This window comes from Numenius arquata, chromosome 2, assembly GCF_964106895.1.
Source record: "Numenius arquata chromosome 2, bNumArq3.hap1.1, whole genome shotgun sequence".
NCBI lineage: Eukaryota > Metazoa > Chordata > Aves > Charadriiformes > Scolopacidae > Numenius > Numenius arquata.
In genome coordinates, this window is record NC_133577.1 from 62,797,759 (window position 1) to 62,941,937 (window position 144,179).

Below are 144,179 nucleotides of genomic sequence, written 5' to 3' on the forward strand. Positions count from 1 at the left end.
CTTTGTGACAATATCATTTACAAATAATTTTGGAGTCTGGTATTAGCTGATTGATACTTGCAAAGGTGGGAGACTTGTGTGCTGTTCTTGGCTCTGCTACTTACCTGCTACCCAGCCTTCAGCAAGTTGCTTCTTTACCTTATTTTTCACGTCAGTAAAATGGACGCAGCTGTACTAGCCTTCTGTCGTGGTTTTGGCTGGGATGGAGTTGACTTTCTTGCTGGCAGCTGGTATAGTGCTATGTTTTGGATTTGAGATGGGAATACTGTTGATAGCGCATTAATGTTTTTGGTTGTGCCTAAGTAGTCAAGGCCTTTTCTGTTCCTCACACCGCCCCGCCAGTGAGCAGGCTGGGAGTGCACAAAAAGTTGGGAGGAGATACAGCTGGGACAGCTGACATCAACTGACCAAAGGGATGTTCCATGCCATATGATGTCATGCTCAGTATATAAAGCTGGGGAAAGAAGGAAGGGATGTTCAGAGTTAGAGCGTGTGTCTTCCCAAGTAACCATTGTACATGATGGAGCCCTGCTTTCCTGGAGATGGCTGAGCACCTGCCTGCCTATGGGAAGCAGTGAATGAATTCCTTGTTTTGCCTTGCTTACATGTGTGGCTTTTGCTTTACCTCTTAAACTGTCTTTATCTCAACCCACGAGTGTTCTAGCTTTTACTCTTCTGATTCTTTCCCCCATCCCAACTGGGGGGAGTGAGTGAGTGGCTGCATGGTGCTTAGTTGCTGGCTGGGGTTAAACCATGACACCTTCTTTGCAAATTGCTTTGAGATCTACCAAAAATATACTAGAACCTATGTATTGGTAATAAGTCCACAAAGTATGTCATGAAACATTGATGCTGAGGCATCAAGTCTTTTATTTGGCAGAAGCACTGTGACATTTGTCATTCCTAAAGGATGATAGACAGAAAATTACTAGTAGGAGAACTGCAGACTAGAATTTATTTACATTGAAATTATTATTTGTAGCCCAGTTGAAGGGGGTAAAGGGAATAAGGAAAAGAAGATTGGGAAAGAGTAGATGCAGTTGGAAATGGGGAAAAAAATTATTAGTAAAATGTATTCCACTTTAATGATCTAATTAGTGTTAAACACTCCCCAAATCGGCTGACACTAGATTATGTAAGGTGTATGTAGATTATTGCAAATGATGCTAATCTAGCACTTAAAAAAATTTTTTTTAAAGTCTTATTACTAAAAAGAATGGGGATAGAAGTGGGGTGTTTATGTGATAAAGAAATATATTGAACCCAAAACCTAAAGGAGCACTTTGATATCAGGGTGTTTGTACTGGAAGTGGTAGTCAAGCCAGAACGCTTGCTAGATAAGAAGAGTGCCCTACCACAGAAGAAGCTACATTAAGGAATATAATGTACTGAAGTGACACAGAGGGTAGTTTTTGAGCTGCAACTATGACAGAGCTAGTAAAGGAAATAATCTCTCTACTGTTAACCATATTTAGTGCTGTAACTTTGGATTCAGCATTGTAAAAGGGAGAGCAAAATGTAGTAAAAATCTAAGTAGGAAGGCAGGCAGGAGCTGTTAGTTTGATCTCACTAGTATTTAAGGTTGGTTGTTTTGTTTTTTTTAAATTAAAAGAGAATATTTAAAGTCATGAGATAAAAGGAAAATTGAATAAAATGCAACACAGATGTATCAAAGGCAGATTTGCCAGATTACCTTAATGTTGGTGTGTAATGAGAATTCATTTTCTAAACAAAAACATAGTAGAGATGATCTGCCTTGATTTCAGCAAAGGACTTGATATGTCTCATGGGAAATAACTTTTGAAGATGGAGATCAGGGTCAGCAGAGGAGCTACGAGGTGGCTGAGGGACCTGTTAAAGCCCAGATAGCAACAGATGTTGTAGAAAAGGGAGGTAATCATCTGGAAGCAAGTTTTTTGTGGAATTTGTTTAATATCTTATTTCATGGTGAAAGAGAATGTGATCCTATGATGCACTGGTGAAGATGGAAGAAGTAAGTATGTCTTCATACAAGTTCATCTGAAATGATCATCCATGTCAAAGGAGTGCTTTCTTACTGGTGTGGGACATCATGCCTTAATGGCGGAGCTGGGTGCACAACTCCCTGTTTGCACAGGTGGTGTGGCAGGCTGCCTGCTTGCCTTGCCCTGGCTCTTGACCTGCCAGCAAAAGACAGCCCCTTTCTCCAAAAGTGAATATGTAAACTGGGCTGGTGCTGGGGCTGTGAGAGGGAAAAGCAGAAAAAGGCTGAAGGACCAAGTCTCCAAGGCCACCAGAGAATGGGAGGCAAACTAATTTCTGCATATGAGTAAATCTGTCCATCCCACCTGACAGTTATTTGCTTGTAGGGTATTATTTTCTAAACGGTATTTGTATTGCAATAAACCCATGGAAACTCCTAGTTTCTTTCCATAAAGAAAAAGTGAGAAATTGCTGAATACTTGACCTTTGTCTTGGCACAGAAAAGCTGCAAAGATGTTGTCTGGAGTCTGTTCATAAGAGGTACGTGGTCACTGTCAATGCGTTTGAGAGTTATACACAAAAGAAGAACTACTTCATAAAAGGGTAACATCTAAGATTTGAGGCAGTGGGTACAATTGGGCCAGATGCCTAATGATAATTATTATACTTTTTTTTTTAAACTGCAAAAATAACAGCAGTTTAGAACAATTTACATCAAGAACAGGAGAACAAGAAACCTAACTTTCTTCTAAGATAAAGTATTTCCTCTGGTGCGTGCTCAGACCTCAAACTTCCTGAGACTATTTTTTTTTTTTCCCCTCAGAAATCAAGCTGTGAGAATAGATGACAGCAGAGAATGGAATGCAGCTATTGCAGTTTAATTGTCTGATGAAGATTATTCTGCAAGAAAAAGAGGATTAGTGAACTCCCTGGACAGGACCCCTCTATCATGCAATCATGCAAGAAAGGCTTTCAGCAATGGAGAAGGAAGCAGTTGGGCAGCCTTCATAAAGAGGTACTCTGGAATATATAGGTTAGAATGGGCTTTGGGTTGAGTAGTTGACTACTGAAAACTCTCTGCCTTATTCATATGGACTAGAGGGAGCCTTTTTCTATCAGATTTAGTTAAGAACTTGGCCTTTTGGGTGGATGGCAAAAGAAAAGGGGTACTGATTGCTGGATTTGAGTTATTTCAGCTGGTGGTGCAGAGGAAGCTATATGCAAAAGTCTATCAATCATGCTCACTGTTATGACAGAGCAATTTAGCAGTTATACCTAACAGACTGGGATGCTTCTTGAACTGCAGCATCTGGGACTGCATACAAAGCTGATGGAATCCTTTGTGCTTTCAGAGCAGTGCCTAAACTTTATAAATCTTGTCCCAGCACACAGTGAAATTAGTATAAAGGACTCTATAGGTTTGGTCTTGACTTTGAAGGAAGCTACTTCTCACATCTGGTTTAATACATTAGAAAAAATAAGGATGCGTGTGTATGAAATGCTGCAATAAGGAGCTGGAAAATGTTAGAATAGCCTTCTTTTGTTCAGCATTTAGTTGATCTATGGCAGTTTTTATGGGAGAAATCAAAACATTCAGATTTGCTTCCTTGTGCTTGAGGTCACTTGTTGATGTTGCTTTGCACAAAGTAAATCTAAGATATTCATGTTTTAATCCTTGCCATAAAGGATTACAGTTTTGAAATATATTGTGGAAAAAGTTGCCTCTTAAGAGAGGTTAGGAGTGACCAGAAACACCCCAGTTCAGTTTTGTAGTTTGAGTACTGCCCGAATTCTCTAAATGTTGTTCTAGCATACAGTGAAATTAGTATAGAGGACTCTGTAGGTTCAGGCTTGACTTTGAAAGAAGCTGGTTTAGTGCTGTCTGCCAGCTCTGGTTATAACTAATTGAGTAGGTGCTGTGCTTAATGGAGGTTATTACTGACCTTAAATAGCCATATATATTGCTGGGTACTGCTGGTACAGTTTGGGAGGTTTTTTAAGGGTTAAATGTGTGTTTATACTGTATTCGTGCATGCACGGACAAAAAATACAAATTCTGTCCCAAACAGTTCATTGAGCACCTCAGTTATGTCTAAATGCACGGGACACCATTTTGAGTGAGGGAGGGTGAAGAAAGCTCACTGGAGAGGATTAAGATCTCCATCTGTTAAGTTTGCACTGATGATAAAACACATGCTCCCAGTTGGAACAAGATGCATTAAAAGAGCAATTTCACTTCTACTGCCTAGCAACAATGTCATTGAGCACCTGCAATAGTTTAAACATTAAGCATAATTGGCTTTGCTTGACATAAATCTGTAGTTTTGTAAATAAGAGCAGTTGAGTTTCCATGTAATACCAATTAGCTATAAGGAATGCTTTGTTTGCTGAAGCCTGCAGCTTTGCAGAGGAAAGAGGGAGCTGTTAAGACTCAGCAGTAGTAGTCAGAAGGTAGAACCCAGATCAGACATTACATAGGCTTTGAGTGGCCTCGTGCACGTTATTTAATCTGTTTCAGTCAGGTTCCCTAGGTATGAAAGGAAGAATAACGTTCAGAAGTCTTCTTTGGTAAAAAAACTCTAATGCTGTAAAATTACCTCCAAGGTATTTTAATCAGACACGCTCAAACTGAGCTCTCTGGGTCTGTGCTGGATTTCTTCTCCCTTCTTTTAGCTGGAGGTACTATTGCATCTTGAAAGTTCTTGTAAATTTTCTAGAATCACTTGCTTTCTGCCAATGATAGACAAAAGAGTTGTGTGACCCACTTGATATGAAAATCAGTCTTGTTCAGCTTCTGTGGGAATGAGGAGGGAGGAGAATGCCTTTCCCTGTGGCCCTCGGGCAGAGCTGCAGAGCAGAACTAAAGCTTTTAGCCTTCAGCTTGGTGTCTGTTTGCTATAACATGTACTAGATTTGCCTTGGCAAGGGCAAATACAGCTACCTTCCAGGGGATGTTTTGAAAGTTTGTTTTTATTTAATCTAAAAAAAAATAAAAAATAAAAAAATTTCACAAGTGTCCTCCTTGTGTCTCTGTTCTGAATAGAATAAAAATGACCTTTTCTTTTCTATCTACCTGGTCTTTAGAAAATCTCACCACAGAAGTATTATTCTGCTGGTATAGTGCTTTAAATTATTCTAGTTTCAGTCTCTGTCTGTAACTGTAAATATAGATTTGCTCGATTCAGAGACGGTTGACATCTGAACCTTTTGCAGGCTACTAGTACTGGTGCTGACTCTTTAAACTCAATCAGTTCTAATGCTCAGTGGTAGTAGGACTGAAAGAAACTGCTCTGACAATGATTTCTCAGTGTTTTGAAGATACTTCATTTCTGCGGAGTACTCAATAATGCACCCTAAGACTACCAAATTGCAGATACAGCCTACACATTTGTTTAGGGGATACATACTCCCCAAAGGAAAATTAACAGACACTTTTTAAAAAATATTGGATGACCAGCATCTTTCCCTACTCAGGGTAGGCGGGGGGTGGGGGGAGGTGGTTGTTTTTGTTTGTTTGGGCTTTGGGTTTTTTTTGGGAAGTGTTTTGTTTGTTTTTTTTTTTTTTTTATTTTAGGGTTAGTTTTTTATTGCTTTGAGGTTGTGTTTTTTTTCCAGATTAAATAAAAAATGTGGAATAGGTATACCTACAGTTTGGCTGGGGGGTAGTCCACCACCTCTCCAAACACCAGGATTTTGTGTAGAGCCTATGTATGCTCATTCCAATTATCTAATTCGCTTCTGTGAAAAAGCACACGCCTAGAAAATATTGCAGATATGAACCTTACATTTTGAGGATTGGGCTTTGTGCCTGTTAATATGGGAAACTCCTGTTCAAGTGCTTGCTCTATCACATGTGGAACAGCTTAGAGCTTTTGAAACTGAAACTTGTATGTGTGCTGACTGGATGGAGACTGAATGTAGGTGTGCCTATTTTCTGGACACTTATTTAATATTTAAATACATATATTTATATTCTTTTTCCTTTCAGATCAGAAGGAATGTTTTGAAATCTGAAACACTTAACAAATGAACCAAAAAACTCAACCACTCAGGATGGGAAGTGGGGGCAAGGACCAACAAAAAAAAAAACCCCAACCTTAAAGCAGTCACTGTTTGTCCTACCTGCTTTGTAGCCTGGTGAAAAGCATCTTTTGAAAACAGATCTTGAATGCTTTCATTATCATCTCATGTGAACTTCAGAAGTAAGATCTCTGATGAGGTTGGGGATAGTAGTTATAGTGTCACTTAGTAAAAAGGCACAGCAAGTTATCTCAGCTTTGTTTTGGATGGTCAATGAATATGATATGAAGGTGCTGTCTATTTAGCTGGCAGAAAGAGGCAATCTTTGATAACAAGCAAAAGAATAAATTCAAGACAAATGTTGAATAGTAAAACAAAGGTTGTAAGAGGATGCTGCTTGAAAGCAAATCCAGCATTACATGCAATTCTGAATTTCTTTACCTTGGCTCATAGAGTTTTCCTATTCTCTTGAAATTGTTCCTTTTAAAAATTTCAGGTGAAAAATATGAGAGATTTTAATATAATGTTGACAAATGATAACCCCCTCAACAAGCTTTGTCACTGTTTGCAAAGAGCTGTCATTTAGTGGAAACGCTCTTTGGGCTTAAGCTGTTTGTAAACTAAACTTTAATCATGAGAATATCGTGTAAAACCTTAAGCAACAAAAAGTTCTGCCTTATGTATTCTGTGGAAAAATAGCTAGGAAATGTCTGTGACTTTAAGGGAGAAAACTTCATTGTGGAGATCCAAGTACAAAAATTATGCAGGTCTTGCAAACGTAAATAGTTTCAACAACAGAGAGCAGCAAATTGTACCAAAAGGGGGAGGATTTTTGTTTAGGAGATTATTATCTATTTGAAAATGGTATTGCTTCATTATGGAAGAGCTTTGGATTGCTGCTTCTTGCTTGAGGTAGGATATTCATGTTTATGAGAATACATGAGAGTGGATGAGGATCTTGTCTGTTAGCTTGTGTAAATGTTTAAAAGACTAAATATAGTGGTAGTGAGGGCACACTTGAAGTACATATTACTTGTATTTTTAAATAATTGACCGGGAAGAGGCTATTCTTGTAGCTCTGGCTGAAATAGTTGAAGGGCATAACTTAGTAAATCCAGTGCTTCACTTCTTTTCAGTTCTGGAGTGAATTACCAGTCAACTGATTCTTGGCTTTACAAAGTTTGTTCATCTGATTAATGACTAAAGTGGACTATTCTCTGCTCAGTTATTTAAAATAACAGCCCCTGTTGCAGCAGGGATTAACTAAATCATGGTGAATTTGTTTTCGTTCTTTCCCCAAATTAGCATTTTCAAGCTATCTTCCTATGCACTCAGTGATTGTTACACCTACCTTTTGACATTCTTTAGAAGACAACATTTTCACTTTCTTTGGGTCTTCTTAAGATGCAGTGAGTTCCAAATAATCACTTGTGCAGATGCTCATAAATGTTTGTTGTTTTTTTTTTTAGATACTCGTGCAGTTCCAACACAGGCTCAGGCATGTAGATCCTTCAGAAATGCTCAGAGAGAGTGGCCCAATTTAAATTATCTATTGAATGCTGAAACACAAATTGCATATGAAATCCCCAAGCTTCAAGGGTCTCTGGCAGGTCACATCCTACCAGTCACTCAAACATTTAGTCAGTGCTACCCCCATGCACCTATGAAACTGAGGCTGTTTGACACCTCTGAGAATATTTCTCATGTTAGATCTGTTGTAAATGAGCACATGGTCCAGAATAATTAATGGTAACACTTCAGTCCTTTTTTGACAGAGTTGTGTTTCTTATGCAGTTTGTGCTGGTCTGTCTATTTAACTGCAATCAGCCATGCCTGAAAGACAGGAAAGAACAAGACGGACAAGTGTGTCAGTGAGCGAACCTCTTTTCTGTAATTAGAAATGCACAGGGAATAAATTATTCTCTAATTCAAGCTGTCCAGCTCACACTAATAATAACAACCCAAGAAGCAATCTGTTTATAAAAAATTAAAACTGATTTTGTGAGACTCCTTAGTGCAAGACGGGATTTACTGTGTAGTCTTGTTCTAGTTTATCGTACTTAAAGGGCTCTACAAGGCATTATGAGTGTTTCAGGCCGGACTACACAGCTACTTCACGCATGCATTTTCTATCACACAAGATTAGCTAAAACTTAATCAGAGATAACTGTAGCAACTCTGGGTCAAATTATTCTTTGCTAAATTAACGGTTGGTAAGGTAAAAATGCCATAGAATAAAGGTACGAGCGAACTTGGCCCTTTTTTTTTTATTTTTTTCTTCCTTCTGGGGACACCTTTTAATACTTGTCCATTCAGTTGTCTTCCAGCTTGTGTGGGCAAAGCCTTTTCTGTGGAGGACCCAAGCAATGGCTCAGTATTTTTTGTTTTGTTTACCTAAGCTATAATGCCAATGAGTCTGGTAATTCTTTGTAAACACTAATGGAGTTTAGTTGTGTCTCTAATGGCTAAAAATTTAAATTATTCCTTTTTTTTTTTGAATTTGGATTTTCAGAACCAGAATAATATTAAAATTGGAGGAATCGGACTGATTCTGAAGGGTTTCTCTTACTACCACAGCCATAAGACTATAGGCTAAACTCTTCTTCTCTGGCCTCTCGGGCAAAGAGAGTGGATGGGATCTTGAATTTTTGGGCCTCAAAACGTTTGGCTCAATGGATTTTAACTGTTCCTGGATATTTTTTTCCTATTATCTTTTCCTAAACTTGCATAGGCCTTACTTATGGCTAATCTCTAATTGTAGTACCTGTAGTTATGATGCAGAAAGCTGAGAGCTGGAGAGTGCAGAGCAGTCTTACTTGACTTCAGCCTGGAGTCAAGAGGAGATGTAACATCTTGAGAGTGGAGGAGGTGCCGGAGAACTAGCTTTCCAACAAGAGGTCTGAAAATGAAAGTGCACAGTCTCCATTTTTAAACCTGGGAAAGTAATCAGGTCTTGGGATTAGATATGTTACTTATCCTCCTTTGGAGCCAAAAGCTATAAAGAAACTGCTCAGAATTTGAACAGCTGTCATAAAGCATCCCTGACATTTTTAAGCAATCTCAGATCTTTGGATGAAGAGTCATGATAGTAACTCTTATTTTTGTAAGGCTGAAACGTACACAATGAATTCTCTCTGTCAGACAACATGCTGCAAAAGAGTGTTGACTACGAAAAGTCAGCCTAACAAGTAACAATTATTTATTATTATTGTGAAATCTCAGCAAATCACTTTATCCATTTTATTTTCCATACAAAGCATATGTATTACGGTCAGTTGCTGATCTGAAAGTATAGATGAGATCCACAGGAGGGAACAAAAGCTATCTAGGTTTTCTGGCATATTTGTGTGTATACATCGCTTCAAACCAAGTAGAATAAGCCTGAAGAGTCACTGGCCAGTAGTAATTCAGAGTACCTAATTAATTTAATTGCAAACCATGAAATTCTCAAATTAATTTATTATTCAAATATATTCATGCACTTCCCTCCCCCAGGACTCTCCCCCTAAAAAAAAAAAAAAAAAAAAAAAAAAAAAAAAAAAAACCGACACAAAAAACAACCTGCCTTTTCAGTGGCGCTCTGTTTTTGTGAACATCTGAATTCCAAACAAAAGAACATCCACCGTGTGTCAGACCAGTCATCTTTCTAATGGTGCGGAAGGGGAAAAAATACAGAACAAAACACAAAACCCTTCTGGTAAGCACTTCCAGGCATCCAGGCTGAAGGAGTTATCCTTAGTTCTGTTTCTGTTCATCCCAGTAGCTTATGTAACTAAACAGAATACTAACTAAATGTAATACTAATTGCCCGTTTAGCATGTTCTAGTGAAATGTGTGATTTAGGTACATGTTTTCAGTTATATTTGTTTTTAGTATCTCTCTGCTAGTGCTTGTGCTCTTGCAGGTTTTTCTATGCCTTGCTTTTTGAAGTTCAAGGTGAAGTCAGCCATGACCCAGACCCTCCACGGATCAGGCTTCTACAAGTGGTAGAAAGGGGAAAAATGAGGGAGGAGAGAGGAAAAAAAAAAAACACCTCACGTTTCACATTCACAGAGTGCAAACCCTTCAAATATTATTTTGTATGAGCAACTGCTGCCCTTCCTATAGCTTTGTAGTTCAAGATCTAACATCAGTGAGATCCGCTTATAAAAGGAGGTAGGGATAGAGGAGGGATCTGGTGCTTTTTGTGGTGTAACCTCTCATTACAAGCAAGAAGTCAGTCATACGCTATCAGGGCTTGAGCTTTCTAAGTCTGCAAAATAGACACATGGTGGATTTGAAATTTGCCTTTGAATCTATTAGTAGGAAACTCCTTCCATTAAAAACTAGGACAATATCTTTCCTTTTTCTTTTTATCATAGTAAGCAAGGCACTTGGTCCTTTCTTGATGGCAGAATTGTCTGGCTTTTTGTCACGTGACAAAATAAATAAAAATGAGCTGATGCTAACAGCTTAGCTTCCTAGACCTTCATGTGAACTTAAACCTCTCATGTGACCTGACCTCAAAAGAAGGATGTGTAGAAGTAGTCTTCCTTGTGTATTTTAGGGTTTGTTTTTATTTCCCTTTGCCTTCTCCAGCTTTCATTCCACCAGTGCCCTCAAAGCTTTGATATGAAGAGCGCCCCATGGAGTTACAGAGGTTCTCTTGTTATTTTGACTCTTTTGGATGCTTTTGACTGGCAGCTGCTCGGTGGTCTTATGCTGGCATCCCTTCTGCTCACCTCTCCTCTCACCTGTTACGGCACGAGGGTCTCTTCCATTTGCCCCATTGCACGCCATGGTCTCATCCAGGCTTCCTGCACATCTCCTCAGAAATAATTCTGCTCTCCCGGCGCCCTCTGAGGATCTGTCACCCAGCCTCACTCGGTGTTGCATTATTAAGCATCGTGTAGACACCAAGCAAACTTGGTGAAAACTGTATTCCAAGAGTGTTTCCTTCTCAGGGTGTGTGATCTGCTGCTCCCCTGCTCTTCGTTTTGCTCCCACACACACTGGGGGGTGTGCGTCTGCGTGTGTCGGGGATTTGATTAGTGTGGGAGTCATCCCTACCTGTGTCCTTACTCATGCCCCTCTCTTTGTCAGATCTTCTGGCTTTGTAACTTCCAGGTAGATGGTGTCTATGCTGCATTTGAGGAACAGTGGGGACATCCAGTGGTCACATGGGTTATGATTAATTACTCCTGATCCCGTCAGTAAGATAAATTTCCAGGCTTTCTTGTTTTCTCAGCATTTGACTTGTTTTTCATCGTAGCTCATTATGCTGCAAAGTGCCTGACAGAAGGTTGGGATGACTTCTTTCTCTTGTCTCTTTCTTTTTCTTCCCGCCTATGTGATGTTGTTTCATATCTATCAACAACTGAAATCAGGAAATTGGGTCTCTTCTAGAAGAAACTGGGGATATCTTTTAATTGCTTTTCAAATGGAGAATTTGGAAGAAACAGTAGGGAAAATATTAGCTATTATTTTGAATGCATAACACCAGAATAACTGGTAAAAATATGTTATTGCTAGAAGTGACAGGGATTTTAAAAAAAAAAAAAAAAATTGATGGAAAATAATCACAACAAACTTTTTATACAACTTTTTCAAATTACCTCATGCATAATTCATGTGTACCTTGGTTCTTCTGGAGTCTGTAATGAGACTGAGAGGAGCTGTCTCCTTCCCTTTCCTGAATCTGGTGATGTTTAGTTTCAGGCACTGCTCAGCAGGGGAGCAGAGTCTCCCATTTTTCTGACCAAGTGGGCTTTTCTGGAGTAATTCTGAAGGGGACAGATTTTAAAATAAATTAGTTAAAAAAAAAAAACACAAACAAAACAAACAAAAAAACAAAACCAAAACAAACAAAAAAAAACCAAACCAAAACAAAAAAAACCCCAAAACCAAAAAACTTGTTCTGTGGTTGACATCCCATAGGATCAGTGAATTCCAGATCTTTATGTCAGAGAATGGAGAATGTTTCCCGCCCCGCCCTGCCCTTTCTAAAGCCTGCTTGTTGCATGATCGTGCAGAGGAGTCAACTGTCCTTTGCCCACCGGGTAGCTCCAGAAATGGCACTAGCTGATCTTCTACTTAGTAGCATCAGAACAGCAAAATGTCTGTCTGTTGTGCATCAGTATAGCCAACTTTCATGCTCCTTAGTTTTGTTCAGGAATATGAAAAAAGGATGTAGACCCTCCAGGAATTAAGAGCATGCATAAAAATCTATCTTAATTTTCTTTTTTCCTTTACAAAAAAAAAAAAAGATCTTTTTATGCAATACTACTATTACTCCTTTTAGTCCATCTGATACTGGAAACAGTGCCTTTTTTGTTGTGAAACTACAAATTAATTTAAACAATCTGATTGTTCCTCTGTTGGTTTTTTGTTTCCACATTGAGATAAAATTTGTGGAAGCCATGGGAGAAATTCTAGTAAAGGTCACTGGCCTAATCATAAAATGTCTTTAAAATTTTTATGATCCTTTAATGGAGTGCTATTGGATAATTCCTCCTGGAAAGGACCTAGCGCTGTAATAGTCCCTTTTGAAGGAACTTTGCAACTTTGGTACAGCTCTCAGCAGCAATTTTCCCCGAGTTCGCATGTGGTGCCTTGGTGGCAGTGACCAGTAGAAATGCCTTAAACATTTGGAGAAATATATGATGCACAAATTAAGAAAGAATTAATGAATTTTAAATGTTACCTTGATGAAAGAGTATGACAATTTCAACAAGGAAAATTCTTATAAAGGAAAAACACTTATATAAAATGCATGTGTTGTCTGAGTAAGTTACATCATAATTAGCTCCACTTTGCTTGTGAAATGATAACTGGCTTGTTCCAGTATATCATGATGGTTAAATTTCAACAAAACCCTAATTTTGCCTGGGTGATGGAGATGGTGGGAATGCCAGACTGAAAAAGCTGTAGTGTTCTCCCATTTTCTGTTCTTCTTTACTGGTATTTTCCCATGCAAATTCATCTTCAATCCCTGTTTCAAAAATTTGGATAAACACCGTAAGGCAAATAACGAACATGACTGAATTTGTCAGAAATGAGCACTTATATACCCTAATTTCTAAAAATAAGTTTCTCCTTAGGCCAGCCCAATGCCTTTTACTGTCTAATGGAAATCTTCCAAACATTGAATTGTTCTTACTGATACCGAGCTTTGAAATAAACTACCTTCGGAGGGTTTGAATAAATGTTAAGTACATGGTTTTTACATGTTGCTGACAATGCAGTATTGAGCATTCTTGTTACTTCCTTAAAATAAAACGGAATCCTAGGACATTTGAAGGGGTGCTCAGGAAAACTCAGGGCTGTACATCCTGCGTAGCAGGTCATTAATCAGCTCAGTAGCAGAGCGGAGACTACAAGGCAGCTCACCTGTATCCTCCTCCACTTCTTTCTGGAGGGAGCTGCTGCTTTTACTTAATGTCTCCAAACAACCTACAGTAATATGCATTTGAAGTTCTGCCAAAGGAAAGTGTAACCATGTTTGACGGTAGCGGATATTGTGAAGATAGGGGTTGGTTTTTTTTTTGTTTGTTTTTTCATTTCTTGAGATGAGCCTTTCCGTTTTTGCTTGAAGTTTTGCTTGATTAATGCATTCATTAAAGAGGAGTGACGGTAATGATTAAACAAAAACATCTTTAAAATGCAGAGTTCATTTCAACCCATTTGGTTTTGTTGCGCACAAATTGGATTGGCATTGCATCCTGCACAGCAGGTACTCCACTTGAAATCAAAGACAGATGCTTTTATAGGATTAGAAAGGATATCTTGAGGGGTGGAGGAAGAGATTGAGGTTGGGGGCTTTTGTTGCTTTTTCTTGTACTTTTTAGTAATAATGGTAAATGAATAATGATAATGCTTCTGTTTTGTTTGCCTTGAGTACTAATAATATTGTTTGCTTACAATTAAAAGGAAATAAAAGCTCCATTGTAACTTGAATTGTTAACAAATGAGGAATACTTAATTGAGAATCTTTCCTTCATAAATAGCTAATGACACCTGAGCCTGTTTGCATTTTAATGCTAAATATCTCTGAATGAAAATATTTGACTGCTGAGTCATCCCAGGCAGCCACATTATGCTTTTTCTTTTTTCTTTTTTTTTTTTTTTAATTATCCGGCACTCTACCTGTCCTTTAAGAGCTTCCCAAATTGCTTAAGCTAGTCTCTGCTCAAACGGTAACCTGGTGGGGGGAGCTGCAGCTTGCAGGGGATTGTGGTTGGTTATAATAAATACAATTTAAGCATGTCTCTTGGATGGGAGCTCTTGAAGACTGAATTGTGTGAAGAACTGCTGAAGGTGCTGATCTTCCTCGAGACGCATTGCAGCCAGTTGACTAAGGAAGTGAAGAGGGGGACAGGTCTAGGGTCACTTCTATAACCTGGCAGTACCTCCCAGCTAAAATGCCCGTTTTGTCTGCCCTTTAACAGGTATGACCTACAAGAGTCATGCACGCCCTTGTGAAAACTGAGTTTGGGTGAAATATCATCTTGAGCACCCAGATGCCATTTGTCAGGAAACTACAAGGTAGAATTTCCCGCAAAACATTTTGAGATTGTTTGGCATGAAAAATGATCATATCATCATGGTAGCTTTGGGGCTCCTGCATTGGAATACCTTCCTAGTAATCTGCTGTACCTAATCATCCAGTATTTCTGCACGTTATAGCCTTTCTGAGGGTGGCTACTGTAGCTTGCACTGCTCACTGCTTTCCACATAACCATTCCATTCCACATTTATGGCTTTACAAAATATTTCCTAATGTCTTTTTAAAGATATAATTTAAAGACCTTCTGCCTCTTGACACTATAAAGCATCAAAAACATTGAATTTTTCCTCTGAAAATATAAAATCCTCTTTTTTTTGTTTTTTTTTTTTTTTTTTATACTGTATTATCTTTAGTCAAATCTTAGCCTGACCTGTACAGAAGAGAGTTGAAGGGAGGAGCAGCTTGCTGACAATATTCACTTTTTTTAGTGTCGCTGTTGATTTCTGTAATGTGTCCAAAGATTCAGATTATGTTCGGGGTTCAATGCTCCCTGTATTGTTCAAATACAGCAGATGGAATGTCTCTAACCCCAGGAACTTGTTGGTGCCTTTTGAAACAATGAAGAAAAGAATACTGAGAAACTCGAGAGAAACATCACATATTCCAAGCAATTAAATTTTTTCTGCAGCTAATGTCTCTTGTTAACATCATGTTGTGTGGTTTGAGTTTCATCTCAGCTGTTAGTGAATAATATCATTTCAGGATCATGAGAATCATTACTGCAGTGGACTTTTGTTCAGGGTCTAATACTTGGTTTCATTTTGCTGCCTGACTTAAAGTCTTTTAGGAGGCTCTGAGTGTGCCCACTATGGTTCACATGAATGTGTGGCGTGACCTATGGGATTTTTCAACTGTAGTGTCCTAAAATTACCGTAAGCATTTTGTTTATTGTTGTTGGGGTTTTTTACAGTTCCTACGTTTAATTTGTAGTGTATATTTTTACAGAAGCTAAGAATTACATTTAGATTTTAATGATCATACCATAGTAAGGTGTGGCACTTTGTCATTCATTACTGCTGCAGAAAAATGCTGAAGTCCAGGAATCTGCGGATTATAATTATTGCCCCAGACTCTTACCTGACTTTACTTTCAAAACTGATCTCTACTGCAGATTTCACCATGTATTTTTCTCCTACTTAAAGCTTTTTCAAGGTTTGCCTCGCCTTGCCTAGAAATTCAAACATTTCTTTATCTGTGTTCAATGTGAATTCCTAGACTGATACAGTCAATTCTTGATGGGGTTGGGTTGGTCTGGTTTTTCAGAATAAAGGATCTTAACCTATATAGCTCACATAGCCTCGACGAAGGGAATAAATGAATAAGCTTCTGTTGCACGTTTTTTCTTGTCCTACTTAAGAAGTAAACTTTGCCGTTTAACTACATGCAGAGCAATAAATGTCTCTTTCGTAGTGACTCTCTCATTCCAGTCTTAAATCAACCTACAGATTCCAGAGGAAGACATTCGTTCCTGAAAATGAATAGACATCTGGAAAGCAAAAATATAGGTCAGGATTTGCAGAGGTATTTTTTCTAACCCTAATACTTTTGCTTAAGAGTCAGTTTGCTTTTTTTCTGCCCTTATTGTTAGTATATAAGCTCTTGAAATGGCTGAGACTTTCAAGCACTCGGTAATGAATGTTTGCTTTCCATTGAACTTTTGAGAGAGAGATTTATGATGCATTCTTTTGAATTTATGAACAGAAAAACAGTTTGCTTACTCAAGAACAGTATCCTCATTGAAGAAAGATGTGGTGTTTATCATTCAGCAATCAACTTAATTGCCTTCCATTATGAAATTGGCTTGGATTTTTGGGTTTCCGCCACAACAGTTTTTAATAGTACAAATGAATTTTTCATAGAATGAGAATGAAAATAAGTTCAAAAATTATGAATTCAAATATACATTTTTCCACTGTGCATTCTTCTGTACTCCTACTGGAAATCATCGAGTCATATGTTGTTATTGCTTGTCAGAAGACCCATCCAGATGGGAAGTCCTTCTATTTTATATTAGCAGAGGCTTAGGAAGCCAGAAACAGGGAAGTGGAGACAACAGTGCAATCTTCCAGAACTGAATACACCACTTCAGATCCACAACTGAGAAATGACACACTGTTCGTATGTGTGGTTGTAGGAATGCAGATAGACAGATAGATTTGGGGGAGTTTCTTTCTCAAAACTGCTTTCCTCCTCTCCCCTCCTTCTTTCTGCTTCCTTCTGCTTGAGAACCATGTATTCCTCTTAGGTTGGTCTGAGCACTTAATAACTGCACAAATTAAATCTGAGAGGGCAGCAGAAGCAACAGAAGCAGTATGGAGGCTTTTCTAAAGGCACTTCTTAGCAAGGTGATGTCACTAGGTGTCTGAAAAAAAGCTTTTATGAAGTTGGAGGGTTTTTTGAACACAAAATGTGTAGCTCTTTCAACATCTCTGATATTAAAGCAGTAGGATCCCTTTCCTCCTAGGTATAAAGACATTGGAAGAAAATCTATGTTAGTTTATGCCAATTTAACCATGCCCAATTGATGTTTGCCTGTATCACAGCTATTGCATTTTAAAAAATAATTGGAAAGTACCCTGTATTGGAAAGTTCTGTATCAGAAAACAAGTTTGGTTAACTGCTGTATTTTGCTATAGGATCTGGTATTCTGATAAACAGCATTCTGCTACGTATTATTTTTTCAGTCTTTCTCTGCTCCGGCAGTCTGAATACTGACATATCACTAAAGTTAATTTTTAGAGAGGTTCAGGAGACTTTCTAAAAAGAAAAATTTTGAGGATGATGTAGGGTTAAACAAAAACAACACAGCTTTGTTGTGCTGCTTCTGCTTTGTGAGCACTGATTTCCTGGTTGGATTTGTTGATTTGATATTTTTTATTAATTTTATTTTTAAACTAGTTAATTTTTCATGCAATTTTTTAGTACCACTGGTTTTCGTGGCTATGTTATTGTAAGACTATTGTGGAGGATGTATTTCTCCAGGCATTTAAAAGCTTATTACTTCATTCTAAGTAAAATTTTAAATTCCTCGTATCTCCCATGTAAAATGCAGTGATGAGATCAAATGTTTTTATTGAATTTTATGTTCTCTATTCCAGAAAAAGAGTAAAAATTGAAAGCTTTACTGAGATAAAGTTTTAAGGGTTTTTGCTGGATATTCTATTTTGGGAGGGGGAAGTTGTCATGATAAAGATGATAGATGCAAATATAATTGTATAGTATTTTTTCAAAATGTTAAAATAGAACTTTGTAGGTTACACTGAAAATTATCAGAATCTGTGTTTGTCTACATTTCTCTAAAAATTAGTTTGGAAGCCTTTACTTTAGGAAAAACAGACCAGTATCTGACACACATTAGTAAATTCTGACTTCTTCTAGTGGTAACTGCTATGCATGCTTGTAGCTGTCAGGAGATCACGGGGATGCGTGGTCTGGTAATAGTTATATTTTCTACTTACCTGTCAAATTTGAAAGGATGCAATGATGCTGTGCGTGGTTTAAAAGGGATGGATGGATGTATATAGTGTATATCTGACAAGGAAAGTTGGAAATGTATGAGTTAATTGTATATTGTTTTGTAGTAGGGTAAATTTTTAATCACGTTGCATATGTACTTTTTCGGTGAAGGAAGTAATTGATATTTGGGACACAGAGGGATATAAATATTTTATTCAATCTCCTAAAAATAAAAGGAGTCATGTGGGTTCTTTCATGAACTTATATGTTTATAAGGTTTAAGATGAAGGAATTTATTCATGAATGTCGAGAAGCAAAGATATCATCAGCAACAACAGCTGCCTAAATCAGTTGAGACAGTAGTGACTTACATAGTTTTGTTTCAGATCTACTTTTACTTTTGAGGGAAGAGAGCTTGTAAACACTCACATTTTTGAAAATAAGTGAAAAATCTCTGTAGGTGGTGGCACACCTCTTTTCCCTTCATTTACTAAATCCCATTGCCAATTCCTCCATTCCCATCCCTCTTTGGCACTGATAGCGTGGTACAGAGTTACCAATATGAGCTGTAAGAAAAGTCTGGATTGTTTGGAAGGAATTTATTTTCTGCGACACTAATGGGAAGGAAAGACCTTGACAGAGCAAAAGTGGCTGAAACCAACTACTTTTTTTCCTTAAAACAACACCCACCGAGGCTTTTCATAGACCAAAAAACCTTGTTATGCTGAAACCATGAGTGGAGTTTCAGGACACTAATGTGACAGTAGTGTTATGTAATTAATGTGGCTGGTGGCCGTACTCAGGTATTCAAAAACAAGAAAACATCAAAATGACACAGTAGTATTTTATTTAGTCATGCAGCTGGGAGGTGTGCCAGGTTAGATGCAAGTGGTGAGTGTTAGTGGAATTGCTGAACATCTTAGGTTCCAAGTCGCCCTCCTTGGTATCTTGAATTTTCCTATGAAGCTTCCTGTGGCATTTCCTAAGGTCCCCCTCTTTTTTTTTTTTTTTTTATGAAAACAGAAATATGAAGTGAGTATGGGAAATACAGGTTTTGCATGTGTTCATACTGACTGTCCAAACCACACAGTGAAGCAGTGTTGTCCCTAGCCCTGCTGTAATGTAGTAGATTACCTGCGCAGAGAGCTTTGTACCCACTACCAGGGATTTGGGACAAATATGATTACAGCAAGAAGCTGAAATAGCGTAGCAAAAGAAATATTTACTGCATTTCCTCCTTTCTTTAAAAATTAACTATTAATTATCCCCATCTGTGCACGTGCAGAGTCAGGCACAGTCCCAGCCTGACCCGGGAGCAGGGGCGAGGGCAGGAAAGGAAAGGTAGGGTAGGTGCTGATGTGTTGGGAGGTGTGAGCATCCTATTGAATGTTGTTAGCGGGGGATCATCAGCCCTGTCAGAGCCCATCCTCTGCCCTTAAATCCTGCCTAGTTAAACAGTTGTTAAGCCAAAAGCAAGTCTAAATAGGTTCACTAAATCTAATCAACACATTTCATTGTCCCCTCCCTGTTTATCCAACTTTATCCAGCTATCATCAGTCCCTCATGAAAATATTTGGCTTAAAATCTATGGTGTAGCATCAGTTGTTTGATTTTGTCGTTGTCTGGGTTTTCTCCCCTCCCACCCTCTTTACTGCTTGCTGCCATTTGAGCACAGCACATTGTTTAAAAAGCCAGTGGAAATATAAATTGGGTGATCTGTCTCTTTTAGACCATTCAGTGATGAAATTTCTACTGTACTACTTTATTGTGACATTACCTGACTAGATAAAGCCATTTTCTGTCTGAGAAGGGAAAGAAGCTGGCAGTGTCTACATAAATCGTGTTACTCATTTCATGCCGAGACAGGGGTTCCCAAAGGGAAATCCTCTGGGACACGTCCCTCCTCAACAGAAAAACAAACAGAGGCACAGCCTGTTTCTGAAGGATGGAGCTGATCAGTTTTATAATGTTGCTGCTATTACAATAAACATTTGTGCTCCAACTATTGCGGTTTATTTTAACAGATATCCCAGTAGCTATTAAAAAGTAAAGCGTATATGAAAGAAATACACCCTCCTCCTGCTCCCTCCATTCCCCAAAGCACCTGGCATCACTCGTGGACTCCAATTCCAGGGGAATGACTGGATATCTTAAAATAATATAATGCAGGATCATTCATGCCAAAATTACTATTCTGTCTGGTCCATTTGAATACTAGTGTCCGGTATAAGCGTGGCAGCTGTCAGATCCGTTTGTGAAAGCACCAGTTTTTAATAGCTCGGTGTTTTTTGAGCCTGCTCACCCATAGATCCTAATGTGTTTCATAAAAAGAAGGTAAAATTCTTATCCTTGCTTTGCAGATGGAGGACTGCGGTCTTTAGAGATAGATAACTGAATAGGGGAGCTGGACAGGATTCCTGGCAAAACCTACTTTTTGTCAGGAAACACTGATTCATTAAAGCTCTTTTGCAGAAGCATATGCTTTGATGAAACTCCTGGCATGAAGTTTTCCTGAAACCTGGAAGAGAATTTAAAGGCCAGAATTTCTGCACTGGTAGAAAAATGAACACGGACCGTCCTCCACCACCGTGGAGGGAACCCGGGTCACCCAGCTGGGTCTTCTTCGTCTCCTGTTATAGCTGCTGTGCCCTCCACAGCAGTGCTGGACAAGGCTGGCTCCTCGCTGCAGAACACCTATAAGACACCAGAGATGCAAAAGCCACTCTTGTAAGTGTCTGCTGCTCACTCCAGCAGGGAAACCAGCCACTGAGCCCCAGCACAGTCCTGCAGAGCAGAGCTGTGGGGCCAGCCTAGACAAGGCTGCCGTGTTGCCACCCAGTTGAAGATGTGGTGTTATCTGGGGTTGCCTTTTGCTGTCCTCTCCAGGTGCTGCAGTCTGAGACCTCTCTACGTGGCAGGGAGTAGGGAAGGGGCCAGTTTCCCAGACTCTGCTCTGTAAGACCTGCCGTCTGTTCCTCACCTGCAGGTTGTTCAGGGCTTGATTTGTGCCCCACACTGGGCAAATCCCTAGAATAACTTTGGGGACAAAGGCAGAGCAGTGTAAAATGGTGTAAAGCTGTATAGGCTGAAGAGAAGAATTATTTTGTACTTGACGGAGAAAACACTTTGTTCTGTCCTACTGGTAGTTACTGGGAAGCAAGTACTGACAGCTAGAAATCAATAACTGTGTGCAGACAGTATTTCTGGTGAGGCTGTATGGACACCCTTACTGCTGTTCTGAGCCTCTAGAAAGAGGCTATTACTCTTCTGGTGGAGTCCTTGATCTGCAACGAACAGCCACAACTCTAACAATAATATTCTGCTCTTTTTTAGTATCTGCTACACGACTCAAAACTCCTTTACAGAGCCTGCATGGAAGAGCCTGATGTGCCTCCTGAGCAGTGGGTAGGATAGTCTTTTTTACAAGTGGGGGAACTGGAGATCTGAAAGACTAGGTGATGTGCCCATGGTCACACAGGAGGTCTGTTGCGCACCGGAGACTGAGAACACACGTGTCTGCTCCTTCAGCATGCAGAGCGCGCTCGCCTGGGCTTAGCATTGCACTTCAGGTCTCTTGATGCTCCTCTCCCTGCCTTGCCCACATTACCACATCCCCACCTAGAGGTTCGGTACTCTAGGAAGAAATTAAAATGTAAAAAAAATGCTACTTCTTATATTATTGCTGGTTTGGGTTTTTTTAAACACAGGCTTTTTTTTTTTTTTTCTTGCGTGCATGCCCACTTTGTTTTCCTGCTCTATCCAAAATACCCAGGACTATGTAGTCAGTTGATTAGTGTCTTTTGGGGTCTTTTCTCCTTTGATAAAATGCTGCTGGCTGTTCTGTACTTGCTACTTTATATCCTTCCCCCCTCTCACATATAGCTACCTATATCATATGGAAAGGATCAAACAGGTTTGATTTTTTTTTCCCAATGATACTGAGAAATGCAATATTTATCACAGGTTACTTGCAGAGAAGAAGAAAGGAGAATCTAAGAGTGTTCCCTTCAGCTGTGTTTCTGTCAAGGCACGGTGTATGTCCCAGTCCACCTCTGTTTTGCTCAGTGTGTTAGTTCTGCTCAGTATAAGGTGTAATGCAGCAAGACTGGTAAAGTTGGTTGCCCACTGGCCATCCAAAGGAGGAAAAACAACCAAAGCTGGTTGTTAGTTATCCCCGCTAAAATGCTAAACAAATCTCCCAGCAGCTAAACTCCCTTCCCTTTTTATTACTTACTGTACCTTGTAAATCAAATATTTATTAACTGAAAACAGCTTTGCTCACCGACTGATCTTGCAAACATGGGACAAGTTCACCGCAGCTGGCTAGTAGCCAATTGCTTATTCAGGCTGGTAAAGGAAATCAGCCTGGTGGAAAGACAAACCGTGTGATGATTTTTCTTCCCCCCCCCCGGCCCCGTTACTTCCCAGGAACAAACTGCTAACATCACTACTTTGTCTGCCGTATTTACCTTTCATGAAACCGAACGCGTCTGGATGAGGTCACTACTACTCTTTTGAAGAGGGCTTTATTTTTATCGTGCCTGTGTCAAAAACAGAGTTTTAGTGGTTTGAAATAGCATGAGCAGACACAGATATTGTTTCAATTAGCATATCGGGTCTGTCACCTGGTGAAACGAAAAGAGCCTGTAAGCGTCTGCTCCTGTGATTGCCGTCTGATCATCTCTTACCGTCTTCTGGCTTCGTGTTAATCCGTGGGGGTCCTCAACAGTCCGGCTGCAGCGGCAAGCTGAAGCCCTTGGATGTTGAGGGATGACAGGATGCAAAGAACAAAACTAAATTCAGGCTCGCTTTCTCTTTCTCGGGAAGCGCTGCCGGTAAACTTGAAAGATCTTTGCATCATTCGAGGCTTTGCATTTGGTTGCTGTAATGAAGGTGATTTGCTGGCCCTTGTCTAATAAATATCCCTGGGGAGCACGGAGTGACAGCGCAGTTGCGCTCGTTCACTGGAAGGGAAGCGATAGAACAAGCAGGGATGGCGGGCATTTAAGAGCGACTCTACAAGGAGCTGTTTGTGGGTACTATTTCTACACTCTCTCTGTTAACGCCGGCGCAACCTGCCGCAGGAAACGCATGCCGCAGGCTGGGTAGGGTCAGCGGGTCAGTTTTTGGTGACTCACTCACTTTGTGTCCAAGCGTCCACACCTGGTGCCCTGAAGTTTTGCCCGGCAGCTCAGCGCTGATGCTCGCGTCAGCCATGGTCGCGTTGATGTTGCTGGTTGTTACCAAAAGGACTTCAGATCTTATTAACGCCTTGTGGAATTATATTTCTTCTCTTTCCAGCACAAATTTAAGGGGTTATGCAGTGGTACACACCGGGTACCTCACCCCCCCGGCCTGAAGCAGCAGCTGACTCCTGGGTGTGCGGTTTGCTTTCCCCCAGCGTGCGTGGGTTGCTCGCTCTCCTCCATCAGGCACCGGTGGCTTGGTAAGTCCTGCAGCATGACATCCTGGTGGGTGCTCTGGAGCCATCTCGGGCCCCAATGCTTCTGCAGCACTTTGGGCTTTTCACTGACTCTCCGAATCTGTTTATCTACTCAGTAAGTAAGGGTCTCAAGAGTACTGGTTTGCTGGACATCAATATATGGAGCTCCTCGGTTGGTGGGACCAGGCTGTGCAGGGGGGGCAGCAGCAGCTTGCCCCACAGGTCGTGGCCATCTTTGGGTCCTTCAGCTGCCAGTGCACTTAGAGCAGGGGGATTCACTGCCAGAAGAGGACAGGGTCCTTAATGCTGGTTACTGAAATCACAGGTGAGCGGTTCTTGTCAGGCTAGCCACTTTTTTTTTTCAAAGGCTAAAAACCTTAATCGCATCTGGGTCTTCTGACCCATCCCCTTGTGAATTATGGCTAATATTTTCCCTTTTTCATTTTTATACCTTTGGATAGTTGAAGATGGGTATACTCTGTCTTTAATCACTTTGCCAAGCTGGAAATATTTATATATTTTAAAAAATCTACATTTTATATTTGTGACAAGATGCACGAGCATTACTGAGCAAGCAGCAACTGCCAGAACCCACAAATCTCTGTGTTTGTTTTACATCCACCGAGCAGCAACAATATATTTTGTAGCATGCATTGACAAGACGGTCAACTGGGATTACTCATTTAGATAACAAAATAGCGCCAAGTTACTGTTGAGCTTTTTTTTTCTTTAATTCTTTTTTAATGTGCATGAACTATTGTCCTAAAAGATCCCTGAATACATAGCAAGAGTGGAATAGGGAAAGGCAAGAAATCCATAGAAAGCTGCTCATAGTCTGACTGTAATAAGCAAAATAAGAGGGTATTCCATTAAAAGACACTGTAAGATTTATGTAATATTGCTCTGACCTTTAGTAATTAATGGGTTTGTAAAACTATTTGATGTGATACTATCCCTGGCTTCCTCACAGGCTTGTCTATCCATGAAAGCTAGTTTGAGTGATGAAGACACAGATATAAATCACGGCAGCTAGTCTGAATTTTCCCACGTGCAAATGGTATTCTTCGCTATTAAGAATACTTTCCTACTTAGTTTAATCTAGAAAATGAGGAAATGGAAGAATCTCTTTTGAGCCACAAGCATCCATGCAGAGGACACTGTGAGTTGGCAAGGGGAGTGGACCTTTTTTTGCTAACCAAGTCGTCTGCATGTTCCTCACAACTTCCCAGGCTTTTCTTCCAGGTGATCAAGGTCTTTCTGCGTACAGGGTGCTGGCTGGGGCTCAGCACGCCTGGATCTCAATCGTTTATTCATCTGAGGGAGCCATTGCAAATACCCACCGTTTACTCAGTTACTGGTTAACTGGGTGAGGAAGGATGCAGCCTGCATCTACGTCCCAGTTCCTGCCCTGTTGGCTGAGGGATGTTTGTCTTGCTGCAGGTGACTGATGAACGAGGATGTGATGGGTGTCGTGTTGTGCATAACACAAGCACCCGAAGGTCAAAACGCTAAATTTATTGTATGCCTTTCCCGGGTGAGAGCATGTTTACTCTTCCCTGCAATTCTGAGGTTTCGGATCTCTTTCCACTTTCTGTGCCAAGACATCTGCCAGCAACTGAGAAAATGTTTTGAGGAAAAACTTGGACTCAAAAGTGTGTCCAGAGCAGTCTTGTGTTTACACCCCTTGGATACTTACCTAGAAGTAAGTTTGCCCATTCCAGACTAAGCAATCCTGCTTCAGCAGGGGAGTTGGACTAGATGATCTATATGGTCCCTTCCAACTCTAAAAAAAAAAATTCAGTGAAATTCAGTGAAATTCAGACTAGATATTTCATTCCAGATAAGTATTGAAATTGGAGCACTGGAATCTTCTACGCAAACTTTTCTGGTTGCCACGAAGCGGTGCTTGGTCATTTAAAAACCAAAACAAACAAACAAAAAACCCCCAAACCACCTACACCCCTATTCTTTGTACCATCTATTGTAACAAATTTCTTGTGTCTTGGAACAGACCTTGTATACGATTAAGCGAGGTATCATCTCTAAGTTCAATGCACCGCGCACAGGAATGCTTATTTACTTGTCGTATGCTGTTAATTATTCTGAAATTACATTCTCTTCTTTAAGTTTTTAGTTTGGTTTGGTTTTTAATTTGCCTTAAACTGGTCCTGGTTTTCCAGATAGTGCTCTCTGACAATAGAAAGCACCAGGTACAGGATCTCTGAGGCCCCTTTACTTCGTTATTCCTAATGTTTGGGATAGAAGGATTTAGGCTGAAGCAGAGAACCAAATTGTTGTAGTTAGGAAATAACTGTATGCATGAAAAATTAATTGGCCCTTGAGTTTTTTTAGTTTCAGCCAATCCTTAGGTATACCACGTCATAAGACTACAGGATTTATTCTTTCAAACTCTTCTTTTTCTCTGAATATATTTATTAAAAGGCCAAGCTATGTCCAATTTGCACCTGACCGACCCCAGGGAATTAACCTCCTTTGCTGTCTGTAAACAAGGGGGTGCAGTTTGCCTGGAAGCGGGCGGAGGGGGGCGGGCGCAGTGTGTGATGAGAGGGCTCTCACTCATGTCGCACCCCGTAAGTGAGGAGAAACGCTTCAGTTGGGTGTCAAAACCAGATCAGAGAAAGCAAGCCTTTCCCCACTAATTGGTGTCTTAAGCGTTACTCGTTCCTCTTGTCACCAGATTCACTCACGCCTCTGGGAGCACGGAGCGCTGCAGTGCTCCTGAGTATGGCTTCATCGTGTTTCTTCACACGCTGTCACCATCTGTGGTGTGTGGTAGCTGCCGTAACCTTCGTCCCACTGCACACCCTCAATGGTGTGCCATCGGGGGAGCGGGTGGCTCGGGGGGACGCTGAGCCTTGCACCCCTGCAGCAGGGTGTTGCTCAGGAGAGTGGGAAGCCATGCTGGGTCCTCCTGTCTGCTCCCAGCAGACAGCTCTCTATCAAAGCTTGCCATTTCTGGTACCCTCATTACTAGGAGAGCTGGCCACGGCCGCGGTCGCAATGAGCAGGGCTGACCCTGCACCCTGTGCTGGCACGCTGTGTCTCATGGCAGGTGATGCAGTGGGTGATGGACCCAATCCGGCTGAAAAACAGCCTTGGGACATGGTGGGAAATGCTTGTTTTAAAACCAAACTCAGCTCCCCAACCTGGTCAGGTGCACAGCCACGCAAGAAGCTATTATGGGCACAGCACGAGATGCAGAGTGACCACGTAGCAGCCCCACTCACTTGCCTCCCTACCGCCCGAGCAGCAGGGCGAGCTCAGGAAAACTCCTCAAGCATCTTTCTCTCTGCATTCAGGAGGCAGCCAGGCAGATGTCCTCCTGGGAGGGGATGGGAGAGGGAGGGGAAGAGTGACAGATTGGCAAAAGGAGCATTATACCTCTGACAGCTCATGGATGTATGGAAAACAAGGTTGGCAAAAGGCAGCATTAGATGTTCCTGCTGCCAGTTAATGGTGTCCAGTCATGTGGGTTAGTCTAACAAAGACAGGTAGTAATGGATTAGTTGTACCAGAGCAAATGTTTTATTGGCAAGTAACCGTTTACAACCTACTGTGCTCTTCCACCCAGAATTTCCCACTAAATTTCCTGACAAACCACTGTCCTAGCACCACCTAGTGTCCAGCCCGGCAATTCAGATGTTGTTAACATGGGAACACAGCCAGTTGAGGGGGGAAAAGGAAAATAAGACATCTTTTTTAAGCTGTCATAGGCTCCTACAGCAGCTTCAGAAAAATTTAAAGTTGCAACAGCTCAACTACTACTTTTATTTCCAAATCCTGCTGTCTTCTTAGGAAGATCATCTTCTCTCAGCTGTCTGAAATCTCTCGGTGCAGAAAAGGGTAGCAAGCGGGGACCACGCTTTCTTGATAGGGATGTTGAAATCCTCACTTTCTGTAGGAGTATCTTGGCTGAATGAATGAGGAGCACAGAGGTGTCAAGAAGAGACTTCATGAAAAATGCAGGTTCTTAAGTGTCGACGGCGAGGCAAGACAGCAGTTAAAATTCTGCCGCTTAACAGTGCGGGATTATTTCCAAGAGGATGGAGCAATGGAGAGCAGAGTGTGCTGCAAAGAATGGCAAAACGAGACCGTGGTGTGCCTGGCAGTATGAGCTGGCACATAAAGCTACAGAAATTATCGCAAAGTGTCCTATTGCTCATGAAGTCAGACACACCGCAGGAATGTTGGCACTCCCAGTTCCAGTCTCCGAGCAGCATGTATCGTCATAGCTTATTGCCAGACACCGAGTTTATTAGCGTTATAGAGCCAGGAGCATGCATTTGTATCCCTTCTGTCATATTGCTTCTATGGGGTTAAGTCTTGCCATTTGCCAAGTGGAGCTGGCTAATTATCATACATAAGAAATGACTAAAATCTGACAGTCCTGTGTCTCCTGGGAAGGAGAGCCCATGAGATAACAATGAGGGGAAAAAAACTGCTTTGGGGAAAACTTTACTAAATTTTCAGTAGTTGTCTATGGTGTGCTTCCCCCTCACGTCTCACACTAGGCCCCGACAGCAGATATACTTCTGATGAACGCATCTCAAGATCCAGTGTGTGTGTGGCTGTTAACGCCGAAGCTGTCTGCTTATGCTCTCAGCTGTGGACAGACCTAGCTTCTCATACAGCTCATGTTCATCAAAGCCACCAAGGCCCTCGGTACATCCTCGGTCAGTGCTCTGAGGATCTCTCTGTCTTCGCTAGAGAACTCTTTGGCAACGTCCACCTTCACTTCTAAAGGGAAGCCCTGCTGGTTTCCAAAATCTATTAATTCACACCAGTTTTCCCAGAGCTCACTGTTCCCCAGCCGCTGTCCTGCAGTGAGAGGGGGACGTACCGCCAGGAGACACCTCCGTGATTTACCAAATGCTTGGAGGCTGTGTGTTAAACAATCACTGCTTTTAAAATGGAGGAGCAGAATAAATCATTAGAAGAAGCAGAATGGACTTCTGAAAGGACCCATCTTTGATAATGATAGACTTCGGAGAGGAAGAGAGAGAGTCACGTCCATAATGTGTCTGTGCGCCTTAGGAAGAGACGGGCTTTCTGGCATGGGGTTGCCCAAGCCCCTGGCAGCTGCTGAGCACCCCTGGACTAGCTGACACGAAGACACTCCATCTGAAATTTGTCACTTCACAAGTGAGATGATTGTTAAGATTCCGGGTGGAGATTTTTCCTAGCAGATGTTTTTCTTCATTTACCGTTTGTTTTAATTATTCCTGATGTTTTTGCCTATCAAATTGCAGACTTCTTCAAAGGAAAAGGAATAAGCAGTTGTCATAACAACAAAGCTCTTCATTACCACAGGAACCTTTGACAGCTTTATTTAAAACATTAAAAAAGAATTAAAAGAAAAATCCAACCAATTATTTTTATCAGTCTGATTCATGTTCTTCTTAAACAGATTACAATGTGTTCTCTAGCAGTCGCACTGTGAAGGGAGTATGGCATGAATATTTATTATAATGTAAACTTTGGGAAAAAAATTCAAAAGGGAGTTTGTTGTCTTTATGAGCTTCCTGTGGCAATAGCTCGCCTTGACGTTTAGCTACGGGTGGAATTTAAAGGTGGAATTTTTTCTTCTTTTCTCACACGTGTGGAGCAAAATGACCATTGTATGAAATAAAAATGCCGAGATAGTCATTCATATGTTCTAGACGTCATGTCTTCCATTTTTGAAGCCAAAGAAAGGTTATTAGCATCCTAGAGATAGAGGAGGAGTGATTTGTTTGCTAAGAGGTCGAGACGCTTTTTTAGAACTGACTCCTGGTTCTATTTTTCAGTTCTCTGAAGCGGAAGGAGATGGGGAGGAAGGATGGTCAACTGTTGCTGTGCCACATTAGAGAAGAAAAAGCCAGAAGGACGTGTTGCTTACTGCTTCCCCACTTCCAAAAAGAAACCAGTTAATGGGAGGTGAGACCTGCTGGGGCAGGTGGAGGAGGAGGAGGCTGATCCATGGGCAGAGCACTGCCTGGCCAAAGGAGAGCTGGAGCCAAAGCTTCCTTGTATTTTTTCACACAAAAGAGGTAAATAGCTCCCACTACCTCCTGTTTAACTTGCGCACTCAAATTTGAAAGATGCTTTTCTTGATTTCACATTCTAATTTTTAGTATGAGATAAAGGCTAAATGCCTTTCATCTGTTCCAGGCATTTATAGTATCCTTAGCAAAAGGATTTTTTTATAGCAAAGTGAAGGATAATACTGGAATTGTTAAACTCGTATCCCTTAAAATAAGTTACATTTGTCCTCAGTTTGAACAGAGATGTTTCTTGCTGGGCGTAATCAACAACTTAATTCTCTCCCTAAGCCAAGGAAAGAATGAATATCTGCAGAGACCTATCATTCTGTCTTCCATCCATAAAGGAATATAAAAAGCAGCTGTTGCATTTATCTTAAGAAGATGATAGCTGTAAATTGCCTTGTCTCACAGGCACTTCTCCTGCAGATGTCCATAATTCCTCTGTCACGACGATGACCATGAAAAAACAGGGAAAATCCCAAATATGTTAGGCCATACTCCTTTCCCACGAGACTAGATTACTTAACCTTAGGGATGAGAATAGATTGCTTAACTGCAGAGACGTGTTGGGACCCCAGGAACTGACAGGTTTGGGGCAGAGATGCTTTTATTTACTTTTTTAAAAGGACTAGCCACATAGAGAAGAACTTGTTTTATTCCGGAGAGAAGGGGATGGGGGTGCTTTGTATATTAGTTTCCTTATAGCCTACTTCATCTACCCACAAGCTGGGTTTGACGGCTTCACTCTGATGGGAAATATGGCTGTGGCTCTCCTGTTACATGAGATGGTGTAGGGAGTTATTATTTAATTATGACAACTACACACATACAAGACATTGCATTAGGAAACACACATACACCATCTGCTAGATACCATGATTTAGCTGTAGGCGTACAAGAGCAGAGTCTTATGAGCATTAACTTTATTCTAGGAGACTATAAATGCGGGTCTCCTTGCACAGCACTGCCGAGGGAGGCATTCAGGGGAAGAACATTCCTCGATGATATAGCCATTACTGTTTCAGCAAGACGTTAATTTTTACAATAAATAAGCTTAATCTTTTTATGCAGATCGTTTTAGAAAATAAACAGGCCATTTTTATGAGCTACTTAGAACTGGGGCTGGGATGGGATTTGCGGTAAGATCCTGCATACACTACAAATTGTAAGCAATTTTTAATTCCTGGGGAACTACTGCAGATCATTATTTGTTGTTGTTTTTTAAATAACTTATAAATGCAACATTTTTGTGTATTTCAAAGCATTTAGAAAGCAGAAACATTGCCTGGTGGAACTAAATTGCTGATTACTAAAGAAAGAAGACGACTATAACCCACGCGCTGAGCTTGTAGTTTTAACACACCGCTGTTCTTTGGTTGCTTCTGGAGAACTTGTGTGGAAAACAGGGCATGTGGGAGCTGGCAGGGGAAAGCCTGACCACTGGCCTTGGAAGCATGAACTGAACCCCCCTTGGGCTTCAGTCTGGTCTCCTTTGCTAGCCACCTTTGTGACCTCAGCAGAGGTTAGCAAACAGCAGGCGATTCAATTCTGGTACCTTTAACCACTGACCTCACTTGTAGGAGGAAAGTAATAATGCAATTTTGGACTCCTGAGAATATGACTATCCTGCCTTACATGGGCTGTGATAAGTAATGTGTAATAAACATAGGATTCTGATGTGAACTCTTGATTAATGTTTGCTGGAGAAATAACGTGGCTATTATCTTGACGATAACAGAGTTGTCTTTTTGGTGAAATGCTAAAGACAGACAATATTACTAGCCATAGTTAGTCATTTAATGTCTTACGAGCAAATCTTGAGAGGGTACTGGTTTTGCTTTCTGGCCAGCCCCAAGATGAATGCGTTTACACGACAGCCTCTATTTTGACACTGGGTCTCATATATCATGTCCTGGCCAGGACGTTTCACAGGTTTGGTGAGAGTCTGTGAAGGAGCTGAACCATTACAGCCCCAAACAGCTTGGCTTTCAAAAGAGAAATGTGGCCTGTGGTTTGGGCTGATGACCTTGTGCGACGTTCACCGACCTGCCATGTGTTTGCCTGGAAGCCTGGACAAAGCTGTGTAGCCTGAGCCTTTGTCCCTCTCCTTTAAACAAGCGGATCTGTTATTCTTAAGCAATCTCATTTCCTATTTAACTGTGAGAATGATGCTTGGACAATGTGGAAAAGGGGATCACTTAACTAGGTTAGTTTGGCTGCATGCAGCCACGTGATTGTGTCGCTCCATGGCAGAAGCATCCTTATTTCAACAGCTACAAGTTCATGTTAAATACCTCCATGCCCCGTGGCACAAAAGTTTCAGTAGGATTGTATCTCTCTTTCCGCTATCCACTGAGCCAAGCACTTGTGTCTCACAACCACAGAAAGAAAAATACAATATTGAGTCTGGCTTAATTAACGGAACCTACGGGAATTGCTGTGGCTTCTGACCCCCCGCTTCTTCCCTCCAACCTAATACTCCTTCTGCAGCAGCCCTGTTTTGCCTCTCTAGCTCTAGATACATCAACACCTAACACAAACATCATCTAAGGAGCCACGTTAACAACCCAAGCCATGAAACCAGGGCTTGAATAAACTGGCAGCAAACTGAAGCTGACCCTAGGGACGTACCTGGTACATGCTGAATGAACAACACTCCCTCCGCAGGTCTGGGCAGAGTCACCCTGGGCTCTTCAAACTGTGCAATTGTCAAAAAGACTAATTTATTTTAAAACATTGGTTTTTAAATAAATCAAATTCTAGGCAAAAGAACAAGCACGTGAAAACATGTTTTGTTTGGTAAGGTAGGTAGAGGGGTTTTGTGTTGTGTTTTGTTTTTTTTTTAAAGCTTGTTTTATGATGTAAATATAACCTGGATGAGAAAGAGAGAAAATGTTTTCATCATGAAAGCGACTGTAATTCCCAATTAAACAATGCCTAATAAATGTTGGTATTGTTCAGTCGTGGTGGAGGCCACAACTAACATCACACCGTGTGTAGGCCCCCAAAGCTCTTGTTTGTTTCTAAAGTGATTGGGTCACACCACTCAGTTCTCCCCAATTTATTTAAATCTGTTACTTTATTTCAAGTGCTAATTATCTCTCACAACAAACAGAGCCTTGTCAGCTGCAATTACTGGCATTACAATAGATTATCAACAGAAAAGTGTGTCTTGAAGCAAGAAGTGTTGCCTTGGTTACCAACCCAAAATGCTCCTGGATTGCATCTGTAACCACAATTTCCTGATTATACCTGAAATATTTCATGAGCAAGGCCCCTCTTTTTCTCCTAAATTAGTACAGGGCATCATGAGCCAAATTTTACCCTAAAGAGTTGTGATTTAAATCAACGGATGGTGCAAATTTGGAGCCGGTGGTAGAGGAGCCTAAAGGCGAAAGAAAGGGTTTGCATTTTGCATGAATAGAGGGGAAACGTGTTTTGCTCTTGGAGTTAGCATGCACGGGAATCGTTCCTCTGTCTTCACCAAAATTATATCAGACTCATAAAGGAGAGTAGGCTCTTGTCCAGTAAGCTGAAGCAGGTGTGTTTCATGAGGCTGTTCTCCTTCCCACCAAGCACTCTGAGGTGTGCGAAGAGCTGGCACAGACTAGGGAGCCTTGGGCTGGTTGTAAATACATTTTTTCAGGATAGTTGTGAGAGAGGGTTTTGATTTGACTTGGCAGAAGGAGAAATGTCAGCCGTGAAGGAAGCGTGAGTTCAGGCGAGAAGTTGGGAGGTTGGGTACGTCTCTCATCCTGTGTCACACAGCCAAAAGTTAAATGCCTCTGATTGCTTAAGAAATGTGTGCTTGTCTTTCATTCCACATACAGTTTCTTAAAATAGGAGGGATTCAAAGCCAGTAGAGATATGGTGCCGAAACTTTGGGACCTTGTCAGTTGAACAAGGTTTCAGGACTGCTCAGGGAGGTGTATCAGCCTCTAAAAAGGAAGATAGAAAAAGAACTGGGATGCCTAAATGGTACTTCCATTAAATGTAGTCAAGTATATCCTAAACTGCAGTCTTACAAAGCATCATTTATTTGGACCCCCAGCTTGTGACTCATAATCTTTTATGGGCAGTTTTCTCCTTATAGGTTTTCCAAAAACCTCACAGTCGACTTCAATGCACAAAGAGCAGCTTCCTAGTCTTGAAATAGCTGAACAGCTGGTTGCCTGTCTTTATGCCTAAGCCTGATCAAGATCTTCAAACAATATATTTGTACCTTTGCTTCTCCCAGAAGAGTCTGAAAATTTTGGGAATGCCCACCAGATTGGGTGAAGTGTGGTAGAAGCCTCTGCTTCCACTTAAGTTCTGCCTTAAACCGGAGCTTTTCTGATCCTGTGCCGTGGCTCGGTGGTAGGAAGTTTGGCCAGAAAGGAGGAGTCCTGAGTTGGTTACCTCCCCTTTCTCATCTCCATACATGTGCCCGTGTTGCCAGGATGGGGGCTGCATCTTCCAGCCTCTCTGTGGGAGCCGTGCTGCAGTGATTTGGACCAGCGGGAGGGAGGGAGACCATAACCAGCTGTGTGGTTATAGCGTTTAGTTTAAAAGAGGGAGTCCCAAGTTCCAGTCACAGCTCTTTCTGTATTTTATCCATGTAAAATCCACGTAATGTAAAATAGATCACTTTCTAGGAGCGTGCACTGGGACCAAAGACTCTTGCTCTCAGGAGAAAAGTCACAATAATTTGACGAGTCGTGGTCCCACTTGCTCAGGCACACTCTTTCTCCTCTCTCTCCGGCCCAATTAGTACTGAAGCTCTTTGGCTTTTCAGAAGAGGTCCCGAGTGTAGGCTCCCAGCTTCACTCACTGCTGTGTCGTGGGACACAGGCATGCACCTGTACATCTGTACACATGCACAGTGTCACTACTAGGCTGTCGCCTGGTGGTTGGGGTAGGACGTGTGGATCTGAGTCCCCTTAGCGTGCGAAAAGACTCACACCTGGACGTGCTGGATCTTAGTTAAGTGCTACAGCGCTGCAAAACCCTACAGGCGGTGGTGGCAAGCGAGGATGAGCCCCGCTTGCCTCTTTGAGGAGTTAGCAGAGTTAGAAGAGCTCAGCTGTGCGCTGCATGGAGGGCAGAGCGCGCCCGTATTGCTGGCCCTCTGACACCTCACTCTCGCTTAGCTGCTCCCCTAGGGCACCGCTGGGCTTTCTTTTGTGGATGGTACCTCGGTACCTGTCACTCTTCTGGTCATCTCACAGGAAGGAAAGGCATGTAAGTGTCAGGCAGTCGGGGATCTGTTAGGCAGCCTGTGAGATGCTGCGTGCAGCTTCTTGCTCCCACAGCAGCCACACAAGCCAGAGAAATTAGTTATGTTTTGCTTAAATACATTTTTTCATATGAACCTTAAATTCTTAACACAGGGCTGGCACTGCCTTACGTACCTGATTTATTTTGTGTTTATAAGTAAGGTCTCACCTGCTGAAATGAGTGTTGAAATATAACCCTTGGTGTTCGTACTCCACTTAGTACTGCCGTGCCAACACAATTCAAAGAGAATGAAAGTTGTTCAGTTCCCCCTTGTGTGCCATCCGCAGAAGCCATTTGGGATGCTCTGAGCGTGTTGTGCTCGGATTGATGGGATTGCGCAGCCCTTGCCGGGAGCTGGGATGGCTGGCAGGGCTACGGTGGCCACACAAATGCCCGGAACTGGGGCTGGGAAGGCAAAGCTCAGCTGCTGGTCCACGCCAGGTGAGGAGCTGTTGTCATCAAGGGACTGTTCCTTGGCTCTGGCTGACGTTACAGACGTTACCCATGCTATCCGGTACTTCCATCGGTAATGTCAGCAGAAATCAGAGGCTACATGGAGGGCAAGGCTACGCAGTTTCACAAGGCCATCTGGGTCTCTTTTCTCCAACTCTACAGGTCGGGGGGGCTCAGGAGGGCTGGACCAGTGGGACTGCTGAGAATAGTAAATCATCACCGACGGAAATATCAGCTTTGAACCAGTCAAAACTTATTTTGAGGAACATGTTTTTATTTCAGCTTTGGAATCGCTAGCTAGGAATCCATAACAGGGCTTGGGAGGGATGCTGCAGATCATCGGGGAGCGTACTCCAGAGTACCCTCTTCATTCATGGTTTTCATCCCCTCGATTTTTACAGCATGGGCACTTGCCGTGTGAGTAACTGGTTTCTGTTTATCCAAAACCAAATGTACGTATTTCCATAAAGATAAAATTTTAATGTAGGGCTTTATGACAAAGGCTGTTATTTCCAGGCTGCCATTAACAAACCCATGCTGCTGTGGTTTAAATGGAAAATTTTAGAGCTGATTATAAAATGTTGAAATCAGACACAGCTATGAAGACTTGATAATACCTGAACTGGAGAGAGAAGGTCCTGCCGGGGATAAAAAAGCGGAGTGAAGGACTGGAAACTAACTATAAAAGTGTCCAGCATGGCAGCACCGTCAGAAGAACATCATTATTGGTAGTGTAATAAGGCTCTACCCCAGTACACATTTCTTGGGGTTAGCCCAGGAAATTAACAGTACTGTAAGACAGCTCCTTCACAGATACACCTGGGCTGCTTCAAAAACGAGTTCATTAATTCTAACTAAACAGGAGTTTATATAGAAACAGGCTGTTTTAAGATGAAGTAACTAGGATAGAAGGGGAGTGCTGGGGAGGAACAGTAGCACAGAGAGAAGTTCAGGCATCCAGAGAGGGACAGGTTTAAGGTTAGTCCGTTATTTTTGTGCTAAAATTAGATTCTTCTTTTTTTTTTTCCCTAACTTGGGTTGTTACATGCTTGGGAAGTAATATAGATTAATTTCTACCAGCCCTTGATATTTTCTGTGCCTGGAAGTGCTCCACACCGCAGAGGAGCTGACCTCTGCATGTGGTTTTACAGGACTGCTCGCAGATGAAGTGGGCATAAGCAGGTTTGTGTGATTGTTTAGATGCGGTATTTGAGTGGCCTCTAATGCATTTTGTCTGCATGGAGCCAGCCCTGGAATATGTCTAAAAGGCTCCCCTACTAGAGGGCAACAGGTTTCGACAACCACAGGTGCTTGAAGGAAGAGCAAATGTGTGATTTAGACCATTGTTAGGGACTTTTTTTTTCGCAAAGAGAGTTGTCACATTGCAAAATTGTGAAGCTGCACATAATCAGATGCTGACTGCAAAACATGTTACAGTCACGCTCTCCTATTATTTAACAACGTAACTATGGCTATTTACCAATCTTAGATTGCCAAACCACAGAGGAGCAAAACTACATGAAAAACTTAGCACGTCTAAAACAAAAATTTGTTCTATCTGAGGCTATGCTATTATATTTTAAAATTTTATTAAGAAATAAATTTAATGTGCATTGTTTGCCTTAGAGGTGAGTGGTTCTGAAACTCTATTTCTTGTTTCCGTGTAACCATGCTTCAGTGAATTTTGAAGTTTTAACAAGAGTTAGGGGTCAGCTTCCTTAGGCAAGCTGAAGAAATTATTTCTGATGATTTAGTTAGTAGCAGCGGCGTGGTCTTCTTGTAATCACACACCCGGCACCTAGACTGAGGTTGGGAAATTAATCTGTGGTGCACCTTTAAAATGCATGGATAAATAAAGCCCAAAGAAATGGAAAGAAAACTACAACTTTAGACTGATTTTCTTCTGTTTTCTGCCAACAATGGAAGTTTAAATGAAGAAGAGAGAGAGCGAGAGACAACAGAAAAGTCAGAACTACCCTATTCCGTTGGATAATCTTCCCATCATAGACTGTAGTTAACAACATGGCACTGTGCAAGCACAGAACGAAGGGAGCTACTCTGCCCCATAGCCTTTGCGATAAGAAAAATGCAATTAAAAAAATGCAGCCAGGTCCTTTGATTTTCCTGGTTTACTACCCTTCTCTGAATGGCCTTTATTTGTCATGCGTGCTTCTGCGTTCCTTACAACCCCCAAATTCCTCAGCTCCAGGATTTGGGGGCACATGAGAGCTGTCAGATCAGGCCTTCACTCTACTTCCTATGGAATATGTTCCCTTCTCAGATGGGGAGCTCCTCCAGAATAGAATTAACTAATGATAGTGTGACTACTTGAAAGCCACATAGAGGGAGGGAGGAAAGAGATGCTATTCACTTCGGCAGTACAAATAAAGCCAGAGCTTTCTTTCTACAGGCATGTGTGGGAAGGGCAACAACAGAGCAATTACATGGTGGGTGGGAAAGGGGATTTTGTCACTTTGGCAGCGCTGACAGACAGAAATAAACTGCTTCTAGGGGGATAGCAGGGTAAGAACTTGCACATCAAGAGCATAAGCAGAATTAAAATGGGCCCTTAAGGGGATTTATTGAGAGCTGTTTCTTTTTTTTTAAAAAGTGCCTAAGGCCCCTACTATTTCATTGTGTGCAAGCCAAGAATCAGGAGCGGGGAGAGAGAGTGAGCAAGTTGCATCCAAAGTAGTAAGAAACAGTTCTGACTGCGAGGATAAGATTGCAACCCTTATGCAGCTGTTACACACGTGGGGGAACGGCACGTTCAGCGCCTAGGGCCGGTGAGGGAAGGAGCTGTGGTCAAGAAGGCAGCATGGAAGAAAGCCTCTCCCCTTTTCAAACCAATAATGGAGGCCCTTCCCTCTTTTTTTTTGTGCGCAAAACTATGCCATGCATTGGCCGTGGTGTCCGGAGAGGTATAATACTGCCTTAGGGCACACGACACATCGCCAGGATGAGGCAGCTAATGATTTGAACTCGTGCGAATTTAGATGCACGGGCACCTGAATTCCCTCTGCCCGTGACAGACTTTTCCAGTGGGTGTGATTGTGGTACTCTTACCTTCTCCTGGTTTACCCAGAATTCCACACTACTCATAAGAAGGCAGAAGGCAAAGTCTGCTCCGGTTCGACTGGAAGAGGGGAATGAAGGATAGCTGTTCTGTTCCCACAACTGCAGGGTGCTGTTGGCCTTCTGCAGGAAATAAATAATATTCCTGGCATGGGTTACAGTAACGATGGATTGTTGATATACACGTTCTGGTCACGGAGATGGTTTTGCTTCTTTTTCATGTTTTTTCTCTCAAAAAGGTAACAGCTAGTGATGTCCACCAATAGAGATTGACACAGACAGTTGCAATGCAATCAGTCTGAATTGGCATAGCAAAAGAAGTGTAAGAAATATGGAATACATAGGGATATGTTCATGCACCACAGGTTCATTCCGCTCGTCCCTAGCCCAGATGCCCATCTCAGGGGGAGCCCTCTGATATAGCGACTCCAGCAACTTCTCTCTCCCTTTCCTTTCCACAAGAAGAAGTGGTGGAGGGGATGTCAACCTTCTCCTCCGTTGCCGAGTGCTGCGAAGGGCTGGGTAGTGGAGTTTCCCTTCACATGTACGGCTGTTTCATGGACCCCAGGTTTCACCCAAGATGCCAACAACCAAATTGGAGTGGCTCATCGTTTAGCAGTGCCGAGACTGGGCAACTCATGACACTCATTTGGTGCAAGGTTGCTTGTAACAGCAGGCTGTGCTGCCATGCAGTTCGCTACAGCTACAAGAGAATAAGCCTGCCTTCAGCAAGACAGCCTCGAGATTTTTTAGATGGCAGATGATTGGTGATGTCACATAAAATTGACAGCTCTTCAGACAAAAGGAGGAAGCTTGACTTAATGAGTGCTATGGGTGGGTGTATAAGCAAAGACTCTTCTAAGAATTATCATTACCTGGGAAAGGCAATTTTCAGCTGAATTGACATTCCAGTAATTAAGGGCCAACGTAGAGAATCTTGGTCATTATAACTATTTAAATTTTCAAATTGCTTAGTTTAGAATTGCTTATGGTTGAACTGCTACTGACAGCTCCATCACTTTCTATTCTCAGCCAGCTCGATTGGCAAATTGATGAGGTCTGTGCTGCGCATCCATGGCTCCACCTTGGTGCCAAAAATCACTACCTGGAGCAGAATAACGAGCATCAACCCTGGTCAGATCAAATCACAATGAATTCAAGTTTTCTGTTCACTTCTTAATAGTGTATGTGCATGTTAAAGGGGTCATTGGGCGGCACATTCTTGAAAACCATGGTGTAGGGTGTTGTAGTATTTCATTTACTTAAATTTACCTTTTCAGCGTATGTTTTCTATCAGATTAATTGGAATTGACATGGCTGGAGTAATACAAAACTTAATTCTTTTCTGGCTTTTTTCCTCTGCGCTGGCAGCCTTGGTGGACAATGCTTTTCAAATGGTGAATGCCGTTTTGTGGTCATAGGAAATTTTTTCAGAAAGACAGGTAAAAGAAACATCTGGACCTTCTGAAGAGATTGCATTATGTCTTGAAGCAACTTTCCTAATTTTGAAAGTAAACTATTATATGTTCTGGCTGCCAGTTGTTTTAATTCTCTTGTCATACCAAAGTCAAAGAGACTGGGAGAGAGAAACCATATTTTTATTTTAACAATTTAGAAGACTTTGTGCATTATCCTGAAAGAATGGAGGCACTAGATCTCTTAGCTTTAGCCTGTTGGCCTCCTTTTCCCCCCCCGTAAAAATGTATTAACTTATCGTATACTTTGTTCTACTGACTTAGAGAGAAAAAAAATTTTTTTTTTTTAGTCCCTCTTCCTCTGTACTGTCACTTTTGATTCACAGTTGCTAAGCGTTGCAAAAGCTCACCAGAGGGACACTCTCATAGTGTGATTTGCAAACTTTGAAATAACACCCACCAGCAGAAGCACCATATGCTACGAAGTTGCACAGTAAACTGACAGCAGTATTTCATTTGTAATTTGAATTTCCAAAAATGTCAGCATTTTTCATATCAACAAATGCCTCTCAGCTTGCAGTGCATGACTCCCTCCTCTGCGTGGACATTAAATTATGCTAATTCTGCTTAAGTTTCCACAGACTTTTATTAATGACGGCCACGTTAAAATCAATTCATTTTATTACGCTAACTTGTGGAATTGAGACAAAATAAATCTGTGAATTTTCTGAATGTGTAGTTAAGTCACTGAGCTTATACGCTACACAAATATGTGTGTAGTTTATGGCGTGTGGACTTTGTGTCTCTCTGTAACATTGATAATCCAGTGCACCCTTTTTGATAATAAAATAAAGTACCAAGGAATATTTTTTTAATCAATCAAAGGCAAACTTCACATAAAACACAAGCTGTTCCCTTTGTGGTTAATTTTCATCCAGCTGCACTTAAGTACAACAGAGCCAGCAGAGAAAACTACTTGGCAACACTTCCTAATTAGGGGACGTTAATTACAGCTAAATACTATACAATTTCTATGTTATAAGAGTTCATCTAAATCAATGTTATTATGGTACTAAAGGAATTAATAATGATTTCATACTTAGAAGCTGTTGCCAAACTACCCATTAGTTCAGAGTTTAAAATGACTTTACAATGAAATCTCTAAATCTGCATTACATAAAACACTGGAGCGTTCACAGACAATCACACATGGCACTTCTATTGTGTATTAATAACTGCGCCTGATGGCATCCCGTTCTCATGCTGGAGTGTTGATGGGGTGGGTGAGAGAGAGAGAGGGAGGAAAAGGCCCCCGGAGACAAGGCATACATCCTTACAAACTGCCAAAGCGAGATCTCTCTCCGGGAATGGAGATCGGTCCGCTGGGAGATTTGATGCGGATTTCTTGGCGGGGGAAGGGAGGGGAGGGGGAACATGGGCAGACCCGCTAACAAAACCACAGACACTTTGTAGACGAGCAGTTCAGATTCTAATGCCGAAATACCAACCCGGGTGTGCACAGGGCTGTGCGGTGGGATTGCAGCCCCTCGATTTGTTAAAGAACGTGGCTGGCTCCCAGGCCACCGTTTCAGACATGCCCCTCCACTTGGGATGGAGAGCTTGTGATGAAGCTGATACATGCCGAAATGTCCCTCGCTGCACCTACTTATATTCTGAAGTACAACGCAATGATTAAATCACTTTTTGCTGCATCTTGCATTTCCAGCAGCATCTGCCTTGTTAAAATTACGGCTTGGCATTTCTAAATCAATCCAAATTAGAGAAAAAAAAAAAAAAAGGAAAAAAAAAAAAAGAGGAACATTAACCTACTGTGCAGATGGAGAATTTCTCTCAGGTTATTTCTTATTCAGTAGGGATCCACAGGTGCCTATTACTGTCGTAGCAGCCACTGCTCAGCAGTCTTGTCAGTAAAATGGGAAGAGAGATCAGGACCAGACTAGATGCACAGTGCAAACTAACACCCGGTCTGTACAGAGGTGGGGAAGCTACCGAGCTACGAGCCTCGGCACGGGCTTCGCAGGGAGGAAGCTCAAAGCCCTCTTTGTGTCCACTCGATTTGAGACAGCTCCAGTCCCTCCAGTTTCCCTTAGCACAATTTGTACAATTTACAGTACTGGCCTGTGCTGCAAGGGCTCGTTGGTCTTCTCCCCCACCCGGAGTTACTGCTACCCTGCAACACATTTAGCTGTACTTTTCACTTCCAGTGCCATGGGGAGCTTCTCCCTTAGTGTCCAGCTCCTTTTTATCTCATTTCACCCCTTTTGTTCAGCGTGGTGGACAAGGTATGGGACGTGCAAAGAGATACCCACGTTGCCGGCGGGGGGGAGCGTCTGCTTTACAGCTTCATCGGTTTATCTTTGAGCAAGGGACAGAGAAAGATTAGTGTTGTTGCAGGGGAAAGCTGTTCAATTCATACGGTTTAAAGCAAATCAGGATCAAAGCAGGTTATTGATTTATTAATGACATCTAATTAACTGGCAATCAGTGCACTATACATCCAGGGTCAATATCGGCAGCACACCAGGTAAACCATGCTACAAGATGCTTACAAAATGTAAACAAACACTTGCAAATGCAAGAAAGGCCTTCCATAAGTAATCCCAAAAAAGTTTTAACCCCACGCCCTCCCACCCCATCCACCCCCAGAGGAGGGTGAGGAGGGACCCTGCAAGGTCAGGTACCCCTGCAAGTCCCCGCAGGTGGTGCCCTGTGCCATCAGTCCCTGGGGAGGAGGCACTGCCTGGTCTTGATGAGGGTGGGGATGCGAGTGAGTGTGAACGGGTGCGGGCTCTCCAAAAAGGGTGACAGAACCTCGCAGGGGTTTAAAGCCCAGCAAAGGAAAAGTTAGGTTTGGCAAACGCACACAGAGTTTTGTAGGCTAGCTCCCGAGCTGCTGGCTTTGAAGAGCCGACCTCCAACCAAGTCATAAAAGTTGATGTGCTGCGCTGCCCCAGGATGGGGATCAGTAGGATAGTGGATCAGTAGGATCAGTAGATAGACACAAAGGATCAGTAGATAGACACAAAAATTAACCCTTTCTATCAAGTCATCTGCCGGAATATGTGAAGGAAATATTTTTAGATCAATACAGGTATCCACAATCACCTAAAGAAGACAGGCAACGCTGGGAGATGTGCAAGCCTTTAACAGAAATAATCACCCGTGCAAACTATGCTTTTCAAAGTTTTGTTCCAGCTGGGGACAGAAGCAGTAATGATCAGACAGGCTTCCTAATCCAAACCAGCTAACCCTGTTGGGTACCCGTGTGGGACACCCCAATGCCACCCTAGAAGAACAAGAGGCACAAGGCCAAGCACCTGAAGGCACGCCCAAAGGAGAACTAGGAAGGCAGCAGTGCTGCGGGTGGGTTTGTGTCCATGGTCCAAGGTATCATGGGCTTGGGGCAGGATTAACATTTGTGCTCGTATCTTAGATAGACAAAATATCCAGGCTTTCACTGACATCATCACTGCTATTCTTTAGATAGGCAACAGAGTACTCTGCCTGCAAACCACAATCTTTTGCCTTTCAGTTTATAGTTCGAGCACTTTTTGTTTAAGAGAACATATCTATATTAGTACTAAAATTGTATTTTAGTGAAACGTTTAGTAATATTTACACTAGAAGTTCACCAACAGATAGTGCCGCATCTTTTTGCGTATGGAGCAAAGGGCTGGCTTGTAACAGACTGCTATTTTGATAAGAATACCTTCTGCTTGGAACTATTCTTAAGTTTATTTTTCAAGCGTTGTTCCAAATCCATGTTATTAAATGTTTATATGTGCACTTAGGAGCATGGTTATGGTATAGCTGTAAAAGCAAAAAAAAAAAAAAAGAAAACCCCACCCCACAACTGGTGTCTTTTCGCATACTTAAAACGTCAGAAGGGATTTGCAGTTCTCTCACCCAGGGGCTGTGCAAAGCAAAACCTTCACAACGGGGGGAGGTGTGTGCTGCTAAAGTGCCCGTATGCCCCCCCACCACCCAGCGTGCCCCCGTGGTGCTCACCTCCGTGCCACCCGCGCTCACAGGGCAGCCCACAAAACCCGGAGAGAAGCAGAGAGGGTCTGTCGCCTTAAGGATGTGAAAGGAGATGTTCCCGTGACAATAAAAGCACTCCTAGGTGCACCTCCAATCATAAATCATTTTCAAAATCACTCCTGGCTTTTTAATTTCTTTCATTTGGAGGATTTATAGGGCGCTGACACGCCAGAATGTTTATTCCATAGGCTGCCCGTCACATCGTGCCCCGTTTGAAAGGTACAGGCTCCGGTTGGCGTTGATCTACACCTCCGCGATGATCATCTGTGGTTCCTAATAAATGACTGATAACTCTGCGTGGAACTCTTGCAGTGATTAAAGTTAACATCGGTGCAGCGTGCAGGCTGTTTCAGCCATTTTTTGACGGCTATTTGCCATTCTTCCTTTTTAGTATTGCCGTCACTGAAACAAAAAGCTTCTTGTTTGAAAATTATTTATGGAGTGTTGCAGAGCTTTATAAGATTTTCATACACCACTCTGTGAGCTGGTATCCTTTCGGATCAGAGTATACTCTCAATTTCAGTCCATGGATGAGAACGACTTGATTTCTTTTCATAGTTTGCAGCTCCAGAAATGGCCATGAATATGTATTGCCTCTTTTGACATTCCTCTGTGCTGGCTTTTGGGGAAGGCTGTGCAGAATCAGCGAAGTTAAAAATGGAGTGGACCCATCAGGCCATCCAGCCTGTCTGCCTCCCCACACAGGCTTGCGCTTTCTGAATGTCGCTGCCTCGTATTTGGTCGAGTCCCAGCCGAGGGGCTTCTGCTGCTTCCTTGGTGGGCTACCAAAAAACCTTGCGGAACTACTTACAGAAAGACGTGTTGGTACTCATCCTAAATTTTCCGCTTGTTATTTTTGCCTGATGCACCTGATATACCTGCTACACCGATACACCAGAGGGACGGGATGTCATTCAGAGGGACCTGGACAGGCTGGAGAGGTGGGCTCAAGTAAACCTCAGGAGGTTCAACAAAAGCAAGTGCAGGGTCCTGCACCTGGGCCAAAACAATCCTCAGTATAAATACAGACTGGGGGATGAGGTATTAGAAAGCAGCCCTGAGGAAAGGGACTTGGGGGTGCTGATGGACGAGAAGCTGGACATGAGCAGGCAATGTGCTCTCGCAGCCCAGAAGGCCAATTGCATCCTGGGCTGCATCAAAACAAGTGTTGCCAGCAGATCCAGAGAGGGGATTCTGCCACTTTGCTCTGCTCTGGTGAGACCTCCCCTGGAGTGCTGTGTGCAGGTCTGGAGCCCTCAATATAGAAAGGACATGGACCTGATGGAGCGGGTCCAGAGGAGGGCCACCAAAATGATCAGGGGGTTGGAGCACCTCTCCTATGAGGACAGGCTGAGGGAGCTGGGGTTGTTCAGCCTGGAGAAGAGGAGGCTCTGGGGAGACCTCATAGCGGCCTTCCAGTACCTGAGGGGGGCCTACAGGAAGGCTGGGGAGGGTCTGTTTACAAAGGCCTGCAGTGACAGGACGAGGGGCAACGGTTTTAAGTTGGAGAAGGGGAGATTTAGATTGGATATTAGGACAAAGTTCTTTACTCTGAGGGTGGTGGAACACTGGAACAGGTTGCCCAGGGAGGTGGTTGAGGCCCCTTCCCTGGAGATATTCAAGATGAAGCTTGACGAGGCCCTGGGCAACCTGGTCTAGTTGGGGGTGTCCCCGCTGACTGCAGGAAGGTTGGACTAGATGACCTTTGGAGCTTCCTTCTGGCCTGGACCAATCTATGAATCTATATAAACCCAGTATTTTGTATCAAACCGTCTTCCTCCCCTGCTGGAATTCACATTTACCTCCATCAACACGCTTGTTTGCGTTAGTGACAGGTAAGGGCACCAGCCAGGAACCACAACACATCGCAGCAAGTGCTGTGTGGAAACAGAACAAAATAAATCAATCCCTGCCTCAATGAGTTAATTGCTTGGATGAATTAAATTTACAACATGCACAACAAGAAACAAGGAATCAACGATGAGGTCTGGAGGACAAAGCATTTCAAAGTTACGAAATGCTAAGGTTGCCCATGCCGCCACATCTCAGCCTTTGTAAATGCTGCTTTCAGTGACAATGCTGCTCCCTGCTCCACCTGTCTATCTCTCCTCCAGCCATTCCCCAAACTAAATTAATGGATGGAATATTGGGTCTGTGAACCATTTTCTTTCGGTCTCGGTATTGCTACTTTCCTGATGAGGCAACGTGTTTCTGGCAGGTTCATTCCCACTCTTCTTGCCCGGACTGGCTTCTGGTCTTCAGAGCCATCTTCCCCCCTCACGCCTTTCCTTCCGCTTTCCGGGCTCACACTGGCACTCCCCATTTCCTTTGTTTCTCTAACCCATGCCAGAGTCTTCCTCTCCCTCCAGTCTAGCTTTTGTCTGTCAGTGGAGTTACACCCCTCCTGCTGGCACCACGCGCCGTACTAACACCACAGAAGGCAGGGGCTGAGGACTGGGACCATTCTCCAACTTGCTACAGGTTCATGCTCTGAAACGTGGGAATTTCAGAGAGCTCAATTGCCGAAGTTTCTCGGTGTGGGCTGAAAACCCCCAGCCCACTCCGTATTTTTATTCAGCTTTATTTTCTGACTCTTTTTTAGAAGAAAGTTCAGCGGAGGAAGACATCTACTTAGAAAATTTCAGTCCAAGCAATTAGCTCGCCAACGCCACAACTGGAGCATAATGGAGAATATAACATTTATGACTCTTGTAAGTGTTAGAGACTCTAACTCTTGCCTGGAATAAGTGTAGTTCCTACGAAAGGATTTAAAGCTCTACTTGTGCTTTGCTCATACACTTCGCTACTCTTCTCTGGAAACGTACCCTATTGACCAATTACGCTGTGTTCAAACACACAAGCAGCAATTAACTCACTCATCTGCCTCACCTGTCACACGTGTATTTAAAATTCCGTTTTAGCATCTCAGCGTTTCTTAATCTCATCAGCAAAACCCAGCGCACTGATGTATTCTGAAGCACCGTACCTTTTTTTTTTTTTTTCTTTTTTTTCCCTCTCTACGTGTCGCACCAGTTTTACACCCCATTGAGTTGAGGAGAGGTATACAGCGGGAAATTAGGCCCAAAGTACATATACAGGTTAAAATCTGTTTCTAAAACACTGTAACACACTGCTCTGCAGCCCTCTAATGGAGAAAATGGCAGACACGTGCAGCAAAATGAAATGGAATTAATGCTTAACAAAGAAACTGCCCCTGGAGGAGGCAGCTCTGAAAACACATACTCCATTAAGAGCGGACAGATAATTTTCCTGCAGTTGAAGCGACTTTTAGTTATATATTTATTTGTTTATACAGAGCACAAGGTCACGAGTTTTCTTTTCAGTTAGGAGTAGGGATGTTGGGGGGGGGGGTGGTGTGTGAAGGAAATTATATTAGTGGGAAGAGCGCAGGTGAAACCTCCTGGAGACCTCAGTCTCCCCACCTTTGTCATTGCTGCTGGGGACATCCCTGCTGTGTCTCTGAGAGACAGTCCGTGGGCAGAGACGGTGTGTCTCCGGTGAGCACCCTCGAACACCTAGCGACCTCTCTGAATGTGTTACCCATTGCTAATACCGTCTCATCCGACTGTAGCCCAACACAATACATTTAACAAGCAGGGCGCTCTCCCGTGATGTTAAGGTCTGCTCCTTCCTCTCCAGCAAATCTCAACCCAGCATAAAGCCAAGCTGCTCCTGCTCGTCAGCAGTTCTCCTTAGGACTCTGTTTTGGGATCTTACCCGGCATTTTCAGGACAAGCTTAAGAAAAGTTTCAGAAATTATGAAACAGCTTTGCCTTCAGCCTGCTGGGGACACCTTTTAGGATGCCTTTTACTTCTGCCTCAGCTGCCCCCTCCTTAGCTTAAGTGTCAGGAAGAAATAGGAGTTGTGGGAATTCGCTCAAGATAACGGCAGGGAAAAGAAATGACATTTTTCTCAAACGCTGTAGGAATATACCTGCTCTGGATCACATCGAGTTGTTCGAGTATGTCGGACATTCACGTTGTAACAGCAGCCAAAGATACCTGTCATTTCTGACTCTTCCTGTAAGCTGAGGCATTAGTCACAGAGAGCTGTGCCTTTTTTATTTAAACCTCTATCCCACGCTCAGGAATAAAGGAGGAAACCACATAAAGATTATTCTTATTCATTTCATTAGCTCATCTGAACGAGCCAAAAGACCCATGCCAGCTCTCCAAGAAATGTAGTGGTTCCCAGTCCAGCCTCAGCACATCCTCAATGTATTTATTTAAAGATCCTTGAGCTTTAAACAGGTGCAGGGCAGGTCACTTTTCAGACCACGGATTTTTGGGAGCCATTCTGAAGCACGCTTAGCAGAAGTGACCCGGGATGACACTCTTTTACAGAGTGGCACCAGGATTTTTTGGAGTATGTCCCCGTTTGAAGTAAAACAGAACCAACTTTCTCTTCTGTAACTTTACATTTTAGCTAGGCCTCCTCTAACTCTCTGAAATTAATGGCGTATTGTGGAGAAAACTGCTCGTTCTCAGAGCGATGAGACCAACGTTTGTGCTCCATGCCAAGGAATGGTAGGCAGAGAGGCCCTTGCTTATACTTACTGCCATAACAACCAAGGTCAGCCAAGTTCGTTATTTGCCCCATTAGAGGGTTGGAAACGGAAAAACGTAGAGGGGTCAAGTCTGGGGGGAGGAGTGGACAGGACAGGTGACCCAAACCTGACCAACTGGGGTATTCCATCCCATCTGCCCCATGCTCAGTATAAAAACTGAGGGATCAAAGGGTCAATTCTCTCTTTCTTTAATGGCCGACGTCCAGAGAGGACTCTCTCTGTTCATCTGCCTTTGATCCCGATCCGTGTGTTCCTGACTCCAGAGCTGGAACTCAGTTCCCATTCGTCACTGAGTCCAGTCTGGGACTTTCCCAGTGCCTGCCGGTGACGTGACTGTCATCCTGGGAGCTTGATACAGTTTTGTATATAGTGTGTCTATTTCATTATTTATTTAAATTGTAATATTAATTCTTCATTAAAGTAGTTTAGTTCATTCTAAACTTCTAAATCTCCTTATCTCTTCCTCTCCTCTCTTTTGGGGGAGGGGGAGGGGAAGGGGAGAGGGGAAGGGCCATCTGTCAGTCTGGTTTTGGTAATTTCGGCCAAAACCACGACAGAGTACTTGCCATCTCCAAGGATGGGTGAGGTCTGGCTGCCACGTGGGGAAAAATACCTGTTTGTGTAGACGTTCCCCACTCTGCTGTCATCAAGCACTGAAATAGCCCATTTAAAAGTGCTGAAGAAACTAGAACGAAGTCCCTGGTGCCTAGATCTATAGTTAGAGGGGCATTACGGGATGATGTGATCCTACCAGATTGCAGGGTTTATTTTTTCTACAACATTAGAGGACTCGTCAACCCTGAAGGGACTCGGGGAGGGAGGATGGAGAGGATGAAACCACCTGGATGCGCAGCACTGCAGGTTTAAAGCTCCAAGTCCCAGAGCTTGGCGCACACAGTGCATCTGTTTAACATCATTGCTGCTTCTGGGCTTCACCCTGAGAATTGCTCCAGCTCCACGCAGCACAGAGCATCCCCCCTGCGCTCGCATTAGGCTTCTCTTAACGTTCAGAGGGAAACAACAAAAGTTCCCCTTTTCCTTTACAGCTCTTTCACTTGCCGCCTAATGAAGGTGGAATATAAAATGTTGAAGGAAAAAGCAGTTTTTCCCCTACAGTAGAGTTTTCTTTTCAGTTATTTTTAATCTGACATCTGTTTTAACATGCACTCACACACTACATTTATTTTAATTTTTTCCCTCCCTTGTGTTTTATTATTTACCTCCTGTTCCAAAGAGATCACAAAAGATTACACTTCTGTGAAGCAATAACAGCAGTGGCGATGATCTCTCTTACCTCTCACAACTTCTCTTTTTACCCCTCTGTTTTTCCTTTATCTACATCTTCCTGTCACTGCCCTCCCAGAGGCCTCGTTACAGCCGCCATCAGATGGGGTGATGGCATTCACAGGGTTGGGTTTTTTTTTTGGAATTGGACAGATTTTTGTGCTGACCGGAACACAAAGCACTTCTTGTTCAGAGCCTGGATGGTCGTTTCTTTGCTCTGGTTCAATTCATGCCTTTAAATAAGCTGGAGCAAGAAATCACGCCCCGGGTCAGCCGGTGCCTGCACTTTGAAGAAAGCCCAAGACTCTGCTGAAGGCAGCAGAAAGCAGCCAATGCTGAGCCGTGCCAGCCTCCAGCCAGCCTTCCCACACGATGCCGGCTGAATGTTTCATTTCCCCTGGAAATGATGATAACATCCTTAATCAACTTACGTGTAATTAAATTAAATCACGGAGAATACGCATTCTCCGGCTTCTCCTCAGAAGCTGGTTGCTCAGGCCTGAGCATTAGGGTGGGGAAAAAAAAAAAATAAAAGAGTTCTCTCGATGGACCAGTAAACGCTACAGAGAGTTTTAGCACCTTCCACCCCCCAGGGCAACCTCTCAGGAGGCAGGAGAACGGGTTGATTCTTGCAGCCGGCAGGGCAGGACGGGAAGCCTTGGCAGGTTCCACCATCAGCCCACTTGCTTTCCAGGTTTTGAGAGTGGCGGGGAGCCCTAGCCCGCGGGATTGCCAAACCAGCCTTGTCACTGGCCTGGGCCCAGGTGTAGGAAGTGACCTGGTTGCCTGGTTTGCTCATTTGCTCATTTGTTATGACTAGTAAATAGGTGAGAACTCATGTCTTTGAATAAAGACAGAGCTCGTGCTATTACTGAAATGGAAAAATCAGCTTATAAAGCTTTCCCTTGTATTTCTGGGCAAACCATCATCCGCTTGGGGGTTTGGTTTCATACGATACTGTACTGTATAGAGATGATGCTACTCTCCACCAGCTGAGCCTGCAAAGCTCCTTCATCTACTCCTCCCATAGAGAAAGCAATACTTGAAAAAAACCAAGCGTAGTCAATTCCAGTACGGCTTCCTCAGTTTGTTAACATTCTTTAAAAAAGCTTTTGTTTTCATCTCAGCTAAGGAAGCAATTCTAAATTGATGCTTTTACAATTCAGTGTTTTCAAACACTCCCTGTGATCTCAGAGATCTGAAACTGTTATGCCTCAAGAAAGCTTTGCTTCCAGAAGACCAAATTTTCTGCAATTTCCAAGAATTAGCAATCCACAAATGTCCCCAGTCCTCAAAACGGAGCCAATTAAAATCACTAGACTCATTAGGGATGCCTAGAGCACCTTGTTGGCATTCCTTCATTGCACCAATGTTCAATTCCTTTAAAGGATGTTAAAACAACTTTGTCACACTTTTTCTTGGTAAGTGGTTACTGTAGGTCCTTGCAGAAGGGGAAGGATCTATAAATTCTCTGGAACAGAGGAAGGTCTCTAAAATATAGTTGGTTGGGACCTGATAGGCACCTCTCACTTGCTTACTCTTGCTTTTAGGGGGTGCAAGGACTTCAACTTTTCTTGATGCTTCTTTCTTTGTAAGTCTTACCACCTCTTAATTTAGCTCAGGCTTGCCCTTCTGGGATTTTAATAAAAATGGCCAACCAGTAATTTTACCTGTGGTCTCTTTGCATATTCAGAATACTTTTATCCTTGGTTGCTCTGTCAAATAAGGACTGACCAGATGGACAATTCTCTATCTTTCTCTCCTGGGCAGGTTACATCTAATTAAAAGCAGTTTCCTCCTTCTACTCCTACAGCACACTATACATATCATCCAGATGTCAGCACTGGTAATTTCAGCAAAAGCTCACCAAGATTTGGATAAAACTTGCTGTTGTTGTTTTGTGTTTTTTTCCCCCCAGGGGAGGCAGGGAGCCAAAGTTCCAACTGAGCAAAATAAAATTAAAAGCAGATCAGTTTTTTCTGTCTCAGTAGCATGTGCTATGGTATATAATGCATGTTCCCTGCTTCAGAAAGGAAATGAAAGAATGAACTTATACGACTGATGAAATAAAGATATCAAGGTCTTACTTGCCCCAGCTGATATCTGCACTTCACATATAATTACTATTTAATATCTTTGTTTCATACACACCAGAAAAAAAGCTTACCCTCTCTCCCAATTCCCTCTTCTTGTAAACAGGCTGATGCGGAATCTTCTAGATTTGTAGCTTCTACTTGACTTTCTTCTTGAATTTATTCTCTTCCTCGCAAAGTAATGTGGTCTACAAAATGAAGCTATTTAAAATCCTAAATGAATAAGTGTTATAAAAATAATAAATTAGTATACAAGACTGACTTGCACAAAACATATGTTATACTCTGAAATATATTTAGACAAGAGTGCATAATTGCCTGTTCCTTTTCTAATGGCCTGAAGCACAGCGCTAAATCTGAACTTTTCCCAAAGTCTATGCAGTGATGGAGCGTCACCCTCTCCCTGGTTCCCGACTGAGTTCAGGTCCCCATCACCTTTCACGTGCTGCCTGCAGGAGCGACAGCCAGCTGCAGCAGCCTCGATAAATCTCAACTGCCCCCTGACCACAGGAACTAAATAGCAGCAAATGGCCGTCAGCGATGGGAAAGATGGAAGAGAGGGCAGGACGAAGGGCAGCAAGCCTAGGAGACCACACTGTGGGCACTTCCAGTTCCCTGTGGGTGGGGGTGTAGGTCCTGCCACACCAGTCTCCAACCTGAATTCAAAAGGCATGTTAGTCCCCGTATCCCCCATGTTTGGCTCTCTCACGGGCTCAGGACTGGAATAAGCCCAGTGACGCTTCTGGCCCTACAGCAGGGGCCCAGGAGCCCCACTTCAGCTCAGCCCATAGCCCTCACCGCCTCCCTGAGGTACCTTGCAGGAGTGCTGGTCTCCAGCCCTGCCTTTCGGATGGACCTTAGACCTGTGCTGTTGGTATCTGTCTCCTCAATGGGCCCCTCGGACATGCCTTGTTGTACGTCTCCAGCCCAGTCCCCTGCTGCTCTTGATGGGACCCCTGGCCCAGGTTCATCCCCTCGCATCACCTAGGGCTGTCAATAGACCAGTACCTGGCTGGTACCAGTAGCTTCTGTAGGAGGAGTGTGAGTCGAGGCTCTGGGTCACGTTGGGGGTCCACAACCACAGACAATATGAAGACAACTCACTTGAGTCACAGAGAAGTTAACAAAGGCAACCAGTCAGTCTATAACACTGAGCCCTCTGCTTATTCCTCGGAAAAGAACACCCTTAAACCAGAATCATCTTTATCTGAACGTGTTTACAGATTCTGTTACTTTTACATTGTCTCTTATTTTTCCCCCAAAAAATTAGTTTTAAACAGAAAAAATGTTTAAATTACTTTCCAGTCCAGCTTCTCCCAAAACACTGGTTGGCTTGGAGCTGCACAGTATTTCACATCGGTGCGTTTGTCATGTTCATGGAAAAGGGAAGCAGCTGTCTTCAACTTTTCAGGAAGCTGAACCTCTCCCTCTGCAAATGGAGCCTGCTTCTTCTGAAGCGAAGTAACCAGCAGCAGCCCATGGGCACATCAAAACGAAGGGGGGCCATCAGTAGAAATACAGTAATTCCTCCTGGCAAGTTCATTGATGGAGATGTAGCTCCCGTGGAAACAGTGAGGTTGTTCTCAGAGGTACTCACGTTAAAAAGTTAGGTGGCAAAGTTGGACCTTCATTAATTTTAAGGAACTACACTTGAGTCCTTCACCTAGAAACTAAAGCAGCTCCAAAAAACAGCCTCTATCTTCACCCTAAATGCCCAAAAGACAACCAACAACAAAAAAAGTGTGCTTTGCAAGGGAGGTGAATCTTTCTGTTATGAAAGTATGGAAATACACTCTTAACATTTATACGGCTAGAGCTAAACAGCAGCAAAATCCAGTGCGTAGCTGCTGGGAGGGCACCGCAGAGGGTCAACTGGCAAGCACCTGGTGGGAGCTGACTTATATCATATAACGGGCTCTGTATTTCTGAATGCTCAGCAGCAGAATTTTCCTCTAAATACGCAGTCACTGAATTTTTCTGTCAAGAAACTGGCAGTGAAATCAGAAGGAAAAGCCGTGGCAAAAAAAAAGAAAAAAAAAAAAAGGCCACTTTCCAGGAAAACAGACGTGTGAAAATACAGTCACAGCTCAGCCTCATTTTCCGTGTTGAGACCTAAACCAGGAAAAGGCTGAGAGCCTTAGATTAACTACTTCCTGGGAAATTAAGGCCTATTCTTAGTGCTGAGCACTGCATATAGGATTTTGCTTTCTGTATATGTTGTTTCTGTGATATTTATCTTTCCCTATTCAGCTTTCCTACCTGTCCATGGTGTTTTGTAGAGCAGTAGTGATTCAGGTGGTATAACCAGATAAATAATGGAGTTATTATCTTTATGAAGCACAGATCTCTTTGTAATAAATGTACCTTGTAGCTTGATTTACAGCAAAATCCTCCTCCTCTTACTTCCCTGATGAGACCTACTTAAGTCAGTGAGACTAGTCATGATGATAAGATAATTAAGTTTTTAGTACAACTCTGGTTAGTGAGCAGAATGCAGTTCTGAAATAATGAATCTACTAGCTCCAGTCTGGTATTCAAAAGGTGTTGATGATTTCGGTATTATTCTTAATGTGCTCTGAGAAAAGTGCCTTTTACATTAAAGCTGTAAACCCTGCAAAGGACACAATTCAAATCACCTTTTAAATTAAAGAATTGCTTTTAGAATGGCAAAGTTGAAGTTCAGCCAGCATAGCAGTGACACCTGCAAACTGACAGTCAAAGCCCCCTACATTAAAATGGAAAGATTTGCATGAATGTGTTTTAAAATGACAGGAGACAGGAACGGGAGCTTCTAAGCAAGTTAGACTAAAATTTTAAGAGTGAAATGCCTAAAAATAGGCCCCTGAATGCATAGTTAGGCACCTATATAGATGCTGCTTGATTTTCAGTTGTTCTGATCACCCAGAGCTCCCATTAACTTCAGGAGCAACTGTGGATACTCAGCTGTTCTAGAAATCAAGCCACCTTTATTCAAGGGTCTAAATATGGATGTCTGTACCCAAGTTTGGGGCAAAAAAATGCCAAAAAAGAGGGTTTTTTTGCTACAGAGACATTTTATAAAAGAAAGTAATAGCCAAGTTTCATTTTCTCAGGTTACAATGCTCGAAACCGAATCAACATAACAATTAATAGTGCAACACATCTGTGGCAGAAGATTTTGTCCGAGGTGAATGGAAAGCTATTCCAAGATCTGTAGTTCTTAATTAGCAATCTGAAATATTCCACAGATATTTCATATTCTGCGACTGCAAAGTGTTACCAGGCCACCTAAATCTTTTTCATAGTATTTCAGTGTTGCCATTAATAAGCTTTTCAGGCCGGTCTGAGGAAGACTTTGCAAGATTAACTTTGCAAATCTGTAAGTATTAACTATTTAACTATTTCAGAATTACCATTTTTTCTGCTTTTGGATCAAGTACAACCAGCAGACTTGAGCATATTTTTAAATACTATAAAATATGAAGAAGGGAGAATTAGGTCTTTAATTCTGTCATATGCACTTGGTTGTCAGAAGAGTTCTGAATGCTGTTTGCTTAAAGACCTCTTTTGTAAAAGCAATCCTGAGTTGATTTTGTGTCTAAGCCATTGCCAGGTCATGCTGAAGTGCATAAGTGCCAGTCACGTGATAGAAAATCTGCAAGAAAAAAGAAAATTTATGATGGAATTATATATGACTACAAATCCGAAAGTGTCAAGGAAGTAACAAATTAAAGGCATGCCAGATGAAGATGATGGATATTTGTTTGTGTCTCTGTGTACGTGCATAAAATATGATGTAATATACCTTTATATACTTGTTTATAGGATCTGAACTAAGGGCTTTTGCTGCTTTGCTTAGAAAAAAAAGAAAAAAACAAAGACTCTTGTTGCTTTTAACTAAGCCTTCAAAAAGAGCCAGGTAGAAGACAATGCATTACTCTCACTGTAATCTGATTTTGACAATTTCAGTATTATTTTGTGACACTCAAAGTATCCAAAATTGCTTATGCTTTTATATGGCTCATTTCAAACTATTCTTTTAGCTGTCCTGTCTTGGGGGTGGGGGAGTGCTCTCCCCATTTTCTATGTTTCTCTGAGTTTTTTAAATACTGGTTTGTTTCACTGAATATAATGATTGGGACATTTTATCTTACATGTTTTAGATGGCAGGGTATGGGGCATTGGTCATGACTGGGGCATTTGTGCAGTCCCTGGCAGATAAAAGGATGCCACCCTTAAGAAATCAGAACAAATCGCGTGACACAATCACTGCCTGTATTACAAGACTCAGCAGCGATGGCAGTGGCAACAAGAAAGCTCATGCTGCTTTGTCACAAGCAGGGACATAATTTTAGGTCAAGAGTGAGGCAGCGGCAGCCTGGCAATGAAGCAAGCCAATGTTATTCTCATTGCAGGAGTGAGCCAGAGGTTTTCAACAGTCATGAATATTCACCTGACATCTCTTAGCTGTTTGATATTTCTTAAGACATATCAGTATTTCAGTTGCTAGGAAAGGTGGGAAAGGGAACAGACTGGTTCTTTTTTCCTCCTCCAAATCCCCCTACATCTCATGTTCTCCCACCAAGAGAAGCAGCACGAGGACTCTCAGACTTTTTTCTTGGTTAAAGCTAATATCACCTCATCTCCCGGATTTAATGAACATGGGACTGATGTTCAGCAGCCCGAATAGTTTAGTAGCTCCTAAGACACTACACTGTATCCTTCAGGGTCAATACCCTGTGCAGGGTGTGAGGCAGGTCGTGGTCAGAACAGGTCAGAACCCTTCTTCCCACTGGGAAGACACATTGCCACTGTGCCTCATACACTATTTGTCTACCAGGAAACACAGCGACCAGCCTGCACAGAAATAAAAGCAATTAGAAAAACGAGGCTTTGTAGGAGTCAATTGCTTTTTTTCCCCAGAAAATAATCAATATGTAAAAACTTCTCTATCAGCAGTACCATATGTAGGATGAGATGTGACCTTCTCCACAGCATGGAAATGTATCATGAACAGTTCCGGCCCAGCGACACAAAGGGTCTGTGAGATATTCTGAGGGTCAGCTGAACTGGCAACAGCCAGAAGCGCAGGGCAGTGCACTACCACACGGTTGCAAGTTCACTGATGATACCAAACTGGGAGAGCTGGCTGACACTCCAGAGGGCTGTGCCGCCATCCAGCGTGACCTGAACAGGCTGGAGAGCTGGGCAGAGAAGAACCTAATGAGGTTCAACAAGGGCAAATGTAGGGTCCTGCACCTGGGGAGGAAGAACCCCAGGCACCAATATAGGTCAGGGATGGATCTTCTGGAAAGCTCTACTGAGGAGAAGGATCTGGGAGCCCTGGTGGATAGCAAACTATCCATGAGCCAGCAGCGTGCCCTTGTTGCCAAGAGGGCCAATGGAATCCTGGGCTGCATAGGGAAGAGTGGGGCCAGTAGGTGGAGGAAGGTCATTCTCCCCCTCTACTCTGCACTGGTGAGGCCACAACTGGAATACTGCATGCAGTTCTGGGCTCCCCAGTTCAAGAGAGACAGGGAACTACTGGAGAGAGTCCAGCGTAGGGCAACTAAGATGATTAAGGGACTAGAGCACCTCCCTTATGAGGAAAGGCTGAGAGAGCTGGGACTCTTCAGCCTGGAGAAGAAAAGGCTGAGGGGAGACCTTATCTATGTTTACAAGTACCTAAAGGGTGGGTTGAAGGAGGAGGGAGCTGGACTCTTTTCAGTGGTTCCCAGCAATAGGACAAGGGGCAACGGGCACAAGCTGGAACATGGGAAGTTCCATTTAAATATGAGGAGAAACTTCTTTAGGGTGAGGGTGACAGAGCCCTGGAACAGGCTGCCCAGGGAGGTCATGGAGTCCCCTTCTCTGGAGATTTTTGAGACCTGCCTTGATGCAGTCCTGAGTAACGTGCTCTAGGCAGTCCTGCTTTAGCAGGGGAATTGACTAGATGATCTCTAGAGGTCTCTTCCAACTCTGACAATTCCGTGATTCTGTGATTCCGTGAAAAGACCCCATAGATGTACAAGCTGAGCCTCTTTGCTCACTGCATTGCAAACCTGGCCAAGGCAATTGCCAGCTGCTGGAATATCAGAGTCCCAGATGTCTGTAATAACAGGCTAAATTTAAAAAAACACTGGGCTGGAAGTGAACCTGTCATTAATAATGAATTAGATGTATGTTCTACTATCTTTTGAACAGCACCAAAAAGCATATTCTGCAAAAACAGTAAGCCAGCACATTTAGAAAGATATGACTTTTTCTCTCCACCAAGCTGAAAACTGTTAACAACTAACCTGTTTCTCAATGTCTTCCAGCAAACTACTGGCACCCAGGCGGAAGAGCTCTGGTGTTAGCCATTCCACTCCCAGTTCCTCCTTCACCAGCATAAGCCAAGTAATAGCATCTTTTGCTGTCCGAATGCCCCCAGCGGGTTTAAATCCAACCTTTATATAGAAAAAAAAAAAAAAAAAGAAGTGCAATGCACGTTTTCATTCACCAGCAACCCTAGAAGAGCAATGAGCATTTGTACACCTGCAGTCTCAAAGTGCCTGTGGTGTACGTAACGACTCTACTCCTTAAGTACCTGACTGCAAACAGTATAAACTCTGGACTAGTGCTCAGAGCTATCAGCCCTCAGCAAAAGATAACATTTTCACCCTGAGGGACTGCAACTGAGGCAGTAATACTTTGGACCCCAGCGCACTTTCTCAGGAGCTGGGTTTGAGGTCTAATGGGAGTACTTTGCCCGTAAGCACATATTAGGCCAGGGGATTGAGGCAGGACCTGGGGCATCTGCATATCACCTACTGCCCTTGTCGCAATCTAATTCCAAATATCTAACAACAAATATTCATGATAAGGAACTGGCTGAATGGCCACACTCAAAGGGTTGTGGTCAATGGTTCAATGTCCAATTGGCAGCCAGTGATGAGTGGAGTTCCTCAGGGGTCGGTACTTGGACCAGTGCTATTTAACATCTTTGTCAGAGACATGGACAGTGGGATAGAGTGCACCCTCAGCAAGTTTGCCGACGACACCAAGCTCGGTGGCGTGGTCGACACGCTGGAGGGAAGGGATGCCATCCAGAGGGACCATGGAGAGGCTTGAGAGATGGGCTCGTGCAAATTGCATGAAGTTCAACCAAGCCAAGCGCAGGGTCCTGAACCTGGGACGTGGCAGTCCCAGGCACAAATACAGGTTGGGCAGAGAATGCCTGGAGAGCAGCCCTGAGGAGAAGGACTTGGGAGTGCTCATGGATGAGAAGCTCAACATGAGCCAGCAGTGTGCGCTGGCAGCCCAGAAAGCCAACCACATCCTGGGCTGCATCAAGAGAAGTGTGGCCAGTGGGTCGCAGGAGGTGATTCTACCCCTCTACTCTGCGCTCGTGAGACCCCACCTGGAGTACTGTGTCCAGCTCTGGAGTCCTCAACACAGGAAGGACATGGACCTGTTGGAACAGGTCCAGCAGAGGGCCACGAAGATGATCAGAGGGATGGAGCACCTCTCCTATGAAGACAGGCTGAGAGAGCTGGGGTTGTTCAGCCTGGAGAAGAGAAGGCTCCGGGGAGACCTCATAGCAGCCTTCCAATATCTGAAGGGAGCCTACAGGAGAGCCGGAGAGGGACTCTTTATCAGGTAGGGTAGCAATAGGAAGAGGGGTAATGGCTACAAACTTAAAGAGGGTAGATTTAGATTAGATATTAGGAAGAAAGTCTTTCCTGTGAGGGTGGTGAGACACTGGAACAGGTTGCCCAGGGAAGTTGTGGATGCCCCATCCCTGGAAGTGTTTAAGGCCAGGCTGGATGGGGCTTTGAGCAACCTTGTCTGGTGGCAGGTGTCCCTGCCCATGGCAGGGGGTTTGGAACTACATGATCTTTAAGGTCCCTTCCAACTCTAACTATTCTATGATTCTATGATTCTATGCAATAACGTAACACCAAAGACGCTGAAATGAAGCACGTGAGGCACCTGACTCATGGAAAGCAACGAGAGATGGCTGTACTTTATAAAAAGCCAGTGCACCACAGTTATATATGACTGGGCTGTACATTCAAACCTATCAGAGGTTTAATTTTCGCTAAAATTTTCCAAATGGGAATTAAATTTGGTCTGTCTTTACCAAAAATTGAAAGTTCTGTGCTTCACAGCAACTGCAAAACTTCTCACCCAACACATGCTGGACATGCTTTCAGTCACTTGATGTGAGATACGTATCATATTTGGTCAGCTGAACCACCACGTATGTAGAAGTACACACCTCAAAAAAACCTGTCTTTGAGGTAAAGCACGTCTTGAATCCCATGAACAACCTGCTGTGCAGAGCCAGCACTGAGGTGACCTGGCATGGACCCCTAATGCCAGTCTTTTTGGTTATGTATCATTTAAAGGCATCTCAATCTGTGACACACAGCTATCAAATCCCTCGTCAAAAATTTTGTCACCCGCATTAGCCAAGATGTTGGCCTGTAGCAGCTTACTAAGCTCTAGAAAAACAAGGAGAAATAGGAAAAAGTATTTCTGCATTAAAAAAAAATAAAAATCTGAACAATCCGTACAGAAGGACACAGTGATTCTTTCTACATTTCCCTCTGCCATAAACCTTTACCTTGGGTACTCCTTCCCACCAGCCTCCTTCTGCAAGAATCACCATTCTGATTTCTGAATATACGTTCCCGAAAACTCACTGCATTGAGGATTTCTTTGTACCTTAAGGATGTAATAGTGGAATCAAGAAGTATCTGTTTTTAAATGTGTTTGGTAATTTTTTTTATAGCGATTTCAGGACAAACAAACACAGAATAAATCCTTCTCTTACACTGAAACACTGTGATAACAGCATATTTCCAATAAGATTATAAAGAACAATAACAGGAAAAGCTTGATAAATCCAAAACACGAAGACTGTGGTTTTGTGGATGGACGGATGGATGCGTGAGTGTATGCATACATCTGTTAACATTAAATTTCCAAAAGGAATTTAAACCACAGCAAGTGGAAAAGCATCTTCTAGACAATAAATTAAAATAGTGGGAATGTGTTTTCCCTCAGGAAGAGAAATTCTAATGAAAATCAAATTTAGATTTCTTCCTAGAAATATTACAGCTCTTTGAGGTAATCTGTGGCAAAATGAAGTAAAATAGAGTTAATAAGAGAATTAAAAACACCATGCAGAATTCCTTCCCCTTTTAGCAAATTCTGAAAGCTCTTTTCTTTGCAAAAAAAGCTGACAAAGACAAGCCTGTCCTCTCCTCCATTTACCAGCTTTCCAAACAGCACATCTGACTGCCATAAAAACGCAAAAAGGAAGGGGGGTTGGAATTTAATTCAAGAGCAGTACAAAGTCCAGCCACCACTTTCCTGCTGTTTCACAGCATTTCATTATTTTGCTTAATAAGTTCATCTCCTCAAGAATTTTCTCTTCACCTTATATTATTAAAAGTAATAAGTTTTTCTGGACTGGGGGTTTTCCCAACAGAAAAACCAATTTATGTATGTCCTTCAATAATGACAGGAAAAGATTATTTCCCATTATATTGCACACTTTTCATATCACCACCACAGCTTATCATTCAATAAATGTTACTCTGCAACTTGTTCCTTTCCTCGAAGAAGTTTAATTTCTGTATTAACCTGTTTTTCCCAGCCAACGCCTTGCTAGAAAGCATCCCTACAGCAGCAAAATTAGTTTGTTAAAGAAACCATTTAGAAATCTCTTGTCACTGATAATATTGTCTTCAGTTAATAAAAGCACATAAAGTCAGTTTACATCTAATTCCCTGACGCACACATGCACATAGACATAAGCACTCATTCTTAATAACACATTTTATACCATGAATGCATCCTTTTAAAGCAAAAGGTGAATTTAACATTTATATCCAATTATAGGTACAAAGCTGCGTTAATGCAGCAGAGCCCAATCTCTGGCACACAGCTCGTGTAAGCAGCACCTGTGCCAAGGTGAGTCACCCGGCCCCAGGGATCTGCCTTGGGTTGGCAGCAGTAACGATGCTCCCGCAGCATCGAGACGATCGGAGCTGCTCGAGTTGTTGTGCGGCAGAGGGAGATGCAGGCTGGGGAAGGGAGGAGTAAGGACAGCCCAGGGATCCACACTGGCCTCATCTAGACGAGCACAGAGAGCAGATGGACAACACATGTCTACCCTGCTGTCACGTGCTCCTCAAGCTCCAACAGCCCCTGAAGCCATCTCAGCCCTTATCCCACTGCTCATCCCATGTCCTAATATCATACCTTGAAAGTCCACCTGCAGAAGGGACAAAAGGGTGACCCAGAAATAGGAAGAGGGTCTTAGCTAGAGATTCGGTTACCTTCCCTGAGGTTGCAGGTGAGGACAAAGCCCACTGCTGAACAGCAGCACCAGATCTAACTGGCAGCGCCCAGCTTGCCCATGGATAAAGGAGGTGAGAGGTGGCTTAAAACGTCCTGGATAACCTCCTCCTTTCTCACTGCTTCAGAGCAAGGATGGATGCAGACAGTTCATGACTGGCTCTGCCCTATGCTCTCCCCTGCTCCTTGACTTGATGGATAAATGTTGTGTACCAGGACATGATGTTCTTCTGGCCCCTGTCCCTCCCTCCCTCCATCCCAAATAACAGCATCCAACTGGATCTGCCTTCTTGCCCCCTTGGGAAGCCCCTCTGGGCAAGGGAGAAAAGAGCAGAATTTATCCCTTGGGTTGCCAGAACGAAGTCAGAAAATACAGTTGTGTACACTGGACAGACTCTTGATGGCTATAAATTTGTATAGCTCCACTGAGGTTTATGGGAGTATTTCAGCCACTGTCAGCTTGAGATTTGCCCTGTTATTAATGGAAATGACCATTTAAATACCTTAAGTGGTGAAACAAAACCCAAACCCAAATGCAGCAGGGGATGTATCAAGATTGCATGAGCTTTTAGGGAATGAAGTGACAGTTATTCAAGGGAGTAAAGCCAAAAGTGCTTTCTTTGTCTTTTTTTTTTTAAAGTATACAAATATTAGCATATCAAATGAGGAATACAAGCGAGAAGTTCCACTACCTGTTGCTCTTACAGCCACAGAAGCTAATGTATGTGGATTTATATGTTCTGCATTTTGAAACTGTTACAGTCTTATTTACTTCTGAGTGAGTATGGTTAATTTTTATAAAGGTAGCAAGAAGTACCTTGTTGCCAGTTCGCCAGTAGAATTCTTTAATGGCTCGCATCATGACTACTCCAACTGGAAAGGTTGCGTTCTCCACCTCCTTTCCTGTAGATGTCTTTATAAAATCAGAACCTGAAAGGAAATAAAAGCTTTATGGTAGTTTTAGAACAAGAGCCACTCTGCACATACGTAGTTCACACCCCCCAAAGATGTCCTCATGCTTCACAGCAATTATGAAGCATTCCTTTACACGTATGTCCCCATGGTGTCGGTGCCAACTTTGCTCAGGTTGAGACTAGAGCAGGAGAATGATACCCACCTGGTTTCAGAGCAGGACAGACATCCCAGTGGCTAAATGAACATCCTAGCTCTTAATTCTTTGCTCTAGCTATCAGACTAACAATCTCTTCAGGACAGTCCAATATAACATATGCTCCTGTAAGGACACTCAATATATGTGTATATATACACTAATAGGAATGTGTCTCACTACTTACAACAGTGGAAATTATTTCCTCAGAATGCATATAAATCAACATTTTAGTATTTCCACAAGGATCTTTCTGAACAGAAACAATTTTCATCACTTTTTTTAATTTAACTTTGCATCCATTTAGTCTCACAATTGACAGTCTAGTATTGTATCTCCCGCAGCTATTTAAAGTGAAAGGAAAGAAATCCCATGCGTACTTACAAAACGAGCTGTATAATACTGTAAACAGGGGAAAAACTCCCTTCTCATGCATTTTGCAACTGTAACATTGCAAATTACTATACTTAAAGCCATGGTCTGATATAATTCTGTACCAAGGTCAAAACATCTGTGTAATTCAAAGAAGGAGTGTTAGCCTTGGCTTCTTTTTTTCTGGTTTCTCACTTGTAAACAATATTCTCCACCGCCTGTCCTGAATACTTGTATAGTGTTCTTGTGCATTCTTGCTGTTCCGGCTTGGCTTAAAACAAATCCTGAAGCACAATATAACAAAAAGCTAAGAAACTAACCAAAAAATTTGCCTTGCAGTGTGTGATCCTGCATTGACACAATACAATGACAAAACTTCTTTAATTGCATTAGGGCGCACTTCATCCCTGGGAACCTACTTCTTAGAAAAGGTGTACTGTGGGATCATTAATTATTAAAAGTAATCGGGAGAAGAAGAGGGATAATTCAAACATCGTGTAGTAGTGCATCATCCACTTAAGTCAATTGGCACTGCATCTGCTTCCACTTCACATTTGGCTTAGGGTCCATTTTGTCTCTTATTTGAATGATGATGCCACTACAACATCCCCTAGAGTAAGCAAGGGAAGTTTCACCACTGGCTCAAACTAAAGAGTTGCCTAGACTACGTTTTGATGGTGTGCTGCGGCACACCTCCTGACCAAGAGGTCCACAGACCTCCTGACGAAGGCTGGCAGGCAGCTAGGTCTCGGCGCGGTAGGAAGTTAAGACAAAGCCAGGCGTGTTTCTGTGTCCTCCGATTTAAACATAATTGAACAGTTTCACTTAACATTGTGTCTTGTAAGACCACAGTTTTCTCTGTAGGCTTCCCATCTAGGCACTAACTCAGCCCGTTGGTGATTAAATTGCACCCTCCTACGAGAATTCCAACTCTAAAGAGGCACAGTTATTTGCACAAAAAGTTCTAACTCCAGAGAAAGTGCGATGAGCAAAAGAGGCAATTAATAGTAGATTGAGCTTTGCAAAGAATGGAGGACTTATGAGAGACAATTGAGCTACATATTTCAGAGCTAATCCCTTCCAGAGAGACACTATGGACATCTGATAGTCACATTAAAACAAGTAACAGTGGAAGTGAAACTTCACCATCGCCAAATTATATTTTTAATTTCCCTTTCGAAATGTAGCACTTAAAGTCCTTCAGCGCAATACTTTTCATTTTTTCTAGTATAAGGTAAGTCAAAGCTTTTATAAGTCTTATAATTACAAGTCTCTATGGTACAGTTTCATTAAAAACTTTCATTAAACAACAGCTGCCCTTGTATATGGTCTTCTAATCAATTTGGTCAAACAGAATGACTTCTAATCAGCTGTTGATAAAAATAGAAGATGAAATTTTAATTCTAATAGATTAACCACAAACTCAAGATAGTCTTCAAAATCCATCTAGCTCTATTCTCCAGTGGATTTAACGACTATTCAGCAACTCATTACTAAATAGAACAAGATGAACATTTTCCAGTTCATTAAAGAAATGTACTATGTATTTTTGCATTGTCCTCATGATTCGTTACAGGGAGTCTTAATTACAAGATAATGGATAATGGTTATTAAATGCAGACTCCAGTAATGAAGCTCTATTCATTTGCGAGCCTCAGAGACTGCAAAGAGGGGAAAATAAAATTACTAGCTTCAAAAGATTAACGGATCAAATTATTATTCAATTTTGAAAATCTCATTCAGACTTCATAGAAACAAGAAGAGATTAAAAACTAGTATTAGTACAAAAGTAGTGCATTTATATATTTATTTTTAAATAATATCTTAAGGCTATTACCAGAATAATCAGCTTTAGATGTGATTATTAGACAAACATACAGCCAATTTAGTAGCATCCTCTAACAATGAAAACAATACATTTTTATTTCCTGAACAAATTCTATTTATGACACAAGAGCTTGCTAGCAGGATTGCATGCAGCCTCTTGCAGGAGGCAGAAGATGCACGCTAGCAGAGAGTGCCACAATGGAAGGTGCTCTTAATGTTTAGATTTCAAGAATGAAAAGGGAGATTTTAAAAATCAACCGCTGCCGCAAAAAGCACCTCATTAAGTAGCCTTTATGCCAACCTCGCAATAATAAAGGAGTTTCACCAAGTCTATACTTTTCAAGTTTTCAAAAATAAGTCTAAGGAATGAAGTTCAGCAGGAGTTTCATCTAGAAATTTAAGTGATTATTTAGAAATGAGATTTCTAACCCATCATCCCATCTTCTTCTGAGTGTATACACTGAAAAAATCAAGGCTAATGTCAAAATACACCTTGGCTGGTTTTCCCCTTCTTTAGGGTAGGTTACACAATTCCATGAAACATTAAATAAAAGGCTTATAATAGTTAGTTCTTCAGGGTAGATTTCTAGGCTCAGAGAGCCTGGAAAAGGCCACACTTTCTACTCTTTTCCAATGTGTAACCACAACAGCACATTGCCTTTCCAGGCAGCCAGTCATGTAAGACTCATTGAATCACTAAAGAGAGGAGATATCAAAGCCCTTTTGAAGCACAGCAGCATTAGACGCCTGTTTCAGGTGGGCTTGCTGCCAACCCAGTAACCCACCTGCGTGTGAGACATTACAGTACCACAGCCTGGCAACCACAAACCGCACTGGCTTTCTTCAACCAGAGACGGAAATCAGAATAAACCTTAAGAAACATGAACAGTGCCACAGCTTCTGTTTGAGAGGCTCCTTCTGGTCGGCAGCAACCAAGCTCTCAGCGCCGCTGCGAACCAGTTCACTTGGGCTGGAGTCACACCTCTTGTGAAATCAGGAGGAGTATTTGAAGATATTAAATCCCCTCTTCCCATGCGCTCTCGCCCCCCATGCACACACAACCCTCAGCCACCGCACTCCCCCAAAGCCCACTCAAAATAAGTCAGCTGAATGTGCACACACTAAAAAGAAAATCAGTGGTTTCATAGGATGGTGTCTGAGTCCATGCCTAGACGTCAAGATTAAGTCCGTTATATTATTTCTATTCTAAATACTCACAGTCCCTTATTTATGGTAGCACCCGAGCAGAGGTGTAGAGCTGAGGTATACATAAATATACCTCCTTATATATACATATACATAATACATACATAAGTATACCTCCTTATATATAAGGAGTACTGTGTGCAGGTCTGGAGCCCTCAATATAAGAAGGACATGGACCTGATAGAGAGGGTCCAGAGGAGGGCCACCAAAATGATCAAGGGTTTGGAGCACCTCTGCTACGAGGACAGGCTGAGGGAGCTGGGGTTGTTCAGCCTGGAGAAGAGGAGGCTCTGGGGAGACCTCATAGCGGCCTTCCAGTACCTGAGGGGGGCCTACAGGAAGGCTGGAGACAGTCTGTTTACAAAGGCCGGCAATGACAGAACAAGGGGTAATGGCTTTAAACTGGAAAAAAAGCAGATTTAGATTAGAGATTAGGAATAAGTTCTTTACCATGAGGGTGGTGGAGCACTGGAATAGGTTGCCAAGGGAGGTGGTTGAGGCCTCTTCCCTGGAGATATTCAAGGTGAAGCTCGACGAGGCCCTGGGCAACCTGGTCTAGTTGGGGGTGTCCCTGCTGACTGTGGGGAGGTTGGACTAGATGACCTTTGAAGGTCCCTTCCGGCCCAGATGATTCTATGATTCTATAAGCTGAGTGACTTGCCCAGAGGCTCTCAGCAAGCATTTGGCAGGGCAGAGATTGAACAACCTCATCTCCCAAAGGCCAGAGGAGCTGCTATAACTGGCCCGCACTACTGCTATCCCCTACATCATCTTGAAACGCTACAAAGCTTCCCAGTCCACGTAACACTGACGCGGAGCATGAGAACTGGAGAATCTTATCTAGGTGACAGCATCCAGCAAACACACTCTAGTTCCATAATTAAGCAATGAGGAATAATAAGCAGTATAGCAATCGTGGAGTAATCACAACCTTTTGGTTGTGAAGTGCTTCAAATGCCCTTGGGGAATGATTATCTCCCGATAACTACAGACTTTGTGTTGCTGCCTTACTCTTAATAAAGAACAAAGATGCGTCTGGCAGTTTGAAACAATAGTTTAGAGAAAGATGCTTGCGGAGGGACAATTATGCCATGCTACTTTGTGAGTACTTGCAATGAGCACAAATATATCTTGGTTGCTGCAACTCAGATATAACAATATGTGGCGACACAGGGTGAACACATACCCTTCCAAGACTTCCAAGACTGGTAGAAGAGGCAGGCAGGCTGCTGAGGGGACCTGCAAAAGCCCCTGCTGTTTGTGCTGACAAGGTAGCAATGATAAAATAGTACATTATCAAATGTGCATAAAGTCCCATTAGCAAGTCATCTTTCTATTTTATGAGTATCTAAAATAAGGGTCTTAAGATTCACAGACAACTAGCCTGACTAGGGGTGACCAGGTTATCAGCCCCCTGAAAAGAAGAGGTAGGGCAAGATATAAAAGGCTATAGTAGCTAATTCTTGTCCATTGAATCATCGTAATTGTCCACTTATATGTCCTTATCCTACTCCAGTGGCAAGATAAAATACATTCCCTGCCAGCTTAACTTTGCCGATGAGGAGGAGAAGAGAATACAAAGCTGTGACAGCTCACTTCAGCAGTAGCTCACCAAGTGGCTTTAACTCCATCACACATGGCTATACTGCCAGACCACTTGGTTAGGTGCCTATGCGTGTTTTCACATGCCTGTGTCTAAGCCACCATTTTGAAAAATGCTAGCTTATAACTTGGTCTTCTGTGAACTGCCTATTTTTTGCAATTCTTTTTGGAAAAGTGCCTGCACAGGGGGCCGGGCAGGGAAATCACACCATAGGTCTCCATGTTTAATGTCTATTTACAAACACGACAACCTTTCTAATGACCCATCCTATGACATCAGCTTGGTTTTCAAGACTCAGACTGGATGCTTACTCTCTTGTGCACCACCTCCAGCACCAGGCATTTTGCAGGCCAAACAATGCCCTTAGGAACACTTACGCATGCACACGAAGGGACAAATTATTAAGTCCATACTTATGCAAAATGCCCTGTAGTTGATGTCTCAAAGAATTCAGCATTGCTGAATTATGCATAGCTCACTAATGCACTATTATGGTGTCTACACAGGTCTCTGTAGAATACTATTACTTAATTAGCATTAGTTTCTTGTGTGTTCATTTAAAATGTGACTCTCTAGAAGGTTCAACAGAAAGATCCATTCACCTTCTGTTGCTGGGCTATATAGCGTGGGCTCTTGCTATTTTTAGAGGATTACTTCCAATCCAATCCCTATTTGGTATGGTGAAAGAGAAGATAAATAATTGACATGTGCTTCAGGCTCAAAGGCCACAGCTGGAATCCCTGTCAAAGGTGGCACTTGGCTTTAGGCTTCAAACCACACCAAAGCACAGAAAGAAACATGCTCCCAGTCCCCTCCCGTATTGCCAGGCAGAAGCAGTGTTGGGAGATGCCAGGGTGCAGGAGCAGTTCAGGCAATTACATGCTGCTGGAAGAGTCATTCCTCTTCCTCTCCCAAAGAGGAAGCAGCAGGACATCCTCCCAAGAGTGACTAGGGGACCACAAGGAAGCTTAAGAAATTCCTGTATTGTTATCTGCTTGTTAAATTTTATGTTTCTTTACAGAGATTTCATTTTTCTTCTTTAAAACCGTGTACCATGTATTACACTCAAGGGCTTTACAGTGTATGACCTATATTAACCTTACTTCATTTTGCAGATGGCATTACTGAAACTGGTTAAGCAGTTTGCCTAATGACACATGACGGGCCGAAGGTAGAAAGGAGAAATAAATCAACGCATCTCAACACTTAATCCTAACCTTACTATAATCACTGAGAAAAAACACACCTTTCCTCTGAGCTTATCTATTTGCAATGCTGTTCTCCTTTACAGACTATTCTGTCGGATACTTTTTGCCACCCCCCTTCTGATTTCGAGCAAGCCAAAAAATACAAGACACATCAGTGCACGTCTCCTCTCTACTCTAGGATAGGCTCAGCTTGAGAGCACACGTGCATGGGAGAGCACCTGTGCTCACCCAGAGCAGAAGGTAGTGTTGGTGGCACAGCTCTGACCCCAGTTGCATAAACCCATGGTCTCCTCTGGCCTCATACCCTTGACAAAACAGAAGCAGGCAGCCATGGCACATTTTCCCCAGTGGAGGGAAGAGTGAACAGGGTCAAAGGAGTAGCAGAAGTGGTACATGGAGATAGAAGTGGTTGCCATTAGCTTTAAGACGTGGCTAATGGCCGCCAGCTACCAAAATACCTGAAGAGTAAGGGTGAAAGGAGTGGAAGAACCACAAACAACTGAAAAAAGCATGGATAGTGTGCTAGTGGTGAGAGTAGCTGCAGCACCTGCATAAAACCTAGTGGAAGTGCTCCACAGCATGCATGGAGGCACAGAAAAGCAGACTTGCTCCCTCTCATTGCCGCCACCACCACCATCATCTCCACAATTACAGAGCAGCTACCTACAAAAAAGGCAGTCACATCTTTCAACACCTCATTCTGACTCTTTGCTGCAAAGATAGTGATGGCCAAAATCTGCAGATTGCCCTAATGTCAAAAAATAAAATAAAAATCTAAAGATTATAAAATAACACCCTGTCTCTGTGCAGGGATATGGATGTGGCCAGGGACTAAGAGGAAGGTGGTGACTTTCCCTGCTTTGGTAGAGTCTCAGTGTCCCGCATACAGCAGCTTAAGGCACGCTGGATTTTTGAGAAGGAACCACAACTTTCATTCTTATCACTTTACCAGTAACACATAGGTTGCTGCTAAAACAGGTTGTTGCTCCTTTGTGGAGAAGCATAAAATTTGGCCTCTACTTTTGGCCAGGCACTTAGGTTCTCAGACGCAGGCACTCAGGTTCTCAGCACGGAGACACGTGTTCCTGCTGGGATGGGTAAAAAAAGCAAAATGCTGTGGGAGAAACTAGACTTGATTTGAAAATCTCACCCATTAAGCTTCCTTTACAAACACTGAATTGCATTGCACCGTTTACTTGTTCACACTTAAACTAATATAAACAATGATAAACTATCCTAAACTGTGATATAATTAAAACAGCACTGATCTAGGCTTTTTCCCTCTTGGCATTCTTGGTTTTTGATCAATACATCTCAGTCTCTCAAAATGTTGTCCAGTATATGACATATTACAGACTGAGGCTAAAATCCTGATATATCTACCAGTAATAGCACTGCAGTTTGGAAGAAAATAATAAATATGCATGACTGCTTCAAATCAAAGCACTACATGGCATATTGCATACCATGTTTTAGCAACCACATTTAGCTTCGTGCTTTTTAATGTTGATAGCAACTTTGAAACAAATATGTTAACATTAAAACTCAGGTATGCTTATGTATTGTCTATTAGCTTGTAACAAAATTACTCAAATTGAAGCAATAGCTGTTTAAAATCCATTTGGAAATACTCCAAACTGAACAAAACAAGTAGAAAATCAGCCTACTTTATCAAGAAGATGCTCGGAATTTCAAAGATTTTTAAAAAAACCTATACATAACACAGCCAAAATCATGACACTTGAATGTCATTTTGAGTGTTTTTCAACACCTCATGATAAAAGCAGCTTAAGATTCTGTTCTGATTCTAACCCATAGAAAGGCAGGATTGATTTTTGAGATTTAAAAGTCATGTCTTAATGCCACAATCGGAATGTGTCCAGCATCCAGCCTCTTTGTCATGCAGAGGACAAATAGCCAGTGTCAGCCCCTCTTCCACAGCTCCCAACACATAAAAAGGCAGCTGGCACAGGTGGGGGCTTCAGCACTGGGGGGATTTCCAGTATCAAAGGCACTTCCCAAGAGCGCTTCGTGGCCAATGTGTCATGGTTTCGGCCAAATTTACCAAAACCAGACTGACAGATGGCCCTTCCTCCCCCCTCTTTCCCCCCCCCACCCCTCCCCCCCAAAAGACAGGAGAGAAAGAGATAAGGAGATTTAGAAGTTTAGAATGAACTAAACTACTTTAATGAAGAATTAATATTAAAATAAAAATAAAGAAGAAAATAATGAAATAGATACAACACATACAAAACCGTATCAAGCTCCCAGGATGACAGTCACGTCACCGGCAGGCACTGGGAAAGTCCCAGACTGGACTCAGCGACGGATGGGAACTGAGTTCCAGCTCTGGAGTCAGGAACACACGGATCGGGATCAAAGGCAGATGAACAGAGAGAGTCCTCTCTGGACGTCGGCCATTGAAGAAAGAGAGAATTGACCCTTTGATCCCCCAGTTTTTATACTGAGCATGGGGCAGATGGGATGGAATACCCCAGTTGGTCAGGTTTGGGTCACCTCTCCTGTCCACTCCTCCCCACTGATGTCACCCCTCTACGTTTTTCCATTTCCAACCCTCTATAATGGGGCAAATAACGAACTTGGCTGACCTTGGTTGTTATAGCAATAAGTATAAGCAAGGGCCTCCCTGCATACCATTCCTTGGCATGGAGCACAAACATTGGTCTTATCATTCTGAGAACGAGCATTTTCTCCACAATACGCCGTTAATGTCAGAGAGTTAGAGGAGGCCTAGCTAAGATGTAAAATTACAGAAGAGAAAATTGGTTCGGTTTTACTTCAAACCAGGACACAATGTCAAGCTTTTGGCTTTGCCTGAAAAAAACATAAAAATCTAAGGTGTCAGATCTCACCAGACTCATCTGTGATGTGTTTGTTTCCTCCTGGCTTTTACAAATCAGGTCGAACTGGTTACATAGGGGCTTGCATAGAGGGCTGGATATTCCACTTCCAGTAATCATGCGATTACTAGGAAAATGTTAGGCACTTTTAGTTTAATTTTAATAACATTTGAAAGTTTTCAATCCAACCAATTTACAAACACGGAGATTCTACCATGGACTTCCTTGGTGCGGATTTTGGGCATTCTCCTGATGCAACAAATATCCAAAGGGTAACACCCTGGAAGGCCTTGCCTACACATAACGCAGCATAGTAAAATGGCAAGCTATGGTTATTTTTAAAAGGTACTGATCTTACTCGCAGCTCCTGTTTCCCAGGAGTTTTTGCCCCTCTGAGTGTTTCCTCCTTCTTTCCCCACCTTGATAATTTGACATCTGGCAAAACTGCAAAAGCCCACGTGTGTAGGCTGCAATGTAGATGAGAACTTCCAGGCACTGACAGATGTTTTCACCGCCGTCAGTAGGGTTGTTTTACAAGGTTCCTAGCTCTTCAGGTAGCCTAAATACCAAAAAGCCTGCTAGTCCCCTTCAATGAAAAAAAAACCCAACCAAAACCCTGACTGTGCAGCCACACTCCAAGCAGGAGGCACCTCTCTGCTGGGGGTCAGGAAAAGACACACTTTGGGTTTTTTAAGAAATCTTTTTTCCCTCCATTGTATTATTAATGATGCTTACATGGCAAAACTAACAATTTTATTTCAAAGGGATGCTTTATGAAGGCATGTTGCTGATAAATTCAGTCAGACTTTTCTGGCATAACAATCTACTGAGCAGTACTTTAAAAAATGAAGGAAATAAAAAAGACCCTTAAGCACCACCAGAAACAGGCAGCAACTCATAAAAAGGTATTTAATATGCTGAGGCATTGTTTCTCCACCTCCATTTGTCAACGGCCTGTGTGCCAACTTGGTCACAGACTGTAATCATGGTGAGCATCTCAAACCAAAAGTACCAACAATCTGATTAAACAACTGCCTGGGTTTTGGTTAAAAATAATTGAAACTGATATAGAAATGCATATTTAGTTAGTCCACTGGCAAAATGAAGACGATACTTCAATCTTCAAATCTATTTTTTTATATATAGGTTTTACTTTTTTGAAAACCTGCACTAAATATATATATTATCATTTTGTACTTTGGCATTTCACTCTTTTTACTGAAATACTGTGAATGAAAGAAACTGAGTACCAAACTCTCTTTGTGTTATATGTACATATATCCTTGTAGGTATCTAGTGGCAAGTTATTAAATTCATTGAGACAGTACATTTTACGTCTGTCTTAAAGAAAAAAAGAAAACTTTGTAGCTATGCATGGCAATATTTCAGAGCCTCACTTTTTGGTATCAATGGCTTCTCCATCCACACTTGCACGTTCAGAAATGGAAGTGGTCAAGCAAAACATTACCTGTGTTTTACTGAGTTGTCACTCGTCAAACTGCAGTGCTTAGGATGGTGCCACCATCACACCAGGAAGCATGACCACCTGGTCTACGCCTTTCCTTCTGTAATCCTAAACTTCTGGCATAAACAGTATAAAGTTGCAGTACCATCTCTCCATTTGATCTCGAGCCTAAACATGCTGTGTTTACGTGACACAGAGCATAACATTAAGCAAAGCTATCCAAGGCTGCACCCCAAAGGAACAGATATTTGATGTGGACAGACCCTAACCTGATGAAAGTAAAGCCTTGCAAGAGCCACACTTTTAACTATGATTTCTAACAATACCTAAATGGGTATTAATATTTTCTGCAGTGACTCCAATTATTCAGCATCAGGAATGGGATCATAAGACATACATAATCTGAAAGAAAACTCTGACAGTTTAAACACGATTTGTGGGCTTTTTAATAGCAGTCACTATTAATTAAGTAAATCTTGATCATGCCATGAGACTAAAAATCGGGAAATTTAAAAACCTCTCACTTGGCTCTTCTCCCCACCATCCCGATAGAGATGCATACATTCCAATAAAGCAGCTGTTTTCCACAGATACTGAATCACAGAATTACCTACGTAGGTATCTAATAGTTATTTATATGGGAAAACACAGATCCGAAGGTGAGTATAGCAGTACTGTATATGACTTATCTATCAACCAAGCACAGTATTCACTTTGCTAGCCATCTTCTGTAGAGTGCTTTAAGGCCCCCGGACATTAGCCCAAAGCAAAACCTCATTGTCTCCATTTAATTACATATCTTTTCAAACCTACAGTGATCAAAATGACTGAGTTAAACAAAATGGTTCCTACTAACAGGAGATTGTTGTTAACCAGCAAGGTTAGGTGGGTGTATGTGTGTAGAGTTCAGAAGAAAAAGATGCTGCTGCATGCTGTTTTCCAATTTCCAATGAGAATTTATAAAGGGGGGTGAAAGTGCAATATCAAGTGAATTAGCAAGTATTAAAAGGATTGAAAACCCAGGAACCAATGAAGGCAAAGAGAAATGGAAAGTGGATTCAGCCCTGAAAAGATAAAATTATTTAAGAACTTATTAAAACAGTTCATCATCATAATTAAAATCCAAGTGCCTAGAAAAAAAGTGGCACAAGAAAGGTAATTATTTATGAGGAGACTTTAAAAAGCCCTTTACTGTGAATTTGGGAGAGAATCAGCCTGAAAGAGTTGGTAGTAAAAATAAATTGTTTGTTTATTCATAAAACTTATTTTGGTCTAGCACACCACTAAGCATCCCCAACATCTGCTCAGGGCAGCTGTAAGTAACATTAGGAACACTCAGCCAATTTATATCTTTCCTTTTTATTAAAAAATAAACAGGTATTTTTAAATTATTCACTAGTAAATTAACATAAAAATCAGCACTGTAGCAACTCACATTTTGTGGAAAGGCATCTACAGGTTTTGTATGAACATGATGATCTAAACCTTTCTATGTTTCACTGACTACTTTACTCTTTATGTGATGTCCCACCTAATTTAGCAAATGAAAACGTAGAAAACCTACAAGCCATACCGGAATTATGGCTGCGAATAATACAGAATGCATCGCTGATACCTCAAATGCCATATTAGTTGCCTCCTTCCAACTTGAACGGATGCTTTTCTTACCTTCCCTTTGCCTTCTGCCACTTAAAAATTCCACTCAAATAATCTCAGTTCCTCTCTTGATTCTGTCTTTCATGAACCAGGTATTAGACAATAACCTCAACTGGCAGAACCATTCTCTGAATTATTTCTGAGTAACAAAATGCAATGTTGTTAGTAATTACTAATTATTTGTCCTTATCTGCAGCATTTTCATACAGATTGCAAAGTGCTCTGCATGTTCCTGTGCTTCACTCCACAACTGTGTTCTTAAAACAGCAAAAAAGGCACAGGAACACTTCAAACCTAAAGGCTTCTCTTTACCCCTCACTTGCTCACTTTTTTTTTTTTTTACTTAATCTCTTGAACATTTCAGCAGAGAAATATATTACTTTCTTCCTAGGTTTCTCTCCTGCCTTCAGTTCTTACTTCCTAATACAAGCAAGTCCCTGCAAATGAACTCACCGAGAAGTTGTCTGAAAGCACAGAGTAGCTCTGTTTATTTTACTAGGATTTTTTTGTTTTACTTCTAAGCAACAGACCAGCATTTCTGCATTACACTCTGGAGACAGTTAGTTTAAAGCTAAGTGAGCTGTAATTCTAACCCAGACGCTGGAAACTGCTGGAAATGGCGTTGCTACAATAGCACATCGTCCATCCAGCTGAAGTTCCCGGAGGAGCCTGCCTCAAAGCTGCAACCGTGCTGCAACTGGCAACCAAGCAAACTGCTGTGAAGCTAAATTTGCTTACATCCAGAGAAGCTGCAAACACAGTACCTGATTACAACATAGAATCATAGAATGGTTAGAGTTGGAAGGCACCTTAAAGATCATGTAGTTCCAAACCCCCTGCCATGGGCAGGGACACCTGCCACCAGACAAGGTTGCTCAAAGCCCCATCCAGCCTGGCCTTAAACACTTCCAGGGATGGGGCATCCACAACTTCCCTTGGGCAACCTGTTCCAGTGCCTCACCACCCTCACAGTAGAGAATTTCCTCCTAATATCTAATCTAAATCTCCCCTCTTCCAATTTAAAACCATTACCCCTTGTCCTGTCACTACACTTCCTGACAAAGAGTCCCTCTCCAGCTCTCCTGTAGGCTCCCTTCAGATATTGGAAGGCTGCTATGAGGTCTCCCTGGAGCCTTCTCTTCTCCAGGCTGAACAACCCCAGCTCTCTCAGCCTGTCTTCATAGGAGAGGTGCTCCATCCCTCTGATCATCTTCGTGGCCCTCCGCTGGACCTGTTCCAACAGGTCCATGTCCTTCCTGTGTTGAGGACTCCAGAGCTGGACACAGTACTCCAGGTGGGGTCTCACGAGCGCAGAGTAGAGGGGTAGAATCACCTCCTGCGACCCACTGGCCACACTTCTCTTGATGCAGCCCAGGATGTGGTTGGCTTTCTGGGCTGCCAGCGCACACTGCTGGCTCATGTTGAGCTTCTCATCCATGAGCACTCCCAAGTCCTTCTCCTCAGGGCTGCTCTCCAGGCATTCTCCGCCCAACCTGTATTTGTGCCTGGGACTGCCACGTCCCAGGTTCAGGACCCTGCGCTTGGCTTGGTTGAACTTCATGCAATTTGCACGAGCCCACCTCTCCAGCCTGTCCAGGTCCCTCTGGATGGCATCCCTTCCCTCCAGCGTGTCGACCGCGCCACCGAGCTTGGTGTCATCGGCAAACTCTATCCCACTGTCCATGTCTCTGACAAAGATGTTAAATAGCACTGGTCCGAGTACCAACCCCTGAGGAACACCACTCATCACTGGCTGCCACTTGGACATAGAGCCGTTGACCACAACCCTTTGAGTGCGGCCATTCAGCCAGTTTCTTATCCACCGAGTGTTCCATCCATCGAATCCACGAGTTTCCAATTTTGAGACCAGGATGTAGTGCAGGACAGTGTCAAATGCTTTGCATAAGTCCAGGTAGATGACATCTGTTGCTCTGCCCTTGTCCACCAGGTCTGTGGCAGTATCGTAAAAGGCCACCAAATTTGTCAGGCACGATTTGCTCTTGGTGAAGCCATGCTGGCTGTCTCCAATCGCCTACTTATTTTCCATCTGCCTTAGCAGAGATTCCAGGAGGATCTGCTCCATGATCTTGCCCGGCAGAGAGGTGAGACTGACTGGCCTATAGTTCCCTGGGTCTTCTTTTTTTCCTTTTTTGAATATCGGGATTATGTTTCCCTTTTTCCAGTCAGCGGGAACTTCACCAGATTGCCATGATTTCTCAAATATGATGGAAAGCAACTTAGCAACTTCATCCGCCAGCTCCCTCGGGACCTATGGATGGATTTCGTCAGGTCCTATGGACCTTCAGGTTCCTTAGGTGGTCATACATAAAAGTAACCAGTTAGCTATCAGCAGCATGTATATGCTATTTTGTTATCAGAGCACCACCTGAAAATGCGACCCCTCCTCCTACTGGGGAGACCAAAAGCCCTGAGAAATGTGGCACCCCCTTCCACCACACCCCACCAGGCTGCTTTCACATCCTGGGGCTTGGGTTCATTTCAAAGCTCCATTTGAAATGAAGGCTTTCAGTAAGCCTCTCTGTTTCCTTTGAGCTCTCTACATGTCCATCTTCCAGGACCAGTGGGAAGCAGGCTTTTGAAGATATATATGATTCATAATTTTGCATTGCATAATTTAAGTTTAATGCGCCGCACAGAATATGGAACATTATCATCTTTTTTTTTTTTTTTTTTGGTCCAGTAGAGATGAATTAACAAATCTTCTTGATAAACTACAAGACTTCACCTCTGCGATGTCTGGGATAGACTGGTAAATTGGACATTGGATTGGCAGGGTAACAGCAAAGGCAGTGGAAGGAAGACTTTTTGCTTAAGAAAAAGTCCTGCCATCATCAAGGAGGAAGTTTTTCTACATCTTAGACTTAGGGAGAACTCAACTTGAGAAATCAGCTGAGCTGAAGCTGTACACTGCAGGGAAATCACTTTATAGCACAAACGCTAGAGGGGAGGAAACATCAAAAGTGCAGATGACAATCAGATGTCAGATCCCTGTTGACTTGCCATGAAGAGTATGGACTTTGCTGTCATCTTTGTCTTTGAAAAAATCCTCTCAAAAACAGGACTATTACAGGCAGCTCTGGGAAAAGTATTGTCTCTGGTAACTATAAAGTAAGCATAGTCAGAAACTAGAAGTTGCCTTACCTCAGAGATGCTGAAATTAATTTCAGAAAAGGAATTAAAAATATATGTAAATCACGAAGATATTTCCAGGGGTTGAAATTCCAAAGTATAGTATCAAAGAAGGGAATATCTTCCATTCTTTTCAACATCTTCCCTATACGGATTGCACTTTGGCAACACAAATCAAAGGAGCACAGAAAGCCTGGGAGACGAGTTCCAAGTAACCCAGGTATCTACCAAGGAAGTTCAAGTCCCATGAGACTTGCAAACTCACCAACTCCCTTGGTGGAAACCTGAAAAAGCCATCTTCCTCTCTTTCCAAACACCACTGAAATGAGCACATTGCTGAAGAATACTGCAATATCCTATGGACATATTCTGATAGAAATATTTTCCTTTGAGAAAAGAGTGACAAAGTCTATTAAGAATTAACTTCCAGTTAAAAACTTACATTTATAAGGAATAGAAAAAGTTAAACACAAGCTTAAATGTTTGCATTAGAATAGGCAGTCCTGTTTAGCTCAGTGAGGAACGTGTTTGTGGCACCACGCAACCTGGCAGTCAGCCTGGGTATTCAGCTTGCTTCTCTGCACTTAACGATGTAACACCTCGAAATACAGCACCAGCACCATTAGGACGTGATCTGTTAAAAGTTAATGGATGTCTTTGTATTGATCTCAGTGTGTTTTAACATCCAGCTTATTGGTAAGAAAACCATTCATAACCTCCTCATGGCAAACTCCATTTCATGTGACTAATTTTTGTCCCACTTCCATGTCTCAATATGTATTTCACTTATGTTTGTGTCCATCTCTGGTTATCCTTCTTTGTTTTCCACTGTATTCCTGTTCCTTATGATTAAATGGGTTTAATCAAATGAGTGCCCCTAGTGTTTTAAAATAACCTATTGTTGTTCAAGGTCACACATTCCTAGTGTATTTTTCCATTCAACATCCTTCTCTTTATAAGTCTAATTTCACGTTTCTGCTGTCATGAGCATATACCTTCAAATGAGACAGCCACGATCACGAGGCTTTTCCACCTTAAAAAGCAAGAAAAAAATCCCAGGACCTACAACCCTAAAATCATGCTTAGTTTATTTCCACATCTATATTAAGTTTCTGTTAAGGGATTGGATTTTCTAACTAGTGTTCCTACCTTCAATCTCTTAAAAGATACTTTAATATTTCATAAGCCAATTTTGTAAAATTGATAGATACAGTAAATTAAATATTTATTTCTATTTTTCACTGGTTTAGTAGAATTTAACACCTGCTGCTAACACAATAAAAAAACAACCTGAAATATCAGAGAAATAAATAGTACCCTGTACATCTATTGATTTTACATAATATTTCCATGTTTTAAAATTGCATTCTCTCAAACCATTACCTTCAATACCGGAGCTTCACAGATGCAAAGTTTTTTGCTAGGAAGCCGTGTTATTTTGATGGCATGTTTGACTAGAACTATTCACTGTGCAACGATTTCTGAGTCTGAGGTGATAGGAAACTTCAGAAGTTTTAACTCAAATTCTAACAAATTATTTAACATAGAAACAAGGTTTCATTCATGGGGAAAATTAACGCAACAAGGGTGCTTTCTCACCTCTCTGCATCAGTTGTTATAAATTGAAAGTATACCATTTAGATATTCCTTAATTAACATGCTTTGCAAAGATCTTGAATATCAGCAAAAGAAAAATGCTATTCAGGCATTTAAGATAGTTTGTTAATAGAGGGTTGACCCCTCTCAACAGTATGTTATATTGTCACTACCTGCCTACTCACTGTAACCTACTATTTCACAACCAGTTTCAAAGGTTGAAGCATAAAGAATATCCACTTTCTTACAAGTCACAGAATCACAGAGTGATATGGTGTTGGAAGGGACCTCTGGAGATCATCTAGTCCAACCCCCCTGACAGAGCAGGTCCACCTCGAGCAGGTTGCACAGGAACGTGTCCAGGTGGGTTTTGAATGTCTCCAGAGACGGAGACTCCACCACCTCCCTGGGCAGCCTGTTCCAGTGCAAGTCAAGAAGCAGAAATCTGCAGATCAGGGTTCAAACCCTGCTCTGAGATCCAGTGATGAGTTCTGGGATTTCTGGGGAATTATCACACTCCTGCTCCTTTACAATTTCTTGTAGGGACTACTGCTCGTTCCAGTTTGCTCAGTGCAGGGAGAACACCAAAGCACAGCAAAAGAGGTGCATGGGAGACACGGCAAAAATGCTTTCATTTAGAAGAACATTTTGAGTCGACTGCTATGAAAATGGCTGAAGGAAGGTGACCTCCCTGCTGCTCTGGGCAAGGCAGGTCAATTGTGCAGTGCATGATGCCATCAGCCTAGAGTACCACGGCAAGCTGTGCCAGCTCCCACCTCCACTGTCACTCCCAGGGTTGGCTGTACCAGTAAATCAGAGTCAGCAGGTCCCACCAAAAAATTGCCAGACTTTCTCTTACTCCATTTCCCAGTTCAATCATGACCAAGGGTATTCCACCTCCATGCACAGGCATGGAAAATTTGTGCCTTCTAATGAGAGGAACATATTTCTGTTTATATCTTAATTTACTAGACCTCACAGAGGTCCTATAAAATGTGCAATGTTAATTCTACATATGGAAAAACAGAGAAGCTAACAGAGTTGTCAAAGGTGATGATAAGTTAGGAGTCATTCTGCTACCTCAAACAATCCTACCCATCTTCTGGCTTCCTGACTTAACTTGGTATTCTTCTGGTGAGAAGTGCTTGGAAATTGCACCATCAGTAAATGGGGATGGTGGAGGGAGAAAGTGAAGCAATGTTGTGTATAACACAAAATCAAACAATCAGGTACAGAGCTGACAAATGTCATCTGTTTTACACTGGTATTTCTTCTTTGACTTCAGTAAAGGGTGTATATTGCTATTTTCTGATTACAGTAGCATAACATTAATAGAAGAGACCTTTTCCCAAAACTAGCAAACTGAGTTGCCAGGCATCCTGGTATGACAAATATGAATGGCCCCAGACAACTATCTCCTCTCAGATATGGCTGTATAGGCTAGTGCACAGTTCAGTAAGCACATAAATAAATGCATAACAAAACATGGCATTGCATGCACGTCTGGGTTTCTAGCTTAACAAACTGCAAACAAATGAGGTTTTACTATATACACTCTCTGTTCTCCCTTCACAGACTCTTGGTATCTTTTTCCCCCCCCAATATTACTCCTGTCCTCTACTTACCCGTACAGAGTTCTGTTGCTCTTTAGGATCTAATGAAAAGACTTTTAATTAGAGCCTGCCCTAGTGTTTCTCAACCACTTTCCATTCCTTCACTTCTGATTCCCTGTACTTATAATACATTGAGTTCCAGACAGATTTTTAAGTCTCATTTTGCATTCCTTCAAGGTCTCCTTTACTCATGCACAACATTTTTTTGTGTTACTGCTCTTTGTATGGACTCTTCTCAGTAATTCAAACCTGAGGATATTGTGATTGCATTGTTAGAACTTTTCAACTCCAAGCTTATCTATCACGCCTACATTATTTCTAGTGATTAGCTGCAGTATCACTGTTAACCTTGTAGGCAATTACATCATTTAAGGGAGCAGCTTTGTACTGCCTTACTGAACAAGCAGCTATCTGCATTTTTATACCATTGGCTTTTTTATTTCCCCCCCAACTCTGTACCATAAGAAACTTGCTCCTCTAGAGACCTCTTTTAGACCAATTGTATTTAAAGACCATCCATCTTTTGATCTAACTCCTAATGAAAAAAACTTTTCTAGTCCATAATATCACTGAAAATTTTAAGACAGACTGTGTCACTCTGACCTGCTCTGTATCTTGGTTTTCTACACCTGTTCTGTGCTCATTCCTTGCACTAAACTTTCAGTGATGCTAACCAGAGCTCTGAACATGCAGAAACAACCTCACACTACGCAGAATGCAGGACATCTGCTGCAGCAAACAGACAGGAAAGTTATCAACTATTAATATAATTCTATAGTGTTAATTACTGTCCTGATGAGCCTCTTACAGCAGCCAAATGCAACCACTTCTACATATTCAAGACAGTAACCAAGGCTGTGTTCCTAAAATGACATAAAACACTGCATCTGCATGATACAAAGTGCTGAAGTAGTACAAATTCTTCAAATTTATCTAAAAATTCTGAAGGAATGGGCAGATCTTTGGACAAATGAGGTATTGTCTGCATGCACGCAGACAGAAGACAGCTGACATAAACATCATTTTATGTGCTCTCAGTAAACTGACAGAAATTCAGAAATGTGCTCATGCCTACGCTAGCTCTAATCTGTACTGCCAGAAGATCACACCCGAAGAAAATTGGGATTATTCTCTACCATTTGACAACACAGGTGGGAGAACTCTCTCTCTGCACTGTGCCTTGTTTTCTGAAGGCAAGAAGTGAGATGCAAGAATAGGCTGTGTTTCAGCATCTACCTTCCTCCGCCAGTGAGCGCAGCCCAGCCAAGCTGCAACAGCAGGCAATCCCCATCACACCTTGGACTCACTTTGACTCCTGCTTGGTTGGAGGGAGAGAAGAAACGGCCACCAGACTGACCGAGAAAGCCCTAGTCACCAGTTCAGGCGGTAAGTCCTCTTCCTACACATTCAGAAGAGTAAGGACTTACTAGCTTGTCCCCAGCCATAATATGGACTTCCAGACCAGAGTTTTAACACCATCTGTCACCCTGGAAAGCACTCAGAGACAGTTCCTATCCATATTAAGGAGCTACCAATTTTGACCCAGTCTGCTTTTAGAAGATGACAGCCACACATTGCTCCTTATTTCTAATGGACCTTTAACAGGGTGAAGTGTACCCTTTACAGATAAACTGTAAACTCAATACAATTGGGTTTATTTCAGCTGTGTTAAACGAGACACACATTTAAATCTTGTTTTATATGTGTTACCAAGCTTCCTCCCTTGGTTTGCCTTTCATCTGGAAATGCTCTGGGCTCTAATAACTGACTGACTTAGTATCAAATTACAGCTGAAGTTGTAGACATATAATTAAATCAAACCTTTCTATAAACATAATACAACTCACATGCTATTGAGGGGACCCACAACTTTCAGTTTGAGCATGGGATTTAAAGCCAGGAACTCACAACTGATCTCAGCTTGACTTTTGACTTGTCTGTTATTATCTATACCTTCACAGGGCGATTGTAAGATTTATTCTGCTAATGTCAGTATGTGCTTTGAAGACATAAAGTGCCATCTAAGTGCCAAGTATTATTACTTATTCAGTAGTCTTGTTTCCTCCGTTAGTCGCACTTGTGCAAAGCATGCCTAGCTTTTCAGTCAAATTTTGCTAGTTTGGTTTTCTTTCTTCTCTTTCATTTTTCATGAAACATTTGCCTGGTAGAAGTTTTGGATCACAGTGGTCCACATCCAGCAGTAGGAAAGTCATTCCTTGCACCTAGAGAGCTGCTAGCATGTTTATAGCCATACCACCTAACCCTGCTCAAACCTTTGCAAAACAGTGCTCAAAACAACAACAGCTATTGGTACCTTAGAGTTTGTCTTCCCATTATCCAAACTAAAAATGGATCTGCATCAATATTAATGACAGTGCAAAAACCTTATTTAGACCTGGGGTAAAAGCTTTGGGTAGCCAGGCATTATCCTGCGATGTTCCAAACCCCACTTCTTGGATTCTCTCATCTTATAATTATTAAAATGCTATCTTTTCTTAACTCAGGACTAGGCTTTTGTGCAGTGACATGTTCCGGTAAGATTTTTGAGGAAACCTCTTCATGCAGTACTCCTGTGTCCTGAATTTTCTTTGCAGGAACCTTGTGGCACTGCCCTCTGCTTTTAGAGACAAAGACTGGATACTACAGCCCTCAGCCAATCTCTCTCTGGATCCAGCACAAGGCCAGCCTATTTGTACCTTTAAGTTTTGGTAGGATTTTCTGTTAAAATGATAAGTGTGTATTAACTGGAACCACTTCTGTAAAGCAGTCTGAAGCCTGGAAGCACTGATAATGGACTCTCCTGAGAACTGCAAGACACAGCTTTTCTTCACCGTTTAGGCTATATTATTTCTGTTCACTTTGGAAGGAACGTTATCAAAGCATCTAAAAAAACTTCTGCTCACACATTTAATGTGCTTTAATGTTCTTCTTCTAGATTATTAGCATCAAAGACCTTGTTGCCTCAGCCATCTTCTGCTACTTTTTGCAGGGTTTTTTGTGCTAGAGACTTTACAAGTTAGTTTATTTTAGCACTAATTCATTCCTTTTCTAAATTCAATTTTTACATTAGTATCTCAACTTACAATTTCTTTGACTAACTGCTTAATGACCTATGAAAAAATTGTTTTAAACCCATATGTTTAGTATGCAGAAGAACATACATCGCTCCTTCCTGATCTTTCCACAGGTACTTGTTTAGGTATATATAATGAAAACAAGTATTTTTCACATGTCACTGCTGTGTCTCCCTCATCTTCCCAAAGAGTGACATAAAAGGAGCTGTGCTATCAAGACCAGTTTTCACAGTCAAAATGACACAGATTAAGTTTTCACTTTTAAAGTAAAGTACATTTACTTAATCACTTCCTCCACCTCTCTCCCAGTCTGCGTATCTTAATTAATATGAACTGTTACACAGAACAATAAAGATTTTGTAATTGGGTAATATGGTTAAAATGTGATTTTTCCAAAATAAAAACCTTATATGACTGAAATATGCAATTAATTCATTCACACATTTACTGAAGAGTTCCTTTCCCACTGCAAGTTCATCATCTTTCCCTTCCTTTTATGGCTTCCTTGGCAGTTTCTGATGTTTGTGTCAAAAAATAAAAGTTTTAAACTAGCCTACCTCTTATAAGAGAGTTGCGTACAAGATCTGGTTTTTTTTAAAGACATTGTGATGAAGAAACAGAATAGTTCCCACTGTTATGGGGGAGTCAGGCACTCCCATTTGTGTTCCTTAGGACTGTTTCTTCCAAGTGGCTATGAAGACAGAGATTTGAGTGTCTCCTGTAGAAATGGACGTGACTCACACAAGTATACACCAGACAGTGAAAACCACTAATTAGTTTGCTCTAGTCACTGTCTGGAAGTTGTCTGGTAGAGTCAAAGATGCAGTCAGTTTCCCTTGAGAAGCTCATGTTCTCAAATCATGATCAAGACTTCAAGAAGCGCAAGAAACGGCAGTGGATGTTATAAATCAATGACCAAAAATTCCCTCATTCAATGCTGAGATTTTCTTTTGGACAGCTCTCTGAAAACAACGTGCTCCTTTGGTAGTGCCACAGAGCCACTGATGTGCAATCCTACCTGCCATTATGTCCTCCTTAGCACTGTGAGGTTTATTCTTGCCAGGTGAGTCACTGTCCCAAGAGGCCTGTCAGCCTCTTTCACTCAGAAATAGGTTCTTAAATATTCCAGAAGAATTTATCGCATGTCAGTCAAGTCTGTAAAGGTATGGTTAAAAGAATTTAAGAGAACTGGGTGCCTGCTCCCATTCTGATGCCTTTCTCCTTATGTACTGTGCTAGAGAAGGAAGAAAAAGTAGTCATCATACTTTGGAGATATGATTTCAGACACAGGAGGAGCCAAGAGCCACTGCTTTGAACAGACGCAAATTATTCTCACACTTCACTGTGAAGCAAGACTTTTTCCCAAGTTCTTGCAGGTGCAAGAATTAACATCTTGTACACAAGCACTGTTTCTACAACTGGCCTCCACCTCTAGTGCATTGATGGGATCTGCACATTTGGCTGGGCTCAGCCTCACTCACCGGAGTGCAGTGAATGGCTTCCACTGAGTCCCGCAAGGGCTGTGATTTAGAGTACAGATGTTTGCATACAGAAGCAGCCTGTGCAATCTGCTTTGGTATAAAAGCGCATGAGCACACCACCCCAGCCTGAGCACAGCCCTTGGCATTCTTTTAAAATCCCAGTCAATGAGGAGGTGCCCATTTTTCAGCCTTTTACCACCCCTTCTCAAGTCCGCAATCTGTGCAGCTGGCCTCACATCCAGTGGCAGAGCCCCCACCTGCTAGCTGAATCAAACTAAATGTAACATGCTGTGGTTCCCAGATTACACCAATAATTCCTCAAGCCACCACAAGGAAGACTGTATACAAATTTTGGAAAGTTATTTGGGAGAGGAGACATCTGGGTTGTACTCCCCGTTCAGTTAATTGCTTTGTGCAAAGCAGAGCAACTTTATTAGGAGGGACTGAGATCCTTAACAGCAAATACACTGTAAAATTGACCTTTGTGGGAGAAGAGACCAAGTCCCAGACATCCCAGGCAAGCTTTTTAACCACGGAGCTACTGATAAATCAGCGCTGTGTTACTCTCTCAGCCTTCCGAGTCTCACAAATTAAACACATGGGAAATACCTACATTTTATATACACATCGCAACACATCTAGTGGCTTTGTGCTTCAGGACCTAGGTGAATGCGTGCATGCTCAGCAAGGGCAACGTAAACTTCTGTAAGTCTAGGAATTTGTGCTCCCTAGATGATAGGTTTACATTATGCATAGTGAAGTGAAAAAAAGTTTAAGGACTGCACACCTTGTCCTCAGTTGCACTGACAGAATCGTGTGCAAGGCAAGGCTGTAAAACAGATTATTGAGGCTGTGACCACTTAAAAAAAAACCCAAAAAAAACCTACCATTGCCAACCAATCACAAAAAACACACAGAAAACTAGGAAACCCTTTTCTGGAGTAATTTTCAACTGTATTACTTTGAAAACTCAGCTTACAATGCAGCACAAGGAGCACTTCTAACAGCACAGCTGAAGGAGCAGCAAATTTTGGTGTAAAGGACAGGAGCAATTGGCCAGAGGCAGCAAAAGCTTCTAAAGGCAATTTTGCAGTTGAATCCACTATCCTGTGTACCTCATTTCCCCATATAAATCTAATTACTAGGGTCAAATCTATCAAAGTTTTTGCTTTTTTATCTTCAGATAAATTTCGCCAAAACCTACCACATCCACAAGATTGTCTGCATTTTTATTTCTTTCTTTTAAATCATGGCACCAGTTGAAAAAAATATACTAAAGCTAGAATTTAAAACTGCTCTGCCAAATTGCTTTCTCCCCAAAATGCTACAAATATACAATTCAAACAAAATTCAACAGGAATTTGAGGTTTTTAGCAGTTCTGACAATTTAGAGTCTGAAAATCTGTCCCTCAATACATGTACATAGGGCACCAAAAAATTCTTATTTTTACACCTACCCACAAAGAAAGAGCAAGAGACTAAAATAAAGAAATTACTGCATATATTGAGATGGATATGTATCTTGTAAAATGAGTAACTATGCAAGGAAAATCATTAACAATAGAGCCATCTGCTGTATTTCAAAAAAACTACACCAGCAAAAAAAATCTGAAAATGTTTAATGCTTTACAATCTGAATTTTTCACTACTTCATGTTACAAAAAGTGATCATAATGATTAGTACATCAGTTTAAATGACAGGAAGTGTGTATTTCTTACACCTCTTCTAATTAAAAGCAATATTTACTGGCATAATACTGATCCTCTCTATCTAATGATACTAATTGACATTGTAGCTGAGCATGTAAAAAGCCTGAAATGCTCCCCATTCTATTTGAAGTAGATAAGGACAGTGTCGTTCAAGGAGACAATGAGGTCAGCAGCAAGTTGAATATTTATTTAAACACTGAAAAAACACTTGGATGATTTTTTTCTTGCTCTGAAACAAGAAGAAATTCCAGGTCTGAAGAGATTACGGTAGAAAGAAAAATCAACACAAAACTGAGGGAAAGTTTAGAAGACAGACTAACCCAAGTGGTTCTTAGTGTATCTTTATGCTTCTCTCTATTAATATACTTGAAGACCCCTCTTTCAAGCACAATGGAAGAAGCAGATGTCTAGAACAGAGTTCAAAGAACATAGCATTATCAGCCATTTCCTGGTTTTGCATCTCAAAGATGGCATTAAAACACAGCCCTAAAATCCCAGTTAAACTAGGGAAAATTGTACCAGCGCAGACCCAAAGCTGCAGAGAGAATATACTGCTGTAAATCTGGGCTCAAATGGGCACTTCGCTACGTTCAGTCTGCAATGGCTATAGCTGTGCAAAAAAGTAATACCTACAAACTATACGTAGCCCCCAAAAACTCTATTCTGCTCATGGGAATGCGTGTCTTGGCCGAAAGGTTCAGAATAAAAGACAGACAGACTCCTAAACGTCAGGTCAGATGTAATCGAGTTTTCAAAGGCAGGGAAGACCGGACAACCCTGAAGTGCCAACTAATTGCTGGTAGTGAGCAGCACTGCTCTTGAGTGTGCCAACTTCAACCAGTTACAACCAAGCCCAACCCAGTGCCTGCCGGAGGGCACACTGTTCTTCCCTTCACTGCTCTTCCAGCACAGTTGATTTCCCGAATCGCACTCTCATAGAGGTGTGTTATGGTTTGAGAGAACCCATAACAATCTATTGTCATTAGACAACTATTCTATCACCCGATTACCCCTCCCCACCCAGAAAGGGGAATCAGGGAACACAAAGAAACACAAGGGTTGAAATATAAATAGATTTAGTAGACTAAGACTAAATAATTAACAATAATACTAAAGAACCAGTATTAATCCCGATACTGATATAAGATAGACAGGAATGATACTCAGCCCATTCTCTCAGCAGAAGCTGTGCACTCCCAGCAGGGACAGCAAATGGCGGACACCGGGAGCCCAATGGCTTCAGGAGGAAGGAAAGGCCTCAGGGTTCCGGCACCGGGGCAAGGAGTTCTCTGGACCCACCGCCATCAGGGACAGAGCCAGCTATGCAGCAAACTTTTCTAATTTATATTGAATGTGACGTTCATAGTATGAAATACTCCTGTTGGCCAGCCTGGGTCAAATGCCCAGGCCTTGCTCCTCCTTGTCCCTGCCCCTGGCAAGGCTCAAAAACACTAAAACCTTGAATCCCACAGAGCCTGGCTGGCTATAAAGTAAATATTTTCACAAATTCAGACACTAGAGTCTTCTAAAAGTGCAATTTTCCCCAGCATTAGAAGAAAAGTTAGTCCTGTGTCTCTCAACCCAGGACAAGGTGGTTAGAAGAAGCGATCGCAAAGCAGAAACAAGAGCCGTCAGGACAAATCTTCGCAGGGAAGTTTCCCCTGCACTTAAAATAAGCTTACGAGCCATCTACCTACACCACACCAGTACCTCCCCACGATTGCCTGGATAATATGCGTCTCTGCCCCAAATGTATGTGTCCTTATTAAATATATCAAGGATCAGATGTTTGACAACAAGCAGTTATCCCTGCAAATTTTGTCATTTAGCAGTTTTAAGTGTTATTTAACATTGCATGCAGCTTTTGTAGGTTATAACAGACAAGTGATACTTCATTACTACACCTGCAACTTCAGTAATTGCTGTGTAATAGTTTTAGCCTACTATTGGCAAAACTAAACTTTCACAACTTGAATTTTTTAAGCTTCATAAATAACATAGCAAAACCATTCTTAGCTTAAAAAGAAAATCACATATATTTACCTGCCATCATAGCTATCATACTGGCTTTGTAGACATTAGCAAGGGACCCCAGTTCACCTGTTGCCAAGATTGTTTTCATATGAGCTTCTCCACAGGCCTCACGGCACTGACGGATCTCCTCGTAGAGACCTGGGGATAAAAGCATGTGAAAATGATCAAAGTTGCCTGAGAGACATTTTCAAGTATGGCTGTAATTTCCACTTCTGGATTAATTTCCAATCTTATAATTAGTCATAGCACTCAAGAACTTAAGTTTTGTAAGTTCAATAAATTACATGACTGGAGGTAATTAACAATGCCACACGGTTTCAGACTTAACTTAATAGCTATTAATGTCGCTTCTCTCAAAATGTGCACAGTATGCCAAACACTCATGAATACATCAGGAGTAAAACATGCCACGATAGTCAAGATTGATTTTAAAACAGCTTTTTCAGCAATAATACGGTAGTAAATTGAATCAGTACTCAGGGACAGTTATGTGTTCCTGTCCACATCACATCACCACTCTCCCTGTCCCCTTCGGCCCCATTTGCCAAAGGGTTCAGCTGAAAAGACACCAAAGGTGTGAGCAAGTTGTCGAATTACAGACCTTAGTGCCACCTGAGATGTCCTGACATATCCCCCTTGGCTTCCAGCTGCCACTCCTGGAGGGTCCACATCTCCCTTTGGTCTCCTGCCGTACACCCTAGTACCACGGGACTGTCTCGGGAAGTCTGATGTGGAGCTCGATGCCTGTGTTTAGGCATCTGAATCCCAATTTAAGCTTCTTGAAAATAAGAAATTCCTGAAAACATGGAGCCAAATCAATGTGGTCTGCTAAGATCCCTGGTGAGGAGAAACCGAGGCCTGGGATCGAACCTCGGGGACCAGCAAATCCACACGGATTTACAAACCGGCTCAAGTGGTTGCATTGCCCATGAGGTTACCCAGGACTGGACCATCGCCTGCTGGGACCTCAAACGGCCCCAAGAGGGGTGGAGGAAGCACCATGGGAGGAGGGCCAGTGAGATAACATCTGCCCAGCTTGCCGTGGAGCAGCTCCCAAACCTGAACTCAGGTCCCAGCTCTGCCTGCCTTTCACACTGCTTTTCTTCCCTGCTGCTTTATAATCTAGATTGGTCTTTTGAAGGTGGCCATCCAAGGGCAGAGCTGGCCCCCCACTTCCGATGTCCACACTCACAGAGGAAGCCAGCTAGAGTTCAGGAAGGACTTTCAGCTCTCCTTGGCTCTCACCTCCAAGTAGTCAGCATGTCCCTGAGATAAACTAGCATACATCCCACCTGCCTACTGCTTCTTGATGCACTGCCACTCAGCCTGCTGGCCATCGGATGCAGCCAGGGAGAAGCACGGATGGGAAGGACAAAGCAGTAGTGGATGCTCACAGATGTTGCCCAGAGCAGACCACCCCTTCATAAACTCCTGCAGTGTCATGGCCAGAGGCATGCTTAATTTTCTAATGGCTTTCTATTTTCACAGACTCAGTAAGGACTGGAATAAACTTGGACATAACCAACTGCACTTTTTCAAAAAGGCTAGAACTTGCAGACCTGGTCAGGTAACGCAACACAGGGAGCATATGGAAACCCCCACACCCTTTTTCTGGTAAAATTCAGCAGTGCTCCTAAAAAATTTTAAATATAGGGAGAATAAAAGAGCTAGAATGTATCTGTTAGAAGCTGGCCACTTGGGGATGATTAAGACTCATCCAGTGTTAATGGTTAAGACTCATCCAGTGTTAATGGTGGGGAGAAAAGCAGCTCTTACAGTGCATGCTCACCATTTCTGGGATTTGAATTTTTTTAAAAAATTTAAAAAGAGACACAAAATAAGCAAAAAAGATCCTTTGCAAGAGAGTCCTTTTCACAAATTGTGTTCAATCTTCAAACACATAATTGAAAAGTTTGTTTATGGAAGTCTAAAACACAGCTTTTAACAAATCTTTCTTGCTAAAAAATTCCAGGATATGGCTACGGAGACTAAATTTTTTTCAGCAATACTAGCTTTCTTTTCCCCTCAGTCCTGAAGCGAGACCTGGAAACATACAGTAGGGTTTGCCAGCTGCCGTACAGCTAGACCTCCCCTCCAGCCGCGATGCTGCCACATCCTATTGATGCCATCGGCACACCAGGGGGCCGGGGCTAGGATCGCTGGGGTGGTCCTCTGAGACATACTGCACAGATTAGTAGACACCTGGAAATGCACTTAGCAAGTCCCTTTATAGACACCAGGCTTCACCTTGTTTCTTACTGTGTACCAAAGGTGTGAATTAATCAGTAGTAGCATGCAGTCTAGCATGTTTTATTGATCAATTGATGATACTCCAGAAACCTACATCAAATCGAGACTCAAAAAGGAAATACAAAGGACCTGTCCTATTTTCTTGTGCATTTGATAAGACTGCTCATGTTAGATCCAAATGCAGTCTCTTTTTGTGGAGTGACTCTTTTCTGAAGCTTTTGGAAAGCCAGAGAAAGTGGCTTTCATGTTCTTCTAGTTTCGGTAACAAGAAGAAAAGACTCAAGTTTTCCCTTCCTTTAAGATACGCCACCAAAAATGTCAAAATAAAATCAACAAAATGTACATTTAGGTTGGATTCCATGAAAAGAAATTATATCCTCGTAGCTGTTGTTCACTGGAGTTAGTACTGCGGCTACAGCACCCTCCCTCTTGTTGGAAAGTACTTTTACCTGCAATTAGTGCCAAGATCATTTGAACAGTCTCACTATCTGACAGCACGCATCAACCCACAGACAGGAACAACCGAGGAGCTTCAATCATCCGTGTCTATCAGGTTAGCTGAGGTGGTGGAAAAGTGGGCATACTTTAATGGGGCAGGTGTGTAGGTAATAAATACTGCTCTTTATTCACAGGCCAATTATTGCAGACAATAGCTAGCATTCATAGAACACTCTCAACCCTACAGTAAAAGCACAAATAGAAATGCAACTACCTCTGGGACAGAGAAAATTAACCAGAGTACCCCAGTCCCAGTGCAAGCAGGGACTACTCTGATACAGAACAAATGCAAAAACTCCTACTGCTTTCAAAAATAAAAAAGAGGTTTCAGTACTCAGTCAGATTTAAATCAAGGCACAAATAACTTGATTATCCTGAAACTTCCTGGCAAATGTCTGAAGTACAGTGGAGTTGATCACACCTGAAAATGCACTCAAGTGTTTCAAGGGGTCCTGGGCTGCTTCTGGGACAGTCTGTGCTGCCAAAAAGTCCATCACTTAATTATTCAGTTCCATCAAGCTGATCAGTAGCAGGAGCAGAGCTGGACACTGTGGTTCTGGGAATATCTGCGACCTGTACAGAACACCAGTAACTGATGCAGCAGATACAGCTTCTCTGGTTAGCAGAAGCAGCAGAAAGCTTTTGGGAAAAACCTCCAGCACAGAAAACCCCACAGGCATATTTTCAACTGTGAGCTAAGACCACCATGAAGAGGTTGCAAGAGAGTCTCCTTCTGATTGCTAAAAACAGGGAAAAGACTGAATATGAGCCAGCAGTGTGCCCAGGTGGCCAAGAAAGCCAATGGCATCCTGCCTTGTATTAGAAATAGTGTGACCAGCAGAAGTAGGGAGGTGATTGTGCCCCTGTACTCAGCACTGGTGAGGCCACACCTGGAGTATTGTGTCCAGTTTTGGGCACCTCAATACAAGAGAGATATTGAGGTGCTGGAGCGGGTACAGAGGAGGGCAACGAAGCTGGTGAAGGGCCTGGAGAATAAATCGTACGAAGAACGATTGAGGGAGCTGGGACTGTTCAGTTTGAGGAAGAGGAGACTGAGGGGTAACCTCATCACTCTGTAACTACTTGAAAGGACATTGTAGAGAGGTTGGTGCTGGACTCTTCTCACAAGCAAATAGCGATAGAACAAGAGGGAATGGCTTCAAGCTGCAACAGGGTAGGTTTAGACTGGACATTAGGAAGAAATTCTTCACAGTAAGAGTGATCAGACGCTGGAACGGGCTGCCCAGGGAGGTGGTTGAGTCACCATCCTTGGATGAGTTTAAGAGTCGCTTAGATGTGGTGTTGGGGGATATGGTGTAGGGAAAAACTTTGTAGAGTAGGGTAGATGGTTGGACTCAATGATCCCAAGGGTCTTTTCCAACCTAGATGATTCTATGATCCTAAGAGCTCTCAAAGGAAATGGCTAATACTGTGCAGCATCTTGAACACAGCACCAACACACCAACACCATGCATCTGAAAGAAAAACAAACAAGCAAAAAAACCAAAACCCAAAGCAAGCCAACTTATATAGAATATATTTGGAGCCAGGTGCTCACTGATGTAGTCTGTAGTAGCTTCACTGATTTAGCTGTTAAAATGGATGTGACATAAGAACTCTTCTACTTTGCACCCACTTACTTAAGATACCTTACTGCTTTCATGAACTTCAGATCTATGCTTTTATTGGATGCATTTATAGAAGTCAGAAAAATTCAGATTTTATAGGAAATAAAAAAATACTTTCATAGCTCCGGTTTTAACTTCCCCTGTTATAAAAGATAAGTGTTGGAAGGTGGCTTTTTTGTAGTTTTCCTGAAATTCTAACTCTTCACTACAAACATTTCATTGATTTTTAGCTGCTATTAAATACACCAAAGAAAATGTTCCTTCCCCTAAACAAAGAAAACATCTCTGACAATTACTGCTGCCTATAATCTGCCCTAGGTTGTCTAGATGACATTTTAATATGGTCTAATAAGTTTGTCCTAAAAATCACGTAATAAAGGGGATAATTCATATCTCCTACACAGGAAATGCAAATATTAAGGGGGGGAAAAACACAGCTTAATTTTTCTATGAAACAGGTCTTCTCTAAAAATGTGGTGATAAAAACACTTTTTCTTTTTTTTTTTTTTTCCAAATTCAGCTTATTTGCTGTTTTTATCCAGTCAGTCACATTGACTGATGTTAAGGGTAGAAACTGAGATGAAGAGGGAAGATGTTTCAATTTATGTTAGACCAAAAGATCAAGGTAATCATGATGGGAAACTGGAAAATGAGCTGGAATCCCTTCTGTCTTGCACGTTAATGGCAGGTTTGTTAACAAAATGACAAGCACAAGGCTATCAGCACAACACGACTCTTTCAGTTCTGCTCTCAGCCACATATGTGCAACTCCAGGCTCCAGTGATTCACATGAAACTGAAAACAGAGCTTGGCTTCAGGAGCCTGAGCTGCTGCTGGCAATGTAAGAAAGAAATTATGCAACTAGACTTTGAGGTCCCAAGTCAGCTTGTACATCTAAAAAATGGTAAATCCAACTATAATATCCCTGAACAACAATATTCCAGAGTCTTTTCCAAGTCTCTGGAGCGGGGAGTGTATTTTTTCTGTGCTTTTTACAAAGTATGTAGCATAAAAGGGTGGCCCAATCCCTGAACAAAGCCTCTAAACTCACAGTTGAATAATTATTAACAAGAATTGAAAGGCAGCTTTCATAAGGAGGTTATACCTAATGTATTTCATGGATGCAGCCATGTTCGAACTCCTTAGAGCATACTTGGGTTTTTCCCTTTTCTTGTAGAAAAATTCAGCTGACATAGAGCGAACAATGGCTTAACACGACCTCTGAAGCCACTGTCAGTGTGGTATGTCCAGGCGGTTTGCTGAAAGCTGTGGAACTAGAAGTAACATTACTGCACCCAGGCAGCTTCAGCAGGTACAGCAACTCCAACAGATTCACCAATACCAGCAAATAAATAAATAAATAAATAAAACTTTCCAGTTTCTTTTAACAATTTGTCGGTCAACTTCATCACTCTTTACATACAGGCTCCAAATTCTGTGCCTAAAGACAGTATCTAAATTGTGATTTTTAAGCTTATTCCATACCTTGTCAAGTGATACAATGGTTGAATAAACTACCGTAAAGCAGTATTGCTCTAAAAGCTAATAGGTTGTAAAAGGTATGTAAGTTCATAAACTTAAATCTCATTTAATGTTCTTTTCCAACCTAAATTAGCTGTCCGATAAAGCTCCTTTCAAATTCAGCACTATTAAAAAGCTCTTAACAATTACTTCAGAACAATCTAGAAAATATATTCTGAGCGTCATAACGAGTTCCAACCAATATTTAAGAACTGTTTTAAAATAACTTGACATAATTGGACATACACTAAAAAACTTAATAACCAAATAAGCTTTTGAAACAAATCAGAAAGCAACACTATTCTATCATGGTGGCCCGAATTATGGCACAGGCTAGAAGAAAAGCTAAAAATGTATGAACAGTATGATAAAACACTCTACCATAAACATACTTTTGTCAACAACTCCTAGATAGCTCTAGTTGATGAAGTACCTTGAATACAGGCATAATTACCACACCAGACTTTTTCAACTTTATGTAGGGATCCAGCCTAAAAAAGACTTCTTCATCCCTTCTTCTAGCTTCCTTAAATGCACTTTATACGTTGTCGTGTATCGTATCTAATCATTTAGATAGAGGTGGAAACCTGCATGTCCACACAGGTAACATACATCTATTGAAAGCAAAACAAGAAGTCAGAACACTAGATTTTCACCAAAATATTCAGACCACTTACTGAAGAATTTTTTTTTTTGGATGGGCAAGTTAAATATTAGAATTTTTCACCCTATAGCAACATTATCTGGATGGCAAGTAAATTCTGTTCCTGAGGTAGATTTGTTTCAAGACAATGCAAGTATGTGCCATACACATTCACATTCATAAACAAACTTTCAGAAAACATTTGGAAATCATTTCAATTCTGCCCTCAGTAAAAGAAATGTAAACTAACCATTGCCAAACAAAGGATGGCTTTCAAGCTTGTCACACGTTCAGCTGTGGATAAAAGAACATGCATACCAAATCAAAAGTTATCTGTAACTTATTTATTTAGTAAACTGACAGCTTTATACTAGATCCATCACTGCTATCTCAGCGTACTCCTCTCTGTAATTTATGATCGTAGGAAACAATTTGTTTCCTATACAGAACAACATAACGATGTGTACCCACTTCATTTCAATCACTGATTGATTGAAATCAATCAGTGGGTTGATTCTCTCTGAATCTAGCCCTACATTTCTCCTCCGCGTTCTCCTTCGTGTAATCCCAGGCAATATAACCTCGAGCCTGTGTTTGCAACTGCCTACATGCACTAACTTTCTGAGCTCTGCTCTATGCAACTTACACTTATCAGCGGTTTGCACCATGAAGTCTGAAGCATGGTAACCACAGTTAAGTCAGAAATTGGTATAACACAGACTTTTTCAGACACAATTTCAAGTTGCTGCTCAAGTCCAGTTTAGTGGTGCTTTTTTAGTCTTGGTGACAGATTTCACTGAATTTCACTGAATTTTTTAGAGTTGGAAGGGACCATAAAGATCATCTAGTCCAACTCCCCTGCCGAAGCAGGATTGCCCAGAGCATGTCAGAGCATGTTACTCAGGACTGCATCCAGGCGGGTCTTGAAAATCTCCAGAGAAGGGGACTCCACAACCTCCCTGGGCAGCCTGTTCCAGGGCTCTGTCACCCTCACCGTGAAGAAGTTTCTTCTCATATTTGAGTGAAACTTCCTATGTTCCAGCTTGTGCCCGTTGCCCCTCGTCCTCTCACTGGCAACCACTGAAGAGTCTGGCTCCCTCCTCCTTCAACCCACCCTTCAGATACTTATAAGCATTGATAAGGTCTCCCCTCAGCCTTCTCTTCTCCAGGCTGAAGAGTCCCAGCTCTCTCAGCCTTTCTTCATAAGGGAGATGCTCCAATCCTTGAATCATCCTCGTTGCCCTTCGCTGGACTCTTTCCAGTAGTTCACTATCCCTCTTGAATTGGGGAGCCCAGAACTGGATGCAGTATTCCAGTTGTGGCCTCACCAGTGCAGAGTAGAGGGGGAGAATGACTTCCCTCGACCTACTAGCCACACTCTTCCCTATGCAGCCCAGGATTCCATTGGCCTTCCTGGCCACAAGAGCACACTGCTTTCTCATTGTCATTTTGCTGTCTACCAGGACCCCCAGATCTTTCTCTTCAGAACTTGACTCCAGCAGGTCCACACCTAACCTGTATTGGTGCCTAACATTCTTCTTCCCCAGGTGAAGGACCCTACGCTTTTACCTGTTGAACCTCATGAGGTTCTTCCTTGCCCAGCTCTCCAGCCTGTCCAGGTCTCGCTGGATGGCAGCACGGCCCTCCGGGGTGTCAGCCACCCCTGCCGGTTTGGTATCATCAGCAAACTTGCTGAGGATACACTCGGTCCCCTCGTCCAGGTCGCTGATGAATATGTTGAACAGGACTGGACCAAGTATTAACCCCTGGGGGACACCACTGGTTACAGGCCTCCAGCTTGAACCTGCTCCATTAATCATTACCCTTTGGGACCTGTCACACAGCCAGTTCTCAATCCACCTCACTGTCCCCTCATCCAGCCCACACTTCCTTAGTTTCCCAATGAGAATGCTATGGGAGACTGTGTCAAAAGCCTTGCTGAAGTCAAGGTAGATGACATCTGCTGCCCTCCCCTCATCCAACCAACCAGTTATAGCACCGTAGAAAGCTATCAGATTGGTCAAACATGATTTACCCTTGGTAAACCCATGTTGCCCACTTCCAATAACCCCCCGCTCTTCAACTTGTTTGGAGATGACATCTAGAATGAGTCTCTCCATTACCTTCCCAGGGATGGAGGTGAGACTAACTGGTCTGTAGTTCCCAGGGTCCTCCTTCTTGCCCTTTTTGAAGACTGGAGTGATGTTGGCCTTCCTCCAGTCTTCAGGCACCTCTCCTGTTCTCCACGACCTTTCAAAGATGATAGAGATTGGCCCAGCGATAACATCTGCCAGCTCTCTCAGCACTCATGGGTGCATCCCATCAGGGTCCATGGACTTATGAATGTCCAGTTTGGCCAAGTGGTCCCGAACCTGATCCTCCTCTACTGGAGGAAAAACTTCCTCTCTCCATACCCTCCCCCTTGCCTCCAAGGCCAGAGATTCATGAGGGACAGCCTTAGCAGTGAAGACTGAAGAAAAGAAGGCATTCAGCAACTCTGCTTTCTCCGTGTCTTCCACCACTAGGGTGCCCATCTCATTCATCAATTTAAATTGATCACTCAGCTTGTTTGGTATCCAAGACCTTTACGTGTTCTTAGTGAAGAGCAGCTCCTGGACAGGATACCTGCCTTGTAGACCACAGTGTAGACCCTAACAAAGATACAGCATAGGAAGTTGTGCGTATAGTCTTGCTACCAGCTGGTACCAAATTTGACCATCATTCTGTCTTATTTAAAACTGCTCAATCACCCAGTCTCCATATTCTAGCAATTTCTGGGGCCATACCCGAACTTAAAACACCCGCTCTGAAAGAAACAAATGCCTGCAACAATGCCGGTCCTCAAGAAGTCAAACATTTGTAAAGCTGCATATATTTAGAAGCAGAGAAAATGAGATAGTAAATACTACAAAAGAGGCCAAGATGTTAGAGCAAGTAGAAACCAGGTTATCATGTCCTGAAGACACAGACGCAGAAACCTGGGGTTTGGTTCAATTCTAACTGCTAACTGAAGGAAGATCAAAATCATAAAATGAGATCTGTTCCCATGATTATTGTATTTCCTTAACCAAACTCAGGTACCAGGGTCCTTTACAAAGTCTTCCAAGCAAACAGGCTATTACAGCAATGCATTATACAACTAAATGGAAAACTCGTTCCAAGACAGTGATGTGTTTACCTTCACATGGAGATTAGTTATAGAAGCATTGTCAGCACTTAAGGCAAACCACTCACAGTACATTAAGGAGGCAATTAGAGCAAAAACCATCTTCAGCATTATTGTTCTTACTAATTAGTAGTAGACTACGGGCACAAGAACATCAATAATAATATGAACAGTCAATTTGTACCCTCAACTTTCAGGGAAAAGAAAACAACTAAAATACACATTTTTGTCAAGAATTGAAACATGTATATTTAACAAGGTATCATCTACATTAGCAGCCCCTTGGGGGTTTTAACAAAACTGTTCAAATAATTAGACCACAAGCATTCACTTCCATTCCACTTGCTATTTTTTTAATCCTGTATACAAAATCCCCTAAAAGCACAGAAGGAATAGACCCGAGTTTTCCAACACAAAGTCATTCTGAATACCCAACCTGACAGAACTTGTAACAGCATTCTTTTAAAAAAAAAAAATCTGACCATTAGTCATAAATTAGTTAAATAGTTTTTATTTAGTGCAGTGCTCTAGATTATCGGTCACTTAGGGGAGGGACAACATTCTTCAAGGACTGATGTGGAGACTCGGGGAAGAGACAAAGACAGAGCTTGCACATGCATATACAGAGGTTTAGGTTCCTTGCCAAAGGGTGAGTACTTACCTTCCCACTGGCCAGTCAGCACCAGACTCCTGCTAATGACAATGTCAATCTCTCTGGCACCATATTCCACAGCTAGCTTTATTTCAGCCAGTTTGGTTTCTAGAGGAGTTTGTCCAGATGGAAATCCAGCAGCCACTAGTGAGAAGGAGGATGCAGGTAGAAGGAAGAAAACGTTTTATAAATTGGTCAGAAAATTGGAAATACCTCTAATACACCAAAGAGTTTGAAAGTTATTCCTTTTTTTATCCCTGCCACAATTCAAAAAATCTAAAGGCACCTCATCCTACACTCTCTTCATCCACAAGAAGCATTTGCTCTTCCTTTAAGAACTGACGTCCAGCAAGATACTAAGTATATCTTGCAAAAAGGTCTTTCAAATGCCTTAAATTTTTCCAAAGCAGCCTACATGAGAAAGCATAATTTCTATTGCCTCCCGCAGAATTGAGCAAACAAGGAGTGAACACATATATGAAGCAATACACACATTTTTCATTCTCCCCAATTCTTTTAAGTAGTATTTCAAGTTAAATCCCAGTAATACTTTAACAGCTAAATCACAATACAGCAAAAATTGTTTTCATAGAGGTCTACTTAAGATTACCTTTATGATGTTTAAGTACAAAACCCAAAGGTAACTTTGGCAATCAAAGAAATAATGACAAAGAGGATCCCTAACAAAGAGATCCTCTTTCCCTCTGACACATAAATGCACCTAGTATGTATTTTTCCCTACACAACAATGAAACAACAATAACCAAAAAACCCCACAAACCAAAAAACCCCCTACCAAAACCAGAAAACATGGATCTTAGCATTAAACACCTGATCTAACTTCAAAGTTAGCCCCTGCTTTGAGCAGAAGGTTGGAGCAGATGACATCCAGAGCTCCCTTCCAAACTGCATAATTCTTTGATTCTACTTCTTGCTTATTGTAGATTCAGGACTTGTCTGTTGTGTGTGGTGACTGGAGAGGAGCTGCCACTATTAGATTTGTGAGTACAAGTCCTGAACCTGTGGGCTGCTCAGCAGGCAATAACCCTTGCCTCTGCACACAGCTTCACTGAATTCAGCTTGTAGGATTATACTTAAAAGCCAAACAACTGATAGGGAAAAAAACCCTTATATTAGAACTCCTAAAATCTCATATTGTAGCTTTATTATTATTATCTACTTAGTCTACTGATACTTTGTCCTGCACACTATTGGAATTTCTCCTGTTCAGCTGAGGGAAACGCTGATAGATCTCAAGGACCTCTTTGAAGAGCTTCCAACAAAACAGACCTGGTATTGCTGATAAGCTTGAAGTTGAAAGAAAACAAAATACTGTACCAGAAGCAAATCCTACCCTCTGTTCCCTTCCTTCCCCCACTACCTTTTTATCTTACTCTAACAAAAACAAGTCCAAACTTCTGGATTTTTCTGTATTTTTTATAGCATCAAAATATATAATTGGATATTTTAGAATAAAACGTACCTGAAGCTACTGGTATGTTACAACCAGCAGCTTTTAGGGCATTAACAGCATCGGTGACTCTTGCAGGATATACACAAACCGCTCCAACAGTAATACCTGAAAAAGCCACAGTTCACTTTTTCATATGTATAGATTTCCACCTTCTCTAGTGCAATCCATATTATAAGCATGGTGTGCATCGTTTGCACCTCCCAGTTCTGCATTCTCACAAGGATTTTAAGCACCTACACCAGGGATATCTGTTTTCTTGTTCAAGCACTTCAGGTGATTCTCCATATTGTTACCTCCCTCATATTCCTTCAGCTAACCCTTGGAGCAAGTTTGCATTATCAGGAATTAAAATGCCAAGATCCTTACCGACAGATTCACTGTTTAATGCCAACAAGTTCAGTTAAGACATGCTTAGTCAGCAAATTACTGAGAGAGAAACTGCACTGCCAAGCTCTGTCCATACTTGTTGAGCCAGACTGAGCCCAGCAGCAACCGAGCAGTCTTTATGTTAATGCAGTCCTACTGCATTTCTAGTTAAAATGCTATTCTCTCAGTCTCAGATAATTGACCTCATATTTAATACTTCAGCTATCTGAAGAGTCCATAAATCCAAGTTTTACAAAAAGACTAGTCTTTGATATTTTATGTGTATGGCTCAAAACCAGAGGGCTGATTCCTCTTTGGTTTTACATCGTATGACTACAATCAGTGGATCAATGCCCATGTAAAACTGAAATATTTCAATAGTAAAAGCATGTCCCTAATGTCACTGAGATTTTGTTTTGATAGATCATAAGGCCAAATGACGGGACAAAAGTCAAATGCTATTCACTGACACAGCAGTGTTTACATCTGGAAAAATTCAGAAGATCTGCTCAGATATAAAGGGGTTTTATTGTTAGTTACATTGACAGTCTCAATTTGCTCCAAAGTTGAATCATGTTCACTCTTGGGTGAAACACGGGGACGTCACATGGAGCCTGTTTGGGTAATATCAATGAAAATTTTACCACTAGTTCTTAAGGGTTGTCTTCTGCCCCTTCAACTCTGTTGACTTAGCTGGGAACTCTGTGTGTGTATACGTGATATGCACACAACCACATACACTCACTACAGGACTGATTCCTTAAAGTAGACTGGGCTGCAAAGATACTGCCTGTCCTAAGTAGTGATATATGCAGGTAACAGATAACATTTTCTGAAGTAAAAAATAACATGCTTAGGATTGTGGAACGCATCTTTTCCAACAGGCAAAGTGGCAGGCTTGGTAGTTACATACAGCAACAGCAGCTAAGCATGAAATCCAAAGGAGTCATGTGAACACTCCCCCCCCTTCTCCAATTTAGTAAGGACATCAGCAAATTAACAGAATACTCAATTAGTTTCACCTTAGTGCACTGTTATTAAAAGACATACACTGAGGTTACACACTTGTGGCTTTCATATCAAATTTGCTCCTCAGGTATCAAAACTTACAGTGTCACCCTGAGTTCATGCTTCACTTTGGTTGCCAAAATGAGAGTGGATTTTTTTTCTCCTTGTATTCTTATATTCACTCAACAGAATAGGTATTTTGTAGCTAGAACGTAAGACAGTTGCTTTGAATAAGACTACATAGGATCTAGTTTGTTCTCTTGGGACTATTAGCTCTGTAGTGCTGCCTACCATAACTGCTTCCATTATATGAAGAGGAGGCCATTTTTACAGCTATCATCTGAAAATTGAAAAATCTGAGGAAATGCAGACATTTTCTCTACACAACACACACAACAAAACCAATCATACCTTTATCATGCATATCCAAGGCTTTCAGCAGATCCTCTCTGATGGGATGCTTTGCTTTAAAACACAGTCTGTGAACATTTGAAGGAGTATCATCGCCTGAAAGAGTGGTAAGGTCTATGCAGGTAACAGCTTTCAGCAGCCAAGCAGCCTATATAGGGAGTGAAACAGGAAATACAGTATTTCAGTTTATGCTTCCAAAACCAAACTGACTTAGAAGATGCAGGAATCAGAAGCCTGGCTCTCACTGTAAGAATAAGGATGGCAGACATTTGGTCATGTCTTGAGCAGTATCTAATGGCACAGAAAGATCTGGAATCAAAAGTCAGTTCTCTCAGTCAGTTCTCATGCCAATTTTTGGTGCAAACACTAACTACCAAATGGGACTCTAAGAATCAGATGAACATTTTTACTGGACAAAAAGCATCCTGTTTCAAATTTAATTCTGTAAAACAATGATAAAAAAATCACTTGTATGAGGAACATCATTGTTATAATATACTCTGTTCTATATGCTATGTCTGTATCTTTAGAGCTTGCATGCACAAAAAATTATACACACAGGTTTGCAATTACCAATAACCAGATGAGCGTACACATCAGCAATTTGCACACTTGCATGTTTGCACGCTTCTCCTGCTGTGAGAGTGAAACATGGAATCAGTAGGGGGTAAGAACCCAGACTTCTTAAAACTTAGGGTCTAGACTGCACAGGTTTCCACTTTCTTTTGTGTGAATCGGGAATAAAAAACATTTGTAATTATTTAGTGCAAAAAACAAAAGCAAGAGCTAAGTGACAGGGCTAAAACATTCTTTAGATGAAAATGCTACAGAATTTCAAAAGACTTACTAATTGGAGAATGGAACAGAAGCACAACTAAATTTTTTTGAGATTTTGTGCTGAACAAAAATTGAGCTTACGATGTTATTTTGAAATATTTGTTGGAGGTCTTCCAGCAAATTCTCATTTACAGTGATGGCTTCAACAAAAGCTTACATCTCCTAGTGGGAACTTGTTCAACAAGGGGAGAGTTTGCAACAAGCAAGGTCCACTCAGGTCCATAAAGTCTCTCCCTGACTGCCCCATTCTGTGACACGATTTGTCAGTATAGGCAGCAAAATTTGTTGTTTCTTCATGGAGGTATCTTAAGATGCTGGCCAGCCTACAAATCTTTCACGCTTTGCTGATGAGAGTCTCCTTTCTGAACTTGCAGTAAATGTTACCCTGGAAGCTGGTGACTAAACAGAATAACGAACCATTACCGGCCTCTGTTAGTCTAAGTTTGACTGCTTGTTTCTAACAGATTTCTACTTTCACCCTATAATACTTCAGAAGGGTTTTTCACTTTAAATTGTTTTAAGTTTCTTTTACTTGGATTTTTTTTATCCTTCACTCGAGGGAATTTTTGTCTCATCTCTTATGACATGAATCATAAAGTCATCAAGACAGATGTAGTCAGGGAGTTCCAAGAACTGGTATGAACTTGATTTTTTAAAAAGGGTTTTTCAAATGAGTATTTTCGGAAATGGGCTTCAAAATTTGAATATGGTGCTACTTAGATTCAAACACGTAAAGGTTCAAAATCATCTCTGTGAAATAAACAGCACATGAATATCATGACTGCAATGACAGTGTTCAAATACAGGAGAGATGCTTCTGAAAATAATCTCTTGGCATTCTTCAAAGTAAAACCTCACTCGAGTAGCTCAGTACCAGCGTTACGACACAGGAGAGTGGCGAAGTGTTAGTAATAATTAAACATTTGTCCTACAGCCATGTTGAGGGAGCGACACTAAATCCCTTTCTTCCCAATGATTCTTTGTAACCAAAGCCTGTGGCTCTCTACTCCTTTGTTCTTTATACAGTAAATCCTGTCAAATCAGAAGACTTACTTTTTATATTACTGCACCTGAAGCATCTGAAGATAGCCAAGGTTATGGAATACCCTCTGGATTTTATCACTGACACTATTTCCCAACCCCGAGCCACTGGACTGCTAAACTTGGTATCACGTGGCTTTTTATGTGTGAGAAACTCTTGGGAAATGCTGAGCTAACGTCTACCTTTCCTCAATTTATGTCCATTTTTTTATTTAATCATAACATTAAAAGCAGAGACTTCCAGGTTCACGTAACAGGCAGGAAGTTGTTTTATATCACCTGCCAGAAGGATCTTACACAGCTACATCAAATTATCCCCAAGCTGTGGTCCACAGGATCTGTGCTTATTGTGAACGCAGCTTCGGCCACCCCAGAATGACTGTCCGACATGCTAAGCCCAGGACACCAACTATTTTGAACAGTTTTTTTAAGAATTAAGAATAATTAAATTATTCTTGCTTTGTTCTACTATGTTGGATTGTTAAGATTTATCCTTGAGTGTCTCCTTCCTCCTGCTTCCACGTTAGCAGTTCCTGTTGCAAGTAAACCATTTGTTTAGTGTGCAGAGGGGAGGAATCACACACATTTGCCTGCAGAACAGCTCTTTGGTGAATGAAGAATCAACTTGTCCTTTAGACATCAGTTACAACCCCACACACGGCTGAGAGCTCACTGGGAGCTCCGGGGTTTTCTCCGTGGCATTTCTCAGACCTTGCCCGTAGCCGATCGCTGCCAAAGCATTACAGCATCCTGCAGCCAGCTCTGCCTGTCGTTCCCCTCTCAGAGCTTCCCATCCTGCCGCTGAGGTGGCAGAAACCAGCACATGGCCGTGCCTCAGCTGCCCTGCTTTGCAGAATGCATTAGCTTACCTTGCTGACCTGATGGCTTTGCATTACCATTCCCGTGTACAAACTGGAGAAACCAAAACGCACACCGGGCCAGTATCTGCCAGTTCTGCCAGGGAGGTAGTAACAGCAGAAGTTGACAGTAACTGCCGAGACATTAAACATGTGTGTTCAATGAAGACAAGGTAGCCTTGAAGAAAAGTTCATTTTCACCACTGGCTTTAGCGTGGCTTACATGAACCTATTTTATACTAAGATGGACAATAACTGATCATTTACCTCCTTATCTCAGGAGTTGAGAAGTTAGACCCCTTAACATTAATAGCCTGCCTGCCTGCCTTCCGTCTGTCTTTCTTTCTTTCTTTCTTTTTCCTTTCTTTCTCCTTTCTTTCTTTTTCCCTTTCTCCCCCCTAGTGCCACAGCCAGTCAGGATTTTTGAGTTTTATGTAAGCACTAGTTAAGCAAAAAAATCACACATGTTGGGGATGTTTAAGTAAAGAAAAATCATCCAGGTAGGTCAAACTTGACAGGGACCACGATCATATCTTACAGCCCTAAAATTAAAAAATAAGAAGGCAGCGTGCAGAGAAGTCTGCCTGGGAAACAGAATAAATGTGGTGGGATAGTAATATACAACTTAATCCACTCATGAATAAAGATGACTTAAATTCATTTGCGGTTTTGCCACTCATGAGTTATAAGGTTTTTAACTTGTTTGGATAAATGCATCGCCTTATTCCATCCCATCATCATCAAATACAAATTATTAAAATAAGACATGGACAAGCACATCTTTTAAGTTTACATGCATCTTGAAAAAAATTCAATATTGCAGCCTGGAGAGGGAGAGTGACTGATTTAAAAATACAGGAACAGAATGCATAAAAAGAGCACTTACTTGCCAATTACCTCTCACAGTTCTCCATTTTTTAATTTGTTCTGCATGCCTCACAACTGCAGGTCGATTCACATGCACTTTTGAGATCCAGCCAAGTTCTGGGGTGGGAAAAATGAAAAAAAAAAAAATCAAGTCTAATCTATTTCTGTGTTTTTTTAGTATACGGTGTGGGACTTCAGAAGAAAGTTGTAGTTTGGTTTGGGACCTCCAAACAGTACGTTGTGCTTTTATGTCCTTTTAAGGGCTCGCTTATTTATCACCAGTCCAAAATATCATAATAGCATGAACTTCTGTTAGGGTACGATGTGTGAACTGGATGTGTCACACAGCATGTTTTGTTTGCCATTACAGCTGATTTAACTTACTGCTGAAGAGAGACACTATGTTGCCAGTCTTGGACTATGAAGTTTATTATACATGTAGCATATTAAAAAAAAAAAACAAACCAAAAAACAGCCTTCTGCCGTTGCTTGCTGATTTACTCCTTGATTCCAGAGTACGGTAACATTTTTTCAGTCCTTTGCTTGTTTGCTAGCACCCAGGATACAACATTTTTTGCGTGCCTGAATTTTTGTTTCCAGGAATTGCACCCCACACAGTCACCAAAACCTCTAGACAGACCTTTGCATAACAATGAATTTCAGTTGTTACTGTCCAGAACTATTTTAACTGAATTTGCTACTACGGTATGACTAACTGCAAGTTTCCAAAAGCACTGAATTCCTGGGCAACGTGTCTGCCTGGAGGTTGCTGAGATGCGTGCTGGCCTGAGAAGCGCTCACCTTGCCAAGCACCCTGGAGGACTCGGGGCAACACCTTCAACGTGTGAATTCCTTGAGAAGCCCACTGCAGACAGCCTGGGTCACAACTCCACGGAGTTTCAGTATCCATAAACAATAACCAGACCCAAAGAGAAGCAGATGCTCAACGCTTACTAAAATGATGTAACTGTCTAAAAACAGAACCACCAAAAATTGGACACTGCCTAACAAAAGGTAACTGATTGATAAAGGAGAACTGAGGGTTCAGCCCCTTCAATCTTGAAATTTCTGCTTAGTATAATAAACCAAAAGCACAATTCTGAATTTTAATAAACACAAACTGCCCAAAGAAGTGCACAGAAAAAAAGAAATCACATAATCTTTAAAAACTCTTATATGCCAAAACGTAAATAATTCTTCTAAACACTAATCATATAAGCAATCCATGAAAATACTCTGAAGACAACAAACATCAACAATCATTAACCACCAATCATCAGCAAATCACCACCATCAATCATCAAACACCATCATCAGTTAAGGTCAGCGTATGGACACGGGCTCAGATACTAAGAGATAATAATTCTGGGTGACTTAATTTATTAAGAGCATCTCATCTCTACGAGTCTTCTTCACTACTGTATTAGACTTGCATTTGCCTTGAGCACACTGACTAAAAAAGGTTTAAAACTTTAAAAAAAGGCGATAGCCAAAATCACTAATTTTATACAGAGATCTTATCCTTAAATGTTTTTCTTCCTACTTTCTAGTTTTAATAGCCAAAGGAAAAAAAAAAGCGCAGAACGAATATGCTAGCTAAAGTGTGTGTAAATACAAGCTTGTTTTCCTAATTAGACCTACAAAAAGCTCTGGAGAAACCAATTTAGGGCAAAGATGACTCAGTGGAAAAGCAAGACAAAGGCATGAAAACACAGCTAAATGAAATCTTGTTCTGAGCACAGTAAGCCACCTTGCTACCACTTTCCTATTACCACATACAAGTAATTAAATTAGCAGTACCTGCAAGGTCAAAATGTTGGCCAAAAGCAAAAAAAAGGTAAACAAAAGAAGGAATTTCAAAGGAATCCCAAGGAATTTAATGATTTTATAAGACTTTAGCATCAGTCTCACTGTACGGCAACAAAGAAAAGGAGGAGCTTGCAAAGTTGCAAACCAGTCAAACAACAAACCCTCATTACTTCTCTCCACTATCAAGGCTTATTCATTCTGCCCCAGAAGCAAGAAGCTCAACTGACATGTAGAAAGCAAGTGAGAAAAGCCATTGCTACAAATCCCATGGCTAAAACGTTCCTTCTTTTCAAATATCAATAAATGCAAACCATATAAACACAGACAGCTGAAATACAAGCTAGTGAAACCTCTACATTCTCTGCAGTTGCTTTAAAGTTGAGGCTCCTGCGCGATCAGCAGCGAGCATACAACACTTCCCACGTTATAGGCAATAATTGACAAAGTCCACAGGGTAGGAAAACACAAATAAATAAATAAATAAATAAATACAGGAAACGCAAACTCCGTGTTGTGATTCTCCTACTATACGCCAAGTGCTCAGGTGGAGTCATTTAATCATAACCTAATTTAACAAAATAACTTTTGCACAGTGACCTTTCAGCCCCTTTGAAAAACATAACAAAAATCAAAGCGAGCAGTTTAGATGAGGTACTCAGCTTCTTGCTCTGTAATACGGATCAAGAAGCTTCAGTTACTCTACCCCAACCTATTCCTTCTACATTATGAAAAACAACCAAGAAATCCAACTAAATAATTAATTTGTAAAAACTACTGCCTTCTATAGAAGAGTTAGGAACACCATGGAGACAACATCCAGTTGTTTAAGCATGCAAAATTTTCACCTTCTTGGTTCTCTGGTCATAAACCTGAATTTAAATGAAAGAACCCAAAATTTCACCCATGAGTAGGTTGATCCTTCGTTACTTATTATTTGGAGCAGATTCAGTCTGATTCATCTTGTACTAGACTTTGGTAGAAACATACTGTCATTGTATGTGCCCCTACCTGACTTGTGAGCACAGCTTCTCAGGAGGTCTGAGTAACCTCTGCAGGAAAGAGAGTACTGCACACTGCAGTAGCTTAAAAGAAATAGTCAAGCATAATACCCTTTGCTGGGCGGAGGGAGGGTTGGGAAAGCAATCTTTAAGAAATTCACAGTCAATGTGAGAAAAGAGGGTGAAGAATAGTGGAAGTGAAAACAAAAAGCTACTACTTTTGCTAACTCATCTTTGCCCAAAGTCACCCGTGAAAGTTACCATAGATCAGATCAGCTGATCAGCAATAGCTGATTGCATGTTCTTAGCTCTTTGCAAATATGATGAAATTCATTGGCTTAAGTCCTTTTCATTGTGTAACACACTTTACCTTCTGTTTTTAATAACCCCAGACTAGTCATGAAGGTAGAACTCAATAAGGTGCAATATCTAATTTTCATGCCTGAGATGTAAGTTTCGTTGAAAGACCATAGAATTTAGATCTCCAAATATATTTTTGAATGTGGGATATGAAACCACTGTGCAAAGCAAAGGCAGAAAACTTAAAAAAATAAATTAAAATCATTAAAAAGAAATCAGGACTGTCTGTACAACTTAACAGGAGACATGCAGCTTACTAAAGGAAATAAACTGCTATAATAGAAAAAACACACAGTGAGGAAGGACAAAGGTTCTAGTAATATACAGCAGCAGATGGAGGCTTCTATCCAACACAGACCTTTTATTCAAGCCCACTTCTCCATTAATTAAAACAGTGGGCAAGTGAAAACAAATATGTCTCAGCATAATTGCCTCTAAATAGACTTTCAAAGTTTGCCATGTGAGGTCTCACCAAATCTTTAAATGTAAGTGCCTCTATTCAGAAAAAACACTCACAATTCCAGCTTTTTTTTTTTTTTTTTTGCACTAAAAATCAGAATAAAACCATTATTTGAAACAGAACTGACTGCCTTTGGATTCTCCCCTTCCCCCACTCCCCCAAGCTTTATGATTTAGTATCTGGCTAAGGAAAACTATATTTAATTAGGCTCATTAACCTTGCAGTGTGAACACGTCTTTTTTTTTTTTTTTAAATAAGTCATCTGCTAGTCATCTGCACAGTCATGTGGCTTCAGGGATAAAAGTAATTAAAGCAGTTACACTATAGCTAATTAGCCAATATTCTGTAATCATTCTTCAAGTTTACTTTTTCCTCTGAAGACATTTGAAAAAATCATATTCAAAATCTTAACAGGAAATTCATCTTTTCTCTTTGAAGAACATGAATCCAAAAATACCAAGCATTTCCTCAGAAAACAATAAATAAAACCACTTCATTAGTATAATTACATAAATATCTAAGATACCTAACACATTCCTCATAAAACAGACTAAGCTTTTCAGAAGCTTTAAAAAAAAAAAAAATGTGTAGATGGCATCCCTTCAGATGGTGAAACAGAAAGCTCAAGAATGCCTGAGGCTGTAGTTTCACAAGAATTTTAAGGCAGCACTGTCCCCAAAAGAAGCTGCTCCCCCCAACTAATTATTTCCTCCTCTGTGCCAGAAACAGCATGTGTGCTCCTGCTCTTACCATGAACACATGATAAACTGGGTAAGGGAAGTGATGAAGGCTGTTATTTCTGGGGAAGCGAGTGAAATTGTGTCCTGAACCTTCAGTGAAGAAATGAGGTATTCAGCTGGACACAGGCTGACCCCAGCTGGCCATGCATAGCTGAGCAAAGCCACTGATGAGAGACAAAAGGCTTCAGGATCAGGTCTTGTTACAGTTACCATACCACGTAAGCTCTTTAGGGGTTTGGGGGTTATTCAGTTTCCTGGAGACAGAAGCTGTAGTTACTTTCCCACAGTGACTCTTGCTATGGATCTATTTTCTTTTCAGATGCGTCCTCCTTATATGAAAGAAGTTCAGTCTCCAAGTCATCAGCGTTCAGATACTCAAAGCAGGACACGAAGGCGTGAGCCCTGAACTAGAAATCAGCTCTATTATCTTGTGACATTAGTGAAATCACACAACGTTGACCATGGATCACACGAAATGGATCACGATATCCTCCACAGCACTTTGAAAACCACTGACAAGCCTTTCCTGAGAAAGCGAGCTATAGAACAACTTGGTTGCCTGCAGGTCCATGTCCTCTGTTGTTCCCTCTTTTCTTCCCTGGCTCCAGAGACCTCTCCTCACACCAGTAACCCAGCTGTCCCTGTTACGGTCCTTGTGACCAGAGAGTAAAACAGGATGTTGTTGATTGCATAAAGCCCCAAAAAAAAGATGTCATGAAAAGCCATGTAATTGCTGAGCAGAGCCTGCCTTATCCTCAACAGAGGGACTAATTTGGTCACCCCACTCAATGACTTACTTATTTCCAAGACGTCTATCTGTCCTTCAAATTTGATTAAAATTATCCAGCATATTCAAAAGGTGTTAGAAAGGAACAGTGAAGAAACAGAGCCACAGCACAGTCTAAAACCAGCTATTAATATATTAGAACAGAATTACGCTGTCTCGAAAAGGGATGCAACACTTCATTATCTAAATGCCACTTACCAACAGGCTAGCTCTCACATGTAAATGGCTCAGAAATACCAACTATAATTAAAAATATCAATTGAAACATAATGAATATATTTCTGGCCCTTCAACTAGAGGGGCTGAGCAACACAGATAGGATTTAATTTTTTTTTTAGAATCCAAGAACATACTTTGCAAAACAACTGTAACTAATTATTCATTACTCAGAGTACATGCTTGTGTGCATATATATACACACATCCATAGACACACACACAGAGGTAAAAAAACCATATAATCATAGAATAATTTGGGTTGGAAGATCTCTGAAGGTCATTTGTCCAACTGCCTGTGCAAAGCTGGGTCACCTCTGAGCTCAAACCAGGCTGTTGAGGGCTTTATTCAGTAGGGTTTGGAAAGTCCCCAAGGATGGTGACTGTACAGCCTCTCTGGGCACCCTGCTCCACCACCTCACTCTCCTGCATGAAGATGCTTTTCCTACATCCAGTCTGGACTTCTCTGTCTCAAGACAAGCCTGTTGTCTGGCTTCATCCCATCATGCAATGCTATGAAGAACCTAGCTCTGCTTTCTTGATACACTCCCCGTAGGGACGAGCAGGCTGCTGTTAGGATCCTTGAAGCCATCTCTTCTCCAGGCTGAAGCAGCTCAGTCCCCTCAGCCTCCCCTCACAGGGGAGGTTCTCCAGCCCCTGACCATCTCGGTGGCCCTCTGCCGAACTTGTGAGTTTATCAATCTCTTTCTTCTATTGGGGAGCAACAAAACTGGACACAGTCTTCCAGATACGGTCTAACAGGTGCTGAGCAGAAGGGATGACTCCTTTCTTCCCATGAGCCATGGGAAGAGTTGGTACAGCCCAGGAGGCCGCTGGCCACCTCTGATGCCGCAGCAAGGCTGGCTGGTGCCCAGCTGGCTGCCCACCAGGCCCTGGGGCCTTTCAGCAGAGCTGCTCCCTGGGCAGGCAGGACCCAGCCCTTGTGGCTGCCAGGGCTTGTCCTCCCCGGGGCAGGGCTCTGCCTTCAGCCCTGCTGAATGTCACTGGGCTCCTGTTGACCCATTTTCCCAGGCACTTTGTGGTCCTCTGATCAGGCTAATTTAGTGTCATCTGCAAACTTTATGAACAAGCAATCTATCGTCTCCTCCAGGGCACTGGAAAAAAAACATTAAACAGGACAGGTCCCAAGTTAGACCCTGCATTAGTCTACTTGGTACCAGCCTCAAAATAAAGTACTATCGACTGTGTTATCTGCTCGCTTTTAAACATCCTACTTGACATTTTCTGGGTCTACCCAAGGCTACTGAATGTCTGTCTTTCTCCACGACTTCTCAAGTTGCTGCATCAAAATTCCATCTGCAGGGAGCAGAAAAGCCACGTGGCAGATGTCTGCATCCCCACAGTAAACCAAAGGAGTATGCTATTAGTTTGCACTACAAAATGGATGCTCATTGATGTGTTTCATTATTTTGTTTGAAGTGGCATCTGATGCTTTTACGAAAAGTGACAGAACACGAAGCACCTGGTCCATTATACTCCAGTGTCCTCAGGAGCAGAGCAGGAGAGGCAGACTCCTTTCAGGCCCTTCAGGCATTGCGGTCAACCCAAGTACCCAAGAGTGACTCCACAAACAGTCCCTGTGGAATGATAAATTCATAAAATTCCTTATCCACCTTCTTTACAGAACCCTCTGATGACCAATATATCAGTGTATTAGACCAGTGACCCTCTGACTAGTTCGTGCAAATCAGTGTCTTTTTATCTGTATTACATGTACCTGTTCTTTATTCCAAGTAAACACCTTGTTCTTCTACTAAGGAACAGAGAAAGGCAGACAGACAGACAGAAAGAATGAATTAAGGGCTTTTACAAAAATATATTTATTTTACAAAAAAAAAAATCACATGGGAAAGAATTATATGCCACGATTTGAGAAGAGTTTGGCCTGCTATTGATAAACAAATAGAAGCTCTCTAATGGTAGCATCAGAAATTTACTGCTTAAATAATGACATTAGGTAGCAAGCACAGAAATAGCAGACACAGAGAAAAGGACTCAAATAATATATTTTTAAGTAAAAGATATTTTACCACTAGGTGTCCCAGTTAGAAAACTGTAATCCTACAGAATGCTCTGTGAGATACTGGGCAAATAATTTTAATTACTTTTAAAGCTGCTGGCACAAGTTGGCAAAACCTCCAAAAGCCAAAGTGATTAAGTCACAAAAGCAGCGTGTATTGTTAGCCACCATGAAAGATAAAGGTAAAAGTTTAACACGTCCTTTTGGAGTACAGATACCAGTTAAGATACAGCACTTTAAGTAAGATACAGCAACTTAAATATAGCACTTAATGTATTTCAGATGTGTATTTAGTGGGAGAGCAAATAGCAGGGAGATTCAGTTCTCCCTTTAAAGTAGCCAGCACAAGGCGGCTGTTAGGAACAGCCACAGTGGGTATGCTGCCACTTAACTACACCTGCCCTGCACATCTGACCCAGCTCATTTTGACTGCAACTGATTTAAATGAAGATCACTGGGAAGGGATGGCAATGAGTACCTGCGGATAAGCTGAGGGCAGTGGCCTTTCCAGGTAAATCAGTTGCAGTCTGCTGGAAGAGGCTACATGGTGAAGCCCTGATGACATCCATCCCTCTGTGCTCTTCATTAATGATCTTGAACATTAGCTGACTCTGCCTATTGGGCAGGGGAGGGCTACTTGTGGGAGGAGGAAGAGTTACACAAAATATTTGGAAAATACTCAGAGATCGGTTTAGTGGGTTCAAAAAACCAATAATTACATTGTGCTGGTCAGCTGCACATTGACTTCTGCCTTGACCACAGTTGTACAGCAAGATCCAGCCAAACATTAGTGAGGTCACTTGTCCCTTCCAATAATTTCCCACTTGGCAGCATGGCCTTCCTTACATGTATGCCTGTCTGTCAGAGGATGACTGTTTGATAGGTGGATGGCGCCAAACTCTTTTCAGCGGAACCCAGCAACAGGACAAGGGGCAACAGGCACAAGCTGGAACACAGGAAGTTCCATCTGAACACGAGGAAAAACTTCTTTACTTTGAGGGTGACAGAGCACTGGAACAGGCTGCCCAGAGAGGTTGTGAAGTCTCCTCTGGAGACATTCAAAACCCGCCTGGATGTGATCCTGTGCAACCCGCTCTAGGTGAACTCACTTTGGCAGGGGGGTTGGAGTAGATGATCTCCAGAGGTCCGTTCCAAGCCCTACCATTCTGCGATTCTGTGAACTGAACTGGCTTCACATTCAAGTCTCTGGATTCCCCATGCATATTGCAAGCGAATTGTAAGATTAAATTCACAGTGAGAAAAAGCGTTAACACACGCCTAGTTTAAAGTAACTGGAGCACATTTGCAAACTTCCATGCTAGCTTTTTTCCTAACAGACACTGAAGGTTTGCCACTATACTGTTAACATGTTTGTTTCAGCAAAAAGATGCTGTTCTGACAGCTACAACTGAAATTCACCTGTCCCTGTAAGCAGCCCACAGCTAAGCACATCAGAGAGCAGCTCAACAGTTCACTTCTAGGAGTTAGGACATGCCAGTCATTTCAAAGAATGACAAAAGTCAACTTTCAGCCATCCACAGGTGAATCATTTAAACTACACGTTAACTCTGCAAAAATGCCCGTGCTCGTGCCAGACAGGAAAGCAGCCACGTGACACCATGCAGCATGGCCTCCTGAACTCTGCTCCAGCTAACTTCGAGATCTCCCTGTTCCATACCAGCTGTCCTTTGCTTCCCGTCTTCCATGACACCACCCCCGTACCTCCTCCACTTCACTGTCCACCAACTGGCATTGACAAAATTATCATACCTTAGAGGCAGACTGCAGGACAGCTAACCACCTTAATTCACTTCAGCACTGCAGTTGGGGTTTGCTGGATGGAGAAGTCAGAAAGCTGTAGCCCCTTCTCCTTTCCCAACCCCCAGCAGTTGGCAGAAGAGGAGCTCCGGCTGGGAAATGGCAAAAGAAACCCTTTCTTGGCTGCTCTCTGCCTTACCTGAGGCACAGTCACCTTTCAGGCCCGGAGAACACTTGCTAACACCTGGAGAATCCTTATCAGTCTTCAGAGAGCAAGTAACAAGAACGATAAGGAGAGGTAAAGTCCCCAGTTTACAAATCGGAATCCAACTAATACAAAGTGTTTGGAACCTCTTGGGGAAAAGTGAGGGTGGGAGGTTTATTCAGTGGGAGCCATGAAAGTGCACAGAGGGGACCAGGCTCGGCTTTGTGACAGGACAAGGGCCGCCAAGTCCCCCAGGGCCGGCTGTCGCCCCGCTCGGAGCCTCCCGAGCCGAGGCCGCTCGGGATGGGCAAACCTCAACTCCCGCTTCACCCGGAGCACCAGAGGCAGAACAAGCCTCCTGCGGCCCTCCCGGCTGAAGAGACAGCCCGAAGGGGATGTCAAGAGTGTACGTTAAAGGATCTAAAGGAATCGTAACTCTATTTCTATTTCGGCTTTTCACCAAAGCAAGGTTTTGCAGCAGCCTGGCTCGCAGGGGCTGAGGCGGCTCAGCCGATGGAGGGGGGCGGGAGGCCCGGTCCCTCAGCCGGGAGCCGCCCGGCGCCTCACCCGCCCGGGCGCTCACCGGCACTTTGCCCGTTGCCAGGGCGGGCGGCCCTGCCCGAGCAGCGCTCCCCGGTTTGCCGCCTCGGGAGCCCCTCACGGCTCCGCAGCCAACAGTTTAAGCCGGAGGAACCGTGGGCCAGGCCCGCCTCCATGGCCCCGCGCGGTGGGGGCGCCCGCCGGCCCTCCCCACAGGCCGACGCCCCTTACCCAGCTCGGTGCCCGGGTTCCGGCCCGCCATGGCCCACGCTGCCGGCGGCTCTCCGCCCCCGCTGGCGAACCCGGGCGGGGCGGGCAGAGTTCGGCCTCACCGGTCCCGCCCCGCGCCGGCAGGAAGCAGGGGCGGGCGGGCTCGGTGGGGCGGCTCCAGCCCCCGGGGTAAGGCGGGGTCCCGCCGCCGTGGTCTTGGTGCCGAGCCCACCGCACCGGAGCCGTCGGTAACGGGGCAGCCAAGTACTCTCTGCCTCACAGAGTGAGAGGCCACTGCCACTTTGTGACGGGGGTCATTGGGATACAGAACCGTAGAGCGGTTTAGGTCGGAAGGGACCTTAAAGATCATCGAGTTCCAACCCCCCTGCCAGGGGCAGGGACACCTCCCACCAGACCAGGTTGCTCAAAGCCCCATCCAGCCTGGCCTTGAACATTTGCAGGTATGGGGCTTCCACAACTTCTCTGGGAAACCTGGGTCAGTGTCTCACCACCCTCATAGTGAAAAATTTTTCTGATATCTAATCTAAATCTCCCCTCTTCCAGTTTGAAGCCATTACCCCTCGTCCTATCGCTACACCCCATGATAAAAGAGTCCGTTCCCATCTCTCCTGTAGGCCCCCTTCAGGTACTGGAAGGCCACTGTAAAGTCTCCCCAGAGCCTGCTCTTCTCCAGGCTGAACAACCCCATCTCTCTCAGCCTGTCTTCATAGGAGAGGTGCTCCATCCCTCTGATCATCTTCGTGGCCCTCTGCTGGACCCACTCCAAGAGGTTCACGTCCTTCTTGAGGACTTCAAAGCTGGACACAGTACTCCAGGTGGGATCTCACCAGAGCAAACATCTTGATGATAAGAGTCCAGGCAACTCTCAATTTTAGTTGAAAGGAAGCCTCAAGTGGAAGCTAGTATAACACATATACCATGAGCTCTGTAATAACGTTACCATCCTTGTAAAGCTTTCCATTAACACCTGCCAAAGCCTCTGACAACTTCATGGCCTTTGCTTTTTGCCAGCGTTCTAATGACACAAACTCACGCACTGTTAATATTTTCATTCATGTGAAACATCTCGCAACTTAAGCCCTGCTTGCTAAGTGCTAGCAAAGATCCGAACTCACGGCAGCGTCGCATAAAGCAGTAAAAGGGTCCCAGCTCTGAAATCCGAGGAAGCTATTCCAGACTTCTCTGTGAAATGCTACTCGGCCTACTCGAAACACGGCACAAAGACCACAGCCTGCACAAAGGTTCACTGTGGGGTGAGGGTGTGCAAGTTTCTTGTTTTAAACACATCCTTCAGCTTCTAAGGTGAACAGCTTTTAGGCTGAATTACTAGATTTTGAGCCCTCATAAGCTGTAATGGATTTAATGGTAAGGCTGAAACAATTAGCTGTAAATCAGGAGATTGCAAGTTGCTTGTTTTTAGAGTAAAACTCAAATAGATAGCTGGGATAAAGACTAAGAGATAACATATCCTTAATACTACTATTGCACTGAGAAACCATGATTGACAGTCTCATTCTTTGTTTTTCTTCTTACTCCCCCCCTCCCAACAGCTGAAGCTGGAAGGCACCTGTCAACCACCTGCTCAAGCAGATTCAGCTACAGCAGGTTCCCTAGGATCACATCCAATTTGGTGCTGAGTGTCTTCAAGCACAGAGACTTCACCTTTCCAGGCAACCTGTTCCAGTGTTTGACTGCCCTTCACCATGGAAAGGTATTTTCTTACGTTCAGACGGAATTGTCCATATTTCAACTTACACCCCATTTTTCAAATGCTTTTTTTAAGATAACAGCATTACTGTACTCTTGGGGAAAAATCCAAAAGAACAGTAAGGAAAGTATCAATAAGAAAAAATAAAAAGATGTATGAATAAATATAGACAGAGTGCATTATGTAAACCATTATGTAAACCTTTCAGCATAACATTAAAGGAAGTGACAAGTGGAAGAATGGCAATATTTTCTTTAATGAAGAAAATAGGATTTGTAACCTTGAAAGAGGAACTTTTTTATCCAGTCTGGAGGACTAAACCCAAGCTTTATACAGATTCATAGCCAACCTCTGAGATTTTCACGTACAACCAAATATTTCAGGCAGCGCATTTAATTTAGGAGTTTCCACTGGTTTTGATTTTAGTGACTCACATTTACATTCAAACTTTAAAGAATAAAAAGACACAAAGCTTGTACAGATCAAGGAACTTGCCACCCTCTGTACCAACTCTTAAAACATTCTTTTTGCTTTCCCTCCCTATAGTACAAAACCAAGATGCTGGAAAGGATTACGTAGTTAACTTGGTTGCTTTTCCATTCCATGAACCCAACGCTCAGCAGTAAGATACGAGTTTTGAGAGGCATTTTATTTAGACAACTGAAAACAGTTAAATGTTCAGAAGCAGCGTACAATGAAACAAAACCTGAACCAAATATTTTTAGTACATAATCCCTTCTTTTCAACTAAAGCCAAATTTTCCAACTTTCAAGGAAAAAAAAAAAGGGTAAAAGCCATTGTACCTCTTCTCCATAATAACAAAAACACACTACAATGAGTCTAATCAAAATTGGAGAGACTGGATCTTGGCTTGCACACTTCTTTGAAAAGACAGTAGACAGTTATGCTAAAAAGATAGCAAAACTCTACTACTTGTCTTTTTTTTCTTTTTTTTTTTTTTGTTTTGGATACTCAGTTCTCTTACAGACAACACCTAGCCAGTTCCACCGCATTCTCATCAATTACTGCCCATCTTTGCCTTATGTAGAGAGCACACTCTGGAAGGCTGCTGTTTATCGCTGTTCACTTGATTTAGTCTTGTATGTCCATACGTCATGTAACAGTTGCAATAATCAGGCCTTAACTTCAGGAGTTGAGCTGTACACTGAATCTGAGTTTTCAGAAGGAAGATCTTCTGCAATCAAATAGAAAGGGTATTATTTAACTTCACCTTAGATATAAAAAACAAAGAAGCATTGCAGGGATTGCCTACAGACTAATTCAGTTTGTTTTCCCATTTAACCTGATGCAGTTATTCTACCCCATCTGTTCAGTCTGCACAGCTCTAGTCACTAGCCTGACACTTACCACACGGTCATTTTCAGGAAAATACACTCAAAGATCTTTTGAGAAGAATGAAAAATGTTAGAAGGTACTTGGGGGAAAACTACCTCTTCTGTACTAAAGAATGGTACCATCTTGACTAATATTTTAACATTTAGCTGAGTTGAAGCTGACAGTTCAATGCATTACCTATTTCCTCCTCTGCAGTTCCTGGAAGGGTGGTCCTTGCTTTTGCTGCTTCTGCATTCTCCTCTTCTGAAGAAAGGAGGGAGAAAAAACAGTCAATACTTTTAGTTCCCCCCACCCACCTTAATAAAAAAAGAATAAATTTCTACTTAATTTAATGTTGAGGAGAAACAGTAGGGTAAGCAATCCATTAATGAATGCCCACTTGCAGTTTTCTAGACATTGCTCCCCTCCCCAAGTTTAGAAAACCAAAGTACAATAAGAATAAAACTATCATCCACACTTATTTCTAGAGATTCTTATCTCCTTAAGATTTATAAAAGTGATATTTCATACTTCTTCCTCTTTACAGAGGAATACGGTAAAATACATCAGACTATTTGCTTGGATATCCACAAAGTGTCTATATTCAATAAGCTTACAGGTTTGAAGTTAATTGCTTAAATGAGAGCTATGAAAGTAAATCCTGAAATCTAACAGACTGGAGTGGATACAGAGACCCTCAGAAGACTGTTCAGTTACTGTATGAAATTCAGATGATATTTACCACTTACGACAGAGATTACTTAAAAAGTACACACGAAGCAGTCAAGTTTCACCAGGAACAAGCACACACTTACCAGGAACTACACACTTCCAAAGACCATAGGTCTTCCCTACTGTTGTCTGCCACAGCCTTAGTGTACCATCCTCAGAGCCACTTGCATATAACTCTCCATCGGGGCTAAACCTCACACAGTGAATTGGACCAAAGTGTCCCTTGTAAGATTCTATAAAAGAACGTATCAAGACCATTAATTTCAAATTTCAGTTGTTGACTGAAGCTAAGTAGTAAAAACTGATCAGAAGAGAACAAAAAATACTGACGGGGGACACTTTTTCAGTATTTAACTTCTGACACAAAACAAGGCTTCCATTAATTAGTATCTCAGTGATCCCATATTTAGGTAACATGTTAATGTTTTAGTAACTGCAAAAAACCAGATGCTTATTTATTCAAGGCAAAACTACGAAGCAAGCCAGTAGTATGGAGCACACTCAGTCCACGCACATACAATTTTAAATGAGGACAGCACTGAGAGATCAGCCTCAAAATACACTTCTTTTGAATAGATTTGGCCAACATTAGGAAGAACACAAATGTATCAAATTTTTCATAAAAGCAAGTAGCTGCAACTCATTAGACATGTCTAATAAATGCTATAGTATGAGCATCAAGTTAACACACAGCTTGCTATTGCAGCAGTACAGAATGACAACTTTTTTTTAAAAATAGGTGCAAAGTGCTGTTTAATGCAAGCTTTAATTAGTTATAGAAGAATAATGCTAGATATACTGACAGGAAAAAAATATTTAACTGATAATATACCTTTCCATCCTCTTGCACAACACGGTACGCTAAGATCTTGCATGAGTATACGGTTTCATTTATTAGTCATCATTTCATTAATCTAGTACCCATTTCAGAACTCATTTTTTATTACAGAAGACAAACATACCTAATTCTTCTCCTGTATTATAGTCATATTTATAGAGTTTAAAATCTTCACCACCTGCAACCAAACATTCTTTCGCAGGGTGAAGTGATGCAGAATTGATTGTAGCAGGTGCTTCAAATGATTTAATCTGCTCTAGACTGAGGGGGAAAAAGTTTGTTAATAAAGTTCATTGAAAAAAAAAAAATCCTGAGAGCAAAGAAAATGTGATTCTACTAATCAGAACTGCTTTTAAGAAAAACAGAGGACACCCACACACAGTTCCTGAAACAAGTTTTAATACTTGCAAATCATGCTTACCAAGTTAGAAACGAGTTCGGAGTAAGCAAAACAAAAGGCTCACATATTCAGAACTACTTTCTGGAACACTACTTTTAAGTGTGTAACTGCTTTCTTAAAACATCATAAAGATGTATTTATTTGTATGTATGTATTTAATTAGTCCTCTGAAAAGCACTGAAGTGAACCCTGGCTGAAACTTGGTTAACCACAATTACAGTTAGTGTGAAATATCAAAATGGCACTGAACCTTTAGCATCTTATACACAGTTAGGGTTCACTATTTTAGAAAAGGGTAGTTGTATCACACTCTGCCTCTGACAAGATGGCAAGCGAAGATGTCCACTAGGGCCAGTTCTGACAACTTGGTGATTTTGGCCTTGTACAGTCAGTTTTTGCCCACAACCAAGCCCATTACTCAAACTGCGAAAATTCTGTGTTTTGGACTCACGTTTCTGCACTGTGAAAAGCAATAGTCTTCCCATAGGTTATCACAAGTATCTGTCCTTCTGGAACATACTCCATGCTGCTCACTGACATTGCAACATTTAGTGCCTTCACTTCGGTCATGGTACTCCTGTCCCACAGGCTTAGGAGGAAACAAAAAGGAAAAAAAGAGTTTAAGATTACTTCAGCAAACGAAAGAATTTTCACCTCCCATCCATGGCACAACCTGGATCAAAAAAGCCACCTAACAAAGAATGTGGCTTAATTCCACAGGTACTTCCGATTTTCAGTGGCTTCCTTAATCTTAAAACCTTGCCTAGATGAGAATGAAAACATGCTTACTTTAAAATACTACTATTTTTTAAGCTTAATGCAACAACAATAAACGGTACACATAGTATTTAACTATTGAGGATTATCTTTGAGATTAAAAACCTTGTTATAAGTCTCCTGAGCAATAGAGCTTTTTAGAAGCAAGGCATGAAGATTCCGTTCTGCCTTATTACCTCACAAGGCAAAGTAGTATTAATGCCAATTTATACAAAGAATGAAGATCCATTTAAGATAATATAGTTTTCTATCTAGGGGTGCAAGAGCTATCCAAACAGAAAAAAAAATGAAATTGTTTTGCTATGTCAAGTAAGAAAGTTCATTCATTTGCTCAAGTAAGAAAGTTCATTCATTTGCTGACAGCTGCATTTCTATTTTCATAGATTCATAGATTGGTCCAGGCCAGAAGGAACCTCCAAAGGTCATCTAGTCCGACCTTCCCGCAGTCAGCAGGGACACCACCAACTAGACCAGGTTGCCCAGGGCCTCGTCGAGCTTCACCTTGAATATCTCCAGGGAAGGGGCCTCAACCACCTCCCTGGGCAACCTGTTCCAGTGTTCCACCACCCTCAGAGTAAAGAACTTTTTCCTAATATCCAATCTAAATCTCCCCTTCTCTAACTTAAAGCCATTGCCCCTCGTCCTGTCACTGCAGGCCTTTGTAAACAGACCCTCCCCAGCCTTCCTGTAGGCCCCCCTCAGGTACTGGAAGGCCATCATGAGGTCTCCCCGGAGCCTCCTTTTCTCCAAGCTGAACAACCCCAGCTCCCTCAGCCTGTCCTCATAGGAGAGGTGCTCCATCCCCCTGATCATTTTGGTGGCCCTCCTCTGGACCCTCTCTATCAGGTCCATGTCCTTTCTATATTGAGGGCTCCAGACCTGCAAACAGTACTCCAGGGGAGGTCTCACCAGAGCAGAGCAAAGTGGCAGAATCACCTCTCTGGATCTGCTGGCAACACTTGTTTTGATGCAGCCCAGGATGTGATTGGCCTTCTGGGCTGCGAGAGCACATTGCCTGCTCATGTCCAGCTTCTTGTCCATCAGCACCCCCAAGTCCCTTTCCTCAGGGCTGCTTTCTAATACCTGTATTTCTACAGTTCAGAGACAACTAAACAAGACCAGGCTCTTGCCTATCCTGAACACTAGGAAACTGAAAAGAACTGGAGCTGAAAGGGAAATTGCACCAGTGACTTCACCCTCCCATTCTTCCTTCCACAAAGCAGAAAAGACCATTTTATTTCTCTCTCCTTTGAGCCATAAATGTAAGAATGGTAAGACAGCTAGGGATGAGATGACACTGGTCATATCAACCAGAAAGCTGAGGAGGCAGTAAGGCACATCGCCCATCTTTTCTGGACAGCTTAGTCTGAGAAAGGGTCTTTGTCGATTCATCTCCCCAGCAGTCAGGTTTGTCTAGGTTTCAGCACATCTCCTACCAATTGGGCACAAAGTAAACAAAACACTTAACTGTAACTGGATGAGCCATCTTATAAAAACACTGAAGCCTACTCAACTCAACAGCACTGCAGAGAAAGAGGGTTATGTCTATTAACAGTGCACTGCTTCCAGATACTCCTCCCAGTTGTTTATCCCAGTCCTAGCCCATGCCTTCTGCATCTTTCAAGGCTGGATTGCAGGAGACAAGGTAGCAATACCTCAGTACAACGTGTATTAACATCTATAAATTCATCTTCCCTAGGATTATGAAAAGCATAAATTTATTCTACTATGCAGGTCTCAAAGATCACCTCTTCTTATCAGGGAGGACAAATTTATGGCAGTAAATTAGAATTATTACAAAAGTTATGTCTCTAACAAAAGAGGAGAACTGTATTAGGCATGCAGCTATAATAATCTAGTATCACATAGCCTATGTTAGTTACATCCTTTACCAAAAAACATAACTATCTTCCCACACAGATTATGACAATAAATAAAAGCGAACTTCTTAGAAAACTGAAAGTTACTTTTTCTTACCGGACAGTTTTATCATCAGCTGAAAGAATCTGTTTGTCATCACTGCTCCATAAAGCCTTTTTAATGCCAGAAGTATGTCCACTGACAACATCAGGTTCTTAAAATAAAGCCAAATATTTTAATACATCTAAGAAATGAAATAATGTCATGCAGCAGTCTGGGACCTTTCTTAAGCTGTATAGATTTACATTTACTAGAAACTGTAAAATTACTTCAAGCACTTATGACTTTATCTGTAGCTCTTACTCAGGAACAGAATAAATGTAAACTGGGTATCTGATTGCCTAAATACAAAAAGCTTCACTAGTTTAACATCAAGATTCTTTAGCTTCGTATCAATCATCAGTAGTTCAGTATCAACATGAATTTAAACACAAATATGTGGAGTCTTTTTTCTTTCAGATGACTAAATTTTAATTAATTAGACCTATTTCTAATGAGAGCGCGTTGAACTGAAACATGCTATCCTTGAAGTCCATTATAGAAAAACTCTAGTTTTTCACTAGAGTTCACTTGTAAAAACATAAACTTAAAACATACAGATTATCTTAGTATAGCAAAAGGTTGTAGACACTACATTTGTGAAACAATCCTCAACTTTGTTTTGTGATTCATAGCAGAAAGTAGCTCTTAATTTCAGAACTTCTGTTTAACTCCAAAAACCAAGAACCAATTCTAAAAGCAGACTCACCTGCTTCTGGCTTGCTCAAGTCGTAGATACGTAACAGTTTGTCTTGTCCACCTGTTAACAGATAATTGCTATCCTGAAACAGAAGTTATAAAGGGTCAACTCTATTTTGAATCAAAATACCAGCCTTCATTTGTGAGTCTTAAAATAATAGTTCTTTCTGTCAGATATCTCTAACACACTTATTACATTCAAGTTATCTTCAAAACTGGAAGCATTGTGCTAGATTATTTGCCTGTTAAGACACAGGCGTAAAAAAGTAGCACAGTAACTAAGAGCAAAACATACTCAAGAGTTTACTTCCCTGGTGAAAAAGGTATAAAGGTTTTTCATACCTGTGTAAAATCCACACTTTTGACAATGTGTTTGTGAGCCAATGTGATTAGTTCATCACCTGACACAGCATCCCACACTTTGCTAAACAGCAAGAGAAAACATTTTTAGTAGCACCAGGACAAATCAACCTGAACAGTCAGATTAGTTTGTAAGCAATCTTTCCTGACACCACCTAACACCAAAAATATTTTGTCATAAATGCTATGTTCTTATAAGTTATGACCCAGTCAGTCAATGAGAATACTTTCTATGCTTTTAATTAAGCTTTTTTTTTTTTTAGTATCCCACCATTTTCTTTTATCCTCTTATTTAGATAATGCAGAGTAAATTAGCATTTTAGTTTTAAGACAAAAGCAGTTCTTCTCTGCAACTGAATAGAGATTGCCCTCTACTAACAGGATTCAACTTGCCAAATATTAATATACGCTGCAAACAACACAAAAAACAAAAAACATGAAAGAAATAATTCATCAGAATTTTCACAAGAGTTTTCTTGTAATAAAAAGAGGCTAACTGGTAGAAGCAAAGTAAAAAAATCACTCTTTCAAACTCTGTTTTAACGACAGTCCCAGAGGTAAGAGCTGGATATAAATGTTATTCTAGCAGACCAGTAGGGTAATTAAGTAGATTTATCAAGAAGCAAGCATAGCTGTTCATTGTGAAGGAGTTAACTGTAGCTGCTTTCAAGAACCTAAAAATCTAGGTTTTAACTTGGTTAGCCATAAATAAGCTAACAATTACTAAAGAAAAACAAATGAATCGGTAATTCACTACAGCTACATGTCACCAAAGAGCACTATAGACTTCAAAGACAGTTAATCACTTACGCTGTAAAATCTGCTGCTGCTGTAGCTGCTTTAGTGGCATCTGTGTTCAAAGTAGCACCCCAAACAGCACCTTTATGGCCTAGGAATGTGCCAATCCAGTCTCCCGTGTCACCCTGACGCAGCATAGGCTTACCATCTTCACAAAAACGAGACCATTATTCAGGTAACATGACAAAAAAAAGGAAGCTGTTTTACAAAAAGATTCCCTTGCACCAACTTGTGGAAACGCCACATACTGTATGAAGCTATTCTTTGTCAGAGAGTTTAGCTGAAGAGCTGTATGTATGTATGCAGCTGTACTTGATGCATGCATCTGAAACTGTATAGACATTAAAATACCACTCCAAATGAGATAAAAGTTTTCTTTAGGTTTGTGTTAAGGTAGAAGAGAGACAGAAAGGAGTGCTTCATCTAGGTTTTATTTTTACTTGAGTTTTCTTCAGGCAGAACAGGTTTGGTTTTTTACTTTGGAACAGTATTTTCAGACTAACAGCAGTCAGAAATAATAATTCTTGTGTTTGTAATCAGACGCGTTCCAAACACAGACAAAGACGTTGTAAAGATTAAACAGAAAGCCTTTCCTGTGATTATTTTTTCTGGGACACTATCAAAAAGTTGTTTACTCAAGAAGATGTAGAGCTGAACTAGAAGCACTCCAAAGCAGAAAGCAGTGTCCTTCTATACTTATGAATTCATTCATAAGATTAACAAATACATGTATATGTACTTCAAATTGGAAGAGGGTAGATGTAGACTAGATATTGGGAAAAAATTATTTACTGTGAGAGTGGTGAGACACTGGAACAGGTTGTCCAAAGAAGCTGTGGGTGCCCCATCCCTGCAGATGTTCAAGGCCAGGCTGGATGGGGCTTTGAGCAACCTGGTCTGGTGGGAGGTGTCCCTGCCCATGGCAGAGGGGGGTGGAACTACATGATCTTTAAGGTCCCTTCCATCCCAAACCATTCTATGATTCTATGTATGAAGAGGAAATGCTATTTTCATAACAAGAAGAGAGGTCTCATGGGAAAAGAGGCAGGCGTCATCATGCTACGTCCAGAAAGGCAGCTGCCCTGGTTAAACGGGAGCTCGCTTTAAATCTACAGCACGTGCACAGACGATACAAACGGGCAGGTTTAGAAATAAATCTTTTCGAGGCTTCCTCCCCGCCCCCAGTTTGGATCCAATCTGGGCGAAGGCGGGCTACGATACCCCCCTTAGGCTAACCCGCTAATTAAACGGCACAAAAATCAGCTGCCCTCTCCCCTTTTTTTTCTCTCTCTCTTTTATTTTTTTTTTTTTTTTTTACTGGGTAACACCGTGAGCCGGTACGGCCCTTTCGAGTACCAGCGCCTCGCTGGACGAGCACGGCTCCCCCAGTACAGCCGCCCCTACTCCCGCCCGCCCTCCTCCCCTCCCGCCTCAGCGACACCCCCCACTCAGGAAGGCCACGCGCGGCCTGACGAGGCGCGGGGCAGCCCACCCCCCGCTCCCCACACGGCTTCCCCGGGGCCGTGGGCACCCCCCGCCGGGCAGGATAACCCGAAGGGGGCCGGCGACACGGCCGCCGCCGCTCACCCTTGCAGGCGCTGATGAGGAAGTAGCCGTAGGGGGTGACGCCGCTGAAGGCCAGGTCCACCACGGGCCGCGTGTGCCCGGAGCACGTCAGCGGGGTTTGCCTCATGGCCATGGCGGCGGCGGGGCGCGCACGGAGCCTGCGAAGGGACACGAGTCCTCTCCGGCCGGGCAGGAAACGGCGATCGCGGCGGCTACTGCGGAGGAAATGACGGAACGGAAACGCTGCGGAGCGGAAGCTACGTCAAATGGCGGGTGCGCAGGCGCGGGGGGGTGAAAGGCCATGTTGGGTCGGTGAGGGGCCTGAGGGGAGCGGGGGTGGTGGCCTTCTTCACTGCCGTCAGCGGCACCGAGGGCTGGCGGCGGCGGCGGTCCCTGCCCCGATCCCTGCCCCAGGCCCCGGCCCCGGCCCCGTTGCCGGGCTGAGCGCCTGCCCCTCAGCCGGCGGTCAGCTATGCGCCCGCTGAACTTCTCTTAATGGCCTCTGCTACCGTGGTGTTCCCCGCGGAGGGGACAGCCGCGCTCTCTCTTCCTTCATCGCAGTTCCTGAAGGAGTGATGCCGTACTGACCCCGGGATAGGTCCCAGCGCTCTTCAGTGCTGCTGGGTTTTGACGAGGGGCTCTTCAGCAGTTCCTGCACGCCCCAGCTTTGTACTTGCTTTTCAATAGTTGGGGTCTCGCATAAGTCGATAGCAGTGCTGGCGTGCCCCTGCCCGGCTCCCTGTGCCCAGCTCTACCCGAGTTCTTTTTGCCTTTTGGTGCTCCTCTGCTCTTTTCAGGCTCCTAAACCAGCAGCAAACAAAAAGGAAGCACCGTTTTTTCTTTAGGGCTGGCTTCCCTAATGGCTCATTGCAGCATCCGATGAGCCTTTCCAGCTGGGGAGGTGGTGGGAAGACGGACTGAAGGGAATGTCAGGATCTCGGCATACATAGCAGCACACACATGGGTTTGTGTAACAGATGGGAGCCATGCTGATAGTTGTGTCCAGACTGGTCCTCAGAAGCATCTAAAGACGGCATTTGGAGATGTGTCCACAGCCTTAATTAAAAATTAGGGAATTGGCATTTCTCGTCTTTCAACAGGCTGAAAAATCAGAATGCTTGATGGTTACCCTTTTTTTATTTCAAGTCTTGGCACTAGAAAGAACATTTAAATCATCAACAAATAATTGGAAGTTTAACTTTGCTCTTCCATAGCTTCTCTTAAAATGTAGGCATCATAGTTCAGTTTCTGACCTTCTGGTGTGTCGTTTATCATCCCAGAGTTCTCAAAAAAAACTCCTATTAATTTTTTTTATTTCATGACAAGTTTTAGTGCATACTACCACTGTAGCTGACACTTCCAGTTTTTCCACACACAGCCTCAGACTACCGCATAGACGTCAGTATCTTTAAGATTTTCTGGACTTTTTTTCTAACTGATACCAGTCTCTCACTGTGCTTCGATATAAGCCTATAACTGAATCTGGCAAGTCTCAGACTACCGATGATAATCATGGGGAATTCATATGCATCTCCGAAAGCTTTTAGAGTTACGTATATGTCATACTTAAATGGAATTCCCAAAATGTGTGTTTCTCTTGATAAAACTGTTTGTGACTGAAGAATTGTCTGTATTTTGTCCCGTTCCTAGGAATACTTTGAAAGCACAATGATACGGAGTGGCTAAAAACTTCAGAGTGCAGAAGTTCAATGCAATTTTATTGTACTTTATATGATAGCAGTGTTTCCAAACTGTCATGCTATATTGGTCTTAGAGTTATGTTCTTATTAGTCTTAGGTTGATGTTCTCTATTTGTCCTTTCCTTGTCATTTCTTCATTTCTAACTGCACATCTAGTTTTGCTCTCAGTAGAGCCATTGCACGACCATAAGGCACGTTTATAGGAATGGGGCAGATAGGTGGAAAGACAGATGGAGATCCCTTATCTACGTTTATATTGAAAACAGGACTAAATAAAGGATTTATCACTTTTACATTGGCTTTTTTCAAAGCCTAATATAAATGTAGAATTATGTCTCCTAGTTAGCATTGCTGCTTTGGTTTACATTTAAAAACCCTGTTCTGGTAACTGATGTTACCAAGCTTTTGAGTGAAAAAAAACCCTAGGGGTCAGTAAAGATAAAAACTTAGCATTAAATTTAAGCTACCTCCTTAAAATTCAGTATTGAGGAATGGAAAGAAAGGAAAGATTGTGTTTAGGGAAGTTCATTTTTAATAATTGTGTAGCTTTGATTGATTTTGTCGTCTGTTAAATTGGAGCGTGATTTTCCACCTGCACAAAGCAACAATATGACGGCCACTTAGGAAGATACAAAATCTGTAACAGGCAGACAAGGGCGAAAATATTTCCAATCTGCTGGTAGGCAGCTGAAAATCAGAAAACGAGAAAAATCACAAAGGTGTGAAACCTATAAAATCTAGACAATATTAAAAACCCTGCTAGGAGCCCAAGAAAAAGTGTAGGGTAGTATTATGAATTGAGTTTTTCATGTGCTGCAGGAAGATGGAAAGTCTAGTAAGGAACATGTTGGGTGTCACTAAAGCCAGATTCTTCAAAAGGGACTTTGATACCCGCTGTGGGACCTAGGCAGACGTTAGGCATCGTGCTGCTAAGGGCTGCGTTTCATCCCGAGGAAGATAATTGTACTGGGTAGAAATCTGTGGATTGATTGTTATCAGCTACTGCCCGGTTTTATAAAAGTTACAAATCTGCTGGTAGATGGACTTGGTACAAGCATGTAGATGATTACGTGAGCACCGATCCCACGCGGTGCCCGTGTCCGTTGCCAGCAGTAGGCACTTGATTGATTCCCAGTTAGAGCCTGGCACTTCCCCGCTGGTGCCAGCCACAGCCTCGCTGGCCTCATTTCCCACCCGCTAGCTCTCCTGGGCTGTACCAGACAGTGGCTTCCAGAAACTAACTGATTTTTGCCTTCTGCACTGAGGACTTTTCCATTCCTACGGACAGTAACAGTACAGCCACATGACTGAAGTATGGGAATTAGGCCTATAGGTTTAACAGTGATACAGAAGGATATGACTTCTTAAACTGCAATTCTCTTAAGCAGGGGGGACCTTTATTATGTATGGGAAACACGATTAAAGACATACAAAAATAATACTGAAAATGAAGCCATCTACGTTTTTTCTTAAATCAAGTCTTTAATACCAAGACGGAACACATTAATTGAAATTCTCTCAAGTTTGTCCTGGGCCTGACTCAGGACATATCATGCGTAACTCAGCCAGTTTGTTTAACGGCAGTCTCAGACTTTTTACCTTCTACATTCCAAACTAGGAATTTCTACTTCAGAATTTCTAAAACTGAGCGTGGGAGGGGAAATACTACCACGAAGCACGTTTGCGGTTGGGGAAGGAGGAAAAACTTTTGCCGTGGGGCCAGTACAAGTGGAATGGGAAGTGTGTTCGGGAGGAAGCATTGCAAACAGAAGCAAGAGCGAGGGTGAGAAGGGAAGGGGCCAAGTACACCCAGAGCAGGAGCAAAAGGAGATGCTGAACTGATTGTCAGCGAGCGCTTGCTGAGGAGCAGCATCCTAATGCAGTGATTTCTAACGAGCGTGCTTCCTCTGCTGGTGTTCAGAGCTGCTGTTCTCCTCTCTCGGAGCCTGACAGCCTTTGGCCCTAGCTGCAACTCCCCTGCCATTTCCTCCGCCGTTGTAGCATCTCCATTTATTCCCCACAGTTTGAGAAGCTCTGATTTAGAGATTCACTAATTCTGTGCACTCAGGGTAGACTACTCATAATACATAGATTGTTAGAGAAGCTGGGAACTGTGAAACAGGCCTCAGTTTTTCAAGAAAGTCTAGAGAAGGTATTAGAAGAAGAAGGAAAGATGGAAAAAAATAGTTACTTACAAATGAAAGCCTAGCAAGCTTAAAATAAAAATACTGAGCTTTTTGGTTTTTGTTAACCAAGGTCGTTATATATCAGATACAATAACACTACAGAGAGAAGAACTGTAAGGAAAACATTTTTATTCAAAGTTTTGTATTTATCTATTTGTTATCAAAATAACTTTATTGTAACGTTAAATAAATAATTTGTCAACCCCAACTTGTGAAGAAGTACTCAGGGCCTTGTAATCATACAGAGTAATTCACCCCGTTACTGCATAGAATGACAAGTATGCCAATCATACGTTATAAAGCACCTGGGCAAGACTCACTTAACATTTATAATTCAGAGTGTCTGCTTGATTAAACAACATCTTCCCACAGCCAGTGATTGAATTTTCTCATAAGTTGTTGCTGAAGATGAATAAAGCTATCCTAGTGAAAGGTCATGAATCTAGTGCTTTGATTAAAATAAATCAAGCAGAGATTGAATTAAGTAGAGGGTGTTTAGTATACATATTTACATTTCCAAAGACTCCTTTCTTTTCATGGTGTATCATAGTCGGAAATACATTCTCTTGCCACTGGGTGGAGCTCTTTACAAATTTATTAGTACATTGACGCTCTAGCTGGGAGCTTCTGTCGTGGGGTGACTTACTGATGGCTATTTCAGCTCGTACCTGGCGGCTTTGTGGACATCGCGCTCAAGAAGTTGCTAGGTGCTTAGTTCTCTAAAATGAATTGGCTAAATAGGTAAATGGAACTCTCTGGGTGCCACAGGAGACAGCAGCTGGGCAGCCCCTTTGTTAGCGGACTTTTGAGTATGAGTGATTTTAACATATTGCACATATTGCAGGTTTGAAACATTCAGTGTAAGCTGTAGGCACATTGATGCTCTTTATCTCTGTTCTTTGGGGAAATGTCCCCTACTCATTTGTACAGCTAATTTAGGGGAAAAAAAAAAAAAAAAGGACTAGCTGTTTGCTGAAGGATGATGTGTTACGGATGCTGTGTGCAGATATGTGAGAGCAATTGCAGAGCATGTTGCTGTGTTTTCACCAGGAGAATAATTACAACTGAGTGCCAGCCTTGAGCAGTCAATTATCACTGGGTAACAAGATGAAAATTAAAAGACAGATGTAATCATATTTCACAAATAATAAAACAGTGTGCTTCAAGTCAAGGAGTCCTTTCTAGATCAGCCTTTCACAGCACCTGACCATATTTTTCCTAGTTTCATGCAATTCCTTGTAAATAGGAATTCCTAGGGAACGTGAGGGCTGGACCACAGGCACTCGTCAGTTGGGTGTGCATGGTAGTTTAGTTTGTGTGTGTGAATAGAGGCCAAGGGGATTAGACACAGAAATGAGCTGTAGAGGAATTGGGAAGAGAGTGAAGAGAAGTTTTAACCAGCAGCTGGGGAGAGAAGTGTTTTGGTAGGAGAAATGTAACACATGGAAGCTGGATAACAGGGGAAATAGGAGACTTGCCTCAGAGACCGTGTGCCTCATAGTGGGATTTGTACCTTTTTTCCCCATCTCTTCCGGTGAGGTCAGATGTAAGATCACTTCTTTAATCACCCCCTTAATGTTAGGATCTCAAAAGGATTTTCTCTTCTGAGAAGAATGTTGTTCCCAATGTTTTCTGCATGCGAGTTGGACCATCAGGAGCCTTTCCATCTGCCTGGAGGGCAGGGACCAGGCACATTCAGAGCATACACCAACCATAGTCATGAAACCAATAAGGAATATTAAAAATTATTTAGTGTTTGCTACAATAGCTTCTCTGTTCCTCAGTCTTCAGGTCCCATTCTGTCTTTGGAAAGGGAAAAGTTGACAGTCCTGTCCAGACAGAGAGGAGAGCTATAAAGAAAAGAAATGACAAACTGTAAGTAGCCAGCGTTTTCACTGAAAAAGCTGAGGCACTGCAAAACCAAAGGGACAGCAATTGACAAAACGATTAAAAGAAAAACAAATCCAAGAAAAGGAAGTGGAATTCCCCAACTTGTAGCCAAATGTTCTCAGAATACAGAGTTGCTACAGTTAACCCTCAGAAAATAAAGGAATGTAAAGTAAGTGTATGCATATGCAGGGTTTAGGCAGATGTAAAGACAGTTGGGGAAGCCCAGAACAGGGTCAATATAGGGAACTCACCTAGAGAGGAAAGTAGAGTGTGTCTGTGTGTTCCAAAATCCTTTACTAGGACTGTGCTCCATCTATCCATTGAACAGTATAGAATATTGCAGTAAGCCAATGCAGATGATAGGCATTTATAGAAGAAACAAAGCTCAGTGAACAGCTTTCTAGCAGCTCACACAAAGCTGGGTGGGACAGGTGACCTTGCAGTGCTAATAGGGGAGATGGGAACTGGAAATGTTGCACCAGGGGAGGTTCAGGTTGGATATTAGGAAGAATTTTTACACTGAAAGGGTTATCAAGCATTGGAATGGGCTGCCCAGGGAAGTGGTTGAGGCACCATCCCTGGAGGTGTTCAAAAGACGGGTTGACATGGTGCTGGGGGACATGGTTTAGTGATGGTTTTCTGTTGTGTTTTTTTTTGTTTTTGTCAGAGTTAGGTTGATGGTTGGACTAGATGATCTTGAAGGTCCCTTCCAACCTAGATGATTCTATGATTCTATGAAGACAAAGTACAACAAATAACTTACAGGTGCTAAGTTCTGCCTGAAATAAGCCATTTCTGTGTTTTCTGAGTCAGCAGCTTTGCTCTCTAGACAATTCAAAGCATGACTGCACTGTAAAGGAGGAGACATAGAATATTCTTTTCCTACCTCTTTTCAAGCCTCATATTGGAACATTTGATAATTCAGGCTAGCTAAATAAGTATTTACCTCTGCAAAAAGAATTTCAATTCATAATAAAAATGAATCAGATTGTAAAAGCTTTGCGAAAGGAAAATGAAAATTATCTGGCAGTTCAGTTGCTTTCCAGGAAACAATTTAGCAAAATTCTTATTCTCTAAGTATCATCACATCTGCAATACCTCTCTCTGAGCTTACTGTACTGTAACAAACAGTAATACAAATTTTCAGGAACATGTTTTAGCTGAATTAATTCATAATTGTAGGCGGCTTTGATGTTTTCGCTTGGAAGGTGTTCTTCGCAGTGCAAGATGTTTATACTTACTGTTCTAAGAGGCTAAAGTAATTAAAATATCAGCCTCTGAAAATCAACCATAGAAGACAGCCTTAGTCCTACTATCCAAGAAGTACTTAAGCTGATTGGACATATACAAGTCCATGGGACCAGACAGAACCTTCCAAGAGTGCCAAGGGAGCGAGTTAATGCCGTTACACGGCTGCTCTATATCAGCTTTAGAAGTCATGGGGATCAGGGGAGGTTCCTCATAAGGTAAACACACCCATCATCAAGAAGGACAAGAGAAGGATCCAGGGAACTGCAGGCCAGTTGGCCTCATCTTTGTTCCTGAAAAGGCTGTAGAACCGTTTCCAGACCAAGGACAAATTATGCCTGACCAGCCATATTGGCTTCTGTAATGAGGTAGCTGTCTGTGGGCATGAGGGGAGAGGGATGGATGGCACGTACCTTGACTTTAACAAGGCTTTTGATACAGTCTCCTATGATAGTATCTTAGCGCCCAAATGATAAGAACTGAGTAAGTGGGTGGAAGATCAGCTGGAGCGCTGGGCTGAAGGGATTGTGATCGGTGGTACAAGTCGAGCTGGTAACCGGTTACCAGCGGCATTCTTCAGTAATCATTGTTGTGGCCGGTAACGTGTAATGTCTTTGGTAACAATCTGGATGATGGGATAGAGTGCACTTTCAGCGAATTTGGAAATGATCCCACATGAGGGATCCCAAGGGGAAGAGCAGGGCTGTTGCAGGCTGGAGAAATGCGCTGAAGGGAACCTCATGAAGTTCAGCAAAGGCAAGTGCAAAGTATTTTGGGTACTGGCTTCATTCAGGCATGAGAAGATAAAGCAAAGGTGGAGGACCTTATTGTTAAGTATAACTACCTATGAAAGGATGTGAAGAAGACAGAGGCAGACTATTCTCAGAGGTGCACAGTGGAAGGATGAGAAGCAATGGACACAAGTTGGAATATGGGAAATTCCAAGTAAATGTAAGCAAAACAAAAAAAAAATTCACAACAGTAGTCAAATGCTGGAAGAGGTGCCCAGAGAATTGGTGCAATATCCTGTCTTGGAGATACTCAAAACTTGACTGTACAAGTCCCTGAGCAACCTAATCTACATTGTCCCTCCTTTGAGTAGATCATTGGATGGGGTTAATTCTGGAGTTTCCTTTCAGCCTATGTTTCCTTTCTATTTTTCCTTTCCTATTTCCTTTGAATGATGATTTCTTATGGCTTCACTACACGTATTTGGCCCTCAACCTTTGAAGATGAGTCAGAACGTCTTCCAAAATTGTCATCTTGTTTAAGGCAAAACATTATGTCTCAAAGGACTGACAGGAGTCACCTATGCATACTTTATATTCAAGCATTGGCCTGATTCCTCAGAAGAACATCCTGCTCCACTGCTAAATTTTAAAAGTCCTTCACCTTCATGTACAGGATGTCATCTAACATACGCTTCCTATGCATTATTGAGTCTATATATCAGAGACACAATGCTGACTGATGCAGGATTGCTATAACTCAGTATCAAATTGGATCATTCAAAAGACACGTACATCTGCTTCCTTTAGTCACGCAGCCAGACGTGGCAGGGAGAAGATCAGTGATACTCTTCTAGTGACCTCCTTACATTGCAATCATGCCAAGCTAGTGTGGCGAATGCTTCCAGCAATGAAAAGAGCTAAAGAAAATGCAAAGAGCACAGTGAAATTTATTTATATAATCCATGGCAGCTATCAAGACCTTTACAGGTCAGCAGGTACAGAATTAAATTTATGTCAGGAGGCACTGTATTTTTTTTATTGTTTTCAGAGGTATAAGCTTTGCTGAATTCAACAGTTTGAAAAAAAAAATAAAGAAACTGAACTGGGTAACATCAGTCAGGCTTGTTGATAAGCCTTTTCTCATCACTTTTTTAACAACCATGCAGATTTTCTTTAGATGCTGTTTTTTTGAAGTCACTTACGGTCCAGTTGTTATACCATTAATATTAGTGATACAGGGCCAGGATGTAAAATGCTCTAATCTCTGGTAAATAAAGCTTCGTGTGTAACTTGACTGTAAGCCTCTTTTAACCAGGTGTCATGGTTTAACCCCAGCCAGCAACTAGGACTACGCAGCCACTTGCTCACTCCCCTCTTCCCCCAGTAGGGTAGGGAGAAGAGGGAGAAAAGGAGGGGAAAGGGGAAAAAAACTCATGGGTTGAGATAAAGACAGTTTAATAGAACAGTAATGGAAGAGGAAAATAACAATAATAATGATAAAAGAATATACGAAATAAAGTGGTACAACACAAGTCACTCTCACCACCCGATGATCTGTTGCCCAGCCTGTCCCGAGCAGCGATCGAGCAGTGATCACGGATTCTGACCCCCCCCAAGCCAGCCCCCCATTTGGTAGGGAATGCTCCTTTGGCCAGTTTTTCCTGTCTGTGCTCCCTCTCAGCTTCTATGGGAAGCTGAAAAAGTTCTTGACTAATATAAACATTACTTAGCGACAACTAAAACAATAGGTGTTACCAACATTCTTCAACATTCCTATCATACTAAATCCAAAACACAGCAGCTACGAGAAAGAAAATTAACCCTGCCCCAGCTGAAACCAGGTCACCAGGCAACATGACATTTGCTGGTTGATCAGAGCAAGTTGTGCATTGCAGAGAACTAGAACAGCAATGTTGTTCTGCTACTACTTGTACAATAAATTAGATGTGAAAAAGTAGAACTTTTTTTTTTTTTTTTTTTTGTAATGGAAAGTACTATGTATTAGACTTTCTTTGCCTTTTAGGACACATCAGAAAAATAGGTAAACTTGAAAAGAGGGAATAGTAAGAAAAAGGTAAGAGAAACTACTCATATGCAGCATGTATTTGTGATATTTAGAAAGGTTACTAGATATGATTTCTTTGCATAGACAACAATTTCATATGATTATCTCTGCCTTAAGGGCATAACCCCCCCCAACTCTTAAACAAATATTATTGCTGTTTGGAGATTTGAAAATATGTTCCATTTCAAAACAACTTAAAGCTACATTTGTCTCTGGACTGAATCCACCAATGTCATCAGTATTAGATCATGGATTAATTTTGCTCATGGTATTATGCTTGGAGTAACTACAGTTGTGGGGTTTTGGTTTTTTGCCAGGATCAAACTTTGAAAGAAATTAATAGCACTAATGGTAGAAGACAGTGACAGCTCTTTTCCAAATATGAGAGAGATGTGACAGGGAGATTTGTAAACTTTTCCATTTTATTGAGATTTGGGGGAACTGAGATTATTGTCCAAGGTGCATAAGGATTATATAACTCCAGGGAACTGAAAATATGTAACGGTGGAGTGAGTCAAAAAGATAGGAAGTACCGGCATGATCCTTGAGTAGAACTTTGCTCATGAGGCTTCTACAAATATTTGGAAATTAATTAGTGCAATTAAGATAGTTGCCAGTTGGGTTTCTGTGGGACTTGTCCATTTGGTGCCGTGCATCATATAATTGTGCAATGCAAAATACAGACTAGAATTCAAAAATGTGTAATTGCTGTTTCTTTCTTTTTATTTCTTGATGGTGACACAGGAACAGCTTGACAAGCTGGAGGGAGGCATTAGTTCATCTCACAGTAATGTCCAAGCTAGTCTGTACTAATAAGAGATCATCTGCAATCACTACAGGATGCTAAAACCAGGAATCTTATTTGCGTGTGAATGTCAGTGTTTTATATAACACTTAATGTGGATGGTTTATATGAAAGAGCAGTTTAGATTTAGGCTAGAAGTGGCTGGCTGTCAGACTGGATGAAAATAGAAGAAATAACCTTTAGACACCTGTACTGCTTGATTCCAGGTGAAATCATCATCTTTGCTTATACACTTACAAGTTCATCAGCTGACTGAGCATGAACCAGGAAGAAATCACAAATTCCCAAGAGAGCTAGATCCCTTCACACCTATCAAAAGCCTTTGAAGTTGGCAACAAAGCCTAACTCTAAGGACATAAGTATAGGACCATGTAAGGAAAAATCATTTAGTAGTTAATCTCAGGCCTTATCTGGAAAGTACTCTATTTCTATGGAAACTGAGTACTTGGCTCTGAAAGCTGGAACATATCACAGGAACTCATTTTAAGAGTATTGGAGCAAACAGAGGTATCCAGTTACAAGTCAGCTAGAATAGCATTCTCTAGTTGTTCTACTTGTCAGTTTTCCCCCCTGCTTTTACACCTAATCCTTTACCTCAATTTTTCTCCTTGTGTTTTCCAGACTTGGATTGCCCCATCTTTGTGGGGGCAGTAAATCCAAAGGGAGCAGTGTGTTCAGGCATCTCAGAGAAGTTCCCTGAGATAGATGGGGCATTCTTCGTTTGCTAAAGTATAGAGGACCAATGTGGACATATTATCAAGTGCAGGCTTTTGGGAGGGAATTTTTCTGGCAGACAAAAAAAGTCATTTTACAGAACTAGGAACACTCTACAGTTCTTGCAAATCCTTTGAACATTGTGACCACCTAAGAGTTGACAGCTGCAGACAGATTACAGACAAAACCCGATATCACACTAAAATATCTGGAGGCTTCAGCTAGTATCCTTACATGAATAATAAACAATACTAAAAATAATTGATGTGAATATAGTATTATAACCAATAATACGGATCTACTATCTCACCTATTCAAGGCACTGAACAAATAACCCTATGGGAAGTAAAAAATGGGAGCAGAATTTAGAAACTAATAACTGGTAATCTCCAGGAATGGTATGAGTAATTTAACTTATCATGTTACATTGTAGTGTATCAGCCAAAAAAAAAAAAAAAAAAAATTCCATTAAAAATCTGCCCAGCACCTGGGAATGGGCTGTTACTACAGTTGGCAAGAGCTACAGAGATTTCCATCTGTGGATCATTAATCAAATCTGTGCCAACTTGAAAGACCAAAACCTGCTATCAGTTAGCTTGTCATCTTTTAAAAAATCAAAACTATCAAAAGCGCTCTTGTTGACAGCATCACTTGAGAGGCCAAAGACAGTTTAATCCTATCATCTGAACAACTTTCCTTCTTATGAAAGTTAAAATACATTGGTGGAAAAGTATAAAGTTATGTATTAGTAGAGTCATTTAATTCTACTGAAAAATGGATTTATTCTACATATTCTATTAAACAACTGTCAGATCACCATCTTATCTGTCAGATCACCAGCACTTATAGGCTACTGCTGACTGTAGCCGAGTGTGAATTAGTTGCCTGGAAGTGAAATATTTTATTCACTGTGATAACTGAAGTAACCCCTTCCCCTCCTGAAGGCTTTTGGGCTGCTGCCCTGTGGCTCCTAACCCGGCTTTGATACCTCTCTTTGCTTTTTCTGTTATCTTCTGCCTCTTATCAGCTTCTCCACTAAAGCCACAGCTAATTTGCTGGACGTTCTTATCCTTATTTCTTTGTAAATGTTTTGCTAACTAAATTGATATGTTCCCTTCACCCCTTTTCCACTGCAGAACTTGATGACAATGCAGAAGACTACGTATGAAAGCTGCTTTTGTGGCTTTCTGTGCAAACTTTCAATTCGCTGTGTATGAGTCTCTTGGTCTCAGGAGTGCCAGCTGCTGGTTTGATTCCATTTGCGAAGCTCGGAATTGAAGTACTTGCAGGGATGTGAGTCTGAGGGGAAACAGCGTTACTGGATGTTTGTTCATAGCTGTAATGTGAATGAGTAGATAAAAACAAACGTACGGCTTTCATATGCTTTTGATCTGACTGCAAGTACCGTGGAAAACAGTGGTTGGAAGCACAAAGGTTTCAGGAATAAAACCTATATTAATTCCTTTGCTGAGAATCTTTGTACTTCTAGGAAAAAACAATGCTATGCTTTTATCTCAATAGATATTATGGAAAATAGCTAAAATTTCACATCCAGATACCACATTAATTGGCATTAAGCTTGTAGTTAGAAAATTTTTTACAAGGAGGTCCCTACTTTTATATAATGTCTTAAACCAAAAGCTAAACTGCCAGCCCTAGACATTCAAGTCTATATAAGGATTGTTTTCATAGAACAAGTTAAATGAGTCTAAATTACTTTCAAAATATTTTCCAGAAAACTAAATTTAGCTTTTAAAAACCATCTTCACTAGAAAATGTAGATAAAATATTTTTGCTTTGAGATCTGGGTTCATTGAACTCTCCCCGAGTCCTAACACATGTGAGCCAAAAAGACCCATGAAACAACCGTTCACACAAACTCCTGAGAACCAAATCAGCTGACTCTGGCAGAGCACAAATGTTTTTAAACTCATTTCAGCTTCTTTTATGAAGATAATCCAAGCAGTACCAACTTGCTCATTCCACAAGCATCTTTTCTGCTTCTCCCAGGACAAAATGATAACATAGGAGTCAAAGACTTGCAGCATCCCAGAGTCATGGCCTAGATTTTTTATTTTTTTTTTTTTACTGTATCAACAGGTCTGCGGGAGAGCAAACATTTGTTTTATAATATGGAAAAGAATGTTGGAAAATAACAGAAATCATCATCTTTTTTAACTGGCCACAGTATTTTAGAGAATGCCCTGGAATGCCCTGTCTCTAATGTAAATGTACAGTACTCCATTTAACATGCTTCTTTTATTTATTTTGTTTTAGTAATCAGCTGCTGCCTTTGAGAGGATAATAAAATTCGTTTTTATTCCCACACACAAATGCTCACATACAGTGTAATGTATTGTGACCGATTTACTTTTTTTAGAGAAGCTAAAAAAGGAGAAATACACAAGAGCACCCTTGTTTGAATAAATACTGGGCTGTCTGTATGGAATAACAATTATATGCTGAAGCTAGAGCAGATGTATGGGTGTGAATCACATAAGGGTAGGTTGGGGAATTATAATCAGCCAAACAGACCTAGGAATCAATCAGCAGTGGAAATTTTTCTGTGGTCAAACAGCGTATTTTTCTAACTATTATGGGGAAAGACAGGGAAAGTGATTTTCAGCCCATGTTTTGGTGCAGGTTTAGTGTGGAAGGTCCTAAAGTTTAGGACATGCATACGTGGTACCTAAATGCAAAATGAAATGAGAGCTGGTACTTCCATTGACAGCCACCGTTAGGACTGCTGAAGAAAAGTTTGCAGACCCCTTATTTAGTACTCTGCAAGAAGAACAACTCTGTAGCTAAGGCTAAAGATGTGAATGCTGTTTTTTCCTGGTTTTGCCATGTACTCTGACTTAGGTCAGATTTGGACTGATTTGCACCCCCACTGGTTATCCAACTGTTACTGTAGTCAGTAGAAGGAGTCAATAGAAGTCACCTTCTTTGAAGGATGAGCTTCTGTGTTAGAAATCATGCAATATAATTGCATGTCTTCATTGATATTCATGATGTTCCTTTGATAATTTCATATACAGAATAGTTGCAAAGCACTGTTTAAAACAAATGTCGTTTGCCTACTTTTCTTCACCATTTCTGCATTATCATACAAAAAAAATCATTCGATGAGGTCATTCAATGTCTTTCCCAGTAGTGTGTTTATTACCCGCTTACTCTCTTATAAAACAGCTTTACTTCAAACACTAACATAGGCACACTCCCGAAGAGAGTTAACCAGGAAAAGTCCTGCTGCAAATTTTGTCTTCTGTCAAGTCCTTTCTTCTTTCTTGTTTGTTTTGCCTTTCACGTGGTGTCATGTATCTTGCATTGGAGCGTTGGCAATGAACAAAGGCATCTGTAAGATAGGGCTTCTAAAGCATCCTCCAAAAACCTGCCATCAATTTCCATCAACTTCAAGCAGTAGCAAATGGGCTTGTTAAATTCACTCCTGTTGACAGCCTAAGGTACACCATGGCCTAGGAGGTCGGAGGACAATGGGCAATTAGCAGTGATTACACAACATTACCCTTTGACGATCAGGTGGCATTTATTTAGTGAGTCAGCAGGGTTTTTTTGCCCACCTCCCTAAGATGTCTGCTGATTAAGAAAAGTAATTTTAGCTAGGTGCTTTGTGGGCAGTCTCAGCTGAGAGTTAAGACATAAAGGCAAAGGGACAGAACCAAAGTCATCGCTAGGGCACTGCGGGGAACGCAGAGTCTTGCAGTCGCTGCTTTTGATGCTCTCATACCTGTTCTGGGTGGAGAGATGACAGTAATGTTTGTCATTTCAGCTCAAATGCATTCATCTACCAAAGGTAAGGAGCTTATCTTGTATTCTACTCAGTTCAGAACTGAAGGAAGTTTCTCCACTATTATTCCCTTTATAGAAATTACATGTGCATTAGCTGCTTCCCAAAAAATGTGTAGCTGGGCCTGGCAGTTAAGTGTTTTCTAGCTGCTGCATTAAAATAAGTCAAAATAATTTGGAAAACATATGATATTCCAGGTTTTTAAACAACTTATAAAAGACATTTCCAATAAGTTTGGATATGGTTGTGGAAACAATGACCAAAAAAATCAGGACTTTCTATTCCTAGTGATAACTGAAATGTGTCCAGACTTGTTTCCAGTCAAGCCAGTGGGTGTTTGTTCACAATGATTTTAGTGAAAGGAGATTGGGCAGTTAATTCTTTTTCCACAATCTCTAGGTAGAGTTAAACACTATGTAAAACAGTTAAATGAAGAAAAGATGGTGCATTAAAAGCAGAAAACAAATCTCCTGATTTATCATTTTGCTTGAAGATGTAAGAAGA

The 144,179-nt window shown here is 42.0% G+C and overlaps 2 protein-coding genes across 2 annotated transcripts; both read right to left on the reverse strand.

The window, feature by feature from the left end:
- Nucleotides 1-54,645: 54,645 nt before the first annotated feature.
- DERA (deoxyribose-phosphate aldolase) lies at nt 54,646-117,477 on the reverse strand. The gene is made up of 9 exons (XM_074168770.1): nt 117,357-117,477; nt 107,232-107,329; nt 103,611-103,758; nt 101,835-101,930; nt 100,361-100,495; nt 90,003-90,131; nt 62,847-62,959; nt 57,976-58,125; nt 54,646-55,331 (listed from the first exon to the last, which is right to left on the reverse strand). Exons 1-9 carry the CDS (start codon nt 117,385-117,387, stop codon nt 55,275-55,277), a joined length of 957 nt encoding a protein of 318 aa, XP_074024871.1. The 5' UTR covers nt 117,388-117,477; the 3' UTR covers nt 54,646-55,274.
- Nucleotides 117,478-119,298: 1,821 nt separating this feature from the next.
- STRAP (serine/threonine kinase receptor associated protein) lies at nt 119,299-128,749 on the reverse strand. Its single transcript, XM_074168539.1, has 10 exons — nt 128,550-128,749; nt 126,975-127,110; nt 126,147-126,228; nt 125,815-125,887; nt 125,124-125,220; nt 122,821-122,958; nt 122,094-122,230; nt 121,215-121,364; nt 120,598-120,663; nt 119,299-120,259 (listed from the first exon to the last, which is right to left on the reverse strand). The coding sequence occupies exons 1-10, from the start codon at nt 128,659-128,661 to the stop codon at nt 120,198-120,200; spliced, it is 1,053 nt and encodes a 350-aa protein (XP_074024640.1). The 5' UTR covers nt 128,662-128,749; the 3' UTR covers nt 119,299-120,197.
- Nucleotides 128,750-144,179: the final 15,430 nt, after the last annotated feature.

What these genes read in the sequence shown, in the direction of transcription:
- DERA (XM_074168770.1), bottom strand. Translation starts at nt 117,387, where the DNA reads ATGGCGGGCCGGAACCCGGGCACCGAGCTGG. An exon ending in CTTGGATATGCATGATAAAG is followed by an intron (nt 101,931 to 103,610) that starts GTATGATTGGTT and finishes TGGCTTTTTCAG; the next exon opens with GTATTACTGTTGGAGCGGTT. An exon ending in TAACATACCAGTAGCTTCAG is followed by an intron (nt 100,496 to 101,834) that starts GTACGTTTTATT and finishes CCTTCTCACTAG; the next exon opens with TGGCTGCTGGATTTCCATCT.
- STRAP (XM_074168539.1), bottom strand. Translation starts at nt 128,661, where the DNA reads ATGGCCATGAGGCAAACCCCGCTGACGTGCTCCGGGCACACGCGGCCC. An exon ending in CCTCATCAGCGCCTGCAAGG is followed by an intron (nt 127,111 to 128,549) that starts GTGAGCGGCGGC and finishes GTTTTTGTGAAG; the next exon opens with ATGGTAAGCCTATGCTGCGT. An exon ending in GCTGATGATAAAACTGTCCG is followed by an intron (nt 122,959 to 125,123) that starts GTAAGAAAAAGT and finishes TTTCCTCCTAAG; the next exon opens with CCTGTGGGACAGGAGTACCA.